This window comes from Pagrus major, chromosome 2, assembly GCF_040436345.1.
Source record: "Pagrus major chromosome 2, Pma_NU_1.0".
NCBI classification, from domain to species: domain Eukaryota; kingdom Metazoa; phylum Chordata; class Actinopteri; order Spariformes; family Sparidae; genus Pagrus; species Pagrus major.
In genome coordinates, this window is record NC_133216.1 from 8,237,126 (window position 1) to 8,363,490 (window position 126,365).

The 126,365-nt window shown below is 42.7% G+C and overlaps 1 protein-coding gene across 1 annotated transcript; it reads right to left on the reverse strand.

The window, feature by feature from the left end:
- Positions 1 to 69,383: 69,383 nt before the first annotated feature.
- On the reverse strand, positions 69,384 to 116,874 carry frya (furry homolog a (Drosophila)). Its single transcript, XM_073480192.1, has 61 exons — positions 116,633 to 116,874; positions 110,417 to 110,616; positions 106,431 to 106,484; positions 105,461 to 105,600; positions 105,247 to 105,337; positions 103,964 to 104,043; positions 103,790 to 103,870; positions 102,720 to 102,888; positions 101,298 to 101,390; positions 101,105 to 101,203; positions 100,367 to 100,468; positions 99,958 to 100,061; positions 99,165 to 99,273; positions 98,978 to 99,064; positions 98,610 to 98,781; positions 98,370 to 98,502; positions 98,045 to 98,152; positions 96,975 to 97,230; positions 96,585 to 96,767; positions 96,403 to 96,489; positions 95,656 to 95,915; positions 95,002 to 95,191; positions 94,617 to 94,741; positions 94,137 to 94,194; positions 93,864 to 93,955; positions 93,099 to 93,271; positions 92,463 to 92,623; positions 90,819 to 90,929; positions 90,178 to 90,332; positions 89,720 to 89,822; positions 88,979 to 89,150; positions 88,363 to 88,619; positions 88,131 to 88,277; positions 87,846 to 88,017; positions 86,698 to 86,788; positions 86,522 to 86,604; positions 85,928 to 86,078; positions 85,382 to 85,485; positions 84,988 to 85,173; positions 83,999 to 84,200; positions 83,349 to 83,470; positions 83,061 to 83,248; positions 82,548 to 82,642; positions 81,877 to 82,457; positions 81,603 to 81,700; positions 81,200 to 81,370; positions 80,971 to 81,111; positions 80,277 to 80,456; positions 79,409 to 79,573; positions 79,033 to 79,107; positions 78,765 to 78,935; positions 76,316 to 76,516; positions 75,381 to 75,521; positions 74,384 to 74,547; positions 73,957 to 74,164; positions 73,185 to 73,334; positions 72,999 to 73,097; positions 72,817 to 72,900; positions 71,231 to 71,341; positions 70,942 to 71,147; positions 69,384 to 70,846 (listed from the first exon to the last, which is right to left on the reverse strand). The coding sequence occupies exons 1-61, from the start codon at positions 116,700 to 116,702 to the stop codon at positions 70,588 to 70,590; spliced, it is 9,021 nt and encodes a 3,006-aa protein (XP_073336293.1). The 5' UTR covers positions 116,703 to 116,874; the 3' UTR covers positions 69,384 to 70,587.
- Between the last annotated feature and the right edge of the window lie 9,491 nt (positions 116,875 to 126,365).

Genomic DNA, 126,365 nt, shown 5'->3' on the forward strand with positions numbered 1-126,365 from the left:
CTCGTTCAGCCAGTATAGGAGCACATTTGGGAGTGATTTCGAGTCAATCGGTCCAAAGACCTGGAAGCTATTGAAAAAATGGGCCACTTTTTTCTTTAAAATATTCACCAAAAATACAAATTTCACCGGAATCCGATGGGGACTGCTGTGTCTCGTTCAGCCAGTATAGGAGCACATTTGGGAGCGATTTCGAGTCAATCGGTCCAAAGACCTGGAAGCTATTGAAAAAATGGGCCACTTTTTTCTTTAAAATATTCACCAAAAATACAAATTTCACCGGAATCCGATGGGGACTGCTGTGTCTCATTCAGCGAGTAGAGGACCACATTCGTGACGAATTTCGAGTCAATCGGTCAAAAGACGACCGTAACCCTAACCCTAGCTCCATAACCCTAACCCTAACCCTAACCCTAGCTCCATAACCCTAACCCTAACCCTAACCCTAATGCCAGCCTTAAGGCAGTCTCATGAAACATTGTCTCTTTTCACTAAAATATTCACCAAAAATACAAATTTCACCGGAATCCGATGGGGACTGCTGTGTCTCGTTCAGCCAGTATAGGAGCACATTTGGGAGCGATTTCGAGTCAATCGGTCCAAAGACCTGGAAGCTATTGAAAAAATGGGCCACTTTTTTCTTTAAAATATTCACCAAAAATACAAATTTCACCGGAATCCGATGGGGACTGCTGTGTCTCGTTCAGCCAGTATAGGAGCACATTTGGGAGCGATTTCGAGTCAATCGGTCCAAAGACCTGGAAGCTATTGAAAAAATGGGCCACTTTTTTCTTTAAAATATTCACCAAAAATACAAATTTCACCGGAATCCGATGGGGACTGCTGTGTCTCATTCAGCGAGTAGAGGACCACATTCGTGACGAATTTCGAGTCAATCGGTCAAAAGACGACCGTAACCCTAACCCTAGCTCCATAACCCTAACCCTAACCCTAACCCTAATGCCAGCCTTAAGGCAGTCTCATGAAACATTGTCTCTTTTCACTAAAATATTCACCAAAAATACAAATTTCACCGGAATCCGATGGGGACTGCTGTGTCTCGTTCAGCCAGTATAGGAGCACATTTGGGAGTGATTTCGAGTCAATCGGTCCAAAGACCTGGAAGCTATTGAAAAAATGGGCCACTTTTTTCTTTAAAATATTCACCAAAAATACAAATTTCACCGGAATCCGATGGGGACTGCTGTGTCTCGTTCAGCCAGTATAGGAGCACATTTGGGAGCGATTTCGAGTCAATCGGTCCAAAGACCTGGAAGCTATTGAAAAAATGGGCCACTTTTTTCTTTAAAATATTCACCAAAAATACAAATTTCACCGGAATCCGATGGGGACTGCTGTGTCTCATTCAGCGAGTAGAGGACCACATTCGTGACGAATTTCGAGTCAATCGGTCAAAAGACGACCGTAACCCTAACCCTAGCTCCATAACCCTAACCCTAACCCTAACCCTAATGCCAGCCTTAAGGCAGTCTCATGAAACATTGTCTCTTTTCACTAAAATATTCACCAAAAATACAAATTTCACCGGAATCCGATGGGGACTGCTGTGTCTCGTTCAGCCAGTATAGGAGCACATTTGGGAGCGATTTCGAGTCAATCGGTCCAAAGACCTGGAAGCTATTGAAAAAATGGGCCACTTTTTTCTTTAAAATATTCACCAAAAATACAAATTTCACCGGAATCCGATGGGGACTGCTGTGTCTCGTTCAGCCAGTATAGGAGCACATTTGGGAGCGATTTCGAGTCAATCGGTCCAAAGACCTGGAAGCTACTGAAAAAATGGGCCACTTTTTTCTTTAAATATTCACCAAAAATACAAATTTCACCGGAATCCGATGGGGACTGCTGTGTCTCGTTCAGCCAGTATAGGAGCACATTTGGGAGCGATTTCGAGTCAATCGGTCCAAAGACCTGGAAGCTATTGAAAAAATGGGCCACTTTTTTCTTTAAAATATTCACCAAAAATACAAATTTCACCGGAATCCGATGGGGACTGCTGTGTCTCATTCAGCGAGTAGAGGACCACATTCGTGACGAATTTCGAGTCAATCGGTCAAAAGACGACCGTAACCCTAACCCTAGCTCCATAACCCTAACCCTAACCCTAACCCTAGCTCCATAACCCTAACCCTAACCCTAACCCTAATGCCAGCCTTAAGGCAGTCTCATGAAACATTGTCTCTTTTCACTAAAATATTCACCAAAAATACAAATTTCACCGGAATCCGATGGGGACTGCTGTGTCTCGTTCAGCCAGTATAGGAGCACATTTGGGAGCGATTTCGAGTCAATCGGTCCAAAGACCTGGAAGCTATTGAAAAAATGGGCCACTTTTTTCTTTAAAATATTCACCAAAAATACAAATTTCACCGGAATCCGATGGGGACTGCTGTGTCTCGTTCAGCCAGTATAGGAGCACATTTGGGAGCGATTTCGAGTCAATCGGTCCAAAGACCTGGAAGCTATTGAAAAAATGGGCCACTTTTTTCTTTAAAATATTCACCAAAAATACAAATTTCACCGGAATCCGATGGGGACTGCTGTGTCTCATTCAGCGAGTAGAGGACCACATTCGTGACGAATTTCGAGTCAATCGGTCAAAAGACGACCGTAACCCTAACCCTAGCTCCATAACCCTAACCCTAACCCTAACCCTAATGCCAGCCTTAAGGCAGTCTCATGAAACATTGTCTCTTTTCACTAAAATATTCACCAAAAATACAAATTTCACCGGAATCCGATGGGGACTGCTGTGTCTCGTTCAGCCAGTATAGGAGCACATTTGGGAGCGATTTCGAGTCAATCGGTCCAAAGACCTGGAAGCTATTGAAAAAATGGGCCACTTTTTTCTTTAAAATATTCACCAAAAATACAAATTTCACCGGAATCCGATGGGGACTGCTGTGTCTCATTCAGCGAGTAGAGGACCACATTCGTGACGAATTTCGAGTCAATCGGTCAAAAGACGACCGTAACCCTAACCCTAGCTCCATAACCCTAACCCTAACCCTAACCCTAATGCCAGCCTTAAGGCAGTCTCATGAAACATTGTCTCTTTTCACTAAAATATTCACCAAAAATACAAATTTCACCGGAATCCGATGGGGACTGCTGTGTCTCGTTCAGCCAGTATAGGAGCACATTTGGGAGCGATTTCGAGTCAATCGGTCCAAAGACCTGGAAGCTATTGAAAAAATGGGCCACTTTTTTCTTTAAAATATTCACCAAAAATACAAATTTCACCGGAATCCGATGGGGACTGCTGTGTCTCGTTCAGCCAGTATAGGAGCACATTTGGGAGCGATTTTGAGTCAATCGGTCCAAAGACCTGGAAGCTATTGAAAAAATGGGCCACTTTTTTCTTTAAAATATTCACCAAAAATACAAATTTCACCGGAATCCGATGGGGACTGCTGTGTCTCATTCAGCGAGTAGAGGACCACATTCGTGACGAATTTCGAGTCAATCGGTCAAAAGACGACCGTAACCCTAACCCTAGCTCCATAACCCTAACCCTAACCCTAACCCTAATGCCAGCCTTAAGGCAGTCTCATGAAACATTGTCTCTTTTCACTAAAATATTCACCAAAAATACAAATTTCACCGGAATCCGATGGGGACTGCTGTGTCTCGTTCAGCCAGTATAGGAGCACATTTGGGAGCGATTTCGAGTCAATCGGTCCAAAGACCTGGAAGCTATTGAAAAAATGGGCCACTTTTTTCTTTAAAATATTCACCAAAAATACAAATTTCACCGGAATCCGATGGGGACTGCTGTGTCTCGTTCAGCCAGTATAGGAGCACATTTGGGAGCGATTTCGAGTCAATCGGTCCAAAGACCTGGAAGCTACTGAAAAAATGGGCCACTTTTTTCTTTAAATATTCACCAAAAATACAAATTTCACCGGAATCCGATGGGGACTGCTGTGTCTCGTTCAGCCAGTATAGGAGCACATTTGGGAGCGATTTCGAGTCAATCGGTCCAAAGACCTGGAAGCTATTGAAAAAATGGGCCACTTTTTTCTTTAAAATATTCACCAAAAATACAAATTTCACCGGAATCCGATGGGGACTGCTGTGTCTCATTCAGCGAGTAGAGGACCACATTCGTGACGAATTTCGAGTCAATCGGTCAAAAGACGACCGTAACCCTAACCCTAGCTCCATAACCCTAACCCTAACCCTAACCCTAGCTCCATAACCCTAACCCTAACCCTAACCCTAATGCCAGCCTTAAGGCAGTCTCATGAAACATTGTCTCTTTTCACTAAAATATTCACCAAAAATACAAATTTCACCGGAATCCGATGGGGACTGCTGTGTCTCGTTCAGCCAGTATAGGAGCACATTTGGGAGCGATTTCGAGTCAATCGGTCCAAAGACCTGGAAGCTATTGAAAAAATGGGCCACTTTTTTCTTTAAAATATTCACCAAAAATACAAATTTCACCGGAATCCGATGGGGACTGCTGTGTCTCGTTCAGCCAGTATAGGAGCACATTTGGGAGCGATTTCGAGTCAATCGGTCCAAAGACCTGGAAGCTATTGAAAAAATGGGCCACTTTTTTCTTTAAAATATTCACCAAAAATACAAATTTCACCGGAATCCGATGGGGACTGCTGTGTCTCATTCAGCGAGTAGAGGACCACATTCGTGACGAATTTCGAGTCAATCGGTCAAAAGACGACCGTAACCCTAACCCTAGCTCCATAACCCTAACCCTAACCCTAACCCTAATGCCAGCCTTAAGGCAGTCTCATGAAACATTGTCTCTTTTCACTAAAATATTCACCAAAAATACAAATTTCACCGGAATCCGATGGGGACTGCTGTGTCTCGTTCAGCCAGTATAGGAGCACATTTGGGAGCGATTTCGAGTCAATCGGTCCAAAGACCTGGAAGCTATTGAAAAAATGGGCCACTTTTTTCTTTAAAATATTCACCAAAAATACAAATTTCACCGGAATCCGATGGGGACTGCTGTGTCTCGTTCAGCCAGTATAGGAGCACATTTGGGAGTGATTTCGAGTCAATCGGTCCAAAGACCTGGAAGCTATTGAAAAAATGGGCCACTTTTTTCTTTAAAATATTCACCAAAAATACAAATTTCACCGGAATCCGATGGGGACTGCTGTGTCTCGTTCAGCCAGTATAGGAGCACATTTGGGAGCGATTTCGAGTCAATCGGTCCAAAGACCTGGAAGCTATTGAAAAAATGGGCCACTTTTTTCTTTAAAATATTCACCAAAAATACAAATTTCACCGGAATCCGATGGGGACTGCTGTGTCTCATTCAGCGAGTAGAGGACCACATTCGTGACGAATTTCGAGTCAATCGGTCAAAAGACGACCGTAACCCTAACCCTAGCTCCATAACCCTAACCCTAACCCTAACCCTAGCTCCATAACCCTAACCCTAACCCTAACCCTAATGCCAGCCTTAAGGCAGTCTCATGAAACATTGTCTCTTTTCACTAAAATATTCACCAAAAATACAAATTTCACCGGAATCCGATGGGGACTGCTGTGTCTCGTTCAGCCAGTATAGGAGCACATTTGGGAGCGATTTCGAGTCAATCGGTCCAAAGACCTGGAAGCTATTGAAAAAATGGGCCACTTTTTTCTTTAAAATATTCACCAAAAATACAAATTTCACCGGAATCCGATGGGGACTGCTGTGTCTCGTTCAGCCAGTATAGGAGCACATTTGGGAGCGATTTCGAGTCAATCGGTCCAAAGACCTGGAAGCTATTGAAAAAATGGGCCACTTTTTTCTTTAAAATATTCACCAAAAATACAAATTTCACCGGAATCCGATGGGGACTGCTGTGTCTCATTCAGCGAGTAGAGGACCACATTCGTGACGAATTTCGAGTCAATCGGTCAAAAGACGACCGTAACCCTAACCCTAGCTCCATAACCCTAACCCTAACCCTAACCCTAATGCCAGCCTTAAGGCAGTCTCATGAAACATTGTCTCTTTTCACTAAAATATTCACCAAAAATACAAATTTCACCGGAATCCGATGGGGACTGCTGTGTCTCGTTCAGCCAGTATAGGAGCACATTTGGGAGTGATTTCGAGTCAATCGGTCCAAAGACCTGGAAGCTATTGAAAAAATGGGCCACTTTTTTCTTTAAAATATTCACCAAAAATACAAATTTCACCGGAATCCGATGGGGACTGCTGTGTCTCGTTCAGCCAGTATAGGAGCACATTTGGGAGCGATTTCGAGTCAATCGGTCCAAAGACCTGGAAGCTATTGAAAAAATGGGCCACTTTTTTCTTTAAAATATTCACCAAAAATACAAATTTCACCGGAATCCGATGGGGACTGCTGTGTCTCATTCAGCGAGTAGAGGACCACATTCGTGACGAATTTCGAGTCAATCGGTCAAAAGACGACCGTAACCCTAACCCTAGCTCCATAACCCTAACCCTAACCCTAACCCTAATGCCAGCCTTAAGGCAGTCTCATGAAACATTGTCTCTTTTCACTAAAATATTCACCAAAAATACAAATTTCACCGGAATCCGATGGGGACTGCTGTGTCTCGTTCAGCCAGTATAGGAGCACATTTGGGAGCGATTTCGAGTCAATCGGTCCAAAGACCTGGAAGCTATTGAAAAAATGGGCCACTTTTTTCTTTAAAATATTCACCAAAAATACAAATTTCACCGGAATCCGATGGGGACTGCTGTGTCTCGTTCAGCCAGTATAGGAGCACATTTGGGAGCGATTTCGAGTCAATCGGTCCAAAGACCTGGAAGCTACTGAAAAAATGGGCCACTTTTTTCTTTAAATATTCACCAAAAATACAAATTTCACCGGAATCCGATGGGGACTGCTGTGTCTCGTTCAGCCAGTATAGGAGCACATTTGGGAGCGATTTCGAGTCAATCGGTCCAAAGACCTGGAAGCTATTGAAAAAATGGGCCACTTTTTTCTTTAAAATATTCACCAAAAATACAAATTTCACCGGAATCCGATGGGGACTGCTGTGTCTCGTTCAGCCAGTATAGGAGCACATTTGGGAGCGATTTCGAGTCAATCGGTCCAAAGACCTGGAAGCTACTGAAAAAATGGGCCACTTTTTTCTTTAAATATTCACCAAAAATACAAATTTCACCGGAATCCGATGGGGACTGCTGTGTCTCGTTCAGCCAGTATAGGAGCACATTTGGGAGCGATTTCGAGTCAATCGGTCCAAAGACCTGGAAGCTATTGAAAAAATGGGCCACTTTTTTCTTTAAAATATTCACCAAAAATACAAATTTCACCGGAATCCGATGGGGACTGCTGTGTCTCATTCAGCGAGTAGAGGACCACATTCGTGACGAATTTCGAGTCAATCGGTCAAAAGACGACCGTAACCCTAACCCTAGCTCCATAACCCTAACCCTAACCCTAACCCTAGCTCCATAACCCTAACCCTAACCCTAACCCTAATGCCAGCCTTAAGGCAGTCTCATGAAACATTGTCTCTTTTCACTAAAATATTCACCAAAAATACAAATTTCACCGGAATCCGATGGGGACTGCTGTGTCTCGTTCAGCCAGTATAGGAGCACATTTGGGAGCGATTTCGAGTCAATCGGTCCAAAGACCTGGAAGCTATTGAAAAAATGGGCCACTTTTTTCTTTAAAATATTCACCAAAAATACAAATTTCACCGGAATCCGATGGGGACTGCTGTGTCTCGTTCAGCCAGTATAGGAGCACATTTGGGAGCGATTTCGAGTCAATCGGTCCAAAGACCTGGAAGCTATTGAAAAAATGGGCCACTTTTTTCTTTAAAATATTCACCAAAAATACAAATTTCACCGGAATCCGATGGGGACTGCTGTGTCTCATTCAGCGAGTAGAGGACCACATTCGTGACGAATTTCGAGTCAATCGGTCAAAAGACGACCGTAACCCTAACCCTAGCTCCATAACCCTAACCCTAACCCTAACCCTAATGCCAGCCTTAAGGCAGTCTCATGAAACATTGTCTCTTTTCACTAAAATATTCACCAAAAATACAAATTTCACCGGAATCCGATGGGGACTGCTGTGTCTCGTTCAGCCAGTATAGGAGCACATTTGGGAGCGATTTCGAGTCAATCGGTCCAAAGACCTGGAAGCTATTGAAAAAATGGGCCACTTTTTTCTTTAAAATATTCACCAAAAATACAAATTTCACCGGAATCCGATGGGGACTGCTGTGTCTCGTTCAGCCAGTATAGGAGCACATTTGGGAGTGATTTCGAGTCAATCGGTCCAAAGACCTGGAAGCTATTGAAAAAATGGGCCACTTTTTTCTTTAAAATATTCACCAAAAATACAAATTTCACCGGAATCCGATGGGGACTGCTGTGTCTCGTTCAGCCAGTATAGGAGCACATTTGGGAGCGATTTCGAGTCAATCGGTCCAAAGACCTGGAAGCTATTGAAAAAATGGGCCACTTTTTTCTTTAAAATATTCACCAAAAATACAAATTTCACCGGAATCCGATGGGGACTGCTGTGTCTCATTCAGCGAGTAGAGGACCACATTCGTGACGAATTTCGAGTCAATCGGTCAAAAGACGACCGTAACCCTAACCCTAGCTCCATAACCCTAACCCTAACCCTAACCCTAGCTCCATAACCCTAACCCTAACCCTAACCCTAATGCCAGCCTTAAGGCAGTCTCATGAAACATTGTCTCTTTTCACTAAAATATTCACCAAAAATACAAATTTCACCGGAATCCGATGGGGACTGCTGTGTCTCGTTCAGCCAGTATAGGAGCACATTTGGGAGCGATTTCGAGTCAATCGGTCCAAAGACCTGGAAGCTATTGAAAAAATGGGCCACTTTTTTCTTTAAAATATTCACCAAAAATACAAATTTCACCGGAATCCGATGGGGACTGCTGTGTCTCGTTCAGCCAGTATAGGAGCACATTTGGGAGCGATTTCGAGTCAATCGGTCCAAAGACCTGGAAGCTATTGAAAAAATGGGCCACTTTTTTCTTTAAAATATTCACCAAAAATACAAATTTCACCGGAATCCGATGGGGACTGCTGTGTCTCATTCAGCGAGTAGAGGACCACATTCGTGACGAATTTCGAGTCAATCGGTCAAAAGACGACCGTAACCCTAACCCTAGCTCCATAACCCTAACCCTAACCCTAACCCTAATGCCAGCCTTAAGGCAGTCTCATGAAACATTGTCTCTTTTCACTAAAATATTCACCAAAAATACAAATTTCACCGGAATCCGATGGGGACTGCTGTGTCTCGTTCAGCCAGTATAGGAGCACATTTGGGAGTGATTTCGAGTCAATCGGTCCAAAGACCTGGAAGCTATTGAAAAAATGGGCCACTTTTTTCTTTAAAATATTCACCAAAAATACAAATTTCACCGGAATCCGATGGGGACTGCTGTGTCTCGTTCAGCCAGTATAGGAGCACATTTGGGAGCGATTTCGAGTCAATCGGTCCAAAGACCTGGAAGCTATTGAAAAAATGGGCCACTTTTTTCTTTAAAATATTCACCAAAAATACAAATTTCACCGGAATCCGATGGGGACTGCTGTGTCTCATTCAGCGAGTAGAGGACCACATTCGTGACGAATTTCGAGTCAATCGGTCAAAAGACGACCGTAACCCTAACCCTAGCTCCATAACCCTAACCCTAACCCTAACCCTAATGCCAGCCTTAAGGCAGTCTCATGAAACATTGTCTCTTTTCACTAAAATATTCACCAAAAATACAAATTTCACCGGAATCCGATGGGGACTGCTGTGTCTCGTTCAGCCAGTATAGGAGCACATTTGGGAGTGATTTCGAGTCAATCGGTCCAAAGACCTGGAAGCTATTGAAAAAATGGGCCACTTTTTTCTTTAAAATATTCACCAAAAATACAAATTTCACCGGAATCCGATGGGGACTGCTGTGTCTCGTTCAGCCAGTATAGGAGCACATTTGGGAGCGATTTCGAGTCAATCGGTCCAAAGACCTGGAAGCTATTGAAAAAATGGGCCACTTTTTTCTTTAAAATATTCACCAAAAATACAAATTTCACCGGAATCCGATGGGGACTGCTGTGTCTCATTCAGCGAGTAGAGGACCACATTCGTGACGAATTTCGAGTCAATCGGTCAAAAGACGACCGTAACCCTAACCCTAGCTCCATAACCCTAACCCTAACCCTAACCCTAATGCCAGCCTTAAGGCAGTCTCATGAAACATTGTCTCTTTTCACTAAAATATTCACCAAAAATACAAATTTCACCGGAATCCGATGGGGACTGCTGTGTCTCGTTCAGCCAGTATAGGAGCACATTTGGGAGCGATTTCGAGTCAATCGGTCCAAAGACCTGGAAGCTATTGAAAAAATGGGCCACTTTTTTCTTTAAAATATTCACCAAAAATACAAATTTCACCGGAATCCGATGGGGACTGCTGTGTCTCGTTCAGCCAGTATAGGAGCACATTTGGGAGCGATTTCGAGTCAATCGGTCCAAAGACCTGGAAGCTACTGAAAAAATGGGCCACTTTTTTCTTTAAATATTCACCAAAAATACAAATTTCACCGGAATCCGATGGGGACTGCTGTGTCTCGTTCAGCCAGTATAGGAGCACATTTGGGAGCGATTTCGAGTCAATCGGTCCAAAGACCTGGAAGCTATTGAAAAAATGGGCCACTTTTTTCTTTAAAATATTCACCAAAAATACAAATTTCACCGGAATCCGATGGGGACTGCTGTGTCTCATTCAGCGAGTAGAGGACCACATTCGTGACGAATTTCGAGTCAATCGGTCAAAAGACGACCGTAACCCTAACCCTAGCTCCATAACCCTAACCCTAACCCTAACCCTAGCTCCATAACCCTAACCCTAACCCTAACCCTAATGCCAGCCTTAAGGCAGTCTCATGAAACATTGTCTCTTTTCACTAAAATATTCACCAAAAATACAAATTTCACCGGAATCCGATGGGGACTGCTGTGTCTCGTTCAGCCAGTATAGGAGCACATTTGGGAGCGATTTCGAGTCAATCGGTCCAAAGACCTGGAAGCTATTGAAAAAATGGGCCACTTTTTTCTTTAAAATATTCACCAAAAATACAAATTTCACCGGAATCCGATGGGGACTGCTGTGTCTCGTTCAGCCAGTATAGGAGCACATTTGGGAGCGATTTTGAGTCAATCGGTCCAAAGACCTGGAAGCTATTGAAAAAATGGGCCACTTTTTTCTTTAAAATATTCACCAAAAATACAAATTTCACCGGAATCCGATGGGGACTGCTGTGTCTCATTCAGCGAGTAGAGGACCACATTCGTGACGAATTTCGAGTCAATCGGTCAAAAGACGACCGTAACCCTAACCCTAGCTCCATAACCCTAACCCTAACCCTAACCCTAATGCCAGCCTTAAGGCAGTCTCATGAAACATTGTCTCTTTTCACTAAAATATTCACCAAAAATACAAATTTCACCGGAATCCGATGGGGACTGCTGTGTCTCGTTCAGCCAGTATAGGAGCACATTTGGGAGCGATTTCGAGTCAATCGGTCCAAAGACCTGGAAGCTATTGAAAAAATGGGCCACTTTTTTCTTTAAAATATTCACCAAAAATACAAATTTCACCGGAATCCGATGGGGACTGCTGTGTCTCGTTCAGCCAGTATAGGAGCACATTTGGGAGTGATTTCGAGTCAATCGGTCCAAAGACCTGGAAGCTATTGAAAAAATGGGCCACTTTTTTCTTTAAAATATTCACCAAAAATACAAATTTCACCGGAATCCGATGGGGACTGCTGTGTCTCGTTCAGCCAGTATAGGAGCACATTTGGGAGCGATTTCGAGTCAATCGGTCCAAAGACCTGGAAGCTATTGAAAAAATGGGCCACTTTTTTCTTTAAAATATTCACCAAAAATACAAATTTCACCGGAATCCGATGGGGACTGCTGTGTCTCATTCAGCGAGTAGAGGACCACATTCGTGACGAATTTCGAGTCAATCGGTCAAAAGACGACCGTAACCCTAACCCTAGCTCCATAACCCTAACCCTAACCCTAACCCTAATGCCAGCCTTAAGGCAGTCTCATGAAACATTGTCTCTTTTCACTAAAATATTCACCAAAAATACAAATTTCACCGGAATCCGATGGGGACTGCTGTGTCTCGTTCAGCCAGTATAGGAGCACATTTGGGAGCGATTTCGAGTCAATCGGTCCAAAGACCTGGAAGCTATTGAAAAAATGGGCCACTTTTTTCTTTAAAATATTCACCAAAAATACAAATTTCACCGGAATCCGATGGGGACTGCTGTGTCTCATTCAGCGAGTAGAGGACCACATTCGTGACGAATTTCGAGTCAATCGGTCAAAAGACGACCGTAACCCTAACCCTAGCTCCATAACCCTAACCCTAACCCTAACCCTAGCTCCATAACCCTAACCCTAACCCTAACCCTAATGCCAGCCTTAAGGCAGTCTCATGAAACATTGTCTCTTTTCACTAAAATATTCACCAAAAATACAAATTTCACCGGAATCCGATGGGGACTGCTGTGTCTCGTTCAGCCAGTATAGGAGCACATTTGGGAGCGATTTCGAGTCAATCGGTCCAAAGACCTGGAAGCTATTGAAAAAATGGGCCACTTTTTTCTTTAAAATATTCACCAAAAATACAAATTTCACCGGAATCCGATGGGGACTGCTGTGTCTCGTTCAGCCAGTATAGGAGCACATTTGGGAGCGATTTTGAGTCAATCGGTCCAAAGACCTGGAAGCTATTGAAAAAATGGGCCACTTTTTTCTTTAAAATATTCACCAAAAATACAAATTTCACCGGAATCCGATGGGGACTGCTGTGTCTCATTCAGCGAGTAGAGGACCACATTCGTGACGAATTTCGAGTCAATCGGTCAAAAGACGACCGTAACCCTAACCCTAGCTCCATAACCCTAACCCTAACCCTAACCCTAATGCCAGCCTTAAGGCAGTCTCATGAAACATTGTCTCTTTTCACTAAAATATTCACCAAAAATACAAATTTCACCGGAATCCGATGGGGACTGCTGTGTCTCGTTCAGCCAGTATAGGAGCACATTTGGGAGCGATTTCGAGTCAATCGGTCCAAAGACCTGGAAGCTATTGAAAAAATGGGCCACTTTTTTCTTTAAAATATTCACCAAAAATACAAATTTCACCGGAATCCGATGGGGACTGCTGTGTCTCGTTCAGCCAGTATAGGAGCACATTTGGGAGTGATTTCGAGTCAATCGGTCCAAAGACCTGGAAGCTATTGAAAAAATGGGCCACTTTTTTCTTTAAAATATTCACCAAAAATACAAATTTCACCGGAATCCGATGGGGACTGCTGTGTCTCGTTCAGCCAGTATAGGAGCACATTTGGGAGCGATTTCGAGTCAATCGGTCCAAAGACCTGGAAGCTATTGAAAAAATGGGCCACTTTTTTCTTTAAAATATTCACCAAAAATACAAATTTCACCGGAATCCGATGGGGACTGCTGTGTCTCATTCAGCGAGTAGAGGACCACATTCGTGACGAATTTCGAGTCAATCGGTCAAAAGACGACCGTAACCCTAACCCTAGCTCCATAACCCTAACCCTAACCCTAACCCTAGCTCCATAACCCTAACCCTAACCCTAACCCTAATGCCAGCCTTAAGGCAGTCTCATGAAACATTGTCTCTTTTCACTAAAATATTCACCAAAAATACAAATTTCACCGGAATCCGATGGGGACTGCTGTGTCTCGTTCAGCCAGTATAGGAGCACATTTGGGAGCGATTTCGAGTCAATCGGTCCAAAGACCTGGAAGCTATTGAAAAAATGGGCCACTTTTTTCTTTAAAATATTCACCAAAAATACAAATTTCACCGGAATCCGATGGGGACTGCTGTGTCTCGTTCAGCCAGTATAGGAGCACATTTGGGAGCGATTTCGAGTCAATCGGTCCAAAGACCTGGAAGCTATTGAAAAAATGGGCCACTTTTTTCTTTAAAATATTCACCAAAAATACAAATTTCACCGGAATCCGATGGGGACTGCTGTGTCTCATTCAGCGAGTAGAGGACCACATTCGTGACGAATTTCGAGTCAATCGGTCAAAAGACGACCGTAACCCTAACCCTAGCTCCATAACCCTAACCCTAACCCTAACCCTAATGCCAGCCTTAAGGCAGTCTCATGAAACATTGTCTCTTTTCACTAAAATATTCACCAAAAATACAAATTTCACCGGAATCCGATGGGGACTGCTGTGTCTCGTTCAGCCAGTATAGGAGCACATTTGGGAGCGATTTCGAGTCAATCGGTCCAAAGACCTGGAAGCTATTGAAAAAATGGGCCACTTTTTTCTTTAAAATATTCACCAAAAATACAAATTTCACCGGAATCCGATGGGGACTGCTGTGTCTCGTTCAGCCAGTATAGGAGCACATTTGGGAGTGATTTCGAGTCAATCGGTCCAAAGACCTGGAAGCTATTGAAAAAATGGGCCACTTTTTTCTTTAAAATATTCACCAAAAATACAAATTTCACCGGAATCCGATGGGGACTGCTGTGTCTCGTTCAGCCAGTATAGGAGCACATTTGGGAGCGATTTCGAGTCAATCGGTCCAAAGACCTGGAAGCTATTGAAAAAATGGGCCACTTTTTTCTTTAAAATATTCACCAAAAATACAAATTTCACCGGAATCCGATGGGGACTGCTGTGTCTCATTCAGCGAGTAGAGGACCACATTCGTGACGAATTTCGAGTCAATCGGTCAAAAGACGACCGTAACCCTAACCCTAGCTCCATAACCCTAACCCTAACCCTAACCCTAGCTCCATAACCCTAACCCTAACCCTAACCCTAATGCCAGCCTTAAGGCAGTCTCATGAAACATTGTCTCTTTTCACTAAAATATTCACCAAAAATACAAATTTCACCGGAATCCGATGGGGACTGCTGTGTCTCGTTCAGCCAGTATAGGAGCACATTTGGGAGCGATTTCGAGTCAATCGGTCCAAAGACCTGGAAGCTATTGAAAAAATGGGCCACTTTTTTCTTTAAAATATTCACCAAAAATACAAATTTCACCGGAATCCGATGGGGACTGCTGTGTCTCGTTCAGCCAGTATAGGAGCACATTTGGGAGCGATTTCGAGTCAATCGGTCCAAAGACCTGGAAGCTATTGAAAAAATGGGCCACTTTTTTCTTTAAAATATTCACCAAAAATACAAATTTCACCGGAATCCGATGGGGACTGCTGTGTCTCATTCAGCGAGTAGAGGACCACATTCGTGACGAATTTCGAGTCAATCGGTCAAAAGACGACCGTAACCCTAACCCTAGCTCCATAACCCTAACCCTAACCCTAACCCTAATGCCAGCCTTAAGGCAGTCTCATGAAACATTGTCTCTTTTCACTAAAATATTCACCAAAAATACAAATTTCACCGGAATCCGATGGGGACTGCTGTGTCTCGTTCAGCCAGTATAGGAGCACATTTGGGAGTGATTTCGAGTCAATCGGTCCAAAGACCTGGAAGCTATTGAAAAAATGGGCCACTTTTTTCTTTAAAATATTCACCAAAAATACAAATTTCACCGGAATCCGATGGGGACTGCTGTGTCTCGTTCAGCCAGTATAGGAGCACATTTGGGAGCGATTTCGAGTCAATCGGTCCAAAGACCTGGAAGCTATTGAAAAAATGGGCCACTTTTTTCTTTAAAATATTCACCAAAAATACAAATTTCACCGGAATCCGATGGGGACTGCTGTGTCTCATTCAGCGAGTAGAGGACCACATTCGTGACGAATTTCGAGTCAATCGGTCAAAAGACGACCGTAACCCTAACCCTAGCTCCATAACCCTAACCCTAACCCTAACCCTAATGCCAGCCTTAAGGCAGTCTCATGAAACATTGTCTCTTTTCACTAAAATATTCACCAAAAATACAAATTTCACCGGAATCCGATGGGGACTGCTGTGTCTCGTTCAGCCAGTATAGGAGCACATTTGGGAGCGATTTCGAGTCAATCGGTCCAAAGACCTGGAAGCTATTGAAAAAATGGGCCACTTTTTTCTTTAAAATATTCACCAAAAATACAAATTTCACCGGAATCCGATGGGGACTGCTGTGTCTCGTTCAGCCAGTATAGGAGCACATTTGGGAGCGATTTCGAGTCAATCGGTCCAAAGACCTGGAAGCTACTGAAAAAATGGGCCACTTTTTTCTTTAAATATTCACCAAAAATACAAATTTCACCGGAATCCGATGGGGACTGCTGTGTCTCGTTCAGCCAGTATAGGAGCACATTTGGGAGCGATTTCGAGTCAATCGGTCCAAAGACCTGGAAGCTATTGAAAAAATGGGCCACTTTTTTCTTTAAAATATTCACCAAAAATACAAATTTCACCGGAATCCGATGGGGACTGCTGTGTCTCATTCAGCGAGTAGAGGACCACATTCGTGACGAATTTCGAGTCAATCGGTCAAAAGACGACCGTAACCCTAACCCTAGCTCCATAACCCTAACCCTAACCCTAACCCTAGCTCCATAACCCTAACCCTAACCCTAACCCTAATGCCAGCCTTAAGGCAGTCTCATGAAACATTGTCTCTTTTCACTAAAATATTCACCAAAAATACAAATTTCACCGGAATCCGATGGGGACTGCTGTGTCTCGTTCAGCCAGTATAGGAGCACATTTGGGAGCGATTTCGAGTCAATCGGTCCAAAGACCTGGAAGCTATTGAAAAAATGGGCCACTTTTTTCTTTAAAATATTCACCAAAAATACAAATTTCACCGGAATCCGATGGGGACTGCTGTGTCTCATTCAGCGAGTAGAGGACCACATTCGTGACGAATTTCGAGTCAATCGGTCAAAAGACGACCGTAACCCTAACCCTAGCTCCATAACCCTAACCCTAACCCTAACCCTAATGCCAGCCTTAAGGCAGTCTCATGAAACATTGTCTCTTTTCACTAAAATATTCACCAAAAATACAAATTTCACCGGAATCCGATGGGGACTGCTGTGTCTCGTTCAGCCAGTATAGGAGCACATTTGGGAGCGATTTCGAGTCAATCGGTCCAAAGACCTGGAAGCTATTGAAAAAATGGGCCACTTTTTTCTTTAAAATATTCACCAAAAATACAAATTTCACCGGAATCCGATGGGGACTGCTGTGTCTCATTCAGCGAGTAGAGGACCACATTCGTGACGAATTTCGAGTCAATCGGTCAAAAGACGACCGTAACCCTAACCCTAGCTCCATAACCCTAACCCTAACCCTAACCCTAGCTCCATAACCCTAACCCTAACCCTAACCCTAATGCCAGCCTTAAGGCAGTCTCATGAAACATTGTCTCTTTTCACTAAAATATTCACCAAAAATACAAATTTCACCGGAATCCGATGGGGACTGCTGTGTCTCGTTCAGCCAGTATAGGAGCACATTTGGGAGCGATTTCGAGTCAATCGGTCCAAAGACCTGGAAGCTATTGAAAAAATGGGCCACTTTTTTCTTTAAAATATTCACCAAAAATACAAATTTCACCGGAATCCGATGGGGACTGCTGTGTCTCGTTCAGCCAGTATAGGAGCACATTTGGGAGCGATTTCGAGTCAATCGGTCCAAAGACCTGGAAGCTATTGAAAAAATGGGCCACTTTTTTCTTTAAAATATTCACCAAAAATACAAATTTCACCGGAATCCGATGGGGACTGCTGTGTCTCATTCAGCGAGTAGAGGACCACATTCGTGACGAATTTCGAGTCAATCGGTCAAAAGACGACCGTAACCCTAACCCTAGCTCCATAACCCTAACCCTAACCCTAACCCTAATGCCAGCCTTAAGGCAGTCTCATGAAACATTGTCTCTTTTCACTAAAATATTCACCAAAAATACAAATTTCACCGGAATCCGATGGGGACTGCTGTGTCTCGTTCAGCCAGTATAGGAGCACATTTGGGAGCGATTTCGAGTCAATCGGTCCAAAGACCTGGAAGCTATTGAAAAAATGGGCCACTTTTTTCTTTAAAATATTCACCAAAAATACAAATTTCACCGGAATCCGATGGGGACTGCTGTGTCTCGTTCAGCCAGTATAGGAGCACATTTGGGAGTGATTTCGAGTCAATCGGTCCAAAGACCTGGAAGCTATTGAAAAAATGGGCCACTTTTTTCTTTAAAATATTCACCAAAAATACAAATTTCACCGGAATCCGATGGGGACTGCTGTGTCTCGTTCAGCCAGTATAGGAGCACATTTGGGAGCGATTTCGAGTCAATCGGTCCAAAGACCTGGAAGCTATTGAAAAAATGGGCCACTTTTTTCTTTAAAATATTCACCAAAAATACAAATTTCACCGGAATCCGATGGGGACTGCTGTGTCTCATTCAGCGAGTAGAGGACCACATTCGTGACGAATTTCGAGTCAATCGGTCAAAAGACGACCGTAACCCTAACCCTAGCTCCATAACCCTAACCCTAACCCTAACCCTAGCTCCATAACCCTAACCCTAACCCTAACCCTAATGCCAGCCTTAAGGCAGTCTCATGAAACATTGTCTCTTTTCACTAAAATATTCACCAAAAATACAAATTTCACCGGAATCCGATGGGGACTGCTGTGTCTCGTTCAGCCAGTATAGGAGCACATTTGGGAGCGATTTCGAGTCAATCGGTCCAAAGACCTGGAAGCTATTGAAAAAATGGGCCACTTTTTTCTTTAAAATATTCACCAAAAATACAAATTTCACCGGAATCCGATGGGGACTGCTGTGTCTCGTTCAGCCAGTATAGGAGCACATTTGGGAGCGATTTCGAGTCAATCGGTCCAAAGACCTGGAAGCTATTTAAAAAATGGGCCACTTTTTTCTTTAAAATATTCACCAAAAATACAAATTTCACCGGAATCCGATGGGGACTGCTGTGTCTCATTCAGCGAGTAGAGGACCACATTCGTGACGAATTTCGAGTCAATCGGTCAAAAGACGACCGTAACCCTAACCCTAGCTCCATAACCCTAACCCTAACCCTAACCCTAATGCCAGCCTTAAGGCAGTCTCATGAAACATTGTCTCTTTTCACTAAAATATTCACCAAAAATACAAATTTCACCGGAATCCGATGGGGACTGCTGTGTCTCGTTCAGCCAGTATAGGAGCACATTTGGGAGTGATTTCGAGTCAATCGGTCCAAAGACCTGGAAGCTATTGAAAAAATGGGCCACTTTTTTCTTTAAAATATTCACCAAAAATACAAATTTCACCGGAATCCGATGGGGACTGCTGTGTCTCGTTCAGCCAGTATAGGAGCACATTTGGGAGCGATTTCGAGTCAATCGGTCCAAAGACCTGGAAGCTATTGAAAAAATGGGCCACTTTTTTCTTTAAAATATTCACCAAAAATACAAATTTCACCGGAATCCGATGGGGACTGCTGTTTCTCATTCAGCGAGTAGAGGACCACATTCGTGACGAATTTCGAGTCAATCGGTCAAAAGACGACCGTAACCCTAACCCTAGCTCCATAACCCTAACCCTAACCCTAACCCTAATGCCAGCCTTAAGGCAGTCTCATGAAACATTGTCTCTTTTCACTAAAATATTCACCAAAAATACAAATTTCACCGGAATCCGATGGGGACTGCTGTGTCTCGTTCAGCCAGTATAGGAGCACATTTGGGAGCGATTTCGAGTCAATCGGTCCAAAGACCTGGAAGCTATTGAAAAAATGGGCCACTTTTTTCTTTAAAATATTCACCAAAAATACAAATTTCACCGGAATCCGATGGGGACTGCTGTGTCTCATTCAGCCAGTATAGGAGCACATTTGGGAGCGATTTCGAGTCAATCGGTCCAAAGACCTGGAAGCTATTGAAAAAATGGGCCACTTTTTTCTTTAAAATATTCACCAAAAATACAAATTTCACCAGAATCCGATGGGGACTGCTGTGTCTCATTCAGCGAGTAGAGGACCACATTCGTGACGAATTTCGAGTCAATCGGTCAAAAGACGACCGTAACCCTAACCCTAGCTCCATAACCCTAACCCTAACCCTAACCCTAATGCCAGCCTTAAGGCAGTCTCATGAAACATTGTCTCTTTTCACTAAAATATTCACCAAAAATACAAATTTCACCGGAATCCGATGGGGACTGCTGTGTCTCGTTCAGCCAGTATAGGAGCACATTTGGGAGCGATTTCGAGTCAATCGGTCCAAAGACCTGGAAGCTATTGAAAAAATGGGCCACTTTTTTCTTTAAAATATTCACCAAAAATACAAATTTCACCGGAATCCGATGGGGACTGCTGTGTCTCGTTCAGCCAGTATAGGAGCACATTTGGTAGCGATTTCGAGTCAATCGGTCCAAAGACCTGGAAGCTATTGAAAAAATGGGCCACTTTTTTCTTTAAAATATTCACCAAAAATACAAATTTCACCGGAATCCGATGGGGACTGCTGTGTCTCGTTCAGCCAGTATAGGAGCACATTTGGGAGCGATTTCGAGTCAATCGATCCAAAGACCTGGAAGCTATTGAAAAAATGGGCCACTTTTTTCTTTAAAATATTCACCAAAAATACAAATTTCACCGGAATCCGATGGGGACTGCTGTGTCTCATTCAGCGAGTAGAGGACCACATTCGTGACGAATTTCGAGTCAATCGGTCAAAAGACGACCGTAACCCTAACCCTAGCTCCATAACCCTAACCCTAACCCTAACCCTAGCTCCATAACCCTAACCCTAACCCTAACCCTAATGCCAGCCTTAAGGCAGTCTCATGAAACATTGTCTCTTTTCACTAAAATATTCACCAAAAATACAAATTTCACCGGAATCCGATGGGGACTGCTGTGTCTCGTTCAGCCAGTATAGGAGCACATTTGGGAGCGATTTCGAGTCAATCGGTCCAAAGACCTGGAAGCTATTGAAAAAATGGGCCACTTTTTTCTTTAAAATATTCACCAAAAATACAAATTTCACCGGAATCCGATGGGGACTGCTGTGTCTCGTTCAGCCAGTATAGGAGCACATTTGGGAGCGATTTCGAGTCAATCGGTCCAAAGACCTGGAAGCTATTGAAAAAATGGGCCACTTTTTTCTTTAAAATATTCACCAAAAATACAAATTTCACCGGAATCCAATGGGGACTGCTGTGTCTCGTTCAGCCAGTATAGGAGCACATTTGGGAGCGATTTCGAGTCAATCGGTCCAAAGACCTGGAAGCTATTGAAAAAATGGGCCACTTTTTTCTTTAAAATATTCACCAAAAATACAAATTTCACCGGAATCCGATGGGGACTGCTGTGTCTCATTCAGCGAGTAGAGGACCACATTCGTGACGAATTTCGAGTCAATCGGTCAAAAGACGACCGTAACCCTAACCCTAGCTCCATAACCCTAACCCTAACCCTAACCCTAATGCCAGCCTTAAGGCAGTCTCATGAAACATTGTCTCTTTTCACTAAAATATTCACCAAAAATACAAATTTCACCGGAATCCGATGGGGACTGCTGTGTCTCGTTCAGCCAGTATAGGAGCACATTTGGGAGCGATTTCGAGTCAATCGGTCCAAAGACCTGGAAGCTATTGAAAAAATGGGCCACTTTTTTCTTTAAAATATTCACCAAAAATACAAATTTCACCGGAATCCGATGGGGACTGCTGTGTCTCGTTCAGCCAGTATAGGAGCACATTTGGGAGCGATTTCGAGTCAATCGGTCCAAAGACCTGGAAGCTATTGAAAAAATGGGCCACTTTTTTCTTTAAAATATTCACCAAAAATACAAATTTCACCGGAATCCGATGGGGACTGCTGTGTCTCATTCAGCGAGTAGAGGACCACATTCGTGACGAATTTCGAGTCAATCGGTCAAAAGACGACCGTAACCCTAACCCTAGCTCCATAACCCTAACCCTAACCCTAACCCTAGCTCCATAACCCTAACCCTAACCCTAACCCTAATGCCAGCCTTAAGGCAGTCTCATGAAACATTGTCTCTTTTCACTAAAATATTCACCAAAAATACAAATTTCACCGGAATCCGATGGGGACTGCTGTGTCTCGTTCAGCCAGTATAGGAGCACATTTGGGAGCGATTTCGAGTCAATCGGTCCAAAGACCTGGAAGCTATTGAAAAAATGGGCCACTTTTTTCTTTAAAATATTCACCAAAAATACAAATTTCACCGGAATCCGATGGGGACTGCTGTGTCTCGTTCAGCCAGTATAGGAGCACATTTGGGAGCGATTTCGAGTCAATCGGTCCAAAGACCTGGAAGCTATTGAAAAAATGGGCCACTTTTTTCTTTAAAATATTCACCAAAAATACAAATTTCACCGGAATCCGATGGGGACTGCTGTGTCTCATTCAGCGAGTAGAGGACCACATTCGTGACGAATTTCGAGTCAATCGGTCAAAAGACGACCGTAACCCTAACCCTAGCTCCATAACCCTAACCCTAACCCTAACCCTAATGCCAGCCTTAAGGCAGTCTCATGAAACATTGTCTCTTTTCACTAAAATATTCACCAAAAATACAAATTTCACCGGAATCCGATGGGGACTGCTGTGTCTCGTTCAGCCAGTATAGGAGCACATTTGGGAGCGATTTCGAGTCAATCGGTCCAAAGACCTGGAAGCTATTGAAAAAATGGGCCACTTTTTTCTTTAAAATATTCACCAAAAATACAAATTTCACCGGAATCCGATGGGGACTGCTGTGTCTCGTTCAGCCAGTATAGGAGCACATTTGGGAGTGATTTCGAGTCAATCGGTCCAAAGACCTGGAAGCTATTGAAAAAATGGGCCACTTTTTTCTTTAAAATATTCACCAAAAATACAAATTTCACCGGAATCCGATGGGGACTGCTGTGTCTCGTTCAGCCAGTATAGGAGCACATTTGGGAGCGATTTCGAGTCAATCGGTCCAAAGACCTGGAAGCTATTGAAAAAATGGGCCACTTTTTTCTTTAAAATATTCACCAAAAATACAAATTTCACCGGAATCCGATGGGGACTGCTGTGTCTCATTCAGCGAGTAGAGGACCACATTCGTGACGAATTTCGAGTCAATCGGTCAAAAGACGACCGTAACCCTAACCCTAGCTCCATAACCCTAACCCTAACCCTAACCCTAATGCCAGCCTTAAGGCAGTCTCATGAAACATTGTCTCTTTTCACTAAAATATTCACCAAAAATACAAATTTCACCGGAATCCGATGGGGACTGCTGTGTCTCGTTCAGCCAGTATAGGAGCACATTTGGGAGCGATTTCGAGTCAATCGGTCCAAAGACCTGGAAGCTATTGAAAAAATGGGCCACTTTTTTCTTTAAAATATTCACCAAAAATACAAATTTCACCGGAATCCGATGGGGACTGCTGTGTCTCGTTCAGCCAGTATAGGAGCACATTTGGGAGCGATTTCGAGTCAATCGGTCCAAAGACCTGGAAGCTATTGAAAAAATGGGCCACTTTTTTCTTTAAAATATTCACCAAAAATACAAATTTCACCAGAATCCGATGGGGACTGCTGTGTCTCATTCAGCGAGTAGAGGACCACATTCGTGACGAATTTCGAGTCAATCGGTCAAAAGACGACCGTAACCCTAACCCTAGCTCCATAACCCTAACCCTAACCCTAACCCTAATGCCAGCCTTAAGGCAGTCTCATGAAACATTGTCTCTTTTCACTAAAATATTCACCAAAAATACAAATTTCACCGGAATCCGATGGGGACTGCTGTGTCTCGTTCAGCCAGTATAGGAGCACATTTGGGAGCGATTTCGAGTCAATCGGTCCAAAGACCTGGAAGCTATTGAAAAAATGGGCCACTTTTTTCTTTAAAATATTCACCAAAAATACAAATTTCACCGGAATCCGATGGGGACTGCTGTGTCTCGTTCAGCCAGTATAGGAGCACATTTGGGAGCGATTTCGAGTCAATCGGTCCAAAGACCTGGAAGCTATTGAAAAAATGGGCCACTTTTTTCTTTAAAATATTCACCAAAAATACAAATTTCACCAGAATCCGATGGGGACTGCTGTGTCTCATTCAGCGAGTAGAGGACCACATTCGTGACGAATTTCGAGTCAATCGGTCAAAAGACGACCGTAACCCTAACCCTAGCTCCATAACCCTAACCCTAACCCTAACCCTAATGCCAGCCTTAAGGCAGTCTCATGAAACATTGTCTCTTTTCACTAAAATATTCACCAAAAATACAAATTTCACCGGAATCCGATGGGGACTGCTGTGTCTCGTTCAGCCAGTATAGGAGCACATTTGGGAGCGATTTCGAGTCAATCGGTCCAAAGACCTGGAAGCTATTGAAAAAATGGGCCACTTTTTTCTTTAAAATATTCACCAAAAATACAAATTTCACCGGAATCCGATGGGGACTGCTGTGTCTCGTTCAGCCAGTATAGGAGCACATTTGGTAGCGATTTCGAGTCAATCGGTCCAAAGACCTGGAAGCTATTGAAAAAATGGGCCACTTTTTTCTTTAAAATATTCACCAAAAATACAAATTTCACCGGAATCCGATGGGGACTGCTGTGTCTCGTTCAGCCAGTATAGGAGCACATTTGGGAGCGATTTCGAGTCAATCGATCCAAAGACCTGGAAGCTATTGAAAAAATGGGCCACTTTTTTCTTTAAAATATTCACCAAAAATACAAATTTCACCGGAATCCGATGGGGACTGCTGTGTCTCATTCAGCGAGTAGAGGACCACATTCGTGACGAATTTCGAGTCAATCGGTCAAAAGACGACCGTAACCCTAACCCTAGCTCCATAACCCTAACCCTAACCCTAACCCTAGCTCCATAACCCTAACCCTAACCCTAACCCTAATGCCAGCCTTAAGGCAGTCTCATGAAACATTGTCTCTTTTCACTAAAATATTCACCAAAAATACAAATTTCACCGGAATCCGATGGGGACTGCTGTGTCTCGTTCAGCCAGTATAGGAGCACATTTGGGAGCGATTTCGAGTCAATCGGTCCAAAGACCTGGAAGCTATTGAAAAAATGGGCCACTTTTTTCTTTAAAATATTCACCAAAAATACAAATTTCACCGGAATCCGATGGGGACTGCTGTGTCTCGTTCAGCCAGTATAGGAGCACATTTGGGAGCGATTTCGAGTCAATCGGTCCAAAGACCTGGAAGCTATTGAAAAAATGGGCCACTTTTTTCTTTAAAATATTCACCAAAAATACAAATTTCACCGGAATCCGATGGGGACTGCTGTGTCTCGTTCAGCCAGTATAGGAGCACATTTGGGAGCGATTTCGAGTCAATCGGTCCAAAGACCTGGAAGCTATTGAAAAAATGGGCCACTTTTTTCTTTAAAATATTCACCAAAAATACAAATTTCACCGGAATCCGATGGGGACTGCTGTGTCTCATTCAGCGAGTAGAGGACCACATTCGTGACGAATTTCGAGTCAATCGGTCAAAAGACGACCGTAACCCTAACCCTAGCTCCATAACCCTAACCCTAACCCTAACCCTAATGCCAGCCTTAAGGCAGTCTCATGAAACATTGTCTCTTTTCACTAAAATATTCACCAAAAATACAAATTTCACCGGAATCCGATGGGGACTGCTGTGTCTCGTTCAGCCAGTATAGGAGCACATTTGGGAGCGATTTCGAGTCAATCGGTCCAAAGACCTGGAAGCTATTGAAAAAATGGGCCACTTTTTTCTTTAAAATATTCACCAAAAATACAAATTTCACCGGAATCCGATGGGGACTGCTGTGTCTCGTTCAGCCAGTATAGGAGCACATTTGGGAGCGATTTCGAGTCAATCGGTCCAAAGACCTGGAAGCTATTGAAAAAATGGGCCACTTTTTTCTTTAAAATATTCACCAAAAATACAAATTTCACCGGAATCCGATGGGGACTGCTGTGTCTCATTCAGCGAGTAGAGGACCACATTCGTGACGAATTTCGAGTCAATCGGTCAAAAGACGACCGTAACCCTAACCCTAGCTCCATAACCCTAACCCTAACCCTAACCCTAGCTCCATAACCCTAACCCTAACCCTAACCCTAATGCCAGCCTTAAGGCAGTCTCATGAAACATTGTCTCTTTTCACTAAAATATTCACCAAAAATACAAATTTCACCGGAATCCGATGGGGACTGCTGTGTCTCGTTCAGCCAGTATAGGAGCACATTTGGGAGCGATTTCGAGTCAATCGGTCCAAAGACCTGGAAGCTATTGAAAAAATGGGCCACTTTTTTCTTTAAAATATTCACCAAAAATACAAATTTCACCGGAATCCGATGGGGACTGCTGTGTCTCGTTCAGCCAGTATAGGAGCACATTTGGGAGCGATTTCGAGTCAATCGGTCCAAAGACCTGGAAGCTATTGAAAAAATGGGCCACTTTTTTCTTTAAAATATTCACCAAAAATACAAATTTCACCGGAATCCGATGGGGACTGCTGTGTCTCATTCAGCGAGTAGAGGACCACATTCGTGACGAATTTCGAGTCAATCGGTCAAAAGACGACCGTAACCCTAACCCTAGCTCCATAACCCTAACCCTAACCCTAACCCTAATGCCAGCCTTAAGGCAGTCTCATGAAACATTGTCTCTTTTCACTAAAATATTCACCAAAAATACAAATTTCACCGGAATCCGATGGGGACTGCTGTGTCTCGTTCAGCCAGTATAGGAGCACATTTGGGAGTGATTTCGAGTCAATCGGTCCAAAGACCTGGAAGCTATTGAAAAAATGGGCCACTTTTTTCTTTAAAATATTCACCAAAAATACAAATTTCACCGGAATCCGATGGGGACTGCTGTGTCTCGTTCAGCCAGTATAGGAGCACATTTGGGAGCGATTTCGAGTCAATCGGTCCAAAGACCTGGAAGCTATTGAAAAAATGGGCCACTTTTTTCTTTAAAATATTCACCAAAAATACAAATTTCACCGGAATCCGATGGGGACTGCTGTGTCTCATTCAGCGAGTAGAGGACCACATTCGTGACGAATTTCGAGTCAATCGGTCAAAAGACGACCGTAACCCTAACCCTAGCTCCATAACCCTAACCCTAACCCTAACCCTAATGCCAGCCTTAAGGCAGTCTCATGAAACATTGTCTCTTTTCACTAAAATATTCACCAAAAATACAAATTTCACCGGAATCCGATGGGGACTGCTGTGTCTCGTTCAGCCAGTATAGGAGCACATTTGGGAGCGATTTCGAGTCAATCGGTCCAAAGACCTGGAAGCTATTGAAAAAATGGGCCACTTTTTTCTTTAAAATATTCACCAAAAATACAAATTTCACCGGAATCCGATGGGGACTGCTGTGTCTCGTTCAGCCAGTATAGGAGCACATTTGGGAGCGATTTCGAGTCAATCGGTCCAAAGACCTGGAAGCTATTGAAAAAATGGGCCACTTTTTTCTTTAAAATATTCACCAAAAATACAAATTTCACCAGAATCCGATGGGGACTGCTGTGTCTCATTCAGCGAGTAGAGGACCACATTCGTGACGAATTTCGAGTCAATCGGTCAAAAGACGACCGTAACCCTAACCCTAGCTCCATAACCCTAACCCTAACCCTAACCCTAATGCCAGCCTTAAGGCAGTCTCATGAAACATTGTCTCTTTTCACTAAAATATTCACCAAAAATACAAATTTCACCGGAATCCGATGGGGACTGCTGTGTCTCGTTCAGCCAGTATAGGAGCACATTTGGGAGCGATTTCGAGTCAATCGGTCCAAAGACCTGGAAGCTATTGAAAAAATGGGCCACTTTTTTCTTTAAAATATTCACCAAAAATACAAATTTCACCGGAATCCGATGGGGACTGCTGTGTCTCGTTCAGCCAGTATAGGAGCACATTTGGGAGCGATTTCGAGTCAATCGGTCCAAAGACCTGGAAGCTATTGAAAAAATGGGCCACTTTTTTCTTTAAAATATTCACCAAAAATACAAATTTCACCGGAATCCGATGGGGACTGCTGTGTCTCATTCAGCGAGTAGAGGACCACATTCGTGACGAATTTCGAGTCAATCGCTCAAAAGACGACCGTAACCCTAACCCTAGCTCCATAACCCTAACCCTAACCCTAACCCTAATGCCAGCCTTAAGGCAGTCTCATGAAACATTGTCTCTTTTCACTAAAATATTCACCAAAAATACAAATTTCACCGGAATCCGATGGGGACTGCTGTGTCTCGTTCAGCCAGTATAGGAGCACATTTGGGAGCGATTTCGAGTCAATCGGTCCAAAGACCTGGAAGCTATTGAAAAAATGGGCCACTTTTTTCTTTAAAATATTCACCAAAAATACAAATTTCACCAGAATCCGATGGGGACTGCTGTGTCTCATTCAGCGAGTAGAGGACCACATTCGTGACGAATTTCGAGTCAATCGGTCAAAAGACGACCGTAACCCTAACCCTAGCTCCATAACCCTAACCCTAACCCTAACCCTAATGCCAGCCTTAAGGCAGTCTCATGAAACATTGTCTCTTTTCACTAAAATATTCACCAAAAATACAAATTTCACCGGAATCCGATGGGGACTGCTGTGTCTCGTTCAGCCAGTATAGGAGCACATTTGGGAGCGATTTCGAGTCAATCGGTCCAAAGACCTGGAAGCTATTGAAAAAATGGGCCACTTTTTTCTTTAAAATATTCACCAAAAATACAAATTTCACCAGAATCCGATGGGGACTGCTGTGTCTCATTCAGCGAGTAGAGGACCACATTCGTGACGAATTTCGAGTCAATCGGTCAAAAGACGACCGTAACCCTAACCCTAGCTCCATAACCCTAACCCTAACCCTAACCCTAATGCCAGCCTTAAGGCAGTCTCATGAAACATTGTCTCTTTTCACTAAAATATTCACCAAAAATACAAATTTCACCGGAATCCGATGGGGACTGCTGTGTCTCGTTCAGCCAGTATAGGAGCACATTTGGGAGCGATTTCGAGTCAATCGGTCCAAAGACCTGGAAGCTATTGAAAAAATGGGCCACTTTTTTCTTTAAAATATTCACCAAAAATACAAATTTCACCGGAATCCGATGGGGACTGCTGTGTCTCGTTCAGCCAGTATAGGAGCACATTTGGGAGCGATTTCGAGTCAATCGATCCAAAGACCTGGAAGCTATTGAAAAAATGGGCCACTTTTTTCTTTAAAATATTCACCAAAAATACAAATTTCACCGGAATCCGATGGGGACTGCTGTGTCTCATTCAGCGAGTAGAGGACCACATTCGTGACGAATTTCGAGTCAATCGGTCAAAAGACGACCGTAACCCTAACCCTAGCTCCATAACCCTAACCCTAACCCTAACCCTAGCTCCATAACCCTAACCCTAACCCTAACCCTAATGCCAGCCTTAAGGCAGTCTCATGAAACATTGTCTCTTTTCACTAAAATATTCACCAAAAATACAAATTTCACCGGAATCCGATGGGGACTGCTGTGTCTCGTTCAGCCAGTATAGGAGCACATTTGGGAGCGATTTCGAGTCAATCGGTCCAAAGACCTGGAAGCTATTGAAAAAATGGGCCACTTTTTTCTTTAAAATATTCACCAAAAATACAAATTTCACCAGAATCCGATGGGGACTGCTGTGTCTCATTCAGCGAGTAGAGGACCACATTCGTGACGAATTTCGAGTCAATCGGTCAAAAGACGACCGTAACCCTAACCCTAGCTCCATAACCCTAACCCTAACCCTAACCCTAATGCCAGCCTTAAGGCAGTCTCATGAAACATTGTCTCTTTTCACTAAAATATTCACCAAAAATACAAATTTCACCGGAATCCGATGGGGACTGCTGTGTCTCGTTCAGCCAGTATAGGAGCACATTTGGGAGCGATTTCGAGTCAATCGGTCCAAAGACCTGGAAGCTATTGAAAAAATGGGCCACTTTTTTCTTTAAAATATTCACCAAAAATACAAATTTCACCGGAATCCGATGGGGACTGCTGTGTCTCGTTCAGCCAGTATAGGAGCACATTTGGGAGCGATTTCGAGTCAATCGATCCAAAGACCTGGAAGCTATTGAAAAAATGGGCCACTTTTTTCTTTAAAATATTCACCAAAAATACAAATTTCACCGGAATCCGATGGGGACTGCTGTGTCTCATTCAGCGAGTAGAGGACCACATTCGTGACGAATTTCGAGTCAATCGGTCAAAAGACGACCGTAACCCTAACCCTAGCTCCATAACCCTAACCCTAACCCTAACCCTAGCTCCATAACCCTAACCCTAACCCTAACCCTAATGCCAGCCTTAAGGCAGTCTCATGAAACATTGTCTCTTTTCACTAAAATATTCACCAAAAATACAAATTTCACCGGAATCCGATGGGGACTGCTGTGTCTCGTTCAGCCCGTATAGGAGCACATTTGGGAGCGATTTCGAGTCAATCGGTCCAAAGACCTGGAAGCTATTGAAAAAATGGGCCACTTTTTTCTTTAAAATATTCACCAAAAATACAAATTTCACCGGAATCCGATGGGGACTGCTGTGTCTCGTTCAGCCAGTATAGGAGCACATTTGGGAGCGATTTCGAGTCAATCGGTCCAAAGACCTGGAAGCTATTGAAAAAATGGGCCACTTTTTTCTTTAAAATATTCACCAAAAATACAAATTTCACCGGAATCCGATGGGGACTGCTGTGTCTCATTCAGCGAGTAGAGGACCACATTCGTGACGAATTTCGAGTCAATCGGTCAAAAGACGACCGTAACCCTAACCCTAGCTCCATAACCCTAACCCTAACCCTAACCCTAGCTCCATAACCCTAACCCTAACCCTAACCCTAATGCCAGCCTTAAGGCAGTCTCATGAAACATTGTCTCTTTTCACTAAAATATTCACCAAAAATACAAATTTCACCGGAATCCGATGGGGACTGCTGTGTCTCGTTCAGCCAGTATAGGAGCACATTTGGGAGCGATTTCGAGTCAATCGGTCCAAAGACCTGGAAGCTATTGAAAAAATGGGCCACTTTTTTCTTTAAAATATTCACCAAAAATACAAATTTCACCGGAATCCGATGGGGACTGCTGTGTCTCGTTCAGCCAGTATAGGAGCACATTTGGGAGCGATTTCGAGTCAATCGGTCCAAAGACCTGGAAGCTATTGAAAAAATGGGCCACTTTTTTCTTTAAATATTCACCAAAAATACAAATTTCACCGGAATCCGATGGGGACTGCTGTGTCTCGTTCAGCCAGTATAGGAGCACATTTGGGAGCGATTTCGAGTCAATCGGTCCAAAGACCTGGAAGCTATTGAAAAAATGGGCCACTTTTTTCTTTAAAATATTCACCAAAAATACAAATTTCACCGGAATCCGATGGGGACTGCTGTGTCTCATTCAGCGAGTAGAGGACCACATTCGTGACGAATTTCGAGTCAATCGGTCAAAAGACGACCGTAACCCTAACCCTAGCTCCATAACCCTAACCCTAACCCTAACCCTAGCTCCATAACCCTAACCCTAACCCTAACCCTAATGCCAGCCTTAAGGCAGTCTCATGAAACATTGTCTCTTTTCACTAAAATATTCACCAAAAATACAAATTTCACCGGAATCCGATGGGGACTGCTGTGTCTCGTTCAGCCAGTATAGGAGCACATTTGGGAGCGATTTCGAGTCAATCGGTCCAAAGACCTGGAAGCTATTGAAAAAATGGGCCACTTTTTTCTTTAAAATATTCACCAAAAATACAAATTTCACCAGAATCCGATGGGGACTGCTGTGTCTCATTCAGCGAGTAGAGGACCACATTCGTGACGAATTTCGAGTCAATCGGTCAAAAGACGACCGTAACCCTAACCCTAGCTCCATAACCCTAACCCTAACCCTAACCCTAATGCCAGCCTTAAGGCAGTCTCATGAAACATTGTCTCTTTTCACTAAAATATTCACCAAAAATACAAATTTCACCGGAATCCGATGGGGACTGCTGTGTCTCGTTCAGCCAGTATAGGAGCACATTTGGGAGCGATTTCGAGTCAATCGGTCCAAAGACCTGGAAGCTATTGAAAAAATGGGCCACTTTTTTCTTTAAAATATTCACCAAAAATACAAATTTCACCGGAATCCGATGGGGACTGCTGTGTCTCGTTCAGCCAGTATAGGAGCACATTTGGGAGCGATTTCGAGTCAATCGATCCAAAGACCTGGAAGCTATTGAAAAAATGGGCCACTTTTTTCTTTAAAATATTCACCAAAAATACAAATTTCACCGGAATCCGATGGGGACTGCTGTGTCTCATTCAGCGAGTAGAGGACCACATTCGTGACGAATTTCGAGTCAATCGGTCAAAAGACGACCGTAACCCTAACCCTAGCTCCATAACCCTAACCCTAACCCTAACCCTAGCTCCATAACCCTAACCCTAACCCTAACCCTAATGCCAGCCTTAAGGCAGTCTCATGAAACATTGTCTCTTTTCACTAAAATATTCACCAAAAATACAAATTTCACCGGAATCCGATGGGGACTGCTGTGTCTCGTTCAGCCAGTATAGGAGCACATTTGGGAGCGATTTCGAGTCAATCGGTCCAAAGACCTGGAAGCTATTGAAAAAATGGGCCACTTTTTTCTTTAAAATATTCACCAAAAATACAAATTTCACCGGAATCCGATGGGGACTGCTGTGTCTCGTTCAGCCAGTATAGGAGCACATTTGGGAGCGATTTCGAGTCAATCGGTCCAAAGACCTGGAAGCTATTGAAAAAATGGGCCACTTTTTTCTTTAAAATATTCACCAAAAATACAAATTTCACCGGAATCCGATGGGGACTGCTGTGTCTCATTCAGCGAGTAGAGGACCACATTCGTGACGAATTTCGAGTCAATCGGTCAAAAGACGACCGTAACCCTAACCCTAGCTCCATAACCCTAACCCTAACCCTAACCCTAGCTCCATAACCCTAACCCTAACCCTAACCCTAATGCCAGCCTTAAGGCAGTCTCATGAAACATTGTCTCTTTTCACTAAAATATTCACCAAAAATACAAATTTCACCGGAATCCGATGGGGACTGCTGTGTCTCGTTCAGCCAGTATAGGAGCACATTTGGGAGCGATTTCGAGTCAATCGGTCCAAAGACCTGGAAGCTATTGAAAAAATGGGCCACTTTTTTCTTTAAAATATTCACCAAAAATACAAATTTCACCGGAATCCGATGGGGACTGCTGTGTCTCGTTCAGCCAGTATAGGAGCACATTTGGGAGCGATTTCGAGTCAATCGGTCCAAAGACCTGGAAGCTATTGAAAAAATGGGCCACTTTTTTCTTTAAATATTCACCAAAAATACAAATTTCACCGGAATCCGATGGGGACTGCTGTGTCTCGTTCAGCCAGTATAGGAGCACATTTGGGAGCGATTTCGAGTCAATCGGTCCAAAGACCTGGAAGCTATTGAAAAAATGGGCCACTTTTTTCTTTAAAATATTCACCAAAAATACAAATTTCACCGGAATCCGATGGGGACTGCTGTGTCTCATTCAGCGAGTAGAGGACCACATTCGTGACGAATTTCGAGTCAATCGGTCAAAAGACGACCGTAACCCTAACCCTAGCTCCATAACCCTAACCCTAACCCTAACCCTAGCTCCATAACCCTAACCCCTAACCCTAACCCTAATGCCAGCCTTAAGGCAGTCTCATGAAACATTGTCTCTTTTCACTAAAATATTCACCAAAAATACAAATTTCACCGGAATCCGATGGGGACTGCTGTGTCTCGTTCAGCCAGTATAGGAGCACATTTGGGAGCGATTTCGAGTCAATCGGTCCAAAGACCTGGAAGCTATTGAAAAAATGGGCCACTTTTTTCTTTAAAATATTCACCAAAAACACAAATTTCACCGGAATCCGATGGGGACTGCTGTGTCTCGTTCAGCCAGTATAGGAGCACATTTGGGAGCGATTTCGAGTCAATCGGTCCAAAGACCTGGAAGCTATTGAAAAAATGGGCCACTTTTTTCTTTAAAATATTCACCAAAAATACAAATTTCACCGGAATCCGATGGGGACTGCTGTGTCTCATTCAGCGAGTAGAGGACCACATTCGTGACGAATTTCGAGTCAATCGGTCAAAAGACGACCGTAACCCTAACCCTAGCTCCATAACCCTAACCCTAACCCTAACCCTAATGCCAGCCTTAAGGCAGTCTCATGAAACATTGTCTCTTTTCACTAAAATATTCACCAAAAATACAAATTTCACCGGAATCCGATGGGGACTGCTGTGTCTCGTTCAGCCAGTATAGGAGCACATTTGGGAGCGATTTCGAGTCAATCGGTCCAAAGACCTGGAAGCTATTGAAAAAATGGGCCACTTTTTTCTTTAAAATATTCACCAAAAATACAAATTTCACCGGAATCCGATGGGGACTGCTGTGTCTCATTCAGCGAGTAGAGGACCACATTCGTGACGAATTTCGAGTCAATCGGTCAAAAGACGACCGTAACCCTAACCCTAGCTCCATAACCCTAACCCTAACCCTAACCCTAATGCCAGCCTTAAGGCAGTCTCATGAAACATTGTCTCTTTTCACTAAAATATTCACCAAAAATACAAATTTCACCGGAATCCGATGGGGACTGCTGTGTCTCGTTCAGCCAGTATAGGAGCACATTTGGGAGCGATTTCGAGTCAATCGGTCCAAAGACCTGGAAGCTATTGAAAAAATGGGCCACTTTTTTCTTTAAAATATTCACCAAAAATACAAATTTCACCGGAATCCGATGGGGACTGCTGTGTCTCGTTCAGCCAGTATAGGAGCACATTTGGGAGCGATTTCGAGTCATTCGGTCCAAAGACCTGGAAGGTATTGAAAAAATGGGCCACTTTTTTCTTTAAAATATTCACCAAAAATACAAATTTCACCGGAATCCGATGGGGACTGCTATGTCTCATTCAGCGAGTAGAGGACCACATTCGTGACGAATTTCGAGTCAATCGGTCAAAAGACGACCGTAACCCTAACCCTAGCTCCATAACCCTAACCCTAACCCTAACCCTAGCTCCATAACCCTAACCCTAACCCTAACCCTAATGCCAGCCTTAAGGCAGTCTCATGAAACATTGTCTCTTTTCACTAAAATATTCACCAAAAATACAAATTTCACCGGAATCCGATGGGGACTGCTGTGTCTCGTTCAGCCAGTATAGGAGCACATTTGGGAGCGATTTCGAGTCAATCGGTCCAAAGACCTGGAAGCTATTGAAAAAATGGGCCACTTTTTTCTTTAAAATATTCACCAAAAATACAAATTTCACCGGAATCCGATGGGGACTGCTGTGTCTCGTTCAGCCAGTATAGGAGCACATTTGGGAGCGATTTCGAGTCAATCGGTCCAAAGACCTGGAAGGTATTGAAAAAATGGGCCACTTTTTTCTTTAAAATATTCACCAAAAATACAAATTTCACCGGAATCCGATGGGGACTGCTGTGTCTCATTCAGCGAGTAGAGGACCACATTCGTGACGAATTTCGAGTCAATCGGTCAAAAGACGACCGTAACCCTAACCCTAGCTCCATAACCCTAACCCTAACCCTAACCCTAGCTCCATAACCCTAACCCTAACCCTAACCCTAATGCCAGCCTTAAGGCAGTCTCATGAAACATTGTCTCTTTTCACTAAAATATTCACCAAAAATACAAATTTCACCGGAATCCGATGGGGACTGCTGTGTCTCGTTCAGCCAGTATAGGAGCACATTTGGGAGCGATTTCGAGTCAATCGGTCCAAAGACCTGGAAGGTATTGAAAAAATGGGCCACTTTTTTCTTTAAAATATTCACCAAAAATACAAATTTCACCGGAATCCGATGGGGACTGCTGTGTCTCATTCAGCGAGTAGAGGACCACATTCGTGACGAATTTCGAGTCAATCGGTCAAAAGACGACAGTAACCCTAACCCTAGCTCCATAACCCTAACCCTAACCCTAACCCTAGCTCCATAACCCTAACCCTAACCCTAACCCTAATGCCAGCCTTAAGGCAGTCTCATGAAACATTGTCTCTTTTCACTAAAATATTCACCAAAAATACAAATTTCACCGGAATCCGATGGGGACTGCTGTGTCTCGTTCAGCCAGTATAGGAGCACATTTGGGAGCGATTTCGAGTCAATCGGTCCAAAGACCTGGAAGCTATTGAAAAAATGGGCCACTTTTTTCTTTAAAATATTCACCAAAAATACAAATTTCACCGGAATCCGATGGGGACTGCTGTGTCTCGTTCAGCCAGTATAGGAGCACATTTGGGAGCGATTTCGAGTCAATCGGTCCAAAGACCTGGAAGGTATTGAAAAAATGGGCCACTTTTTTCTTTAAAATATTCACCAAAAATACAAATTTCACCGGAATCCGATGGGGACTGCTGTGTCTCATTCAGCGAGTAGAGAACCACATTCGTGACGAATTTCGAGTCAATCGGTCAAAAGACGACCGTAACCCTAACCCTAGCTCCATAACCCTAACCCTAACCCTAACCCTAGCTCCATAACCCTAACCCTAACCCTAACCCTAATGCCAGCCTTAAGGCAGTCTCATGAAACATTGTCTCTTTTCACTAAAATATTCACCAAAAATACAAATTTCACCGGAATCCGATGGGGACTGCTGTGTCTCGTTCAGCCAGTATAGGAGCACATTTGGGAGCGATTTCGAGTCAATCGGTCCAAAGACCTGGAAGCTATTGAAAAAATGGGCCACTTTTTTCTTTAAAATATTCACCAAAAATACAAATTTCACCGGAATCCGATGGGGACTGCTGTGTCTCGTTCAGCCAGTATAGGAGCACATTTGGGAGCGATTTCGAGTCAATCGGTCCAAAGACCTGGAAGCTATTGAAAAAATGGGCCACTTTTTTCTTTAAAATATTCACCAAAAATACAAATTTCACCGGAATCCGATGGGGACTGCTGTGTCTCGTTCAGCCAGTATAGGAGCACATTTGGGAGCGATTTCGAGTCAATCGGTCCAAAGACCTGGAAGCTATTGAAAAAATGGGCCACTTTTTTCTTTAAAATATTCACCAAAAATACAAATTTCACCGGAATCCGATGGGGACTGCTGTGTCTCATTCAGCGAGTAGAGGACCACATTCGTGACGAATTTCGAGTCAATCGGTCAAAAGACGACCGTAACCCTAACCCTAGCTCCATAACCCTAACCCTAACCCTAACCCTAGCTCCATAACCCTAACCCTAACCCTAACCCTAATGCCAGCCTTAAGGCAGTCTCATGAAACATTGTCTCTTTTCACTAAAATATTCACCAAAAATACAAATTTCACCGGAATCCGATGGGGACTGCTGTGTCTCGTTCAGCCAGTATAGGAGCACATTTGGGAGCGATTTCGAGTCAATCGGTCCAAAGACCTGGAAGCTATTGAAAAAATGGGCCACTTTTTTCTTTAAAATATTCACCAAAAATACAAATTTCACCGGAATCCGATGGGGACTGCTGTGTCTCATTCAGCAAGTAGAGGACCACATTCGTGACGAATTTCGAGTCAATCGGTCAAAAGACCTGGAAGCTATTGAAAAAATGGGCCACTTTTTTCTTTAAAATATTCACCAAAAATACAAATTTCACCGGAATCCGATGGGGACTGCTGTGTCTCGTTCAGCCAGTATAGGAGCACATTTGGGAGCGATTTCAAGTCAATCGGTCCAAAGACCTGGAAGCTATTGAAAAAATGGGCCACTTTTTTCTTTAAAATATTCACCAAAAATACAAATTTCACCGGAATCCGATGGGGACTGCTGTGTCTCGTTCAGCCAGTATAGGAGCACATTTGGGAGCGATTTCGAGTCAATCGGTCCAAAGACCTGGAAGCTATTGAAAAAATGGGCCACTTTTTTCTTTAAAATATTCACCAAAAATACAAATTTCACCGGAATCCGATGGGGACTGCTGTGTCTCATTCAGCGAGTAGAGGACCACATTCGTGACGAATTTCGAGTCAATCGGTCAAAAGACGACCGTAACCCTAACCCTAGCTCCATAACCCTAACCCTAACCCTAACCCTAGCTCCATAACCCTAACCCTAACCCTAACCCTAATGCCAGCCTTAAGGCAGTCTCATGAAACATTGTCTCTTTTCACTAAAATATTCACCAAAAATACAAATATCACCGGAATCCGATGGGGACTGCTGTGTCTCGTTCAGCCAGTATAGGAGCACATTTGGGAGCGATTTCGAGTCAATCGGTCCAAAGACCTGGAAGCTATTGAAAAAATGGGCCACTTTTTTCTTTAAAATATTCACCAAAAATACAAATTTCACCGGAATCCGATGGGGACTGCTGTGTCTCGTTCAGCCAGTATAGGAGCACATTTGGGAGCGATTTCGAGTCAATCGGTCCAAAGACCTGGAAGCTATTGAAAAAATGGGCCACTTTTTTCTTTAAAATATTCACCAAAAATACAAATTTCACCGGAATCCGATGGGGACTGCTGTGTCTCGTTCAGCCAGTATAGGAGCACATTTGGGAGCGATTTCGAGTCAATCGGTCCAAAGACCTGGAAGCTATTGAAAAAATGGGCCACTTTTTTCTTTAAAATATTCACCAAAAATACAAATTTCACCAGAATCCGATGGGGACTGCTGTGTCTCATTCAGCGAGTAGAGGACCACATTCGTGACGAATTTCGAGTCAATCGGTCAAAAGACGACCGTAACCCTAACCCTAGCTCCATAACCCTAACCCTAACCCTAACCCTAGCTCCATAACCCTAACCCTAACCCTAACCCTAATGCCAGCCTTAAGGCAGTCTCATGAAACATTGTCTCTTTTCACTAAAATATTCACCAAAAATACAAATTTCACCGGAATCCGATGGGGACTGCTGTGTCTCGTTCAGCCAGTATAGGAGCACATTTGGGAGCGATTTCGAGTCAATCGGTCCAAAGACCTGGAAGCTATTGAAAAAATGGGCCACTTTTTTCTTTAAAATATTCACCAAAAATACAAATTTCACCGGAATCCGATGGGGACTGCTGTGTCTCATTCAGCAAGTAGAGGACCACATTCGTGACGAATTTCGAGTCAATCGGTCAAAAGACGACCGTAACCCTAACCCTAGCTCCATAACCCTAACCCTAACCCTAACCCTAGCTCCATAACCCTAACCCTAACCCTAACCCTAATGCCAGCCTTAAGGCAGTCTCATGAAACATTGTCTCTTTTCACTAAAATATTCACCAAAAATACAAATTTCACCGGAATCCGATGGGGACTGCTGTGTCTCGTTCAGCCAGTATAGGAGCACATTTGGGAGCGATTTCGAGTCAATCGGTCCAAAGACCTGGAAGCTATTGAAAAAATGGGCCACTTTTTTCTTTAAAATATTCACCAAAAATACAAATTTCACCGGAATCCGATGGGGACTGCTGTGTCTCGTTCAGCCAGTATAGGAGCACATTTGGGAGCGATTTCGAGTCAATCGGTCCAAAGACCTGGAAGCTATTGAAAAAATGGGCCACTTTTTTCTTTAAAATATTCACCAAAAATACAAATTTCACCGGAATCCGATGGGGACTGCTGTGTCTCGTTCAGCCAGTATAGGAGCACATTTGGGAGCGATTTCAAGTCAATCGGTCCAAAGACCTGGAAGCTATTGAAAAAATGGGCCACTTTTTTCTTTAAAATATTCACCAAAAATACAAATTTCACCGGAATCCGATGGGGACTGCTGTGTCTCGTTCAGCCAGTATAGGAGCACATTTGGGAGCGATTTCGAGTCAATCGGTCCAAAGACCTGGAAGCTATTGAAAAAATGGGCCACTTTTTTCTTTAAAATATTCACCAAAAATACAAATTTCACCGGAATCCGATGGGGACTGCTGTGTCTCATTCAGCGAGTAGAGGACCACATTCGTGACGAATTTCGAGTCAATCGGTCAAAAGACGACCGTAACCCTAACCCTAGCTCCATAACCCTAACCCTAACCCTAACCCTAATGCCAGCCTTAAGGCAGTCTCATGAAACATTGTCTCTTTTCACTAAAATATTCACCAAAAATACAAATTTCACCGGAATCCGATGGGGACTGCTGTGTCTCGTTCAGCCAGTATAGGAGCACATTTGGGAGCGATTTCGAGTCAATCGGTCCAAAGACCTGGAAGCTATTGAAAAAATGGGCCACTTTTTTCTTTAAAATATTCACCAAAAATACAAATTTCACCGGAATCCGATGGGGACTGCTGTGTCTCATTCAGCAAGTAGAGGACCACATTCGTGACGAATTTCGAGTCAATCGGTCAAAAGACGACCGTAACCCTAACCCTAGCTCCATAACCCTAACCCTAACCCTAACCCTAGCTCCATAACCCTAACCCTAACCCTAACCCTAATGCCAGCCTTAAGGCAGTCTCATGAAACATTGTCTCTTTTCACTAAAATATTCACCAAAAATACAAATTTCACCGGAATCCGATGGGGACTGCTGTGTCTCGTTCAGCCAGTATAGGAGCACATTTGGGAGCGATTTCGAGTCAATCGGTCCAAAGACCTGGAAGCTATTGAAAAAATGGGCCACTTTTTTCTTTAAAATATTCACCAAAAATACAAATTTCACCGGAATCCGATGGGGACTGCTGTGTCTCGTTCAGCCAGTATAGGAGCACATTTGGGAGCGATTTCGAGTCAATCGGTCCAAAGACCTGGAAGCTATTGAAAAAATGGGCCACTTTTTTCTTTAAAATATTCACCAAAAATACAAATTTCACCGGAATCCGATGGGGACTGCTGTGTCTCGTTCAGCCAGTATAGGAGCACATTTGGGAGCGATTTCAAGTCAATCGGTCCAAAGACCTGGAAGCTATTGAAAAAATGGGCCACTTTTTTCTTTAAAATATTCACCAAAAATACAAATTTCACCGGAATCCGATGGGGACTGCTGTGTCTCGTTCAGCCAGTATAGGAGCACATTTGGGAGCGATTTCGAGTCAATCGGTCCAAAGACCTGGAAGCTATTGAAAAAATGGGCCACTTTTTTCTTTAAAATATTCACCAAAAATACAAATTTCACCGGAATCCGATGGGGACTGCTGTGTCTCATTCAGCGAGTAGAGGACCACATTCGTGACGAATTTCGAGTCAATCGGTCAAAAGACGACCGTAACCCTAACCCTAGCTCCATAACCCTAACCCTAACCCTAACCCTAATGCCAGCCTTAAGGCAGTCTCATGAAACATTGTCTCTTTTCACTAAAATATTCACCAAAAATACAAATTTCACCGGAATCCGATGGGGACTGCTGTGTCTCGTTCAGCCAGTATAGGAGCACATTTGGGAGCGATTTCGAGTCAATTGGTCCAAAGACCTGGAAGCTATTGAAAAAATGGGCCACTTTTTTCTTTAAAATATTCACCAAAAATACAAATTTCACCGGAATCCGATGGGGACTGCTGTGTCTCGTTCAGCCAGTATAGGAGCACATTTGGGAGCGATTTCGAGTCAATCGGTCCAAAGGCCTGGAAGCTATTGAAAAAATGGGCCACTTTTTTCTTTAAAACATTCACCAAAAATACAAATTTCACCGGAATCCGATGGGGACTGCTGTGTCTCGTTCAGCCAGTATAGGAGCACATTTGGGAGCGATTTCGAGTCAATCGGTCCAAAGACCTGGAAGCTATTGAAAAAATGGGCCACTTTTTTCTTTAAAATATTCACCAAAAATACAAATTTCACCGGAATCCGATGGGGACTGCTGTGTCTCATTCAGCGAGTAGAGGACCACATTCGTGACGAATTTCGAGTCAATCGGTCAAAAGACGACCGTAACCCTAACCCTAGCTCCATAACCCTAACCCTAACCCTAACCCTAGCTCCATAACCCTAACCCTAACCCTAACCCTAATGCCAGCCTTAAGGCAGTCTCATGAAACATTGTCTCTTTTCACTAAAATATTCACCAAAAATACAAATTTCACCGGAATCCGATGGGGACTGCTGTGTCTCGTTCAGCCAGTATAGGAGCACATTTGGGAGCGATTTCGAGTCAATCGGTCCAAAGACCTGGAAGCTATTGAAAAAATGGGCCACTTTTTTCTTTAAAATATTCACCAAAAATACAAATTTCACCGGAATCCGATGGGGACTGCTGTGTCTCATTCAGCGAGTAGAGGACCACATTCGTGACGAATTTCGAGTCAATCGGTCAAAAGACGACCGTAACCCTAACCCTAGCTCCATAACCCTAACCCTAACCCTAACCCTAGCTCCATAACCCTAACCCTAACCCTAACCCTAATGCCAGCCTTAAGGCAGTCTCATGAAACATTGTCTCTTTTCACTAAAATATTCACCAAAAATACAAATTTCACCGGAATCCGATGGGGACTGCTGTGTCTCGTTCAGCCAGTATAGGAGCACATTTGGGAGCGATTTCGAGTCAATCGGTCCAAAGACCTGGAAGCTATTGAAAAAATGGGCCACTTTTTTCTTTAAAATATTCACCAAAAATACAAATTTCACCGGAATCCGATGGGGACTGCTGTGTCTCGTTCAGCCAGTATAGGAGCACATTTGGGAGCGATTTCGAGTCAATCGGTCCAAAGACCTGGAAGCTATTGAAAAAATGGGCCACTTTTTTCTTTAAAATATTCACCAAAAATACAAATTTCACCGGAATCCGATGGGGACTGCTGTGTATCGTTCAGCCAGTAGAGGACCACATTCGTGACGAATTTCGAGTCAATCGGTCAAAAGACGACCGTAACCGTAACCCTAGCTCCATAACCCTAACCCTAACCCTAACACTAATTCCAGCCTTAAGGCAGTCTAATGAAACATTGTCTCTTTTCACTAAAATATTCACCAAAAATACAAATTTCACCGGAATCCGATGGGGACTGCTGTGTCTCGTTCAGCCAGTATAGGAGCACATTTGGGAGCGATTTCGAGTCAATCGGTCCAAAGACCTGGAAGCTATTGAAAAAATGGGCCACTTTTTTCTTGAAAATATTCACCAAAAATACAAATTTCACCGGAATCCGATGGGGACTGCTGTGTCTCGTTCAGCCAGTATAGGAGCACATTTGGGAGCGATTTCGAGTCAATCGGTCCAAAGACCTGGAAGCTATTGAAAAAATGGGCCACTTTTTTCTTTAAAATATTCACCAAAAATACAAATTTCACCAGAATCCGATGGGGACTGCTGTGTCTCGTTCAGCCAGTATAGGAGCACATTTGGGAGCGATTTCGAGTCAATCGGTCCAAAGACCTGGAAGCTATTGAAAAAATGGGCCACTTTTTTATTTAAAATATTCACCAAAAATACAAATTTCACCGGAATCCGATGGGGACTGCTGTGTCTCGTTCAGCCAGTATAGGAGCACATTTGGGAGCGATTTCGAGTCAATCGGTCCAAAGACCTGGAAGCTATTGAAAAAATGGGCCACTTTTTTCTTTAAAATATTCACCAAAAATACAAATTTTACCGGAATCTGATGGGGACTGCTGTGTCTCATTCAGCGAGTAGAGGACCACATTCGTGACGAATTTCGAGTCAATCGGTCAAAAGACGACCGTAACCCTAACCCTAGCTCCATAACCCTAACCCTAACCCTAACCCTAATGCCAGCCTTAAGGCAGTCTCATGAAACATTGTCTCTTTTCACTAAAATATTCACCAAAAATACAAATTTCACCGGAATCCGATGGGGACTGCTGTGTCTCGTTCAGCCAGTATAGGAGCACATTTGGGAGCGATTTCGAGTCAATCGGTCCAAAGACCTGGAAGCTATTGAAAAAATGGGCCACTTTTTTCTTTAAAATATTCACCAAAAATACAAATTTCACCGGAATCCGATGGGGACTGCTGTGTCTCGTTCAGCCAGTATAGGAGCACATTTGGGAGCGATTTCGAGTCAATCGGTCCAAAGACCTGGAAGCTATTGAAAAAATGGGCCACTTTTTTCTTTAAAATATTCACCAAAAATACAAATTTCACCGGAATCCGATGGGGACTGCTGTGTCTCATTCAGCGAGTAGAGGACCACATTCGTGACGAATTTCGAGTCAATCGGTCAAAAGACGACCGTAACCCTAACCCTAGCTCCATAACCCTAACCCTAACCCTAACCCTAGCTCCATAACCCTAACCCTAACCCTAACCCTAATGCCAGCCTTAAGGCAGTCTCATGAAACATTGTCTCTTTTCACTAAAATATTCACCAAAAATACAAATTTCACCGGAATCCGATGGGGACTGCTGTGTCTCGTTCAGCCAGTATAGGAGCACATTTGGGAGCGATTTCGAGTCAATTGGTCCAAAGACCTGGAAGCTATTGAAAAAATGGGCCACTTTTTTCTTTAAAATATTCACCAAAAATACAAATTTCACCGGAATCCGATGGGGACTGCTGTGTCTCGTTCAGCCAGTATAGGAGCACATTTGGGAGCGATTTCGAGTCAATCGGTCCAAAGGCCTGGAAGCTATTGAAAAAATGGGCCACTTTTTTCTTTAAAACATTCACCAAAAATACAAATTTCACCGGAATCCGATGGGGACTGCTGTGTCTCGTTCAGCCAGTATAGGAGCACATTTGGGAGCGATTTCGAGTCAATCGGTCCAAAGACCTGGAAGCTATTGAAAAAATGGGCCACTTTTTTCTTTAAAATATTCACCAAAAATACAAATTTCACCGGAATCCGATGGGGACTGCTGTGTCTCATTCAGCGAGTAGAGGACCACATTCGTGACGAATTTCGAGTCAATCGGTCAAAAGACGACCGTAACCCTAACCCTAGCTCCATAACCCTAACCCTAACCCTAACCCTAGCTCCATAACCCTAACCCTAACCCTAACCCTAATGCCAGCCTTAAGGCAGTCTCATGAAACATTGTCTCTTTTCACTAAAATATTCACCAAAAATACAAATTTCACCGGAATCCGATGGGGACTGCTGTGTCTCGTTCAGCCAGTATAGGAGCACATTTGGGAGCGATTTCGAGTCAATCGGTCCAAAGACCTGGAAGCTATTGAAAAAATGGGCCACTTTTTTCTTTAAAATATTCACCAAAAATACAAATTTCACCGGAATCCGATGGGGACTGCTGTGTCTCATTCAGCGAGTAGAGGACCACATTCGTGACGAATTTCGAGTCAATCGGTCAAAAGACGACCGTAACCCTAACCCTAGCTCCATAACCCTAACCCTAACCCTAACCCTAGCTCCATAACCCTAACCCTAACCCTAACCCTAATGCCAGCCTTAAGGCAGTCTCATGAAACATTGTCTCTTTTCACTAAAATATTCACCAAAAATACAAATTTCACCGGAATCCGATGGGGACTGCTGTGTCTCGTTCAGCCAGTATAGGAGCACATTTGGGAGCGATTTCGAGTCAATCGGTCCAAAGACCTGGAAGCTATTGAAAAAATGGGCCACTTTTTTCTTTAAAATATTCACCAAAAATACAAATTTCACCGGAATCCGATGGGGACTGCTGTGTCTCGTTCAGCCAGTATAGGAGCACATTTGGGAGCGATTTCGAGTCAATCGGTCCAAAGACCTGGAAGCTATTGAAAAAATGGGCCACTTTTTTCTTTAAAATATTCACCAAAAATACAAATTTCACCGGAATCCGATGGGGACTGCTGTGTATCGTTCAGCCAGTAGAGGACCACATTCGTGACGAATTTCGAGTCAATCGGTCAAAAGACGACCGTAACCGTAACCCTAGCTCCATAACCCTAACCCTAACCCTAACACTAATTCCAGCCTTAAGGCAGTCTAATGAAACATTGTCTCTTTTCACTAAAATATTCACCAAAAATACAAATTTCACCGGAATCCGATGGGGACTGCTGTGTCTCGTTCAGCCAGTATAGGAGCACATTTGGGAGCGATTTCGAGTCAATCGGTCCAAAGACCTGGAAGCTATTGAAAAAATGGGCCACTTTTTTCTTGAAAATATTCACCAAAAATACAAATTTCACCGGAATCCGATGGGGACTGCTGTGTCTCGTTCAGCCAGTATAGGAGCACATTTGGGAGCGATTTCGAGTCAATCGGTCCAAAGACCTGGAAGCTATTGAAAAAATGGGCCACTTTTTTCTTTAAAATATTCACCAAAAATACAAATTTCACCAGAATCCGATGGGGACTGCTGTGTCTCGTTCAGCCAGTATAGGAGCACATTTGGGAGCGATTTCGAGTCAATCGGTCCAAAGACCTGGAAGCTATTGAAAAAATGGGCCACTTTTTTATTTAAAATATTCACCAAAAATACAAATTTCACCGGAATCCGATGGGGACTGCTGTGTCTCGTTCAGCCAGTATAGGAGCACATTTGGGAGCGATTTCGAGTCAATCGGTCCAAAGACCTGGAAGCTATTGAAAAAATGGGCCACTTTTTTCTTTAAAATATTCACCAAAAATACAAATTTTACCGGAATCTGATGGGGACTGCTGTGTCTCATTCAGCGAGTAGAGGACCACATTCGTGACGAATTTCGAGTCAATCGGTCAAAAGACGACCGTAACCCTAACCCTAGCTCCATAACCCTAACCCTAACCCTAACCCTAATGCCAGCCTTAAGGCAGTCTCATGAAACATTGTCTCTTTTCACTAAAATATTCACCAAAAATACAAATTTCACCGGAATCCGATGGGGACTGCTGTGTCTCGTTCAGCCAGTATAGGAGCACATTTGGGAGCGATTTCGAGTCAATCGGTCCAAAGACCTGGAAGCTATTGAAAAAATGGGCCACTTTTTTCTTTAAAATATTCACCAAAAATACAAATTTCACCGGAATCCGATGGGGACTGCTGTGTCTCGTTCAGCCAGTATAGGAGCACATTTGGGAGCGATTTCGAGTCAATCGGTCCAAAGACCTGGAAGCTATTGAAAAAATGGGCCACTTTTTTCTTTAAAATATTCACCAAAAATACAAATTTCACCGGAATCCGATGGGGACTGCTGTGTCTCATTCAGCGAGTAGAGGACCACATTCGTGACGAATTTCGAGTCAATCGGTCAAAAGACGACCGTAACCCTAACCCTAGCTCCATAACCCTAACCCTAACCCTAACCCTAGCTCCATAACCCTAACCCTAACCCTAACCCTAATGCCAGCCTTAAGGCAGTCTCATGAAACATTGTCTCTTTTCACTAAAATATTCACCAAAAATACAAATTTCACCGGAATCCGATGGGGACTGCTGTGTCTCGTTCAGCCAGTATAGGAGCACATTTGGGAGCGATTTCGAGTCAATCGGTCCAAAGACCTGGAAGCTATTGAAAAAATGGGCCACTTTTTTCTTTAAAATATTCACCAAAAATACAAATTTCACCGGAATCCGATGGGGACTGCTGTGTCTCGTTCAGCCAGTATAGGAGCACATTTGGGAGCGATTTCGAGTCAATCGGTCCAAAGACCTGGAAGCTATTGAAAAAATGGGCCACTTTTTTCTTTAAAATATTCACCAAAAATACAAATTTCACCGGAATCCGATGGGGACTGCTGTGTCTCATTCAGCAAGTAGAGGACCACATTCGTGACGAATTTCGAGTCAATCGGTCAAAAGACGACCGTAACCCTAACCCTAGCTCCATAACCCTAACCCTAACCCTAACCCTAGCTCCATAACCCTAACCCTAACCCTAACCCTAATGCCAGCCTTAAGGCAGTCTCATGAAACATTGTCTCTTTTCACTAAAATATTCACCAAAAATACAAATTTCACCGGAATCCGATGGGGACTGCTGTGTCTCGTTCAGCCAGTATAGGAGCACATTTGGGAGCGATTTCGAGTCAATCGGTCCAAAGACCTGGAAGCTATTGAAAAAATGGGCCACTTTTTTCTTTAAAATATTCACCAAAAATACAAATTTCACCGGAATCCGATGGGGACTGCTGTGTCTCGTTCAGCCAGTATAGGAGCACATTTGGGAGCGATTTCGAGTCAATCGGTCCAAAGACCTGGAAGCTATTGAAAAAATGGGCCACTTTTTTCTTTAAAATATTCACCAAAAATACAAATTTCACCGGAATCCGATGGGGACTGCTGTGTCTCATTCAGCGAGTAGAGGACCACATTCGTGACGAATTTCGAGTCAATCGGTCAAAAGACGACCGTAACCCTAACCCTAGCTCCATAACCCTAACCCTAACCCTAACCCTAATGCCAGCCTTAAGGCAGTCTCATGAAACATTGTCTCTTTTCACTAAAATATTCACCAAAAATACAAATTTCACCGGAATCCGATGGGGACTGCTGTGTCTCGTTCAGCCAGTATAGGAGCACATTTGGGAGCGATTTCGAGTCAATCGGTCCAAAGACCTGGAAGCTATTGAAAAAATGGGCCACTTTTTTCTTTAAAATATTCACCAAAAATACAAATTTCACCGGAATCCGATGGGGACTGCTGTGTCTCATTCAGCAAGTAGAGGACCACATTCGTGACGAATTTCGAGTCAATCGGTCAAAAGACGACCGTAACCCTAACCCTAGCTCCATAACCCTAACCCTAACCCTAACCCTAGCTCCATAACCCTAACCCTAACCCTAACCCTAATGCCAGCCTTAAGGCAGTCTCATGAAACATTGTCTCTTTTCACTAAAATATTCACCAAAAATACAAATTTCACCGGAATCCGATGGGGACTGCTGTGTCTCGTTCAGCCAGTATAGGAGCACATTTGGGAGCGATTTCGAGTCAATCGGTCCAAAGACCTGGAAGCTATTGAAAAAATGGGCCACTTTTTTCTTTAAAATATTCACCAAAAATACAAATTTCACCGGAATCCGATGGGGACTGCTGTGTCTCGTTCAGCCAGTATAGGAGCACATTTGGGAGCGATTTCGAGTCAATCGGTCCAAAGACCTGGAAGCTATTGAAAAAATGGGCCACTTTTTTCTTTAAAATATTCACCAAAAATACAAATTTCACCGGAATCCGATGGGGACTGCTGTGTCTCGTTCAGCCAGTATAGGAGCACATTTGGGAGCGATTTCAAGTCAATCGGTCCAAAGACCTGGAAGCTATTGAAAAAATGGGCCACTTTTTTCTTTAAAATATTCACCAAAAATACAAATTTCACCGGAATCCGATGGGGACTGCTGTGTCTCGTTCAGCCAGTATAGGAGCACATTTGGGAGCGATTTCGAGTCAATTGGTCCAAAGACCTGGAAGCTATTGAAAAAATGGGCCACTTTTTTCTTTAAAATATTCACCAAAAATACAAATTTCACCGGAATCCGATGGGGACTGCTGTGTCTCGTTCAGCCAGTATAGGAGCACATTTGGGAGCGATTTCGAGTCAATCGGTCCAAAGGCCTGGAAGCTATTGAAAAAATGGGCCACTTTTTTCTTTAAAACATTCACCAAAAATACAAATTTCACCGGAATCCGATGGGGACTGCTGTGTCTCGTTCAGCCAGTATAGGAGCACATTTGGGAGCGATTTCGAGTCAATCGGTCCAAAGGCCTGGAAGCTATTGAAAAAATGGGCCACTTTTTTCTTTAAAATATTCACCAAAAATACAAATTTCACCGGAATCCGATGGGGACTGCTGTGTCTCATTCAGCGAGTAGAGGACCACATTCGTGACGAATTTCGAGTCAATCGGTCAAAAGACGACCGTAACCCTAACCCTAGCTCCATAACCCTAACCCTAACCCTAACCCTAGCTCCATAACCCTAACCCTAACCCTAACCCTAATGCCAGCCTTAAGGCAGTCTCATGAAACATTGTCTCTTTTCACTAAAATATTCACCAAAAATACAAATTTCACCGGAATCCGATGGGGACTGCTGTGTCTCGTTCAGCCAGTATAGGAGCACATTTGGGAGCGATTTCGAGTCAATCGGTCCAAAGACCTGGAAGCTATTGAAAAAATGGGCCACTTTTTTCTTTAAAATATTCACCAAAAATACAAATTTCACCGGAATCCGATGGGGACTGCTGTGTCTCATTCAGCCAGTATAGGAGCACATTTGGGAGCGATTTCGAGTCAATCGGTCCAAAGACCTGGAAGCTATTGAAAAAATGGGCCACTTTTTTCTTTAAAATATTCACCAAAAATACAAATTTCACCGGAATCCGATGGGGACTGCTGTGTCTCATTCAGCGAGTAGAGGACCACATTCGTGACGAATTTCGAGTCAATCGGTCAAAAGACGACCGTAACCCTAACCCTAGCTCCATAACCCTAACCCTAACCCTAACCCTAGCTCCATAACCCTAACCCTAACCCTAACCCTAATGCCAGCCTTAAGGCAGTCTCATGAAACATTGTCTCTTTTCACTAAAATATTCACCAAAAATACAAATTTCACCGGAATCCGATGGGGACTGCTGTGTCTCGTTCAGCCAGTATAGGAGCACATTTGGGAGCGATTTCGAGTCAATCGGTCCAAAGACCTGGAAGCTATTGAAAAAATGGGCCACTTTTTTCTTTAAAATATTCACCAAAAATACAAATTTCACCGGAATCCGATGGGGACTGCTGTGTCTCGTTCAGCCAGTATAGGAGCACATTTGGGAGCGATTTCGAGTCAATCGGTCCAAAGACCTGGAAGCTATTGAAAAAATGGGCCACTTTTTTCTTTAAAATATTCACCAAAAATACAAATTTCACCGGAATCCGATGGGGACTGCTGTGTATCGTTCAGCCAGTAGAGGACCACATTCGTGACGAATTTCGAGTCAATCGGTCAAAAGACGACCGTAACCCTAACCCTAGCTCCATAACCCTAACCCTAACCCTAACCCTAATGCCAGCCTTAAGGCAGTCTCATGAAACATTGTCTCTTTTCACTAAAATATTCACCAAAAATACAAATTTCACCGGAATCCGATGGGGACTGCTGTGTCTCGTTCAGCCAGTATAGGAGCACATTTGGGAGCGATTTCGAGTCAATCGGTCCAAAGACCTGGAAGCTATTGAAAAAATGGGCCACTTTTTTCTTGAAAATATTCACCAAAAATACAAATTTCACCGGAATCCGATGGGGACTGCTGTGTCTCGTTCAGCCAGTATAGGAGCACATTTGGGAGCGATTTCGAGTCAATCGGTCCAAAGACCTGGAAGCTATTGAAAAAATGGGCCACTTTTTTCTTTAAAATATTCACCAAAAATACAAATTTCACCAGAATCCGATGGGGACTGCTGTGTCTCGTTCAGCCAGTATAGGAGCACATTTGGGAGCGATTTCGAGTCAATCGGTCCAAAGACCTGGAAGCTATTGAAAAAATGGGCCACTTTTTTATTTAAAATATTCACCAAAAATACAAATTTCACCGGAATCCGATGGGGACTGCTGTGTCTCGTTCAGCCAGTATAGGAGCACATTTGGGAGCGATTTCGAGTCAATCGGTCCAAAGACCTGGAAGCTATTGAAAAAATGGGCCACTTTTTTCTTTAAAATATTCACCAAAAATACAAATTTCACCGGAATCTGATGGGGACTGCTGTGTCTCATTCAGCGAGTAGAGGACCACATTCGTGACGAATTTCGAGTCAATCGGTCAAAAGACGACCGTAACCCTAACCCTAGCTCCATAACCCTAACCCTAACCCTAACCCTAATGCCAGCCTTAAGGCAGTCTCATGAAACATTGTCTCTTTTCACTAAAATATTCACCAAAAATACAAATTTCACCGGAATCCGATGGGGACTGCTGTGTCTCGTTCAGCCAGTATAGGAGCACATTTGGGAGCGATTTCGAGTCAATCGGTCCAAAGACCTGGAAGCTATTGAAAAAATGGGCCACTTTTTTCTTTAAAATATTCACCAAAAATACAAATTTCACCGGAATCCGATGGGGACTGCTGTGTCTCGTTCAGCCAGTATAGGAGCACATTTGGGAGCGATTTCGAGTCAATCGGTCCAAAGACCTGGAAGCTATTGAAAAAATGGGCCACTTTTTTCTTTAAAATATTCACCAAAAATACAAATTTCACCAGAATCCGATGGGGACTGCTGTGTCTCGTTCAGCCAGTATAGGAGCACATTTGGGAGCGATTTCGAGTCAATCGGTCCAAAGACCTGGAAGCTATTGAAAAAATGGGCCACTTTTTTCTTTAAAATATTCACCAAAAATACAAATTTCACCGGAATCCAATGGGGACTGCTGTCTCTCATTCAGCGAGTAGAGGACCACATTCGTGACGAATTTCGAGTCAATCGGTCAAAAGACGACCGTAACCCTAACCCTAGCTCCATAACCCTAACCCTAACCCTAACCCTAGCTCCATAACCCTAACCCTAACCCTAACCCTAATGCCAGCCTTAAGGCAGTCTCATGAAACATTGTCTCTTTTCACTAAAATATTCACCAAAAATACAAATTTCACCGGAATCCGATGGGGACTGCTGTGTCTCGTTCAGCCAGTATAGGAGCACATTTGGGAGCGATTTCGAGTCAATCGGTCCAAAGACCTGGAAGCTATTGAAAAAATGGGCCACTTTTTTCTTTAAAATATTCACCAAAAATACAAATTTCACCGGAATCCGATGGGGACTGCTGTGTCTCATTCAGCGAGTAGAGGACCACATTCGTGACGAATTTCGAGTCAATCGGTCAAAAGACGACCGTAACCCTAACCCTAGCTCCATAACCCTAACCCTAACCCTAACCCTAGCTCCATAACCCTAACCCTAACCCTAACCCTAATGCCAGCCTTAAGGCAGTCTCATGAAACATTGTCTCTTTTCACTAAAATATTCACCAAAAATACAAATTTCACCGGAATCCGATGGGGACTGCTGTGTCTCGTTCAGCCAGTATAGGAGCACATTTGGGAGCGATTTTGAGTCAATCGGTCCAAAGACCTGGAAGCTATTGAAAAAATGGGCCACTTTTTTCTTGAAAATATTCACCAAAAATACAAATTTCACCGGAATCCGATGGGGACTGCTGTGTCTCGTTCAGCCAGTATAGGAGCACATTTGGGAGCGATTTCGAGTCAATCGGTCCAAAGACCTGGAAGCTATTGAAAAAATGGGCCACTTTTTTCTTTAAAATATTCACCAAAAATACAAATTTTACCGGAATCTGATGGGGACTGCTGTGTCTCATTCAGCGAGTAGAGGACCACATTCGTGACGAATTTCGAGTCAATCGGTCAAAAGACGACCGTAACCCTAACCCTAGCTCCATAACCCTAACCCTAACCCTAACCCTAATGCCAGCCTTAAGGCAGTCTCATGAAACATTGTCTCTTTTCACTAAAATATTCACCAAAAATACAAATTTCACCGGAATCCGATGGGGACTGCTGTGTCTCGTTCAGCCAGTATAGGAGCACATTTGGGAGCGATTTCGAGTCAATCGGTCCAAAGACCTGGAAGCTATTGAAAAAATGGGCCACTTTTTTCTTTAAAATATTCACCAAAAATACAAATTTCACCGGAATCCGATGGGGACTGCTGTGTCTCGTTCAGCCAGTATAGGAGCACATTTGGGAGCGATTTCGAGTCAATCGGTCCAAAGACCTGGAAGCTATTGAAAAAATGGGCCACTTTTTTCTTTAAAATATTCACCAAAAATACAAATTTCACCGGAATCCGATGGGGACTGCTGTGTCTCATTCAGCGAGTAGAGGACCACATTCGTGACGAATTTCGAGTCAATCGGTCAAAAGACGACCGTAACCCTAACCCTAGCTCCATAACCCTAACCCTAACCCTAACCCTAGCTCCATAACCCTAACCCTAACCCTAACCCTAATGCCAGCCTTAAGGCAGTCTCATGAAACATTGTCTCTTTTCACTAAAATATTCACCAAAAATATAAATTTCACCGGAATCCGATGGGGACTGCTGTGTCTCGTTCAGCCAGTATAGGAGCACATTTGGGAGCGATTTCGAGTCAATCGGTCCAAAGACCTGGAAGCTATTGAAAAAATGGGCCACTTTTTTCTTTAAAATATTCACCAAAAATACAAATTTCACCGGAATCCGATGGGGACTGCTGTGTCTCGTTCAGCCAGTATAGGAGCACATTTGGGAGCGATTTCGAGTCAATCGGTCCAAAGACCTGGAAGCTATTGAAAAAATGGGCCACTTTTTTCTTTAAAATATTCACCAAAAATACAAATTTCACCGGAATCCGATGGGGACTGCTGTGTCTCATTCAGCGAGTAGAGGACCACATTCGTGACGAATTTCGAGTCAATCGGTCAAAAGACGACCGTAACCCTAACCCTAGCTCCATAACCCTAACCCTAACCCTAATGCCAGCCTTAAGGCAGTCTCATGAAACATTGTCTCTTTTCACTAAAATATTCACCAAAAATACAAATTTCACCGGAATCCGATGGGGACTGCTGTCTCTCATTCAGCGAGTAGAGGACCACATTCGTGACGAATTTCGAGTCAATCGGTCAAAAGACGACCGTAACCCTAACCCTAGCTCCATAACCCTAACCCTAACCCTAACCCTAGCTCCATAACCCTAACCCTAACCCTAATGCCAGCCTTAAGGCAGTCTCATGAAACATTGTCTCTTTTCACTAAAATATTCACCAAAAATACAAATTTCACCGGAATCCGATGGGGACTGCTGTGTCTCGTTCAGCCAGTATAGGAGCACATTTGGGAGCGATTTCGAGTCAATCGGTCCAAAGACCTGGAAGCTATTGAAAAAATGGGCCACTTTTTTCTTTAAAATATTCACCAAAAATACAAATTTCACCGGAATCCGATGGGGACTGCTGTGTCTCATTCAGCGAGTAGAGGACCACATTCGTGACGAATTTCGAGTCAATCGGTCAAAAGACGACCGTAACCCTAACCCTAGCTCCATAACCCTAACCCTAACCCTAACCCTAGCTCCATAACCCTAACCCTAACCCTAACCCTAATGCCAGCCTTAAGGCAGTCTCATGAAACATTGTCTCTTTTCACTAAAATATTCACCAAAAATACAAATTTCACCGGAATCCGATGGGGACTGCTGTGTCTCGTTCAGCCAGTATAGGAGCACATTTGGGAGCGATTTCGAGTCAATCGGTCCAAAGACCTGGAAGCTATTGAAAAAATGGGCCACTTTTTTCTTTAAAATATTCACCAAAAATACAAATTTCACCGGAATCCGATGGGGACTGCTGTGTCTCGTTCAGCCAGTATAGGAGCACATTTGGGAGCGATTTCGAGTCAATCGGTCCAAAGACCTGGAAGCTATTGAAAAAATGGGCCACTTTTTTCTTTAAAATATTCACCAAAAATACAAATTTCACCAGAATCCGATGGGGACTGCTGTGTCTCGTTCAGCCAGTATAGGAGCACATTTGGGAGCGATTTCGAGTCAATCGGTCCAAAGACCTGGAAGCTATTGAAAAAATGGGCCACTTTTTTATTTAAAATATTCACCAAAAATACAAATTTCACCGGAATCCGATGGGGACTGCTGTGTCTCGTTCAGCCAGTATAGGAGCACATTTGGGAGCGATTTCGAGTCAATCGGTCCAAAGACCTGGAAGCTATTGAAAAAATGGGCCACTTTTTTCTTTAAAATATTCACCAAAAATACAAATTTCACCGGAATCTGATGGGGACTGCTGTGTCTCATTCAGCGAGTAGAGGACCACATTCGTGACGAATTTCGAGTCAATCGGTCAAAAGACGACCGTAACCCTAACCCTAGCTCCATAACCCTAACCCTAACCCTAACCCTAATGCCAGCCTTAAGGCAGTCTCATGAAACATTGTCTCTTTTCACTAAAATATTCACCAAAAATACAAATTTCACCGGAATCCGATGGGGACTGCTGTGTCTCGTTCAGCCAGTATAGGAGCACATTTGGGAGCGATTTCGAGTCAATCGGTCCAAAGACCTGGAAGCTATTGAAAAAATGGGCCACTTTTTTCTTTAAAATATTCACCAAAAATACAAATTTCACCGGAATCCGATGGGGACTGCTGTGTCTCGTTCAGCCAGTATAGGAGCACATTTGGGAGCGATTTCGAGTCAATCGGTCCAAAGACCTGGAAGCTATTGAAAAAATGGGCCACTTTTTTCTTTAAAATATTCACCAAAAATACAAATTTCACCGGAATCCGATGGGGACTGCTGTGTCTCATTCAGCGAGTAGAGGACCACATTCGTGACGAATTTCGAGTCAATCGGTCAAAAGACGACCGTAACCCTAACCCTAGCTCCATAACCCTAACCCTAACCCTAACCCTAGCTCCATAACCCTAACCCTAACCCTAACCCTAATGCCAGCCTTAAGGCAGTCTCATGAAACATTGTCTCTTTTCACTAAAATATTCACCAAAAATACAAATTTCACCGGAATCCGATGGGGACTGCTGTGTCTCGTTCAGCCAGTATAGGAGCACATTTGGGAGCGATTTCGAGTCAATCGGTCCAAAGACCTGGAAGCTATTGAAAAAATGGGCCACTTTTTTCTTTAAAATATTCACCAAAAATACAAATTTCACCGGAATCCGATGGGGACTGCTGTGTCTCGTTCAGCCAGTATAGGAGCACATTTGGGAGCGATTTCGAGTCAATCGGTCCAAAGACCTGGAAGCTATTGAAAAAATGGGCCACTTTTTTCTTTAAAATATTCACCAAAAATACAAATTTCACCGGAATCCGATGGGGACTGCTGTGTCTCGTTCAGCCAGTATAGGAGCACATTTGGGAGCGATTTCGAGTCAATCGGTCCAAAGACCTGGAAGCTATTGAAAAAATGGGCCACTTTTTTCTTTAAAATATTCACCAAAAATACAAATTTCACCAGAATCCGATGGGGACTGCTGTGTCTCGTTCAGCCAGTATAGGAGCACATTTGGGAGCGATTTCGAGTCAATCGGTCCAAAGACCTGGAAGCTATTGAAAAAATGGGCCACTTTTTTATTTAAAATATTCACCAAAAATACAAATTTCACCGGAATCCGATGGGGACTGCTGTGTCTCGTTCAGCCAGTATAGGAGCACATTTGGGAGCGATTTCGAGTCAATCGGTCCAAAGACCTGGAAGCTATTGAAAAAATGGGCCACTTTTTTCTTTAAAATATTCACCAAAAATACAAATTTCACCGGAATCCGATGGGGACTGCTGTGTCTCGTTCAGCCAGTATAGGAGCACATTTGGGAGCGATTTCGAGTCAATCGGTCCAAAGACCTGGAAGCTATTGAAAAAATGGGCCACTTTTTTCTTTAAAATATTCACCAAAAATACAAATTTCACCGGAATCCGATGGGGACTGCTGTGTCTCATTCAGCGAGTAGAGGACCACATTCGTGACGAATTTCGAGTCAATCGGTCAAAAGACGACCGTAACCCTAACCCTAGCTCCATAACCCTAACCCTAACCCTAACCCTAGCTCCATAACCCTAACCCTAACCCTAACCCTAATGCCAGCCTTAAGGCAGTCTCATGAAACATTGTCTCTTTTCACTAAAATATTCACCAAAAATACAAATTTCACCGGAATCCGATGGGGACTGCTGTGTCTCGTTCAGCCAGTATAGGAGCACATTTGGGAGCGATTTCGAGTCAATCGGTCCAAAGACCTGGAAGCTATTGAAAAAATGGGCCACTTTTTTCTTTAAAATATTCACCAAAAATACAAATTTCACCGGAATCCGATGGGGACTGCTGTGTCTCGTTCAGCCAGTATAGGAGCACATTTGGGAGCGATTTCGAGTCAATCGGTCCAAAGACCTGGAAGCTATTGAAAAAATGGGCCACTTTTTTCTTTAAAATATTCACCAAAAATACAAATTTCACCGGAATCCGATGGGGACTGCTGAGTCTCGTTCAGCCAGTATAGGAGCACATTTGGGAGCGATTTTGAGTCAATCGGTCCAAAGACCTGGAAGCTATTGAAAAAATGGGCCACTTTTTTCTTTAAAATATTCACCAAAAATACAAATTTCACCGGAATCCGATGGGGACTGCTGTGTCTCATTCAGCGAGTAGAGGACCACATTCGTGACGAATTTCGAGTCAATCGGTCAAAAGACGACCGTAACCCTAACCCTAGCTCCATAACCCTAACCCTAACCCTAACCCTAGCTCCATAACCCTAACCCTAATGCCAGCCTTAAGGCAGTCTCATGAAACATTGTCTCTTTTCACTAAAATATTCACCAAAAATACAAATTTCACCGGAATCCGATGGGGACTGCTGTGTCTCGTTCAGCCAGTATAGGAGCACATTTGGGAGCGATTTCGAGTCAATCGGTCCAAAGACCTGGAAGCTATTGAAAAAATGGGCCACTTTTTTCTTTAAAATATTCACCAAAAATACAAATTTCACCGGAATCCGATGGGGACTGCTGTGTCTCGTTCAGCCAGTATAGGAGCACATTTGGGAGCGATTTCGAGTCAATCGGTCCAAAGACCTGGAAGCTATTGAAAAAATGGGCCACTTTTTTCTTTAAAATATTCACCAAAAATACAAATTTCACCGGAATCCGATGGGGACTGCTGTGTCTCGTTCAGCCAGTATAGGAGCACATTTGGGAGCGATTTCGAGTCAATCGGTCCAAAGACCTGGAAGCTATTGAAAAAATGGGCCACTTTTTTCTTTAAAATATTCACCAAAAATACAAATTTCACCGGAATCCGATGGGGACTGCTGTGTCTCATTCAGCGAGTAGAGGACCACATTCGTGACGAATTCCGAGTCAATCGGTCAAAAGACGACCGTAACCCTAACCCTAGCTCCATAACCCTAACCCTAATGCCAGCCTTAAGGCAGTCTCATGAAACATTGTCTCTTTTCACTAAAATATTCACCAAAAATACAAATTTCACCGGAATCCGATGGGGACTGCTGTGTCTCGTTCAGCCAGTATAGGAGCACATTTGGGAGCGATTTCGAGTCAATCGGTCCAAAGACCTGGAAGCTATTGAAAAAATGGGCCACTTTTTTCTTTAAAATATTCACCAAAAATACAAATTTCACCGGAATCCGATGGGGACTGCTGTGTCTCATTCAGCGAGTAGAGGACCACATTCGTGACGAATTTCGAGTCAATCGGTCAAAAGACGACCGTAACCCTAACCCTAGCTCCATAACCCTAACCCTAACCCTAACCCTAGCTCCATAACCCTAACCCTATCCCTAACCCTAATGCCAGCCTTAAGGCAGTCTCATGAAACATTGTCTCTTTTCACTAAAATATTCACCGAAAATACAAATTTCACCGGAATCCGATGGGGACTGCTGTGTCTCATTCAGCAAGTAGAGGACCACATTCGTGACGAATTTCGAGTCAATCGGTCAAAAGACGACCGTAACCCTAACCCTAGCTCCATAACCCTAACCCTAACCCTAACCCTAGCTCCATAACCCTAACCCTAACCCTAACCCTAATGCCAGCCTTAAGGCAGTCTCATGAAACATTGTCTCTTTTCACTAAAATATTCACCAAAAATACAAATTTCACCGGAATCCGATGGGGACTGCTGTGTCTCGTTCAGCCAGTATAGGAGCACATTTGGGAGCGATTTCGAGTCAATCGGTCCAAAGACCTGGAAGCTATTGAAAAAATGGGCCACTTTTTTCTTTAAAATATTCACCAAAAATACAAATTTCACCGGAATCCGATGGGGACTGCTGTGTCTCATTCAGCGAGTAGAGGACCACATTCGTGACGAATTTCGAGTCAATCGGTCAAAAGACGACCGTAACCCTAACCCTAGCTCCATAACCCTAACCCTAACCCTAACCCTAGCTCCATAACCCTAACCCTATCCCTAACCCTAATGCCAGCCTTAAGGCAGTCTCATGAAACATTGTCTCTTTTCACTAAAATATTCACCAAAAATACAAATTTCACCGGAATCCGATGGGGACTGCTGTGTCTCATTCAGCGAGTAGAGGACCACATTCGTGACGAATTTCGAGTCAATCGGTCAAAAGACGACCGTAACCCTAACCCTAGCTCCATAACCCTAACCCTAACCCTAACCCTAGCTCCATAACCCTAACCCTATCCCTAACCCTAATGCCAGCCTTAAGGCAGTCTCATGAAACATTGTCTCTTTTCACTAAAATATTCACCAAAAATACAAATTTCACCGGAATCCGATGGGGACTGCTGTGTCTCGTTCAGCCAGTATAGGAGCACATTTGGGAGCGATTTCGAGTCAATCGGTCCAAAGACCTGGAAGCTATTGAAAAAATGGGCCACTTTTTTCTTTAAAATATTCACCAAAAATACAAATTTCACCGGAATCCGATGGGGACTGCTGTGTCTCGTTCAGCCAGTATAGGAGCACATTTGGGAGCGATTTCGAGTCAATCGGTCCAAAGACCTGGAAGCTATTGAAAAAATGGGCCACTTTTTTCTTTAAAATATTCACCAAAAATACAAATTTCACCGGAATCCGATGGGGACTGCTGTGTCTCGTTCAGCCAGTATAGGAGCACATTTGGGAGCGATTTCGAGTCAATCGGTCCAAAGACCTGGAAGCTATTGAAAAAATGGGCCACTTTTTTCTTTAAAATATTCACCAAAAATACAAATTTCACCGGAATCCGATGGGGACTGCTGTGTCTCGTTCAGCCAGTATAGGAGCACATTTGGGAGCGATTTCGAGTCAATCGGTCCAAAGACCTGGAAGCTATTGAAAAAATGGGCCACTTTTTTCTTTAAAATATTCACCAAAAATACAAATTTCACCGGAATCCGATGGGGACTGCTGTGTCTCATTCAGCGAGTAGAGGACCACATTCGTGACGAATTCCGAGTCAATCGGTCAAAAGACGACCGTAACCCTAACCCTAGCTCCATAACCCTAACCCTAATGCCAGCCTTAAGGCAGTCTCATGAAACATTGTCTCTTTTCACTAAAATATTCACCAAAAATACAAATTTCACCGGAATCCGATGGGGACTGCTGTGTCTCGTTCAGCCAGTATAGGAGCACATTTGGGAGCGATTTCGAGTCAATCGGTCCAAAGACCTGGAAGCTATTGAAAAAATGGGCCACTTTTTTCTTTAAAATATTCACCAAAAATACAAATTTCACCGGAATCCGATGGGGACTGCTGTGTCTCATTCAGCGAGTAGAGGACCACATTCGTGACGAATTTCGAGTCAATCGGTCAAAAGACGACCGTAACCCTAACCCTAGCTCCATAACCCTAACCCTAACCCTAACCCTAGCTCCATAACCCTAACCCTATCCCTAACCCTAATGCCAGCCTTAAGGCAGTCTCATGAAACATTGTCTCTTTTCACTAAAATATTCACCAAAAATACAAATTTCACCGGAATCCGATGGGGACTGCTGTGTCTCATTCAGCAAGTAGAGGACCACATTCGTGACGAATTTCGAGTCAATCGGTCAAAAGACGACCGTAACCCTAACCCTAGCTCCATAACCCTAACCCTAACCCTAACCCTAGCTCCATAACCCTAACCCTAACCCTAACCCTAATGCCAGCCTTAAGGCAGTCTCATGAAACATTGTCTCTTTTCACTAAAATATTCACCAAAAATACAAATTTCACCGGAATCCGATGGGGACTGCTGTGTCTCGTTCAGCCAGTATAGGAGCACATTTGGGAGCGATTTCGAGTCAATCGGTCCAAAGACCTGGAAGCTATTGAAAAAATGGGCCACTTTTTTCTTTAAAATATTCACCAAAAATACAAATTTCACCGGAATCCGATGGGGACTGCTGTGTCTCATTCAGCAAGTAGAGGACCACATTCGTGACGAATTTCGAGTCAATCGGTCAAAAGACGACCGTAACCCTAACCCTAGCTCCATAACCCTAACCCTAACCCTAACCCTAGCTCCATAACCCTAACCCTATCCCTAACCCTAATGCCAGCCTTAAGGCAGTCTCATGAAACATTGTCTCTTTTCACTAAAATATTCACCAAAAATACAAATTTCACCGGAATCCGATGGGGACTGCTGTGTCTCATTCAGCGAGTAGAGGACCACATTCGTGACGAATTTCGAGTCAATCGGTCAAAAGACGACCGTAACCCTAACCCTAGCTCCATAACCCTAACCCTAACCCTAACCCTAGCTCCATAACCCTAACCCTATCCCTAACCCTAATGCCAGCCTTAAGGCAGTCTCATGAAACATTGTCTCTTTTCACTAAAATATTCACCAAAAATACAAATTTCACCGGAATCCGATGGGGACTGCTGTGTCTCGTTCAGCCAGTATAGGAGCACATTTGGGAGCGATTTCGAGTCAATCGGTCCAAAGACCTGGAAGCTATTGAAAAAATGGGCCACTTTTTTCTTTAAAATATTCACCAAAAATACAAATTTCACCGGAATCCGATGGGGACTGCTGTGTCTCGTTCAGCCAGTATAGGAGCACATTTGGGAGCGATTTCGAGTCAATCGGTCCAAAGACCTGGAAGCTATTGAAAAAATGGGCCACTTTTTTCTTTAAAATATTCACCAAAAATACAAATTTCACCGGAATCCGATGGGGACTGCTGTGTCTCGTTCAGCCAGTATAGGAGCACATTTGGGAGCGATTTCGAGTCAATCGGTCCAAAGACCTGGAAGCTATTGAAAAAATGGGCCACTTTTTTCTTTAAAATATTCACCAAAAATACAAATTTCACCGGAATCCGATGGGGACTGCTGTGTCTCATTCAGCGAGTAGAGGACCACATTCGTGACGAATTTCGAGTCAATCGGTCAAAAGACGACCGTAACCCTAACCCTAGCTCCATAACCCTAACCCTAACCCTAACCCTAGCTCCATAACCCTAACCCTAACCCTAACCCTAATGCCAGCCTTAAGGCAGTCTCATGAAACATTGTCTCTTTTCACTAAAATATTCACCAAAAATACAAATTTCACCGGAATCCGATGGGGACTGTTGTGTCTCGTTCAGCCAGTATAGGAGCACATTTGGGAGCGATTTCGAGTCAATCGGTCCAAAGACCTGGAAGCTATTGAAAAAATGGGCCACTTTTTTCTTTAAAATATTCACCAAAAATACAAATTTCACCGGAATCCGATGGGGACTGCTGTGTCTCATTCAGCGAGTAGAGGACCACATTCGTGACGAATTTCGAGTCAATCGGTCAAAAGACGACCGTAACCCTAACCCTAGCTCCATAACCCTAACCCTAACCCTAACCCTAGCTCCATAACCCTAACCCTATCCCTAACCCTAATGCCAGCCTTAAGGCAGTCTCATGAAACATTGTCTCTTTTCACTAAAATATTCACCAAAAATACAAATTTCACCGGAATCCGATGGGGACTGCTGTGTCTCATTCAGCAAGTAGAGGACCACATTCGTGACGAATTTCGAGTCAATCGGTCAAAAGACGACCGTAACCCTAACCCTAGCTCCATAACCCTAACCCTAACCCTAACCCTAATGCCAGCCTTAAGGCAGTCTCATGAAACATTGTCTCTTTTCACTAAAATATTCACCAAAAATACAAATTTCACCGGAATCCGATGGGGACTGCTGTGTCTCGTTCAGCCAGTAGAGGAGCACATTTGGGAGCGATTTCGAGTCAATCGGTCCAAAGACCTGGAAGCTATTGAAAAAATGGGCCACTTTTTTCTTTAAAATATTCACCAAAAATACAAATTTCACCGGAATCCGATGGGGACTGCTGTGTCTCGTTCAGCCAGTATAGGAGCACATTTGGGAGCGATTTCGAGTCAATCGGTCCAAAGACCTGGAAGCTATTGAAAAAATGGGCCACTTTTTTCTTTAAAATATTCACCAAAAATACAAATTTCACCGGAATCCGATGGGGACTGCTGTGTCTCGTTCAGCCAGTATAGGAGCACATTCATGACGAATTTCGAGTCAATCGGTCAAAAGACGACCGTAACCCTAACCCTAGCTCCATAACCCTAACCCTAACCCTAACCCTAATGCCAGCCTTAAGGCAGTCTCATGAAACATTGTCTCTTTTCACTAAAATATTCACCAAAAATACAAATTTCACCGGAATCCGATGGGGACTGCTGTGTCTCGTTCAGCCAGTATAGGAGCACATTTGGGAGCGATTTCGAGTCAATCGGTCCAAAGACCTGGAAGCTATTGAAAAAATGGGCCACTTTTTTCTTTAAAATATTCACCAAAAATACAAATTTCACCGGAATCCGATGGGGACTGCTGTGTCTCGTTCAGCCAGTATAGGAGCACATTTGGGAGCGATTTCGAGTCAATCGGTCCAAAGACCTGGAAGCTATTGAAAAAATGGGCCACTTTTTTCTTTAAAATATTCACCAAAAATACAAATTTCACCGGAATCCGATGGGGACTGCTGTGTCTCATTCAGCAAGTAGAGGACCACATTTGTGACGAATTTCGAGTCAATCGGTCTAAAGACGACCGTAACCCTAACCCTAGCTCCATAACCCTAACCCTAACCCTAGCTCCATAACCCTAACCCTAACCCTAACCCTAATGCCAGCCTTAAGGCAGTCTCATGAAACATTGTCTCTTTTCACTAAAATATTCACCAAAAATACAAATTTCACCGGAATCCGATGGGGACTGCTGTGTCTCGTTCAGCCAGTATAGGAGCACATTTGGGAGCGATTTCGAGTCAATCGGTCCAAAGACCTGGAAGCTATTGAAAAAATGGGCCACTTTTTTCTTTAAAATATTCACCAAAAATACAAATTTCACCGGAATCCGATGGGGACTGCTGTGTCTCGTTCAGCCAGTATAGGAGCACATTTGGGAGCGATTTCGAGTCAATCGGTCCAAAGACCTGGAAGCTATTGAAAAAATGGGCCACTTTTTTCTTTAAAATATTCACCAAAAATACAAATTTCACCGGAATCCGATGGGGACTGCTGTGTCTCGTTCAGCCAGTATAGGAGCACATTTGGGAGCGATTTCGAGTCAATCGGTCCAAAGACCTGGAAGCTATTGAAAAAATGGGCCACTTTTTTCTTTAAAATATTCACCAAAAATACAAATTTCACCGGAATCCGATGGGGACTGCTGTGTCTCATTCAGCGAGTAGAGGACCACATTCGTGACGAATTTCGAGTCAATCGGTCAAAAGACGACCGTAACCCTAACCCTAGCTCCATAACCCTAACCCTAACCCTAACCCTAGCTCCATAACCCTAACCCTAACCCTAACCCTAATGCCAGCCTTAAGGCAGTCTCATGAAACATTGTCTCTTTTCACTAAAATATTCACCAAAAATACAAATTTCACCGGAATCCGATGGGGACTGCTGTGTCTCGTTCAGCCAGTATAGGAGCACATTTGGGAGCGATTTCGAGTCAATCGGTCCAAAGACCTGGAAGCTATTGAAAAAATGGGCCACTTTTTTCTTTAAAATATTCACCAAAAATACAAATTTCACCGGAATCCGATGGGGACTGCTGTGTCTCATTCAGCGAGTAGAGGACCACATTCGTGACGAATTTCGAGTCAATCGGTCAAAAGACGACCGTAACCCTAACCCTAGCTCCATAACCCTAACCCTAACCCTAACCCTAGCTCCATAACCCTAACCCTAACCCTAACCCTAATGCCAGCCTTAAGGCAGTCTCATGAAACATTGTCTCTTTTCACTAAAATATTCACCAAAAATACAAATTTCACCGGAATCCGATGGGGACTGTTGTGTCTCGTTCAGCCAGTATAGGAGCACATTTGGGAGCGATTTCGAGTCAATCGGTCCAAAGACCTGGAAGCTATTGAAAAAATGGGCCACTTTTTTCTTTAAAATATTCACCAAAAATACAAATTTCACCGGAATCCGATGGGGACTGCTGTGTCTCATTCAGCGAGTAGAGGACCACATTCGTGACGAATTTCGAGTCAATCGGTCAAAAGACGACCGTAACCCTAACCCTAGCTCCATAACCCTAACCCTAACCCTAACCCTAGCTCCATAACCCTAACCCTATCCCTAACCCTAATGCCAGCCTTAAGGCAGTCTCATGAAACATTGTCTCTTTTCACTAAAATATTCACCAAAAATACAAATTTCACCGGAATCCGATGGGGACTGCTGTGTCTCATTCAGCAAGTAGAGGACCACATTCGTGACGAATTTCGAGTCAATCGGTCAAAAGACGACCGTAACCCTAACCCTAGCTCCATAACCCTAACCCTAACCCTAACCCTAGCTCCATAACCCTAACCCTAACCCTAACCCTAATGCCAGCCTTAAGGCAGTCTCATGAAACATTGTCTCTTTTCACTAAAATATTCACCAAAAATACAAATTTCACCGGAATCCGATGGGGACTGCTGTGTCTCGTTCAGCCAGTAGAGGAGCACATTTGGGAGCGATTTCGAGTCAATCGGTCCAAAGACCTGGAAGCTATTGAAAAAATGGGCCACTTTTTTCTTTAAAATATTCACCAAAAATACAAATTTCACCGGAATCCGATGGGGACTGCTGTGTCTCGTTCAGCCAGTATAGGAGCACATTTGGGAGCGATTTCGAGTCAATCGGTCCAAAGACCTGGAAGCTATTGAAAAAATGGGCCACTTTTTTCTTTAAAATATTCACCAAAAATACAAATTTCACCGGAATCCGATGGGGACTGCTGTGTCTCGTTCAGCCAGTATAGGAGCACATTCATGACGAATTTCGAGTCAATCGGTCAAAAGACGACCGTAACCCTAACCCTAGCTCCATAACCCTAACCCTAACCCTAACCCTAATGCCAGCCTTAAGGCAGTCTCATGAAACATTGTCTCTTTTCACTAAAATATTCACCAAAAATACAAATTTCACCGGAATCCGATGGGGACTGCTGTGTCTCGTTCAGCCAGTATAGGAGCACATTTGGGAGCGATTTCGAGTCAATCGGTCCAAAGACCTGGAAGCTATTGAAAAAATGGGCCACTTTTTTCTTTAAAATATTCACCAAAAATACAAATTTCACCGGAATCCGATGGGGACTGCTGTGTCTCGTTCAGCCAGTATAGGAGCACATTTGGGAGCGATTTCGAGTCAATCGGTCCAAAGACCTGGAAGCTATTGAAAAAATGGGCCACTTTTTTCTTTAAAATATTCACCAAAAATACAAATTTCACCGGAATCCGATGGGGACTGCTGTGTCTCATTCAGCAAGTAGAGGACCACATTTGTGACGAATTTCGAGTCAATCGGTCTAAAGACGACCGTAACCCTAACCCTAGCTCCATAACCCTAACCCTAACCCTAGCTCCATAACCCTAACCCTAACCCTAACCCTAATGCCAGCCTTAAGGCAGTCTCATGAAACATTGTCTCTTTTCACTAAAATATTCACCAAAAATACAAATTTCACCGGAATCCGATGGGGACTGCTGTGTCTCATTCAGCGAGTAGAGGACCACATTCGTGACGAATTTCGAGTCAATCGGTCAAAAGACGACCGTAACCCTAACCCTAGCTCCATAACCCTAACCCTAACCCTAACCCTAGCTCCATAACCCTAACCCTAACCCTAACCCTAATGCCAGCCTTAAGGCAGTCTCATGAAACATTGTCTCTTTTCACTAAAATATTCACCAAAAATACAAATTTCACCGGAATCCGATGGGGACTGCTGTGTCTCGTTCAGCCAGTATAGGAGCACATTTGGGAGCGATTTCGAGTCAATCGGTCCAAAGACCTGGAAGCTATTGAAAAAATGGGCCACTTTTTTCTTTAAAATATTCACCAAAAATACAAATTTCACCGGAATCCGATGGGGACTGCTGTGTCTCATTCAGCAAGTAGAGGACCACATTTGTGACGAATTTCGAGTCAATCGGTCAAAAGACGACCGTAACCCTAACCCTAGCTCCATAACCCTAACCCTAACCCTAACCCTAGCTCCATAACCCTAACCCTAACCCTAACCCTAATGCCAGCCTTAAGGCAGTCTCATGAAACATTGTCTCTTTTCACTAAAATATTCACCAAAAATACAAATTTCACCGGAATCCGATGGGGACTGCTGTGTCTCGTTCAGCCAGTATAGGAGCACATTTGGGAGCGATTTCGAGTCAATCGGTCCAAAGACCTGGAAGCTATTGAAAAAATGGGCCACTTTTTTCTTTAAAATATTCACCAAAAATACAAATTTCACCGGAATCCGATGGGGACTGCTGTGTCTCATTCAGCAAGTAGAGGACCACATTTGTGAACAATTTCGAGTCAATCGATCAAAAGACGACCGTAACCCTAACCCTAGCTCCATAACCCTAACCCTAACCCTAACCCTAGCTCCATAACCCTAACCCTAACCCTAACCCTAATGCCAGCCTTAAGGCAGTCTCATGAAACATTGTCTCTTTTCACTAAAATATTCACCAAAAATACAAATTTCACCGGAATCCGATGGGGACTGCTGTGTCTCGTTCAGCCAGTATAGGAGCACATTTGGGAGCGATTTCGAGTCAATCGGTCCAAAGACCTGGAAGCTATTGAAAAAATGGGCCACTTTTTTCTCTAAAATATTCACCAAAAATACAAATTTCACCGGAATCCGATGGGGACTGCTGTGTCTCGTTCAGCCAGTATAGGAGCACATTTGGGAGCGATTTCGAGTCAATCGGTCCAAAGACCTGGAAGCTATTGAAAAAATGGGCCACTTTTTTCTCTAAAATATTCACCAAAAATACAAATTTCACCGGAATCCGATGGGGACTGCTGTGTCTCATTTAGCGAGTAGAGGACCACATTCGTGACGAATTTCGAGTCAATCGGTCAAAAGACGACCGTAACCCTAACCCTAGCTCCATAACCCTAACCCTAACCCTAACCCTAATGCCAGCCTTAAGGCAGTCTCATGAAACATTGTCTCTTTTCACTAAAATATTCACCAAAAATACAAATTTCACTGGAATCCGATGGGGACTGCTGTGTCTCGTTCAGCCAGTATAGGAGCACATTTGGGAGCGATTTCGAGTCAATTGGTCCAAAGACCTGGAAGCTATTGAAAAAATCATTCTACCAGTTTAAGAAGACATTTGGGGATTGATTTTGAGTCGATGGCTCAAATGACCTGGAAGTTATTGAAGAAAATGGCGGGTGTATTCACTAAAAATCATGATCTTTCTTTAAATATTCACAATTTTTTTTTTTTTTTTTTGTTAAAATCCAATAAAAACAGGTGTGTCTCCTTCTACCTGTATAACAAGACATTTGGGCATTGATTTTGAGTCGATGCCTCAAATGCCCTGGAAGTTATTGAAAAAATTTATGTTAGCCTATAGGAAGATGATGTATGCTATGAAATGTGATGGTGTCTTGTATTCACTTTTGGGCCAGATATTGGCATGACACAGAAATAAAAATAAACTACTATTACTTCTACTTCTACTACTACTACTACTACTACAACCAATATTAATTATAATAATATCACACAAATCACCAAATGAAACAACATTTAACAAATGTAAGTTTTATTTTTCTTGTTACATAAATGTACAGAACACCAAAGAAGTACAGTACATTGCAAAGGCAGTAGTATTTACAACAGTTCTTGTGGAAGCTTTACAAATATGTAGCTATCTCTTTCATTCTACATGCAACTCAAATTGTAAGTTCATAAAAATACAATCTCATGAGTCTCCGCAAAGCCCCCATTAAACTGTACAATTATTCAGTTAAAATAGTTTCTGTATTTGTTCATAAACATTACTATTACACTTTATAGTACATAGGATTTGCAAGCTTGGCAGGTTTAAAAGATGAAATAAAATATTTGTTTTCTATAAATCTAGTCCAATAAAAGCACGTTTTTCTCTTGCAAATAATATAAATAATTTACCTAAATGCTAAAAGCTGCACAGTTAAAAGGTACAGTAAGATGTTTTAAGTAACCCACAACAGCATGTAGTGTAGGTTTGGGAGACAGTAGTTTTGCAGCATGTCAATGTAGTAAATGTGAACAGTTTATATAAATCAGTATCCTTGATTCCATCTGTGATGGTCGTCGGGTTTTTTATATCACACACTCAAGCACCCCCCCCCACACACACACACTCACACACACACACACACACACACACACACACACACACACACACACACACACACACACACACACACACACAAAGACCCACTACTTTCACTGCGTAATGAAGTCTCCCTTTTTCTGAACAATGTGAATGAAACAATGTTTCTAATGTTATGATATTCAAATACATTCTTTCAGGATACAGTAAAAGTCTTCCACTTCTGTGAAGGATTGCACATTTTCCCTTAACAATTAAAACAACACAACTGAAGGAGAATCACTTAGCTTTGGTATGTCATTTGTTTCTGTGAAAGTTGTTGACCTCAGTAGCAAGTGGTTGTTTTGTAACAGTTTTCTATTATTAGTGCAATAAAAGCCTAAGTTTCTTTGCAACAGCAAAGTCTCTCATCTCTCTAAAAAACAACAGTATTGCTGCACATCTGAAGATCTGACTCTGTGACATTCTGACATGCTCTGAGCACGAAGATGAAGAGGGTTTGGTTATTCCCAGGAGAGAGCAGAGTACTTGTTAACCACTGAGATGATAGCAGCAACCCCAGACAGGACCAGAGGCGAGGCATGGAACAGGGTGCTGTGCAGGAGCTGATGTCACACGCTGCTGGACCGCCATCAAAGAGTTGAGCCTGAGACCCTGGAGTCTGGGAGGAAAGCCGTGATGGCTCGGTAGCCTTGGGCTCGCCGGATCATGTCCCGAATCTCTCCGTTAAGTTCCATCAGCTTGACAGAGATTTCTGTCAGGTCCTGTTTTGAGCCCACGAGAGCAAAAGTTCCCGTCTGACCCAAGGTTTGATGTCTGAAGTAGATGTTGAGTAAGGTCTGGACCTCATCCTCAGAGGGGCTGCCAAAGATGTCGCTCGGCCAAGTTGTTCTGTAATAAATAAAGAAAATGTTACTTGTTTGACTGAGGGCATTTCTTGTGCACCCCTTTCATATAAAGAAAAATAAACCTTTTTCTTTTCTCACCTGCACTCACGAATGTAGCGGATGGCAGTCAGAAACTCGTTGTTCTTCAGACATTCAAGGATGGCCTGGACAGCGACCTCAGAGGAGCTGAAGGTGGGCTCAGAGCAGGAGCTTTCCCGGGCGGCGATCTCATCATTCGTCACGGAGGCTGCTGCTACCCTCAGGTTGCTCTTCAACTCATTTAGCTCTCTGGACATATTTGTCAGCTAAAGGTTGAGAGAGATTCATATTAGATGGTGGGTGTCATGGTTCCAAAAAGAGAGAACAAGCAAATGCATTATGTACCTACCTCGGGAATGGAGCTTATTGCATGGACCTGTTCAATCAGCTTACAGTAGGACTGAAAGAGCAGCAGCAGCTGAAAGTGGAGTTTGTAGAGTCTTTGACAGAGCTCCAGTTGCTGAAAGACAGAAAAGTGGATGTGAGCGAAAGGCCTCTTTATTGGGCTGGGTTTCTCTTTCTATTCCTCTATTACTTTCTACTTTATCAGGGCTTCTCAGTTCTGCATTTGGTGGATACTAAACTCACATGTAACTACAGTAGAACTACTTGTAAATAGATGTCAAACTGACTTTACAAGTGCTGAAAATGGGATTGCAGCAAGTCTAAAATGTGGTTTCAGAAGCAGAAAAAGACCATTTCAAACAACAAAGAGGAACAAGTCTTTCCAACTTACAGCCAGAGATTCCATTTGCTACAAAGCAAGCATGTTACAGGACAGAGAAGAAGTAAGGAAAACAGAGAATCAAAAGACGGGCATGCAATTCCTCATGATTTTTCAGTACAGAGGGGTTGAAAAGTATTAGCACAGGTCATTTTATTGGCATGCAGAGAGGGAGAAAAGTGAGGGTTGATGTATGTGTAAATTAGTAAATTAATTCAAAGGAGGGCTGGAAGTCGCCATGAATTAAAGGTTCCCTGTGGAGTTTTTGGCCTCTAGTAGCGCTACGGAGTGGGTCCCTGTTTTTGCTTATCTTGTGCACGAGCAAGGGAACGCACATGAACACACACACCTGTGGGTGACAGGATACATAGTCCTACGAATGGTGTCACATTATTATACTGATCAACAGGTAACTTGCCAAGACATCACTGCAATATGCCAATAAAGACAGGGAAGAAGAAGACTTTGAGCATGTAAACATGGATGTAAACAAGGCTGGATTAAATAACTATACTACCATGAAAATGCTTCATGTGGGAGGAAATACACTCGACACATTTGTTAGAGCTCAGAATGCACACAAATATTTGGTGAGAAAACTAAAAGACATTTAAATTCGTTTACAGGAAAACTCCACAGGGCCCCTTTAATTAAAAAGCCAAGTGAAACAAGCCAAGCACAATTTTGCCTGTCAATCAGCACAAATGTACTCACTTTGGTGGGAATCTCTTAGCTATATAATTACAAAGTTTTAACAGCAAAACTTTCCATTTTGCTGTTTCCTTTCCTCGGCTATAAAGTGAGCGTAACCGCTTACTGCTTAGATTAAAAATGCAACTTAAGAAAACTTGCTCCCATGCTCAGCAGAGCTGAAAATAATCACAATGCACATTGGAATGAGATAATCAATGTGACGTGCGGCAACTTAAGGTTGTCAGAACCTTGACATTTACATAGTGCGAGAGAATTAGAGGTAACACTCACAGAGCTACAGTACCACACAGTAATCGTAATGCAGAAAGTACAGTATGAAAAGGTCAGTTGAAGTGGAATCTTTAATATTTTCAGTCAGAACAACTATTTTCTTCTCTAGGCTGAATGCATGAAACTAAACCACAGAAAATACCAAAACAGAATTTACATTATCGTTCAATTGATATGACAGCATGTCAGAGTTGTTGCTCAAATTCCTAAAAAACATAAGGCTTTACCTTTTCTTCATGCTCCGCTGGTTGACTTGTTATCACGGTGCCGCCAGGACTCCTGGGAAAGGTGGCCTTACAGTTGCTCAACCACTGTGGGTGAAAGACACAGCATAATAACAATTTAAACAACTTGGTGTCAACATACAGGTGATATTCCGCCTGGAAAGCACATTGTTTAATCTCCTTACACAGAGAGCTGCCTCCTTTCTGTTGTTGTAAGTATCAAGATACTCTTGAAGTTCCAGCACGCTGAATTTCATTTTTTCCAGCAGCCCATAAGACATAATCTGTGAAAAAAGAGTTTTGATGTTGAATTTGTTCAATTACCACTTGTTAAAAACATATCAGAAACGGGGAACTCTGTGGTTACTCACTGTGTCTGCATCAATAAATAGCGTCGGGCACTCTGAGCATGATGTCAGCATCTGAGACGACCTCAGAAGCTTTGATCCTAATCCTCTCAGGCTGTCACCGAGGTAACTCACAGCGTCACAGGTCAAGGAACAAAATTTGGTCTGAATACTCTGCAAAGCAAACAAAAATCTGGCTGTGATACTGTCAATGTCACTCCTACATTATATAATTTAAGCTTCTTACAATCTGTCATTTTTTCTGTTTCTCTCTGAAATTCTTCCCTGTCAGCTTTGGTCAGTGAAGTGGACAACATCTGGTTAACGAATCTCTGAAGATTTTCAAGCTGAGAGCATCTACAGTGCCCTCTTTTTGTCATTAATCAGACCTCTTCTCTAAAGGTTAATCAGCCAGATAACTAATCCTGTTACCCTTTCACTTTAGTTATTCAGTTGGACCAGGCACACTGAAGAAGAATCTGCATTTGTCTTATACAATCATACTCAGTACTCTCTACATTTAACCCATCCCTGAGGACCAGTGGGCAACCATTATTTAGCCCAGGGGGACAAACTCCACCTCTTGCCTAGCCCCTCAATTGAGGGCACTGGCAGGAGAAATAAACCTGATATATTGCTACCCAATATAATGAAGGAGGAAACCCACGCAAGCATGGGGAGAACATGCAGACTCCACACAGAAAGGTTCTGCCCCAGCCGGGAATCAAAAACAGAACCTCCCCTTTTCATTTTTCAGGTGTATGCTGGCGACGACTATCGTACGACGCTATCGTACCTGAAATAGTGTAGAAAACACATGGAAAGTGTAGACTGCGCAGGATCCATCGGAGTCCGACACAAGCTGGTTGATGTGACTTCGCCAAGCCTCCTCTGCGTCGTCGCACACTGCTGGTTGGAAAGCAGCAAGGATGGCGGAGAAGAAGGGTGACGGCGGTGGCGAGGAACGGGACTCCAGCATGTCGTCTCTCTCCTCCTCGGCGAGACTGAGCGGAGGTAAAAGCCTCGTTATTAACACATTTCTGTTACTTTATTTATTATTGAGAGAAGTTAGACAGCAAAAGCTCAAAATCTTACCAAGTACATTTCTCTCATTTCCATACAAAAACATCTCATTACACTTAATATAAAAGACATGAATACAACATTTCATTAAGAAAAATTGTTTCAGAAGTAGCATTTTCTCCAGTGTTGTGAGGAGGTACCTTGGTAAGCAGCCGTCAATGTCTAGCTCTCCTTGACAATCAATGTGAACCATGTCTATTGTCAGACTGTCACCACATTGAAACTCAGGAGGCAGCTCAGTGATGGAGAGAGAGATGTCTTCCTCATGGGCATTGGTGTCTTCATCTTCTTGGGACACCTCATGCTAAAAGAGAGCAAGAGGGACACATACTTCCTCAGCTGTTGGCAAAAATAACTAGAATCATGAGCTAATACTGAGGCAACATGCAGTAAAAGGTTATTATTAACTAAAATGTGTTCCCTCTGTTAAACTGAATCATTAGGTACATAAGTAATCGTGGGTAAAATGGATACACTAACCTTGGCACGGGACCCTATGGACACTCCTTGTCGTGTTTTCTTTCATTTGGTAAATTTAGTGTGCATGAATTGCGCCAATTAAATTGATTATAAAATAATTTAATGCAGCCAGCATTGTGGCCCTGCACACTCATGTTTTGGGGCAGGCAATGTGTAAACCTTTCTTGACCTCCCACATGCCAAGAGATTTTTAGTTGTTGCTTAGAGCCACCCACACAGAAGCAATAGGTATACACATTGCCTTAAACAGACAGACACAGAAAGGAAGATTTTTTTTTTTTATCTATTGCTGGCTACAACCCCCTAACATCCCCAGACAACCTCTGCCACAATTAAAATAAGGCACAAACAGGCCCAAAGCGTTATGGATTGGCTGCTTGCAGGTTTTTGCTCATTCAACTTTAGCATGCAGCTACTGAAATATCAAGAAAAGACCCTCTCATGCTCTACTCTGAAGAGAGGAAATGTAGAAAAGTGACAACACCAAAAACTTAACATAGACTGAACCCAAAGCACATTACACATTCAAGACATTTCACAAGAGAAGATGCAGCAGAACAGCTCCTATTTGGCAAAATTAGTAAAGAACTCTAGTATGGAATTGCGATAGTTATTAGTAGTTCCCAGTATCTCAGACACTCTGAAGCCCTTATTCACCCGCTGCTTCGAGTCCTCTGGCAGTTGGACCTCGAAACTAGGATTTTTGGTGTTCAGAGGAGTTGACTCAGCCGAAGTTGTATCGTAAAAGGCGGAGGGAGAGTCCATACTGATCTCTCCTGTCGGAGAGAGGTTGACAGTCTGCAAAGAGACAAAGTCAAAGTTGTTGGAATGTTCTAGAAATCGCATGTGTCATTTTTCAATCAAGCTTTTTAGGAATATTGAAAAAAAAGCTGAGCTCAAGACACCAGATTGAAAAGTTTGACACTGAAAAATCTGCAACATTCCTGAAATGCCTGTAAGCAGTGACGGTGGTAGAGTGGCTGTCAAATCAGGAACGGGAGGGGAGTGGGTGACAGCTGCATGGACACATGGGCTTTCCATCTGCCACAAAACTTTCCTCAAACACTGCGTGAGGACCACTAGTCACGGAGTAACAGAAAGATGACGCAAACAAGACAAATGATGATGCAAAACTTTCTGCTAGCAGGTCACAGACACTGCAGTGTTCATTACACCCTACAATCTGTGCTGTAGGGTGCATGTGGGAGATTTTACTTTACTTTTTTATTTGGAGCTTGGTTGCTTTTCCTCTTGTTGACACAAGACGAAAAGCAACATGGTCATTAAAATCAAATGCTGTATCTCCTTGGGAGCATGGATGTGCTCAGAAAATGTAATTATCTTGTGTGCAAAGTTGAAAATAACCTGAGGGTGGCACAAGAGGAGAGCTCATGAAACAACAGGGTCCAAGATGGAAGGAATTTATCCTCAGAATGCCCTAAATACATTTAAGCCACAGCTGTGAGCATTCTTCAACCTACAGAAGACACCCTGTGATAAAGATAATTATCTGATGCTTTTGGGCTTCACCAGCTACATTTTTCCTTTATTTTAATGCTTATTTACTGGCATACAAACAAAGGTGAACTTACAAGCTGTGAGTGGGAGAGTATCTGGCTGGCAGTGAGTGAATCTTCCTCAGACGACTCGTCTGAGTCTTCATGGGTGATCTTGCTGAGGCTGGGCATGCTGCTGGACAGCTGACTCTCCTCCAGGGGCTGCAGGTCACTCCGGTCCAGACTGTCCATGGAGCGTCTGCGCACGCCCCAGTTGAAGTTGTCCATAGTCTCTCCCTGCAAGAGAAAACAGCCTTGAGTTACCAGGTAGCAAGAAGTACATAACAATCTCTAATCTAACACAAACACATGCACACATACATACCGTACACACACATTCACACACCCATGCTGTGGAAGTTCAGGGAGGGGGGTGGGCAGTCTCTCAGGGAGTTTTCCCCCACATAGCTAAGAATGGAGTTTGACATAGTGTTGCGAGTCCTTCACAGTGTATCTTCACATAGAGAGTTTCCTCACACCACTACCAGAATACCCAAGACGCTGGTGAACCTGGCAGAGAAGTCTGGGTTTGAGAACACCTTGATATTGTCAGACTTTAAATATTTACAGGTTTAATCCCCCTGAGTCTGGCTGCTTCTTGTAGTGACTTTTCAACAGGACATGACTGGAGATGTCGGCCAACCTCCACATTCCACCGAAGCTCCACATCGACAGATGAAATAAGGGAGACTTCCTGTGGTGATAACATTTATACTACACTGACAGAACGCACAAACTTTGGTCTATCAGATTCTTTTTTAAAGGAAACCACTCTATACTTTAGTTGAAAAACATTGTATATGATCAGAAAACTTTCCTCACACCATGTTACTTTTTGTAGTGTCACTTATAAAACTGCCTGTTAGGCATTTTCTCTGACCACTGCAGTTGTTTTAGTTTTCAGTCTGTGTGAAATTTCAGCAGGGACAGAGAGAACAGCTGACACGGTGTTCCAGGATACAGATACACAGTTACTTCTACAGCATCAAATGGCTACTTAAATTAAATAAAGAGATGTTAATAATCAAACAATGTGACATGTGTGTTGTTAAATGTCACCAGTTAACAATTACTGTAAAAATGTGAACAACAACGTGTACAGCCTCAATATTTGGGCCTCTGTGTAATTTGACAGAACTGACCTGAGCAAAGTTTCATATCTTCTCCTCAATGTAAACCAACAAAAATGATCACTACATGAACTTAGAAAATGGTCTGTGTATAACTTGCTGTTTGGCTTGCACAATGATTTCAGTGTGATGTTCATGAGAAAAGCAGAAAATGAACAGTTTCTTCTACTGTGTCCCTAGATGGAGATATTATCCCAGATGAAGTTGAGACATATGACTGAGTAATGTTTCAAAATCCCATCATGTTGCTCGCATTCCCAAAGATTTGAAAGGAAAATAAAAAATACTGGTGAAGTGAAAAGTTAATCTCTACTATAGGTTAGATTCTATATTCAGATACTCAATTTGTATTAAGGCAAAATGCACAAAGACTACTATTATAATGTGCAATTATGTTGGAAAATCAACATCAGTGAAAATTCAGCCACTCAAAACATACACGTGTATAAAAGCTTTGAGTATATGTGTGTAAAATATCATAACTAATACTTGTTTTCTCTCATTAAAAGGAAAAATTATAAAACTCTTACGATACAATTACAGCATTTCACTAGTGATCATTAGACTTACTACTCCACGTGTGAAAAGAGTAGTTCCAGAGGAAGCTGAAGTTAACCTGATAAATTGCCTCCAGTGATGTCACTTGGTGGCTAAGTTGCATTTTGGGTAATGTAGGCACTAGGTTTTGAAATGCAGTCCACTGGTCTAGTATTGCACTCCTATATCACTATTAACACTCGCTATGAATGGATTGAAAACAAATGATCAAAGTCAGTACAGCAGAACCAGAGCTATCACCTCCTCAATTCACATATTCTTCTTCCTTTTCAAAACCTGCTGCCTACATTACCCACAATGCAACTCCAGCACCAAAAAAGGCATTATACTACTTTTTTTCATACATGCAGTAGCACTCGCCAAGACCTGTAAACACACTTTAATGTGTAAAATTATGCTTAGTTACCCTTTGAGAGTTTAGTGAATTTATCTCTTGCACTTCAGTAATATAGCAGAATCTGTTTACACAACATGCACACACATTTGTTACTCTTTACCGGTGTGGCAGTTCACTAAATTATCTGAACAAGCAAACATGCCTTTTAAGAACACAGCAAGAACAAATGTGACATGACTAAACTTACCTGTAGCTCCTAGATAGCAGAGAGGGAAAACAGAGAAAAGAAACCCTGTTACACAGAGCAAGCAGACCTGAGCCAACACAGTATGAGAGTGCTCTTTGGAGGAAAATACTCTGTGTTTGACAATGTGGTCAAAAATCAATGTGAGAGGAAGCGAGGAGGATTAATCATGTTCTTTTTACACTGTTTTAAAACTTTTGAGGTACTGACACTCACCTCTCCGTCCTCAAGCTCCACATCAAGGAAGTCAAAGTCTCTGAAGACTCTGAACTGCTGCTCTGAGGTGGTGTCGTCCATGTTGTCTGGCTCCCGGGTCCCATCGTCGGAGGACACCAGGCTGGGCTGGTGCTCCATGAGGTCCAGCTCCCCACAACTGGAGAAGATCACCTATACAGAGAAACAGAGACAAAAATGAAAAAATGTCGATTTTTCAATGCATGACGATAAAAATGTAATCCCACTGCGATTAGGAAGTGCGTCTTACCGAAGGGTTTTTTGTGAGCCCCACTTCTTGTCCACACAGAGACAAAACATTCACCAGTTTTTCACGTGTTCTTTTCTGCAGAGGGCGAGAGGAAAGGGAAACATTTTGAGCAAAATTCAGATGTCACAATTCAATTTCACTGTGTCTCACAATGTGAGCCTGAACACATCCAAACAGGGTCAAGCTGATCCGATCGCATTCCAATCACAATACCTTCTGCATGCATGCATTCAACATGTGTTTTTATAACAAATCCAGATATAGATGCCATTTTAATTTCATTTGAAATAATGTGTTAGATAGGCATCAAATGCACCTCTGAAACGTTTTCAACTTATGAGCATAATTCTCAGAAGAAATAGGAAGAACTCCTCACCTGTGAAGACTGAGGCCTCTTCCAGCTGACCGGCACCAGGACGTTGTTGGAAGTTGATCCCGAGGAGGTAGAGGAGGTGCTGCGGGTCACCGCTGTCGTCCTGCTCTTCACATCTTGGCCTGGAGAACGCTGCAGGTCGTCATAACGCCGGCCAATCACCGGTGTCTAACAGCACAGACAAAAACAAACAGACACGTGGAGGCAGAGTCAGGGGAGGTTAGTCAGGCAATGACTCCACGGCTGCTCCTGCTTCTTCAGTTCCACGATGACTGTACAATGAAGTTTCAACATAAGCTGGCACTGACTTTTTATCAATGTGCACAGTGTTTATTCCACTTGGCATTCCAATTGCGTGAAGCCTTTGTGGAAAAATAACCCTACATTTCCTCTGCTGTATCCATCAGTTTAAAAATATCTGGATATTTTAAGACATATCACTGGTTTGTCCTGCGTGTCTCAAGTATAAATACACACACGGTTGGCTGTCCACTAGAACTCACTGATTCACATACAAAGGACGGCAGCAAAGAGCTGACATCATTTCCTGCCATTCATGAACTACACAAATAGCTCCCTGTTCAGTTCCCACACATGCACCACTCTGTATCTTTGACATCACTTTCCAGCTCTGCACTGCTTGGTTAATTGTGTTTACCTTTCGAGCTTTCAAGCTAATCTCAAGGGGATTGGTCAAAAAGAAATATCAGCATTGAGGAAGGGGAAGAAATTGTTTCCTTTCCGAAAAGCTTAACAAGATTCCACATTGCCTCAATAAGCACCACACCCTGGAAAATACAGGAAAAAATACAGGGGGAAATATAAAAGCATTACACTCTCACACGATAAAAAGAAAGTTGGAGCCTCTTACCTCAGATATGTCAAAGTGGAAATCCAGTGTTTTCCCAGGCAGGGCCTTGGAGGAGCGGTCCCAGACACGGCTGATGTCCTCATAGGAGAGGTCACCGTGTGGGGATGAAGGCTGCACCAAACTGGCTGATCGAGAAACCACCAGCTTCAGGATATTCAGCGCTTCCCCCCAATGGACGGTCTACAGCCAACGCAGACATGAACACACCAAATCACCACCACAAAAACCAACATACCCGCATGTTTAGGAAGAAACAACCACAGATATCTTTCTGTGTGGTTTAATGCAGTTCTATTTTTAGAGAGAAGTAGTTCTGGCAGTAAGCTCACATAAGGAAGCGAAAGGAAAATGGATTCAGTATGAAGCTAAGCAGAGGCCTGGCCTGTGGCAGAAAGGCAGACTGTTTATAGTTTGGGTGTGTCTACAAATTTACTGTGCTGACACAGGACATTTTTTTTCCCTTTTTTTCCCCATGAACAAGACTCTTACTCAGAGCGCCATGCCCAAAGATTTCCAATGATCACATCTGATGCAAGTGATTGAATGGTTTCACTTTCTGAACACATTGAAAGAAATATCCTCAAAATATAAACAACCATTCACTAAGAATCAATATAAGGTATAAAGTCACCACATGTTTTATCTAATTATCTGCAGTGGGACACATGGTGTTTGTTCAGGTGTTTTCACTCACCTGAACAAATTTTTCAATGGTCTTGAGCACCTCCATGTTGAAGAGTTTGGCTTGAATTCCACTCAGGTCCATGTGACTGAGGAGGCTGTAGATAATTTGTAGAAGCGTCTGCTGCATACTGGGGAGACCTTTCTCCAACAACTGTTACAACAGAATTAAAAGTAATTATTGCTGTACAACCCTTCTACTGTTGCTCATTAAATATGTGATATGTGATTGGCTGACAAACCTCTGCCATGTAAGTGACCAGGTTGAGGGTGATATCCGAGAAAGCTTCGTGAAGATACCGACACACCACGTTGACCCAAGAGGAGCAGTCTCGCGTGTAGGAGTGCGTTTTGTACAGAGTCATGACATGAGCGAGGTTGGAGAGCTTGGCGTTCTTCTCCTCAAGGCAGACCTGCACGCAAAAAGTGCATCAGCTGTACCAAATGTCATTTTTCATGTTGTGAATTTTGAAAATGAATGAAAAGACATTAAAAAGAAGCTGTGCAGCATTCAAATACTGATTTGGAAGTCAAATGTTAACAGTATGAATGAAGCTTTGAAGCTTTGAACTGTTCAGTCCAGCCCTACTTAAAACATAATTATCTTTTAGCCAAAATGAGGAAGAGAACATTCATGAATCAAACCTGCGCTATCCTCTCGGCGACATCTCGACAGAACTGCGATGGGCCGTCAAAGTTCTGCACGAGATGTGGAAGCAGGCAGAGAACATTCAAGGGAAAACCTACAGGATGAAACAGACAAGTTGATTTAATGTTTAACGTGAAAATATTCACTTCACGAGCTGTGTAAAATCATATCGATACAAGGTTGCAGCAATTTAGTTTTTTGTGTGGATTTTTACCAAATGTAACACCTGCACTGAATAACAGAATCACAATGTTCAGATTGTCTTTGTACCTATGGCTTGTGAAGTGTCCACGACAGGCACTCGTGACACAGGTGTGAGCTGGCAGAAGAGCTGCAGCGTGAGGTCAGTGGTGGACACGGAGGTGAAGCCCTTCAGCAGCAGCTGCTGCAGCCCAGTGAAGCTGCTCCATCTAAGCTGGCTCTGCAGTTTCTCCAGCTTCTCCCTGTTCTCCGGTTTGTCGAGCGACAAGTGGCCCAGCAGCTTATTCAACAGTCTCAAAGACATCTGATACTCAAACTCAAAGTCTGACTCCATCAGCGACACCGCCACCCAAAAGATGGTGGCTAGCAGGTTGCTGGGGTGGTTGATGTTGGTTGGGTCAGTGATGTTGTCTTTAGATGAGGACGAGCTGCGGGTCCTGGCTAATAAAACCTGCTGTTCACAGGCTTGGATACGGTCCAGTGTGGCGCTGCGAGGTGGATCAGAACACCTGTCCGCCTCTCCAAACTTCTTCGGGACAGAAGAGCTCCTCTGATGTCGGCTCCTCTCCTCTCTTCTGAGGTTAAGCTGCCCCGTGCTCTTCCTATTGGACAGCAGCTTGAGGCTGGTGAGGAAATCTGGAGAGGAGGCTCTGCAATCAAACAAACAATAAATTAGTTCAATTAATTTTGATTAAAAAATACCTTCTTTCATCATAAATATATGTAGAGGAGACACAGACCTCGTCAATATAGCCATGAGATCATTGTTCTTGAGACATTCAGCCAAATTATCCACCACAGACTCCAGTGTAAGTAAAACTTCCATCACATAGCCCTGCAGGAGAGAAAAAACACTGCAGAGCTGTCGAGGACTTTCTTGTATTTTTGTATCATTTAATTATAACAGAGTATGAATTGGTTAATTGTTGACAAATATAGCTTCAGTGAAGGTAGAGAGAGGTTTTGTTTTCAATGCTGGGTTTGGATTTGATGGACAGGTTGAAGGATTAGCTGATGATGATCTAGGATTTCTGCCATTAGATGATTATTGGTTTTAATGCTGCGTTCAAGTGCTCATAAGAGGGTCAAACATCCAGGGCATCTAAGTCATTAACTGAAAGCCACTGAATTCATTCATGTGATACTTCCTTAAAAACAAACTCAGAACACAAATGATCCAGTAAATCAATATAAACTGTTTGTAGTTCACCAACAACAAAACACTTAGCTCCACATACACGTGAAGCACTGACCTGCACTTCTTCTCCATGTTCACCGACCACTTCCACCAGCCTCGAGAGCAGGTCAGAGACAGCATGGGCGGAGATGGGCTGGCGGAGGGCTCGGAACACCTGGAAGGAACGGCCGGCATAGTGACGCGACGAGCTGCACAAGGCCGTCTGCAGCGCCACGTCGCTGAGCTGCTGCTCCAGGTGGTAATCTAACAAAGATGGAGCAATGAAAACACAAATTATTGAGTGGTCTTAAATTAATCAATCAATTAATTAATAATTACTGCTAAGAAGATATTGAAGGGTTACCTGACTTGGACTCTTTGAACACAGATACAACATGACGCAGAAAGTTCGTCAGCTGTCCAGTGCTTTTTGAAATTTGGTTCTTTGGTGAAATGTCTTCGTGGCACCACAGTGGTCCATACGCTCTGTAAAACAACAGTTTCCTAGTTATTAACAACACACAGTATATTCTCTATTCTGTGTTAACAGCTGTACAAAGCATGTATTCAGGCGTTCCTGTGCTTCTGTTTGAAAGTATTGTCAGACTTAAACTGGAAAAAAATAGTCTGAATAAACAAATTCCAAAACATTTCAAGAGACTTAACAAGATGACATGTTTTACTGCAATTTCCATTATGTAATCTTGGGAAATACCAGCAGCATCAACTCATTTAAATATCAAATCTAATCTACTCTGATACCGATCCACTGCACTTTGCATACAGCACCACTAGGTGGTAATCTACATCAAGATATAGAGTAAGTAAATCAGAGGGATATTTCTGCCATATGATATTCATTTACCATGTAAAATCAAATAAGTAGGGACTGAGTAAAAACATAAATAAAAACAGAATGCCCATGTAGTAATATCCTTTATACAATCACAAAGTGATCGCCAAATCCTTGCTTGAGAACTGGAAATGACTCTGAAAGCATATCGACATCAGCACCTTGTCGTCAAAAACTCAATGAGCTTGTTCGTCTTCTCGTCCATTTTACTGGAGGCCACCAGCTCCTCCACCTCATGTGAGATCTCCGGCAGGTTGTTGCTGCTGCCGCCCAGACTCAGACTGGATGACGTAGAAGAAGAGCTCAGACCAGAATCTGGCACAGGAGACGCCTGACACTCCCGCAGGAAGTCGACACATCCTCCTGTACGCAACGAATAAACAGGAGTGTGATCAGAATCAGGTTTGATTTCATTTTGTAGTGTGTGAGTGTAACTTGCAGCTGGAAATGGCAGGAGTTAATGTATGAAGAGAGCAGCATGACCCGTGTTTTCACATGTCTGGAATTTGAATCCAATTAGCCTACTGACTCTATTTATTTGATGTGGTGGAGCTGACGAGTTGAACTAAGTTGCTACACAGCTTATCTCCTTGTTAATTTACAAACATCTGTACAAATACATTAAACATGGGAGTGAAGCTGTTGCGAACACTAAGAAGAACTTAGATGTTTTCTTTGGATCTCAGTGGCAGCGTTATTCACTATTTTTAGCACGGAAGTTGTATTCAAATGGTCAAACGGACAAAGGACACTCACATTTCAAAACGTCTAGACGTTTGCAAAACAAATTATCTGCAGGGGGAGGAGGGGAGCCGAACCAGCGTATCTGAGCCCTGAGCAGATGGCCCCAATTTGGGCAAGAGGATAAAAATAGCAGAAAGGAATGCTTTAATCAAGACCTTTGATGTCCTCTGTGCTCAATATTGCTTTTGGCACGGTGTCCAAATATTTTCTCCACAGATAAGAAACCTATCCATCCTCTGACAAGAATGTTAGTCATTCCCCCCTGATGTTCGAGTTTATATTAGCCAGAGAGATGAGCAATGTGTCAAATGCCAGGCTGCTCTGTCAGCTGGACCAAGAACTACTCCAACCTTTTGGCAAAGTGTGAAAGTATTTGTAGTTGAAACTCAGACAGGTGAATTTTTACCTGAAGGTAAATACTCTGGCTGCAGACTTGGTTTGCAGGTCAGGGTCTTGGTGCCGTTGATCTCACGGGTCTGTAGCAGGACTGAGGCGATGGCCTGGAAGTTGTTGTTGCAGGACAACGTGATGAGCAGGTGGAGGAGGAGACGTTTGCTGTGCTCAAACACCTCCGGACGGTAGTGATCCATGCCTGAAGAGAGGAACAGAGCAGTCAGCCTGTTTCAGATCACTGGGAACTCAAACACAAGTTGTTCTTTGTTATAGCGGGGACTACTGACGCTGAAGTTTCTTCTCCTGATTTCACAACCTTTATCTCAGAGTCCTAACTGTTAAGTCAGTCATGATATTCATATTGTACAGATGGTTTTACAGGGTAACTGATCATAGCGTTAACTCACCCAAAAACAAGGCCTGAAGCAGTAAAGGCAAGTGCATGGCCCAGTCCTCCCTCACACTGTGGTCCACAACCATCTCCGTCATGAAGATGACTGCTATATTACACCTATAACAAACAAAAACATGTACTGACGAGTTGACGGGTGCTGGTTTTATCTGCAGGCCTTTGGAGGTTACTAAAGATCAATGATCAGTATGATTGCAGTGGCTTTGGAGGTAGAGCCATTATCCACCAATTACAGGGTCTATGGTTTGATTCCCGGCCCCTGCAGACTACATGTCAAAGTGTCCTTGGGCAAGATACTGAACCCCAAATTGCTCCTGGTGTGTGAGTGTGTGTATAAACCGAAGGTAACAAAGGATACCGGATTCAAAGATGAAACCAGTTCAAGTTGTCCTTTTTGGACCACAGGGGAATCTTTCGCAAGGCTGAGCAGCGCCACCTTATCCAGGTCTAAATAATGCATTCATGCTGACCAGCAGTAGGTTTGTCTTGACATCTTATACTCGACTACCAAATTTTGCACGGATGTGTGCAGCAGTCTAACCTGTGCAGTGGTCCTCTGGGAGTGATGGTCTCTGGCAAAAAGTCCACCAGCGGAGCCCAACATCCTCCATTCAGAGGCATGGGCAGAGGATGAGGCTGGTTGGTCTCGATGACAACGATCAGCCAATCAGCATAGGGGGGCAGAGGTTCACCTAAATGGTTAGAGAGACCGATGACATTTAACGAACACAAACACACATTTCATTCAAAAATAAGAGTGTGTGGATGCTCTGTAGCAAATGAAAGACAAGAGTTGCATTTAAAACTACTTTTTATTCTTAATTATTCCTTAATTACTTAATTATTCTGACTCACAATAGTCAGTCACTAATTCAGACCAACAGAGTGTAACAAAGCTGTTTTTGGGTCACTGGCAGCAGTGAAGAGGCCCTGGGCCTGACTACTTTTATTTCAGTGCCAGTTCTCACAGAAGCCTTTTAAGAACCCCAGGCGACTGTGCACTGCTCATGCATTATCAATGACACCATGCCGCTCACCATCTTACCCTCCAGCCCCACAGCCTGTGTATTCCACACTCACCAGACCATGACAGCCACATTTTTTAACAGGGTGTCTGGAGCAGAAATAAACTCACTCTTATCTTCATCGTACGATCCTCCTGAGCTGTTGCTGTAGCGTGATTCCAGGCGGTTGTGGGCTCGCATTATGTGGCTAAGCCTGAGGTCAGAGTAAAAAAAAAAAAAGATTAATGATGAGTCTCGCTGGGACTGTAATTAATCTAATGATAAGCTCTAAGATACTTAGGTCTACCTCTCTTCATTCTCCTTTACAGTCTTGGCATCATCTGTGTCAGGAAAGCTCTCCTGGCCTGGGACGACAGTATTGCTGCTCGATGTGGTGCCTAGAAATGAAACCAAAGAAGAGCATTTTAAAGTCAAATGGTCGTCTGATGAACTTGAACATTTTTACTTGGAAAGTTGCATTGTAAGTTTTCCTTTTTGAACCTTATGGACCATCAAACAGCTCAGACTGGATTCAATTAAGTTGACAATGTTTAATGAGATATGTGAGGAACACGTCTTGTTTGTGACTAATACCAGCTTCTGCTAATCATTACTGTTTGTATTATATTGTTATTATATGTTTGTTATAGCTTTAAGTTGCATTTGTTTCTTGTATTTTAGATTTGGGGCGCTGGTCAGGTACCGGCCCTCCTTTTGCTATCTGGGCGCAGGTAACGTGGGAGGGTTTTCAGTGAATGTTGGGAACTCAATTTGTGGTTGAGACAGTGTTTTGCTCACTATTTAAGCTCTTTCTTTCATTCATTCATTTAGTTTCTTCTCACACTGCACTTGGGCTACAAGAATTGTACCTAAACTGGGCTAAACCCGACTTTAGTCTCCGCTTGCCAGCCTTGTTCCATTGCAGGGTTATTCCTGAGTTTGGGGGGTTTTCCCCTGAAAATCAACTAAACATGGGGCACATCATTCATCATCACACATCATTATAGAATGTGAACATTAGTCACATGTTTCAACAGACATTTAACCCTGAGCTAGCAGAAATGTGGTGTGAATCATACAGCGCTGGCCTCAGCTTAATCCAGGTTATCCTGGGGTCAACTCTTTCACAGCCCTGGGCCAAGAATACACCGTATGAAAAGCCCTTTTGAGTGAATTAAATAAATAAATGTGATTTTTGAAGTGACGAGAAGTGAGCTGGAAGCAACCACTTCATCAGTGCCTGCGCCAATTAATGTCAAAAAGACGACAATGATTTTTAACATCAACGCTGCTTCACAATCACTGCTGGGATCCAGAGCAAACACACCTTTCTACAGTTGGCTACTAAGTGGTTCCACTGGATCAGTTGGGATTTCCTGGTTGGTCGAGTTTCCCATTAAAACAAATTCAACTGGTGTTCATTCTGTTCAGAGAGACAGAGTCGTTAAAATGTACCTGAAGCTGCTGTGGAGACTTTGTGGCTCGTGGCGGTGAAACGATAGAAAGGAGGGCTGTCACAGTGCTGCACCACCGGGTTGACTGGATCCGTTTGTTGTAACTCAAATATCAGCTCCTCCATAGTTTGCATGGTGTTGTTTCGGCACAGATAGATCACCACCTTCTTGATCTGAACAAATATGTCACAGGATATATTCGTGAGAAACTGGAAAGAGCTGAACATAAAAGACAGCTACATAACATTTTCCGGTTGGCCGAAATTATATAGGAAAGATATCTTACATATGGCAGGAGGGTGGTGTCACTGCTCACACCACATAGGCTGATGAGAAACTGCAGTGTGGTTCTCAGATTGTTGCTCCACTTCTCGTTGCTGACTAAAGCATTCCAGGCGTTTTCCATCTCTGGTCCAGGTAGATCATCTCCATACTGACCAGAAAAGAACATGTTAGTTGCATTGACCATAAATTACCGATATCCTAGATTTGCTTACATTTCCCTGAGGTGGCTTTACCTTGGCGGTCATGAACATGAGGTTATTGAGCACCATAGATGTGGCCTGTAAGGAGCCCCAGCCTGTGCCCTTCAGTTGATGGGATGAACTGGTGCTGATCGTGTGGCTTGAAGCGTCATAATCTGAGGTGCAGGGTGTGAAGACCGGGAGCAGCAGGCCGCTATCCACCAGCTCGATGTTACCAAGCCAAGGCAGGAGGTAGGTTAGCATGATCTGCCTCCCATTGGGATGAGTGGTGGGGAACCTCTGGCTAACCTCTGGAACAATATCAAAAAAAACATCAGTGTTTATATCCTGCATGGAAATAAATACATACTGCATACTCAGTTTTAACCATAATTGCCAGTTCGATCCTGATCCACATATGAATTCAACTTAAATCTGAGCGTCCCTTAATCGACTTAAACTCTCAGTGTTTCTGTGGTTAGTGGAGCGTCCATAGATACAGTATCTTTAGAAAATGATCAACCAGCATTTAGTGGCAAGCCATAAGAAGATGACAAGCCTGCACGCTAAAATCCCCCGTGGCCACACACACACACACACACACACACACACACACACACACACACACACACACACACACACACACACGCGCAGCACACGTGACACAAACCTGAGAATAGAGGAAGTGTGAGTTCAGGGTACATCCTGGCCAGCTGGCTGGAGAGCTGAGGCAGGGAGACACTGTACAGAGGCGGCAGTGGGCCATGGGTGCCGTAGAGGATGCTGTTTGGTTTCGGCTCTGTGATCCTCTTAGAGTACACAAACAACTTAGCCTCCAGAATCTGTTCGAAGAAAGAGGAGAAACATGTGATTTATCCATCTGAAGGTGTCTTTTGTAAGATATGGCCAGAATTTGAAAGTAGCTGCAAAAATATAGGGGGCAGCATAACACCAGAGCTGCTGCTCAGTATACTCTCTGCTGTAGCCACCTTCCATCAGGTTATTACCTTGGTTGTCCATGAAGCTAGTGGCCATATTAGCTTAAGTTGTTGTGGATGAGACTGTGGATGGATTTAGTATTATCGCTTCTTGAGGTACAAAGTGGTATTACGAGACATGACCATGCTCCAGGAAGCACGGCAGGCTTTGAAGCCAGTTTTCGTAGTGGCCAAACCGTGTGATAATGTCGTTCACTATCATAATTTAAGCCATTCAGTCCAATAAAATTTGCAAAGTCTAGAAGAGCTGCATGATTGAATTATTTTGTCACCATTCAAGTTAGCCAGGTGCTGAGCAGCTTCCATACAAATTTGCATGTTTTAAGCTAAAATCCTGGTCATATTTTACACATTGCCACTTTAATCACAGACATCTACACAGGACAGTGGGCAACAGTGCTTGTGTTTCTCACCTGCATCAGCTGCATTGAAATCTCATAGATTTCTCTGTTGGTGTCTGACGCCTTGAAGAGGACCAGATTCAGCAGAGTGACTATATCACTTGGGTAGTTTCGGCTAGTAAGGAAGGAGAGAGGGCAAAAATAACTATGAAGTAATGTTTCTGCATTAAGAAATCAGTGCTGAGTGCTTGAGTTCATGTTTCTGAGATAAAACAAGAGAACTTCAGACAAACAGTGAGCTCTTTAGGAGGATTAGCTGAGGTGAGGCTTTAGAGTCTAAGTGGTTTCCTCACTTAGACAAGAAATCTAAGTGAGGGATGAACTCCAGAGAATACAGTATCTGAACTAAATGGGACTCCACAAAAAGAAATGAAGATGAGAACAAAACTGTGCTTTTTAAAAAACCATGTTCACAGGCAGCTGACCTCTACTAGCTGAACAGATGACAGGGAGATTGTGAGGTTTTGTACCTGCTGCCACAGACTGTAGCGATGGCTTTGAAGCAGCCTGAGGCGAGCTGGTAGGAGCCTGTGTAGCAGCGATCCACAGCCCAGTTGAATAGGTTGACCTGGTCGGCATTGAGCTCCAGGAGCAGGATGACCACTTCACAGCCAAGCTGGTGGACCTGAGCCAGGAGCAGACAACAACACAGACTCTCTTGAATTTCATGTCTTTTTTTAAGGATTCCCTGTAGACCTGATTTTATCATGACCTATTTTTGACAGATTCAGGGATTGAGTGTAAAATGATTCCAGTAGCTCCACTTCTATCATACGAAAAAGGCAATAAATGGCATTTTCTTGGCTACCTGCCCAGTTAATGCTACTACTCAAACCATGTACTGATAGCATGAGGGCGAATGTGTAAAATAAACAAGCAGGTACTTTATCTTGTATCACAGTAAACTGAAGTAAAGACAATATTAGACAAATTTATTTTGAAACAAAACTCTCTTTCACTACTTGCCAGTGCTCCTGCAAGATAATGGTGAGCACTTGGCAAAGTCGAGTGTTGGGCTTTTACAAAGCCGGCTTCAGCAAGCTATCAGAGGGGCTTTCTGGGTCAGCTCTTTGTTTCAATGCAGTGCAGTGGTAAAGTATTGGCCACATACCCGCTGATCCTGGCAGGCTAGTATATTATCCAGCCACTTATAGAGGTATCCGTCTGGAGAGAGGCCAACATTATCAAACACAGGCCCGCAGCACAGCACAGCAGACATGGCCTGAAAGAGCAAACAGTCAACATCACTCACTCTGTTATAGATTTTAATACCCAAGAGAAACATATTCACAGTCCTACTTTTTCCATTCATCTTACACTGGTCCACCCCCAGAAAAAATGTTGTAAATCATTGCAAAATAACACATATTTAATCCCAATGTGGTATTTCAACACAACACTGGCCAAGCAGAGTGCTGTAAACAAAAAAGTACCCAAAAGTCAAATATGAAAAAGTAAAAGTATGGAGAGAAAATATACATTTGGAAAATATAAATCAGTGTTTTTTATTATCCTATTGCAATAACATGAATTTAATTAAGTATGTGCTAGCATGGCTCTGATGCAGCAAGCAATCTGCAAACCAAAGTTATAAAAATACATTTAGTAGAGTAAAAAGTACAAAATGTGCCTCGAAATGTAGTGCAGTGATAGAATAGAGTAGCAGAAAATGAAAAATACAAATAACTTTAAAATTGTGCTTAAGTATAGTACTTGAGTAAATGTACTTAGTTACATTCCATCTCTGGTCAAGCCAAAGTGGCTGCCTCAAAGTTTTCTTGAATATCTGGCTGGCAACTGTGTTGTTTACACTGCACACAGCTCAGGATGGTTACTCATATTATGTGAGATTAACCTAAGTCTGTTGTTTATTCAGAACTAAAGATAGAACTGAGAAATGCAAAAACCTAATGTTGGTGAAACCAGGATTGTCTGGGTGGAGCACTTTCTCATGCAAGTTTGTATTTGTCTTGTGGGTGGAGAAGAGTCCACACCAAACAAGAGAATTGCAAGAATTATCAAGAAATATCTTGGCTAGCAGAGATAGGATGGGAGGGATTTTCTCTAATGCAGCAGATTGTTGGTGATCCGGGGGCTCGTTTCACAAAAGATTTTTGCTCAACGAAATAAGTTAAATCTTAAGATACAAAAAGCATATTTTATTTTTACAATAGACACAAGAAATATGTGGATTTATTCTGCAGTTTCTTTCTCAAATGCATGCTTTGTAATTTCATAAACAAATCCAGAACAATCCACTGCTAAGTTCATGTAACGCACACTAAAATCTCGCTTTTTGTGTTCAGTGCAAACGGTTATAATTGGCATTCATTCCTGGGTCAAATGGTTCTGCGGTAGTCATGGGTATTTATCGGCTCTAATTGGCTGTAATGGAAACATGACGCCCAGGTGTACACGCTAATTGTCCCTTTTCTGGCATGATGCTATGATGCATGTTGAGGTTAAGGACGTTGGCACGTAGCAGCAGTTTGAACATCGCTCAGTTCTGCATTGAGTCTGAACGAGAGACTGAAGTAAAATATGTTAAAATAAACCATTGAACCATTGTCAACTCGCCTCCTTGTTACTTTCTGCTGTCCCCTGTCCTCTGCAAATTTGTGAAGTTAAACTACTTGTAATGGGAGAGGAGTCAATCTTACATTTTTAGCAGGTGTAATAAAACAGCAGATAAGTGCTTATTTTGGAGTAAAAAAAAAGTTTGTGGAAGGCAGTACATTGCAGAAAGTGTGTTTACCTTCAGGGCACAGTATTGATATCTTGTTATCTGGTGATTCCTGTCACTGTAGCGGTCCAGAGGGGTGAACATGATGCTGAAAGGGCCGGCCCACTGACTGAAGAGGATAAAGAGGTGATGCCGCAGGCTCTGCTGTGGAAACAGGAAGCGCCTGTGGTGCACTGGGGAGGGAGACAAGAAAGCCTGTTACAGGTCTGCTCATTGAGAGGGTGACAAGTCAGCGAAAATATTGAAGCATCTTAACTCTTAACTAACTACTAAAAGTGCATTTTCCGGTATGATAATAAGGTGTTGTTGTCCCTCGACGGATCATTAGCCATTCAGTGGGGACTTGTGAATGCTTGGCAACCCATGACTCATCACATGTCCTGGCCTGCTATGTCCTTAAGCAGCACTACTTTTGCAGCTCTGTTTGGGCTACGTCCAAATCAAGATCAATGTCAAGTGTCTCGTGCTCCATGTGCCGAGCTAACAGAGGCCAAATGGAAGCCTGTTATATAACTCACAATCCACAAATTGATGACAAGGACGGATGGATTGTATTAGTTATTGAAATAAAAGAATTGTATTCAATATGTTTCAATCTGACCTGCAGAGCATTTTAGTGACAAGAGAGCCCTTTCGAGCTGAATCTACCTGGTACACATTGGATGAGGTTGGCCACCATGGCGCTGAAGTGAGCTCGGATGTCCTTGAGGATCTCTGCATCTTTGTCATTCTCAGCTTCCAGGAGCATCCGGGTTAGATCCACATACTCCAGGAACAGAGCGCCCAGAGCGAGGGTGTCACGTTCCAGAGCTCCGTTTGTACTGTAGGATCACAGAGAAAACACGGAGACGCCCAATGAAAAGAAAGCACAGACCAAACAGTAGGTAAGAGTAATATTTCAGCTGCTTTTTCAACATCTGTCAACATGCAAATAATACTACAGCCATTCATCATAAGGGGTTATATCAAGGTTATGTCCTGATGATCATATTTTCTCATCTTAAACCACGTTTTCAACCAAAATACCTGGAACTTTTAGCACCAGGAACAACTTTTTTTAAGGAAGTAAAAGTTCCTTCTGCCAGCTCCGTGTTTATAAGTCAAAGTACAATAAACAAAAAAAAAACTGGTTTGCAGCTGCAGATTTTTTTAAAAATGGTTAAAAAAAATATACTAAAAAGCTGCAAGTACACAATCAATCAGAAATGTTGAGCGCTGCAAGCCAGACCCTAAAAGTTCCTGTACTTTTAGAAAGTACTTTCCAGAACTACAGGAACCTTTTAGGGGGAATTATAACATCTCAACAACTTAATTCAGACCCTGGTCCCTCCGGTGGAAACAGCTTTACTCACTCTCCCCCCTCAGTGAACTATGAGTGTGGATCTGTAATACGTCAACTAATGCCACACTGACCTGTCACTAATGACACCTGCATCAGCCAGCAGCTCAAAGATCCGCAGCAGCTGCAGTCTCAGCAGGTCCCGTCGCTCACGCCGCTTCTTGTTCTGCGAAAAATCATTACGGAGAATCTATCACGACAGAATTCCTGGTAACAATATCATTAATCTATATTTAGCGACTGAGATACGCGTCAGCTCTCTGGTAGAATTACAGCCTAATATCTCGTTCATTAACAAATTAAAACAAACGGAAATATTGTAAATGCTGCAATTGCAATGAACCAACCTCAGGTCTTCTTTCTAACGCTTCTTTCATGAGGGGATGCAGCTCCTCCACAAGTTCCCTGTGTGCAGACGGTGAAAATACAAACAAGTTAATGCTGAGGTAAATGGACAAAATTTAATTGCAATGAGATTATTGTTACTTTTTCAGGAAAAAGAGATTTGAGCTTAAAATAAAATCAGATTTTTTTTAGGGAACAATTTAGATGAAGCTGTAAACAAGGCACCACTCAAGTATAATCCCCTGTTTATCTCCACTTTAAATCCACACAGATACAGGTCAACATGCACTTAATATTGGATTGTCCTCTTAACTTTCATTTGACTGGTCCTGCCCCATTAACTGAGACAAAAACAACACAATCTCCATCTTGAAACCAAGAAGTCAATCATATGCAAACATTTTAGGAAGAAAAAATATTTGTGAGAGGAAAATTTGAATTGAAATTCCCCAGATTAGATAAAACAGGGTTATTTGATATACCTGAACACAAGGGAATTGGTGCGACCAAAGCCCAGAACTAAAGACTCTGTCAACTCGATGCTCTCTGCCCTCATCAGTGGAACCAACTGCTTCAGAAGCCAAGCCACAGATGGGCTCCCGATAACCTGAAACATCAAACACTGACGGTTCAGTCACACAAATAAACCTCTAACGCTGCTTGAACACGCTAATTACACAGGGCTGCATGGAGATAAGTGTGTACAGTTGAGAATATATCAGCTTCCTGTTCTATTCATGTAATGTAGCTGCTGTGAAATATGATGCTTTGAGGTTGAATGTCAACAAGCTCCATATGAACACCTGATCCTGGAGAGACAAAGCACTGGGGGGAATTAATAAGGCCAGAGGGCGAGGAGGTAGGTACCTTGTTATCGTAGCTGACGCCGCTGTCAGGTGTGGCGGCGGAGATCTCAGGTGTCGATGCTCTCAAATGGCCGGAGCTCATGATACTGGGCTTGGCCACCCCGAAGCAAAGGATCAGGTAGTTTCTCCACAGGGTTACGTAATTGTCACCGCTGCCAGACGTGTTGGTCTTCTTTGCATACACTGGGTTACTGGTGAATCACACAAAAAGAAAAGAAGATTATTTTTATCTGAGCTGTTTTTAACAGGGGGTGTCTTTTTCATATGCAATGAGGAACTGGGGTCAGGTGGCTATAGTTAAAACAGCAACTCTAAGTATGGATGTACAGAAAATAGAAAATGGAAGAAGTGTTTCATCACTGGAAAAAAGGTCCCATATTATCATTTTCAGGTTCATGCTTTTTATTTTGGGTGTTTTTCTCATAGTGTCCATTGCTGCAGCACCTCCATTCACCCCCCGTCCGTTTTACTGCCTGCCCCCTTCCCAAAACCAGTCTGCTCTGATTGGTCAGCTCTCACAGGCCTGAGTGGGCACCGCCCGCCATGTTTCTGCATTAGAGCTCTGCCGCTGTTTCTGCTAGGGGCATGGCTGAGGGTGGTGACTGTATAGAATGTTATAGAAGTTGTGATGGCAGACCGCAGTGTTGACACTTACTTTGGGTCTACCAGGGGCATGAGCATCTGCATCCTAGTGAAGGCGTAGGGCCAGGCGTAGCTGAGAGCTGTGGGGCAGTGCTTAGGCAGGTTGTCCTGTCTGAGGAGGCTGTACACACACAGCACCCAGGGGTCCTTCACAGACTGGGCAAAGATCCACACGTGTGAGGGGCTCCTGATGTCATAATGACTGTTGACAAGCAGCGCGTTCCACTCCACCAGCCACTGGAGGTCGACGTGGTGGCCAACTGGCAGGGCGGCCTGCGAACAAGCAAGTGGCACAGCAGGGTCAAAGGTCAGGGGTCATGACTGAATTAGACTCTTCATCTGCATGCTTAAGAATGATTATTTAAATGTGAATGAGGAGGGTATTAAAAGTATATTTAGAAACACAGTTCAATAATGCATGTCAGGACACTATTATCCCATTCTCAATAAATCTGTATTCTTAGCATCATGATGACAGCTTGATGATTACATAAATGAGAGTCAAAAGGCCAACAGCTGCTCAGTTCCAGATGTTCTTTCAGTTTTTACATCAAGTAACTAAACTGAGCTTCTGTCTTGCAGTCGATGTTACAAGCGTTTGCTGTTCTGTCATGTTTAAACGACCCTCGGTCTTTTCATAAAAGTAGCTATCAAGCATATCATGTGAAATTAATCCAGTGTTAATAAAAACAAAAGCAAATCAACTGTAGACACATCTCGAGGGAGACTGAATCACAAAGTTAAGCTCCAAACAACTCACTGTGTCAGAGACGGCAACATTGACGAAACTCTCCAGGATTACAGGGCTGAGCTGGTCCATAATCTCTATCATTGGTTTGTCATCATCCTGCAGGTGAATGCAGAAAATCGCAGTCTGTAAACACAGTCATCAATCTTTCCTGTATTCTGTCAGCCAAGGTTGACTCTGTCTCGTTTTATTACCTCAGACTGCCCGATGGTCATGAAGAGACTCCGTATCTCTTTGAGGATGGCGACAGCGAGTCTGCGGGTGCTCAGCTGACAGGAGCAGAGCAGCACGAGCGCCAGTCCCTCCACGGCATGCAGCACGGTGGAGTGAGGACCGCGCTCTGCAGGTATCTTCAGACTCGAGCCGGTCTGCAGCAGCTGTGACATAAACATCAAAATAAGACAGAAGCTGGTTTCACGGTTGCGTGATTAAAATGACACCGAAGTACATTACATTTCTATTTCTACATCGGGCGTGAAAGCAGCAATCAGAAGAGCAGATAGCAGAAACAAAACACAAATGAGTCACATCATAATTGGGCTTTCCCACGTTAAAAGGCACACAAACATGTCACAGCTGTGTACCTCTGCAGTGTGTACTTTAGCAGTGTCATAGCTCTTCCCTGGGGCAGCCAGGGTTAGTTTCCACTGTGTGAGCAGTTGCAGTAGTAATTTGAGGGATGTGTCTAACAGTCCCTGGTGAGTGTCTTGGACCTCCCGTAACAAGAAGTTGGTAAATCCGAACAGAACGTCGTCACGCCAGTCGGAGAAATCCACCAACAGGCTTTGCAAGGAATTCTGGGCAATGAGTCGCAGCTCGTCGTCCATGTGGATCGTTAATCTGACAGAGAAAACATAAATGTAACAGGCATGTTTATAGGAACAAAAACTAAGTTCCTTATCTACTCCCCCTAAGATTGGATTTTTACAGTGCAAAAATCTTATCGGTCTCATCTGTGATACAAATCTGATGTGCAGAAACAAGAATTAAATCTGTCGGCTGCATAAAGCAAGATAAACTGTCAAGCTTTCTCACATCAGGAACAATCATTTAGTGTAAGAAAATGAACTAAAAGACCTGATCAATATTTAAACTATAGTGTTTTAGAGTTTGAAAGCACATTTTTTGTCAGGCAAAGGGTTTGTCAAATGCTATTTAGACAGCGATTTAATAAAGTCTTCAAACACAGAATAATTAAAATTTAAACTTCAGTTCTTATGTTTATGTTATGTTTTATTCATTTAAGAGGGGAAAATGCACATTAATAAACACTGATTTAATAAACATTAGCACTTAAGTACAAAAAACATTAAAAGAAAACAATAAAATGACCACTTCTCAACTGCATATTAAAGGTGCAATATGTAAGATTTGCTATAAGTGAATAAGCTCAGTTAGCTGTGCAGTTAGCAGTCCTAAGCTGACGTCAAAACTGTTATTTCTCTACATTCTGTTGATAGTTTTGGTTGATTTTGTCATGTTTCCACTAGAATTCTTACATTTTGCACCTTTATTGGGCAGTAAACAGTAAAAAAAAAAAAAAAAGTAAGTTCGTCACACAAACTTGGGAAGCAGGAAATTCAGGTTCACCTTCTCCTTTCTCCAAACAAACACTAATTTAACACTTGAGTGGATTTCTAAAGAAATGACTCACCGGGAGAGCAGGTCTATTAGCTCTGGCTTAGACATCCCATCGGGCAGGATGCGGGGAATGGCAGCGACACACGTCCTGAACAAGTCGATCTTGGGCTTCCTTTCACCTCTGGAAAGGTCAGATTTCAAGTTTAACTGCAAAAGCTGCTTTCAAGTGAAAAGAGATCGGGTATTGTGATAAACAGTTGTGAAGAGTTAATTAAGGTAAGGATGAGTTAATGACGGGGCTGGGAACACGTTTAACATTCCTCTGCTGAGTCATTCGGGATTATTGCCAACTTGAAATGTTTTGACAGTTAGGATGACAAAGTGCTGTGAGCACGTACGTGATCATGTCCTCCGGCTCCTTGTTCAACATCTGAGCGTTAGTCATCATCATGCAGCGCCCCACCTCCTTGTCAAGGTGTCTGAGGATGTTGTCAATAGCTTTCCTCACATGAAAATAATACTGTGACATCCCTGGAGGAGATGAGAAAGGGAAAGTGTCGCCGTTACTCTTCTGTTAATCAAAAATTATGCTCTGTGAGTGATTTCCAACATCCCTGACCAGAGTGTGTCTCACTCACCAATGACTTTGGCCTCGTCATCTGTCAGAGTCTTGCTTAGGTACGTCTTCTTCACTCGGAGTGTGTGCCCAGAGGGTAAAGTGCAACCAGTGTTAGGCATGGGAGGCTCGCCGTCCTTCTGCTGCAGTTTATCAGCTATGACCAGGAATGCTCTCAGACCAATATTCATTCTCTGCACAGAGAAGAAACTTCAAGTTCAGATGTGTGTTATCAATTTCCAATACTGCATTGTTGTCCAGGAAAGCTGAAACACCACTTCAGCAGAAGACAAATCAATTCAACCAGCTGTTACAAGAAGTTACAAAGAAAGTACATACTTTCAATAGTTTTCTAGAAATGCATCATTTAAGTGAATGTTGAATGCGCACCTCTGGATTAAGACTGAAGGCTTTTGCAGGTTTTCCAACACAAAGAAGGTCAAATATAATCTCTTTCATGGCAAAATCAAGTCTTTCCTGTAAAGAAATAAGAAGAAAAGTGTGTTTAATACGATGTCACGATGATTGAGATTATTGGTTTTAATTGAGAATTGCATGAAAAATATAATGTGTTTACCTGTGCAATAAACTGGATGATCTTGACAAAGATATTGAGGGGCATGTCTCTCGGTACAACACTGCGGGATCCTTTGGGGAATAGTGTTGTGACAATGGTGTTGAGGCGACTGTGGACACAGAGAAGAGAAACCATTATGAGGAAAGTTTTATAAGTTTGCGTAAAATTACACAGAAAACTGTGTTAAATTTCTTGGTGTAGTATTCCTCTGTCTCGAAGGAGGTTTATTGTTAGGACGAGTTTATTTTGGGCCTAATAAACAGGTTTAAAAAGCCTGGCTTGACCTGTTTGGGATTTCTCATGTGGGCTCATAATAACGTCTGTAAGCTGCTGATAAACCTGTGGGCCACCAGCACTGACAGTCTGGTGTAGTCCTGACCCCAGGCCTGCATTCCTGTCACTTACTATCCAATAAGATCAATAAGACGGATGGAAGGTTCAATTAACCTTTTCGTTCCAAAGTATTTTCACAAATATTTTTCCTGTGAAATGTGATTCAGGTCATGACCTTCGTCAGCTTCTCAAAGTTATTTACAAAAACACCATAAAAAGACCGTAAAAACATCTAGCAACAGCTAGCTAGCTGTCACCAGGCTTCACTCAGCCTGCTTCAGCTCCACCACTCTACACTTTTCTGCCCATTTTTGAATTAGCCGGGAGTTAAGTGGAATCAGGCATCGCTAAGATCACACCAGCCGGAGCCAAAATACTGAGCTTCACAACGGCTCTTCAGAAACCTGTGGGTGACATCACGGAGACAATGTCAATCTTTTACGCAGTCAGTGATATTTACCCCTGTGTTGCAGTGTTGCTCTCACACTTGATTCTGATCATGTAGACCCACAGCAGTCGATACAGGGACTCCAACGCAACACGCGCCATTTTAGGGTCTCGACTCTGCAATGAAATTAAAGTTTAAAAGGAAATTAATGACAAGTGGCAGCCTAAAAGTGAGTAGGTTATGATATAATAAAAAAAAAATACTGTCACACATGTTGCTTATATCATTTATTTAATTTATTGCATATAATCAAATACCAAAAAATAGGTTAGATTATCAGGGTTCTGTTTAATATCTGAAGTGGTGATAAATAGTTGGTGCTACAGAGCTGCAACCTTAAGCCTTTGTGTATCCAGATACTGCTAAACACAAAGACCGCTGTAGTCTGAATGAAAGGCTGATGGTTTCCAGGTTACATTACCTTGAGATTTGAGAGGCAGTTGTTAAGGAAGACGTGCCATCTGTTGAGGAAGAACTGTTTCTGGCTGACACACAGCAGGCACGTCACCAACGGGTAAAACGCCTGCATAGAGAACAGATCTTATTGTTTCAACAGCTTCACATTGATTTAAAAATAGGCTGAACACGTATAGTTTCCACATCTAATATTTGAGGTTGTCCTTTGAGTGGATAATTTCAGGAATTATGCATTATCTCTGAACCATATCTGCATAAGTGCAATTCAAGATGTAAACCCGTTTCCCTTTGAAGATTTTCTCCTTTTCTTATGCTTTTCGCTGACGACGCATCGCTCATAAAATGTGGCTTTGAGGCATAATCGCTGCCTCAGGGGAATGTAGACCTTCTTTAAGAGCCAACTGCTGTTCTATAAGGGTTGTTGTCTTTCTATTTCACTGTGGAGTGCTGTGCTGAAATGCTTTTTTGAAGACACACAAGAGGTAAGGTCCATTACACACTCTTCTTTATCCTGCGCTGCTTTCATGCTCATATTTTATCCTCTGAAAAGGCAGCTTGTCTTCCGTCATAAATTATTTCTAGTGCAGACAGTGACGTCGCAAGAGAACATTACACAAGAGTGACCTTGAAATGCTTGAGGATTCACAGAGACCACAGGCATCCAGGCAATCTAAGCATGCGGCAGAGGTTGTCAGACAGGGCCAACAATCAGTGTCAGTTTGTTTTCTGCAGGATAACTAACCAGCGAGTGCTTCTTCCTGGAGGACAAGTCCAGGGTTGTGTCGTACAAGCTGTCCACAAAGTTCCTCAGGCAGGGAACGTTCACCTCGTTCTTCACGGCCTAGGACAACATCACAGACAAGTGGTGCTTGTTTCTTATTTAAATCAAATATTTTGTCATGCATGCAACACATACTAGAGGAAAAAAGACTTACTGCTGCAACAGGAACCAAAATTTCCACAAAGAGTCCAGCCAAGGCATGTTTGATGTCCTTGTCCTTGACTTCCAGGAAATACTGGGCACACTCCTGCAGAAAAGAGAAAAGTGAAGGGTACAATAAAAAAACCTGTCACTTTAAATCTGCTACAAATGTAAGAGAGTGAAAAGAGTTAGCCAAGAGATAAACAGACTTCTGTAAAGTGTATGGTCAAAATTGAATGTAATCCACAAACTGCATGCCAAAGCTAATAGGAAACATAGTCAAAGTGAAAGGGCAGCATATCCTGACAATCCTGAGAATGTTTTGTACAATTTTTATACACAATGGCAAACTTGCCAACACTCCTGTTTTTCATTGCCCTCAAACAGTTTCCTCCCGAGGTCATAATTCTCCAGTATTTCTCCCAATTTATGACAAATTTTCACCCCTACTGTAGCCTGCTGTTGTGCCTCATCCTCCTCAGTAAGTGAGAGATGGAGAAGTCAAAGAAATACTCAAGCTAATGCTGGAAAGAAGAATCCCAGTTTCTTAAGCAAAGCTTTGAAGGAATCACAGTCTCTCTTAGAGGCAGGTGAAAAAAATGAATGAATGAATGAAATATTAGTGTTATGCCAGAGATTCAAGTAAGTTCACACCAGAGGGGAGAAATATTCTGCAGTAAAATTGAAAGTATTTAACATAAAAATGTGGTTGTGGAAAGTCTGAGGGGAGGTTGGTTTCAAACTCCTTCCTAGTTTTGAGGTCTCAAGGCTGGCAATAGGCATGTTAATGATTAATCATTAATTGATAAATTGCCATTAAGAATTTAAAAATGTTTTAATCGACAATCAGAGATGGGCACAAATACACAAAAAAGTATCTTGTCACAAATTACAAATACTTGAGAAAATGTTTAATAACTATATAAGTAATTTGCAATTTAAAAAATACAAAAATTCTATACAAACTGATATCATTACATTTGAGCCATTCAGTAGCCTCAATATAGGTTGGATTTTGTTGGGCCAGTTGTTGAATAGACAGATCAAGTCATTATTTTGTTATTCAGTTTATCATTCAAGTGACTTGGGGTTTAGTTTATGTGTCCTTTTAACTCCTAATGAGCCAATTCTGATTTTGTACGAACACAGATGGAGGAACAGTGTGGTTGGAACAGTTTGCTGATGGAAATACGTCCATCATGTTTCATAAATTATTAGTGATGAACCAATAATTTCCATCCCTAGGTAGCACGTATGTACAATGTTGACAGAAGCCTATATTTAGGTCTCATCTTGAAATGCAAAAATCAAAAGACAGCTAATAAATGAGTAAAGAAAGTGCAAAGTGAATGTGTAGTTTATGACATATAATCAGCTTATACTGCAGCTGGTTTATGATAAACATCTGGGACCCATTCAAAGGAATCTGATGTACCTGCATGAACTGAAAAGAGGCTTCAAAATCCTCGACAGGATACATTTTAATACGGAAGAACTTGACCCCCATGATGAGGCTGATGGTGCTCTGGACTACATATGGACTCTGCTCTTTCTGCCGCAGCTCCTTCAGCTCAGTCATAAACTTCTTCTTCACAGCAGGAAACCTGAGAGAAAAAACCCAAAATGAGATTCTATATAAAGACATGCCTGCATAGCTCAGTCCTAAGACAAGCATAGACAAGTCCTAAATCAGCACTTTCACAAAAAAGTTCCTCGACTTGGAGTCGTGACGCCGAGAATATGGTGACAATATTCAGGAAGCACGCCTCCTAAAATATCATCCCCTCGCCTTATCCTCAAAAATGCGGACTGCGAGTCTGTGCCCCAAGATGAACCCCTCATCCAGCACCTGATCCCTCGCCCAAATTGAACCAGAGATGGGATTCTTCAGCTGGTCTAAATTTAGAAGACAATTCATCATGGGAGCTCATCCCTTAACCTCTTCACTTTTGGCTAGGAGAGTACTCCAGCCACTGAAAACAGCTGTTTCTGCTGCTTGTTCATGTGTTGTTTATTATCTCTACAGACACAACTAATGATTGAGAAACCACATCTTTATCTGAATAATTTCTGTTTACCGTAACAATCTTGACCTCTTTTCTTTCTTTCTTGACCTTGGAGAAAAGTAAAGATCGCTATAAAAAGCCGCTCAGTGGAGGAAATTAAGCAGAGCGCACTCTGGAACAGAGGTATGCAGTGTGCTCACCAGCCATATCTCTATTTAAAGGGTTTGTTCCTTGCTGCAATAATCTGAAAACTTCAAATAAACAGACATCAATTTCCAGTCCTAGTTTGGTGTGAAAGGGACCTGTCCAAAAGTGTGTCGTCTCTACAGTATGTTCCAGTCTCCTGAACCGCGAGATGTTTTGCAGGAAGGCATCAGGAATGGTAACACACCATTATAATGTGGCATGAAACCAAAAGCCAACAGAGCAGAGAGTGAAGATTTAAGAGAAAAACAATGATGTTCAATTACGTAATCACAGTTCTGTCTTCGCTACTTACTTGGACTGAGCTAATACTCCGATGATTTCAGCATAGAGGTCTGCTACAGTGTGCATGTTGCCAGTGTTAGGACCGTGATACCTGCAGGAAACATGAGACAAAGAAATCAAACCTTGGAGAAATTCAAAATATGACAGAAAAAAGGAACAGTGGTGGAAAAAGACGATCTCTTACCCCTCTTTGTATCTAAAGTGCTTAAAGGCTAAGTTAATGACTTCATTGACCAGGTTGTCAAGGACCGGGTGGAGCGGCATCTAGTTAAGAATCAGGAGAATAAATGTTCAATACATAATATCCACAAACTTTGGGAACAAAGAGGTCAAGGTAAAGGGACACTTATACTTATACTAAATACTTTTTTCCCCTTACCTGTAGTGCTTGTTATCTGATTCTTTTGGAGATATCGGCTAAAGAGATGTCTGCCTTCTCTCTTTCTGGAGCCCAAAGCGCTAAAATATACATTTGAAACACTCAAAAGCAATGTTACTCAAGATAATTCACAGATCCTGTTGCGAGCAGTTTCATGTAGGAACTATTTTCTTTCTGCCGAACTACATCCATCAACCGCATCACTGTGCCGAAGGAAGCGTGCAGCTACTCATGGACAAGAGGCTCGTGCTCATGGCAGCATGGGATGTAAACATTAATGGCATCCTCCTTGGCTGAGCTGTCACAGTAGCTAGTTTAAAGATTTCCAGATTCAAAAACTTGAATGACTTCTATAAAAATGCACACAATATGTATAAACATAGAGTTGTCTATGCTGGCTTAGCTCAGTGATTTTCCTTGTTTTATTCAAATCTGTTGGAGTTTCTCAAAATATTATGTCCTGACAGACATGAAACTTGATATAAACAGTATATCATGTATCACGCACAAGCAAATGTACACATATGACAATCTTTTTTAATCCCAACTTTCATTTCACAGTATACCTTGAAAACAGTGTATCGCTGCAACCCTTAAGGGCAGGGAGGATAAATTATTTATGGGTAAAAATAATTGTGGGAAACCGAACAACAAACAGGAAGCTAAAAAGCACCAGCTGCGGTGCGTCGGGTGGAGTCGTACCTCTCCTTCTTGAATTAATTCATGTGAGCTTGTTATGTTAGTCAGCTGCAGCCTCTGGTCCACGAGTAGACGCAGCTTCTTCTGCGCATTAATTACAGACAGAAAATAGGTCCTACACCAAACTGGGTACAACAAAATCTTTTGATTATCTCGAGTAACCTGGTCATTATTTCTGGAAAGAGACACTGTTGTCTGAGAGAAGGCCGATATTTCCAAAACTCTGCAACTCACACCAAAACAATCTAGATGTTAATACAGCACTAGAGGTAAGAGGGAAAATATGTATTTCTGATTTTGGGGGGAACTGTCCCTTTAATTGTGATTTATATAATAAACTACTAAGATAAACTCAGGAGCTTATGTGCACAACAGTCAAGTCAGGTCACCTGTTTCAAAACTTCTATAAGTACAAGAGAGAAGATGAAGTCAATGGCCAAATCCCTCCTTTCAAGTAGATAATCCTTCTGCTGCTCGTCGCTATTAGAAAGAGAAAACAAGAGAAACAGGTTTGTTACAATCACACAGAACATCAATTTTTTTTAACACATTTTCCATAGGTGACACACTGTTGCACGCAGAAATGAATTTAATGGCTCTCACTTTTTGGACTTGGTGTTGGCTCGCGGCCGGTACTCGTGCAGCTCCTCCTCGAGTCCATTTTGTCGCTTGTACCAGTCAAACAAAGTGCGCAGGATGGAGGGGAGACAGTACTCAGCCAGAGAGCTCATGGTGCTTATCAGCTGCAAGGAGACATACATCGTGCAAATGCATGTTTATGTTTGGCAGTTAACATACCAACGTGAGAGATAGCAATCAGCGTTTCCTTTGTTTATTTGTGCGGCAATTTAAACAAAAAAATCAAACAGCAAAGAAGAATTCATTAACATTTCATCACATTTTCTACATTTGTACAGAAAACAGGGCCAAATTAAATAAGGCAGCTTTTAAGTAAAGAGCTACATTAAGGGAGAGAGGTGAGACTGAAGGGTGAGCTGGTCCTCATAGAGACGAGGTGCCCATGGGGGCAGCCTCCCTCGGTCTTGGGGGGAGGGGGAGGGTGAGGGGAAAGGAAGGAATGGGTGGGATGGGTTGGGCACACAGGAAGGGAGGAGAGTCTGGTCGGGCCGGGGGAACACAGCGAGCCCTTCATTCAGCACGAGGCCGGAGAATAATCCTGGCTCTGTGTGGCTGCTGAATGGCCTCACGCAGCAGCACAAACACACCCCTGTGGCTGTGAAAGGGCCTTCTCTGCAGAGCCACAGACCTGCTGGACACACCTAGCGCAGAGCCGGTGCCAGCTCTCAAGGTAAACACTCCTGCCCTTGACTGGAGCTGAAAGGCCTTTTTGGGATGTGAGCCGGGCTTTCACCCATCAGCTCTTTCATGCTGCAGTGCATCGTATTAGAGCAGTATTCAAGACGTGAAAACTTGCGTAGGTGCTCATGGGGAGAAGCCAAACAGTTAAATGTTTGTCTTTTACATAATCACCTGCAGATTATAATGTAAAACATGTACTGAACATGAATATTTAGCAAATATCAGCTCAATACACAGCTTTCACAGCACTTACTTGGTCAAACTGAGGATCTTCTCCCCTCTGCAGTGACTTTGTCAATGGCTTTTCCTGAAAACACAAGAAAGAGTTGTCATTTTACAATTTCAATATGTTTTCTCATTTCCACAAATTCAAACTGGCAAAAGTTCTCTGAAGTTTCCCCCACAGCTCATAACTCTGTCGGCCCTGTCGGAGGAGCGTGTGGAGTATTTCTGAACTCATTACAGCCCGGCTAATGAGAGAGCCATCAATCAGTCTGACGCCAGGCAGGGTCAGATTTTAGAGATGGTACATTCATGACAGCTCCCATTATTACAGTCCTCTATCATCTGAGATATCGGCCTTCATGGGGAGATTTTGGTGGAATACAGTGTTCTCCTGCTGTAAGACCGTCCTGTACAGTGGACGGTTTCTTGACTCCTGTTCACCATTTCATAGCAGCACATACTTTTTGTCAGTAAATGAAGGCTGAACAAGTTTGAATATTAAATGCTGCCTACTTGAGCCTTAAGATATTTTTCAACTGGTTCAATGATGCATTCCTTTTAACGGCCAATTGGTGCAGTATGTACAAATTTTAGTTTAAAACATTCAAACATTAAAGTTAGCACGCTAACCAGCTAGCCACTCGCCACCTTGTACCTTTAGAGGTGATGGCTGGACAGTAAACAAAACACCTCCATGTGAAAGTACTTGACTAAACTGAAGTAAAAAGTGAAAGTTCACCTGTATGAAAAATATGCTAACATCCACTATCCACTTTTATATGATAAACAGCAAATAATGTCCAGTTTTGAAATCAATTTAAACATAGAAATTTGGAGCACAAACGGGGCTGTTGATGATGGGAACAGCTGACCTTATCTGTCCTCGCACAAATCAAAGCATCTGCTGTTGTTTACCTTTTTGCTACTCTGCTCTGCCAGATACGTCCCTGTGCTGCTTCGTTAGCCAGCCAGCAAATCACAGCACATCACTTACTTGATGATTAATCTAAAACAGCTCACTGTCTGATGTGTCTGACATTGACATTGCGTGGGCTGATGTTCGCTCTCTCTCCTGCAGCTGGAACGCGAGCTAAGCCCTGAGTTCTGCTCGACCTTTTAGTTTTTGGACAAATGCTTGCACCTGAGTAGCCCATCTGTGCTGGAGCGAGAGGAAAGTCAGGATTTGCTGCCCTTTGTTACAGGCTTTTATTTATTTTCTGTATCCTACACATCATGTCTCTGTTCTTAGTTTACCCACTAAGTAATTAATACTGACTACATATCGGTGAACAGGATGGATTCAGTTGAACAAATTCACCGAGATGATGAGGAGGGACAACCGAATGCCAATACCTACACGACAGGGCTACAACAAATTACCCAGCCAGCTCTTCACTGAGAGGAAAAACAAAGAGAGGCACATCCTCCCTGCAGCTCTCTGGAGGGAGTTACACTGAAACGAAGGGTTGCACACTTTCCCTCTGGTAATTAACACTTCCCTGCAGACCGGCCCAATGACTAACAGCTTCCTATAAATCACACTCCCGAAAGCTGGAGACCGCCTGTCTGTAGCAGTGAACATTAAACGGACAGTGAATCAGACCAACAACCTACATAAAATTATTGTAAACAATATCGTGTAAGTATCTGTAACAGCCCTGGGATCTGTTTTCTCCTGTTCTTCTAAGTCAGGAGTTATAGGTAAGAGATTTGGGCTGTAGTCACAGTTGCTGGTGGTTTTAGCTCGTCTGGAGTTCACCTCTGCATGGGCGTACCAAAGAGCCTACAAACACTACAGCTCTCTTCTTAGTAATGTGGATCAGTGGGTCATTTTTAGTTGACTTTCACTTGTAAGATATTAATGTGGTGCTGGGAGCAGGTGGTGAGTGGTGTCCACATTAACACACAGTGGCTCTTCCCCGTCTGCCTGACTGTCTGTCAACAGAATTATTTATGACAGCTGCTGTTGGCTCTACCGGTCGGCCTCAACCTCCACTGGACAAAACGTCTCTCAGAGATTTTAATGGCAGCTTTTAGCTTCAACTCATTTTCAAATAGTCAATATCTCAATATAAATGCAAGGGCAAGAAACAGCAGATAGAAAAGACTATCAGGTTACTGGTCAGTGATTCATATTCCAGCCTGAAGTACTTTCCTTTCCTCAGCTGAAAAGCTCATAACTGTGTCTATTCAATTGTGATCAGGGCTACAACTAGTGATTGTTTTCACTATTAATGACACTGATAAATATGGTGATTATTAATTAATTAATCATTTGGTCAATAGAAGGTCAGATTAGAGTGAAAAATGTGAGTCAAAGGTGACATCTTAAAATCTTTGTCCGACCAAAACTCAAAGTTAATCAGTTTACAGTGGTATAAAAACTGCAAGACTTCCTCCCTCTTTGTGCTGATGGAGCTGCTGCTTCACACAAAAATCACCAGTCCTTCAGCTGACAGCCATCAAATAGGACAAGCTAATTAACACCCCTCCTTTTGTGTGCGTGAGCCTAAGTGAGAGACTGTTTAAGAATTTCATTATTACCCTCAGCTTATAAAATGTGGTTACTTAAAATATAAACCAGCGGTTCTTGTCCTTAATGACTAATGACATCTAGTTTCAGATGTCTGTCAGCTGTACCACATGTAATAACAATCTAATATTGTAATGTATACTGAAAAATGATATCAGTCAGAGGACATTTTTCTTCAGAATGAGTATTTTAACTTAAGTACATCTTGCGAGTAATACTATACTTTACCAATCAACTTTTAAACCTTAGTAACATCTCCATACGCTGTTATTTATATAATACAGGACATAGAATGAGAAAAATAAGCAGCCTAAGCTGAGCATTTCCTCCTAAGTGTACCAATGACAGTCTCAGAAACATGTATTCAGACAACAACACGTCACACATCTAAGGAACCAATCATGTCAACTTCCTCACCGTCGGTGAAACGAGGTGTATCACAACAGACAGGTGTAGCTACATATCGGTATGTTTCACGCTACCATAAGTTTGAAACTTTCAAAATAATGGCAGAAACATGCTTTGATTTTGGTTCCAAAGTTAGAGAAGGGGAAATGGTGAGCCTTCGTGTATTATCAAAGGATCTGAAAATCTGTGAGCCAAACCTCCAGAGAAAACTCAGATTTGCAGGAGTCATTTCCCATAGCACTGTTTTCACATAAAAACAGACTCAGACACAGAAAACAGTGGAGCCTGATGCTGTTCCATCTACAGCGAGTTCAAGCCAACGTGTTGGTCAACAGGTACGTTATCTGTTGACTGTCCAAACAAATACTGTCAGCCTTCCAAGTTCCCTGATGATTCATGTCAAATGCCGACATGACATTTTACACGTCTTAATGTAGCTGACAAAGAAAGCTATAGCAAACTTAACTCAACAGTTTGTCAGATTTGATTACCTTTACTTCTACCTTTACTCAAGAAAGAATGGAAATACTTATTGCACCATTCTTTGTAATTCATTACTGGCAGACCAGCTATTATGGGCCTGTCTGTCAGGCTTCCTGTCTGACCTCGCTTCAGTGGATCACAACCTCTGGGTCAGGACACCCACAAGGGGTCACAGGATGATTAACAGCAGCAAACACGAAAAAGAAGTCTTCCTCAGAAAATGACGACTATTTTGGGGACTTTTCTCTAATCTTTGCTTTGTCTCCTACTGTTTCATTTAACACAGCATCTTTTTTTAATCAGCCTCTATGATCATACAACTAGACTCAAACTTTGATTAAACTGCAAACAACTCATAAACATGCACACTTTAATGAGTGGTTGCATGTCCAGTAGACTTGAGGTCATGACCTGACTTCCCCCTGATAATACCAACAGCCTTCTTTTCGATTTTGTGTGAACTTCTGAAGCAAATTACTCGAAACAATCTCCACACGTCGTTACAAAGAGAAACTGATCAAAACCAACCAATCACCACTGGACACACAAAGAGCAGTCACCCTTCAGTCTGTCACTTTCCGTCAACTCACCAGCGGCTCAGCCATGATGATGCGGATCTTGCGCTCTGACACGGTGGTGAAGTTGGCGAACAGGCTCTTGAGGACGTACTCGCCCGGCTTGCTCTCCGGGTCGATGCTGATGGGCATCATGGCCGGCGGACCCTTCTCTCCCTGAGGACAGCAGACTGGAGGGATGGGGGGTTTACTGTATCCGTTCCCCACGGGCGAGGCTGCAGAAACAACACAAAAAGCACGAGATGGGAAACTGTTCTGTTATGTCAAACATTGGCAATTCAAGCACAAATAAGCGGGACAGGATCAGCTGTCAGCGGATCTGTTTACAAAGAGAGATCACCGAATAGAGTATTACTGAGAAGTTTCCAAACATGGACATAAAGTTCCCAACATGTTGAACATTCCTGAGGGAGACTGTCCAGAGGGCACCGGCTTGCCCCGAGTCTGCTCTTTCTTTCCTACTGCTACAGTGAACTGAGCGCATATGGAAATTAAAACACCGTGGCCAGCAGCTGGTGTTTTCATTTCGTACCAAAGATGTCATTGCCCTTTTGAGGGAAGCAGAAATCTTGTGCATGTGACCATCCTCCAGCCAGTGTTATGATGTGGCCCACGTTTAATTACGGACGGCCAGGCCGAGGCCATAAAAAACATCGAAACTAACACACAAGTTAAAATTTACCTCGGCGTTACACTCGGCTGCCTCCAGACACAAAAGTGCTAAATATAGTAAAGAAGTGCATACAAACATCTCATTAGAACTGTGAGATTTTTATTTAGCCTGAAACACTGCAGCCTCAAACTGCACGTCCACCTCAGGGAAGTGTCATAAATCTGAAGTGTAAAATATTCAGAGAGGACAGAAAAGACTTACTGCCTCACAGCGAGAACCGCATTTTCCTCAGCTACTGCATTCTGTGTGTGTGCATGAAATAAATACAAATGACTGGACAGAAATCACATGCACTGTATCAGGAACACATTATATCTGTCAGCATCACATATCAAACACCAGACTTTGTGCTCAGCACGAGTTTTGTTTTCTTAGCTGTAAATTCGGGGTCGAAAACAGCTTAAAATCCTCATTAAAGAACCAGTTAGGTCAGAGATTATTCAAAACACAGTCTATAATAACACCTCACTCTGCTAAATATTTGTGCAAGGTGCAGCTGTCATATCAAGATATTTCTCTTGGACTAAAGTAATTTATGTTCATGTAGTCAAGCTGTGACTAGACAAAAACCCACAGCGTGTATTAAGCAGAGGGAGCAGACAAGTGGTAATTTAATTTAATGACTTCTGTGATCTGTCAGAAGAAGAATCACAAGCAAAAACATAAATTTTCTTGCAGATCAAAGGTGAAGAGGATAAAAACAGCTCTAATTAACTGCTTTACTCAAAGCTATGACCTCTTTATAAGAAACAAATTCACACAGGTGGATGAGGAATGGAGATTTTACACATTAACACACGTGCAAAGCAGGAAAAGTTTCTCTGTACATTAAGAGTATGCATTTCGACAAAGCTGCACATGCAATGCCGAGGTGTGAGTAAACAGGTCTGGGTATCCGTCGAGGAACGCCCGGCATGTGTGACGATCTCGTGTGGAACATGCTTCCCTCACTCGTGGCGACTCAGCACCTACCCAGGCCCTTGATGAAGCTGATGACGCTGGCCTTACTCCAGCACACAGCCGTCCCGTCCATAGTGGGGAAGGAGGATATGGTATCCAGGGTTGTCCTCAATCAAGACAAGAGCTTTGCTAGTAAAATCCACCAATGTCCATGTCTTGTTTGTCAGCTAGCTCTGTCCTGCTGGGCATAGTTTCCATGGCGCACAGAGCCAAACGGCGGGTGTGTTTTAAAAAGTGGGAGTAGTGTTTGGTACGGGAGACCACGCAATCTCTAGATCTCACTCTCCCTCTCTTTCTCTCCCTCTATGAGCTGCTCCTGCTATGGCTTCCTCTACCCTTGTGACCAACCGGTGCCGTCCAAGAGTGAAGGTCAGGCAGGAATTTTTAGCTGAGGCACAGCACAGTGATGAGGTCCAACATGCTACGGTGGCATAGTTGTGTGACTATATTTGTCCCGGGGTACACACTATACTGACAGAGCAGCCCTCCCCTTTCCTCCACCTCTGTGATCCTACAGCACGAGGCTCAGACCACCAGAGTGTAAACACCGTTCTTGATCAGGCACTGCTTCGGTTCACTTCACTTCAGACAGGTTTCCAAAGACAAGAAGACTTATAAAAGAGTTTTTTTTAGCACTATCATGAAGGAAAACACCTGATTTTTAGGCAACTTCCCAGAATCGGGATGCAAACAACACATCACTGCATGTAAATTCTGCCATGTCAGTGACTTAAAATGGAGATTGGAGGTGAAGAAGGCACCCAGTGTGTATCTCAAGCCCATTCTGGTGCTCTGGGCGCTGTACGAAGACTCAGGCGCGACATGTGACTCTGCAAACAACGAGCTCGGGCACATTACATCATCGCCACACTGGAAACACCCTGAGCATGGTGGTGCTCCCTGGAGGACAATGCAAACAGCATAACAAGTGTCCCTCTTACACACACACACACACACACACACACACACACACACACACGCCACACAAAGAATTCAGCTCCCTATATGCATCCACAGAGACCACTGAGTAAACAACCACTTTAGCAGGCGTTTGTGAACAGAGTGGGTGGATATTTAGATACCACTGACCTCTTTAACTGGACCAGAAATTCTAATGTCAACAGAGACCTTTGGGAGCACTTTGTCCAGCTGCTGTGAGAAACATTGACTCTGCATTTCTGTGAGAGAGTGGTGGGCAACGCAGGCTTTGAAATAGCAGAAGTTACTATTTAATCCTCTCCTCCAGACCACCACGTACAGTATTTATATCTATTCATCAGGGACTACTTCAGAAATTAACCCTAACCCAACTTATCACCTCAACTTATACACTCTCTTTTTTTATTTTTATTTACATATTGTTATGGACAGAGATCAGAGTTTCCCCAAGGTCCTGTTATGAACAGAGATTTCTCAAGATCTAGGTCACAGGTCATCAGGAGCTACTGGGTGCACCTGTGATGTTCTCCCTCAGCTGACTGCAATCAGGAGACTATATAATGGGGTTGCAGTTCCCCTGATCAGTTGGTTATGTGTCTTCAGGGAGTCAACACCATCATATGGCTTTCTGTGTTTTCTGTTTGAGTGAAAATCTGAGTTGAGTGTCTTTTCCAATTCTATGTCATTACCATTTACATTATTGTTTTTAGAAATAAAATTTCCAATATGCACCAATATTAACTTTATTTATATTTATATTTTAAGGGGTTATAATCCAGAAAAAGATGCTTGAGATCATTTATAATTATTAAATTCCCAGTGAAGTTTACCGTTTCAGTGCGTTGATGTCATTTAACTCTAATAACTACTAACTAATAAAGTTCATTGTTTAATCTGTAAAATATCCTGTCTCTGTTACATATATTGGGTGTTTGATGACCACATTTGAGGAATCATTGCAAAAATCCGCCGATATATCAATACAAGAATTCTTTACGCCCTCATATCAGCATTGGTATTGGCCCTAAAAATTGACGATAGATAGATAGATTTACCTTCCACCTAACATAACACATTTTTTTTTTGGTGCAAGCTTCAGGTTTTCCAGGTGACTCATGTCTCATAGAAACCAGAAGATATCAAACAATTACATAATACAGTGATGCCCCTGCAGTCATGGTTTTGACTGGTCTTGAAATAAAATCCAGAATCTGAGACCAAAAAAAGTCAGAGTAAAAATGTAATCAAGTCCCAGACGAGACCGAGACTTCCAAAAATGGTCTTGAGAACAAGACGGAGTTTGAGTACTAAAACACTACGTCCTAATATCAGATTCTCAATGATCTCAATGTATCTCTGATTTAAATAAACTAAATAAACATATACTGTATGTACATGTGTGTCATATGTCCAGGCTGGGAATAAAGGCACACTGTTCTCAGGTGGGAGTTAATAAAAAAGTTTGCGTCATGTGACGTAATAAGTGGGAACATTTTGTCGCCTGGTTTGGCTCATAAATTTTAAGGTCAAAGGAAAACAAACAGAGTCTCTGTTAACAGCCAGATGTGTCACACTGACTATATGAAAATAAGTCACCAGAGCTTGCATTTAATCTATGACCTCATACCTACAGTAAAAAACAACCCCTGAACATTTCCACAATAACTGCTGCAAATCTCATGGAATGCCTGCTGGAGCTGAAGCTGAACTACTTTTTGCTGAAACATTTTTTGTAAAAAGGGAGGCAACAGCTGGAGTTAATGGAGCAACAACATCCTAATACTGTTACATTAACACAAGTTCACAGTTTGAGTGTCTCCAAAAAAAATAGGGGAGAGTGGAGTGAGAGAGTGATTACAGACCTCTGTGAAAAGCAGATTAAAATGTCGGTCTCGAACTATTGACCATCAGCCCTGTTTTAGCGAGCTGACATCATGCTGGAAACGGTCGCCTGCTGTGAGAGAGCGTTTCAGGCCATTTATATAAGTCCCTGTTAAAACGCCTGCATCTGTCTCTTCCTGCTAAATGGAAGAGATTCAACTTTAACTTCTGCAATTTTACTGACTGTTGAAATACTACTTTTAGCTCCTCCAAAATAGCGCATAAGTGTTACAGCGTAAAGCTGAATCATGGAGGACAAATCATTTAAAAATCATAGCAAATGTGACACAGAAAACTACCAAACCTAACAGAAAATAATCATAACTGCATTTCATAACAGAAAATAAATGGCAGCTGAGGTAAACAACGTGTTTGACTGCTCATCAGAGGAGCAGCGCTGTGCTTGGCTCACTGCAGCTCAGCCCCTGCTCTGATTGGCTGATGGCGGACCGGCCTTCAGGCAATTTGAACACCAGACCTGACGCCGCTGCTGCACAATGCCAGTTCTGTGCGGCTGTATGTTGCTGTTTTATTAGAGCTGGACACACTGACTTAATTGAGGGACCAGTGTGTAAAGGGCCTTGACTTTGTTTACCTTGTGGTAACAGTATGTGCAAACACTGTCTGACAGAAACACATTCAACTGATCAGTTCTTAAATATTCAAAGATTAAAAACTAATATGTATGTTGTCAATAAATCCCAATACCAACAACATTATGTGTGAGATCCTAGTGTTTCTATATTGCTTTTCATTAACCACACTGTCTCTGCTGCTCCTGCAATTCATTACATAACAGCTCATGTAAACGGGAGCGGAGAGATGAGATTAGGAGATCACATATTTAATGAAAATGTTAAATGCATAGCCGTGGGTCGCTGCCGCTGCTGATACAGTACAATGTCCGCCTGTGCCTTTATCAGCAAAGTGATCCACTCTGAGAATTATGCAACATCATCAGGAGATGGCTCAATATTGAGTGTGTGGACAGGGACAGCATGTTCTGTGGCATCTCTTTACATTCACATTCAATAAATATACACATGCTACTGCACTGCCTGGGAGGTGCAGCTGACTATTTAGCATCAGATTTAAGGCTTTAGTTCCTAAATAGTAATTCAGGATCTATACTGCAAGTGTTTCATCGGCTAAGATGCAATTTCCTGGTGTGGCTGCTGCCTATTACTTAACTTTTCTGTTTGTTTTACATCCAAAGGAAGTCCATCTGTACAGTCCACCTCTCATATCTCACATAAAACAGAATAATGCCATGATCAGATACAAAAAAGGCATCCTATCCCATGATCCTCATGGGCCCAGAGCTGTGAGCTCTGGACAGCCCTGCAACCGAGCTCAACCTCCACTAATCCTATTACTGTGTCCTCGCACTTAACAAGAGCTATTTAGACTCTGTCAGAGACTCACAGACTGAAGTGAAATAAGGCTGGACCTTAAAGAGAAGCAGAGCTGCTGAATCACCATCAGCAGAAGTTATAGTACACATAATGTTAACTGTGTGCCTGCATAACTCTCGCCAGATACTTGGAGTTATGTCCCTGACTGTTGCTATGAGACAGCTGAGACCTTTTTGAGTGTGTTGCTAAAAGTATGATGCTTCCAAGTTTGCAGTAGCTGACTGAACAATACAATCTCACCCAATAAGCAACAGCACATCCTCGTCACTGACCACGACAGGAACAAGAGGCGAGCTGCAGCCTCAGTCAGCTGAGGACAGAAACCACCACAACAACAACAACAACAGACAAACTGCTACTCACTGCCGCTCCACGATTTCAGCAGCGACTTGATGCTGATTTCGAAGAAGCCTGAGTCCTGCTGGCTGGTCATGGCTGCAGCTTCCTGTTGAGTGTCCCCCCTCGAGTTGTGTTTCCCTCCAGTAGCAGCAGCAGCAGCTGAGCCGGGACCAGCAGGTAGTGCCTGCTGTCACTTCTCTGTGACGCACACAATGCTGTGCTGACGAGACCCTAGACCACACTAGCACCGCTCTACCCCTCCTCTTGTGTCCTGTCCTTGGCTATCAGCCCTCTCTCTCTTTCTCTCTCCCTCCCTTCACACTCTCTTAACATCTCTCGCTCTCTCTCTCCCTCTCTAAAGCTCTGGTAGCCAGTGGGCGGCAATGCAAGCTCCCTTTAAATAACTGCGCGGAGGCTGAGAGTGCAGGAAGCAATCCTCTTAGCGGAGCGCAGTTAATAATAACTACTGTTTGTCTGCGTGCAGGGCCTGATAATGATGACAGCACCGAGCCTGTGCGTCTTTCAGCGTGACTGGGAGCATCTGACAGTTCACCACCACTGACAGAGGAGATGGAGAGGGCGGGAAGTATGACATATTACAGGGAACATCTGGGACAGCAGTGGAAAGAAGAGGACACTAAAGTGATCAGCAGGCAGACGGGATTAACTGCACACAGGGGATCTGCATGGCAGCGGGGGCTGACTGCTGGCTTTTAACCCGTTTTATTTCTTAAATTCACCGACTTCAAACAGCTGTCAGATAAAAACTTGTATTCACCTCATTTTTTATACATAAAGGGGCTTATATTCTAATAATCTAACCGTAATTTTATCATAAAATTACTAAATTAATCTGTTTATCTGATAAAGGGTCAAATAAGGGTCAGTCACAGGACAAACTGAGATATTCAACGTGCTGATTTTTTCTAAAAATCAGTCCAAACTCATAAGTATTTAAAAAATGCTAGAAACTTTAAGGAAAAGTTAAAATTCAGTCATTATCTACTCTACACTAAACAACTGAAGTAGCTGGGGACCAAATTGATTTGAAAAGACGTTATTTACATCCTAGATGCACGGTCGAACTTGTACCTACTTCTGACAGGGTTGGGCTAATGCTTTTAGCTTAGCGGCTACATTGAAGGATTCAGCTTTAAAACGGGTGTAAATAACGTCTTTTTAAATCAATTTGGGATCTCGTGGCTTCCAAAGACTTGGATTACGCCAGCGAGCTGTTTTAAAACCTTCAGTTGTTTAGGAGAATGTCGCAACACTGTTTTTTTGTTTGTTTTTTTATTTTGTTTCCATTGGGATGACAGTGAGTAGATAATGACTGAATTTTAATTTTTGGGTGAACTTACCCTTTACCAAAACACTGAATTTCTGCTTATTGTCAACTTTTAACTCACTTAAAACTAAATAACTAATAAAATTACATATTTATAAATTTTAGAACTATTATCATTCATCTTCTGTTAGATCATGCAGCAGTATACCCCTCATTACTTTTGTTTGCACAAAAAAAAATAGTAATTAAGAAATATGCATTGCAAACATGCTGAAAATGGGAAAGAAAGTACTTCAACATCTGTATTTTCAGCCTATAAGCCTCAAACATCAGAACTGGAGTAGATAATCAATATATATGTGAAACAATTTTTTTTTTATCCTGCTGCTTTTACCGGACATGTGATTTAAAATTTAAATCCAATATTTACAACATTTGCGATGTAAGAAGGAGATGCGTGTCGTCAACCATATGGACGATAAAACACATCGTTCAATCCCCCGTTCCTCTGCTGCCTCTCAGCGCTCTTAGTATAATCCTATCAGAACTCTGTCTGTCCATCAAGCGACAGCTACTTGACCTTCATTACATAATACACTCTGATGGAGGAGCCATTGCTGCTCGCACTGTTTGGTAAACACACATTTCAGGGGCTCAGGTGTCCTGAGTATACCCAGGACAGTCCCGCCTGGCTGCTCCTGCACTGATCTGGAGTCTGTGCAGTAGAGTCATACGGGACGTTTTGGTTTTGAGCACTGGAACATAGCAGAAGTGACATTTGAAATGTTACCCTGTTAAAAAAGTGACAAGTAATCAAACTTTTTTACTTCATAATAAACCCTATGCTTTAAACTGGGCCATAAAAGTCTAAGCTTCAACTCACCCATTTTGAAGATGTGAAGCAACCAACATTTTCATTTGTAACTGGAAATTAAGTGAAATTAAGTATTTCTCTTATTAACTGTTACAGATTACAATTACACTGACTCTGTAATGTATTAACATGAGGCTTTCAAATGTAACTAGTTACAAACACTGCACAGCAGACACTATGTTTGTGTATAATCCCTCCCTTCTTCTCACAGCAGATAAATAAACCACCTCGTACAAAGGCGCTCTTGTGACTTGTGCCATCATTTATGAGGGTCTGGTTTCCAACACACTCGTTCATTTTGTCACACCGTCACAGATGAACACTCCAGGGAATGGAGAGCTTTGTTTTTTTTTTGTTTTTTTTTTAAATATGTGAAGAACCCAACTGGTGATAATGTGGACAGTTTGCAGAGCAGCTCTGCTGGTTATGCTCATAAAGATGTTGCATCTGCAGTGGTGGGAGAAGGAGACTATGCAGATATTTTGAGTAGCAATAACACAGTGTGTTAATATTTTGTTAAAGTCCTGAGGCCTCCATTTATAAAACGGGCTTGTGATCACTTTTGAGCTGAAGTATGACTTTAGCATAAAACCACACCTAAGTAGTTATTTCAATAACCATACTGTGATGTGGAAATGATCTCTAAGCAAAGTCCAGACTCTAAGTGATTTTTTCTGCTGGTTATGTAGGGGTATTACAGTTCGGGATGCATACTGTATGTGTCCGAGCCTGTGGTGAACTTTGCATTTTCTTTGCATCCTCTTCCAAAAAGTCTGATTCTGTTTTGGTGCAGGGCAATTCCTGATTAAACTTGTTTGCATAGATCACAGGTGAGTAAGTTACAAGGTTTTTTTATGCTCAGCATCTTTTATGGATTGAACATAAGCACGTTTCAGTTCAAGTATAAATCTAAGAACATTTTTATAAATAAGGCCCCCGCATTCAAAATCTTGTAGTACATAGTACGCATTAACATTGAAATAAAGTCCCAAAAGTAAATTTAGATACATACATTATTATTATTATTATTATTATTATTATTATTATCATTATTATTATTGTTCAGAATTATGTGTACTATATTTCATGATGCATTAATAAAGGTGGAGCTAATTCCAGCTACTTTCTATACTTCTGTGTTGATGAATTTATAGTTGCACATGTTTTATATTTTGTATTAATAATCTGAATCTGCAAAGTAACTTATGACTAAATGTAGTGAAGTCAAAAGTACAACAGTTGCTTCCAAGATGAAGTGGAGTGGGAGTAGAACGTATCATTTAATGGAAATACTGTATACTCGAGAAAAATACCTCACATACTTTTTGAGTAAGTGTACTGTGCATCTGTCAAATCTGCATTAAAGGGGAATGACTGCAAGTTCACTTGATATCAACCATTTGTTTAACACTTGTTTCGATATCTGTTCTTCAGTGCAAGAGTTAGCACAGTGTAGTGTGATAGTGTAATAAAGGACGTAGGCGGGACAGTATATGGACACGTTACCACAGATACTTTAAATGTTACATTAAGAAAGCAGCTGTCACAGCTTATGTAAAGTGGTGCTATCACACTTCTCATGTGAAGATATTTTACACTTATATTTTTGCTTTCACACAAATCTTTATTCTTCTATTATTGTTTAATACGTCTGTGGTGTGTTTTAACACGCCTTTTTAAAGTGAAGGGAGGGAAGAGCTGCACAGGTTCTTGATTAGCATAACAGTTTCCTCTAGTTTTGCCTAAATATTTTGTTAATAAGTAAATGAGATGTTGCCAGAACCTTTGTCCTATCAGCAAACATCTCCTCACCCTGAACTAACCACCAACTTAACACAAACAGCCGTAAGGAACAAGACAGTCTAATTTGACTAATTATGGGTAATTGCTTGGCCTATTATGGTTACAGCAAAACACTTAATTACTGAAAACAGAGATTAGCCCAAATGGATTCTTTAAACAAACATCTTTTACGTCCCTGACTTACCCATCAGTTATAATCTAGTTGGCCTGACTTGTCCAGTAAGAGGCCCCTCTGAAGGGCAAATGGTTATGTAATCCCCCAGTTGAATAATTGTAGATTTTTTTTTTCTCGATAAGGCTGCTAAACAGGAAAGAGTCAAAGTACAGTGGAGCGATGGAGACGTCTCGAACACCAACACCACCGCTGGTTGCTTTTATGATGCTAAAATATGAAACCGCAGCAGTGTTATGAGTCTAAAATCACAACACTGTGCAGCTGAAACAAAGTTAACCTTTTGGTGTCAAACTCTATAAAACTTGCATAGACACAGCAGTAAAATAGTTTACATGAGGCTCCTTGTTACAAAAATACCACTAATCCAAAACGGTGAGGTTTACAGGTGGCTCCCGTCCCGACCGGCCGGACTTCCTCTCGCAGTAATAACTCGTCTAATGGACCTGTCTCTCAGAGAGGTGTGAGGTTAAAGCCATGAAGCAGACTGCACGCTTTTACAGATATCTAAACTGTTGCAGCAGATCAGAAGAATATGTAATGAATGTGCCAGAAAAGACACCTTGATGTTTGTATCGCAGCACATTATAACAGCCAGGAATGGAAAGAATCAGACCTGATGTCACTCTGACGAAAATACGATGTTTACGGCATAACACTTGATCTGGATATCTTAAATCTTGTCTTGCCAAAACATTCAGACGTAAAGCTCTGACAGTCTGCGCTGGCAGCCTGGATAGGATCAGTGTCACTTCTGATGACTTCAGTTATACTCTCATTATTAGCAGGTTTGCAGGTCTGTTTATCGGCAGCTTCAGCAGAAGTCTCAAAGCGAAAGAAGAGTAAACCAGAAACAAATCGCAAATGATTGTAAACATTTCTCCTTAATGAGGCTTTCGCTGGGCGAAGCCTCTCTGACACATTAAGCACTTATTAAAAGCATTATCAGGCTCTGATGAAGGTTAGGAATGTGAGGTATGCCTGTCCAGTTCAGCCATCTTTGTGGTTATCAAGCTCAAACACTTGACTCCCTCTTCTCACTGCACCCCGGTGCCCCCAACTTTCTTCAGCTCCAGCTCTTTTCTCCTCTCATATTCTGGTCTTAAACTTTTTATTTCAAGTCATTATTGTTTCCATTTTTGCTCAATTTTCTCCACACACATGCAGTGCAGGGATCTTGTGTAAGTGAGCTCAACTACATTATATCAAAAAAACAAAAAACATGCCATCAGATTCTGTGGTGACTCTGACAGATGCAGTGGGAAGGTGAGGCATTTCACAAAGTGCTGATGGTAGTAGCTGAAGTGCTGGTACTGGGTCTGCACCACATCGTTCCAAAATCACATTTCTCCCAGCTGAAAAACAGAATTCTCGGGGTGATTACCACAAGCAGTACCTACTTTCAAGAATGGTGGGCCTCTTCTTGTGGCGCATCTTTTTAAACTTCCCTCTGAAGTCCCTGGGTGGGAATGGATCCAGAGGTAAGCTGGCAATGCGCCCCAGGACAACCTCATCCCGTCCCTCAGAGCAATCCGTCTCACTCTCAGCCATGTCTCTCACAGCACTCTCCTCTGAAGACATGTTGGATGGCAGGGAGCCCACAGCTACTTCTATCATTCTTCCAAAGGAGTCATTTGAAGCTCTGCCAGGTTTTCCTCTCTCTTTTTTTAAGTGTAGTATTTAATTTCTCTCTTCCTTTTCCTTCCTTATAAACTCTGTCTCAAGGAGATGCAGCCAGAGCTCCGCTCCTGCTAATGTGTTTTAACCCCTGCACTTGTCAGGGCAGTTCAGCAAGTTACAGTAACATTCATGAATTGGGCAGGTATTGGATTACTTAGACAGCCCCTCCTCTTTTCAGCAAAAAGGCAAGAGGCAGAGAAGAGAGGGGCAAAGTCATAACTGCAGAGGGAGGAGGAGAGGGGGGAGAGAGGCCACTCTGACAGCTACAACATCCCCGCCTACTGAATGCCCACGAGGCATTCCTGTATAAATATCCTGTATTTGTCTTGGAGTCTACACATCAAAGTCTAAACAGACGTGTCTTGCCTCTGGCGGCGTTAATGAGACGCAAACTAATTACTTAAATGATCGTGTACTCATTACCATCATGAGAGCCTTTTAAAAACTGCAGACTTTAGAGATGTCTGACATAGAAATACATCCTCATCAGTTCAACGCTGCACACTTTCTTCTACAACCACTCCTCTGTGTGGAGGCCCGTGTTGTCCTCCTGCTGCATTATTTCCACGGCTGGCGTCGTACAGGAAATGAGTGAAAGGTGTGAAACCATCAACTCAAGACGTTAAAATCCACAGAAACTTTCACACAGCTCTCAGCTCATGCTCTATTGAGTCTTTTTCAACCACTGAAGTGAACACTAACTGGACACACCTACCACATGAACCAGTTTTTCCTAGTCTGACCTACATGAGCAATACAAACAGCCTGTGTATGTACGTGAAGTGAAGGCGTTTTCTGTTTTAGGAAGAAACCACAGTTAGCACATGGAACAACCGGCCTATACACCCTGTTCTTCATGTCATTCATGTATTTTCTCAAGGAACAATGTGGCCAAAATCAAAATGTCAAGCATCACATCAAACATGACAAACCCTGCACAACAGGGAGCCCCTGGCAACGAGTTTTTACTCAATCCAAAGAGTCCAACAGTAATTTCACTTTTCATCCACCTGTCAGAGAAAAAGGTAGCCTAAAGAAAACAGTTTGAGAGGAATACTTCTGCAGCAGCGCACACACGAGAAAACTGTCAAAAACAACAGAGGACATCATCGTGTTTCAACAATCTCCTATGAGCACCGTCCTGACCTACTTTAAAACATCCTGCAGGACAAGAATCATCATGTTGTCACAGTAAATAACAGGCAAAGCAAATACATGTCCTCACCACAGCTGAAGATGTGCTCTCTGTTTGGAGTTAAACTGCAGGAACCTGAGTCAGTAAATGATCAAATTATTAACACTATACACATATGTGGGCTTTATTCACTCAGACATAAACAAATGTGGAGTCACAGCCGCCTACGCTTACTAAAGTCCAGTTACAAATGAGTCTGCTCTGTTCTGAGTCCAAATATGCACATTTAATGTTATGATTATGTTGCCCTCTCTCTAAGGGCTCCATTAGGTGCTACATCATGCGCCACATATTGTTTATTCTTCTGCATATTCATGTTTAGTTTGTATGTGAAGCATCAACAACAATAAAAAAATGTATATAATGACAAATCTGAAAATTCAAAGATTCTAAGAACCTGACACAGAGGCTACTATAATGTAGTATTACTGTAAATGACTTGAACTACCAAAGGATGTTGTAGTAATAGTGCACCCTCTAGTGTTAAACAAAAACACACCAACATGTAATATCATCATTTCAGTTCACTTTAACAGTCCAGAGTCACTGTATCTGAGAAAGAGCTTCTGATAGTGTGAGTCACTTTAAGAATTCTTGCTTCACAAGCAGTCCTGCAGTTTACACACATGTACACACATAAAATGTGCACAGTCACTTGATCGTTGAGTCAGTTACTGACCTGAATCTGGCTAAAAAAAATCTGCATTCTGCCATCATGATAACAGAAGACAAACGTCTATTTTAGTTGTATTAATTCCCAATTAAAAGTAATAGTTGGCCTTTCTGATTATTGACTGATGCAACTGAAGATGATACAATTTTCTGAATCCTTAAACTTCGATTTGTCTTAAAGTGAAAAAAAAAACATTCAGAAAACAAGATTTAGAACAATTAAATCTGTAAGAGTAGGTATTGTCCAAAACATTTTTTAGTACCTCCACCAAGGCCCTACAGCCCCTTCATCTCAATAAAGCTTAATCCAATATCAAACTCAATAGGCCTTTATCACTCTCAATTTAAAACCATCTATAACTGCCTCACCATAATGTAAGCAGCATGTAATCCACTGGCCGACTAGTTGCACACATCCCAAGTCTGGATGTTTTAGCTTTTCAAAAGACACAACAACAATCCGACCTTTTGAGAAAACATTCCAGCTTTTGTATAAGGTGTTGAACTTACCTTTTGAATTGTCTGAACTATATTAAACAAGGATTTTGCAGATTTATAATGTGATAATGGTTGTTATAGCAACTTACAAGTTTATGTCAATCTATAAAATATATGTAAAAACAAAAAGTAGATTTACAACATTACATCCTCTTCGGCACTTTGTAAATGTAAGTGAATACAAAACTGCAGCTAAAACTCTCTGCAGAGTTCTGAAGGTGAACAGAAATCAGCTACTATAGCCATACTCCTTCATCAGCTTTTCTGAAAACACACTGAACCAAAGACGACACAAGGCAATGTCCAGTATCAGAATGTGGGACAGACCGCCCGGCCGAGAAACGAGGTTGGAGTCAGCCGCTGAAACCAACACCCTCCGGCCGAGACAGAAGGCTGTTTCCATGGTGAGACACATTTAGATTCGCACAGGCAGAGCAGAACGTGATGAATAATTGAAAGATATCAGACCCTAATGTTAGCACTAACCAGCTGAAGGTTAATTCCTGCTCTGCTCATGGACTCTCCTGCAACAGGTAGACAAACACACACAGCGCACCGTGAGAACCTGGACACAGATGACTATTATGTAACAACTTTAAGTTTTTACATATCGGTGTTTTCTCAGGATGCTCAGAGAGGAAGTACTGAACAAGTCTGAACATACTGTACAGAGTGCTGTTTAAAAATTTACATATCCCTTGAATAGTAAGTGGACGGACTGCATAATGACAACTTAATACCACATGGGGTCAAGACTTTCAACCTTTTACAGCCGTTACAACCACTCTTCCAGGTCAGGCACATTTTATATATTAATGTCACATGACAGATAAAAACAGACAAAGCATCCGCAGTGAGTAATTACTCAACGGGTCACCTGTTTTCTACAGTTCCTGGTTGGGTCAACACACACAAGGGCCATTCAAGGGCTGTGAAAAAAGCCTGCACCTGCACCTGTTCCCTCTGCCTGCCTATTATCAACCCGAGGAGGGAGGGGCTTCAAACTGAACATAGAGACCAGGTGAGGTGAGCGCCACACATATCCAGTTACAGTATGTTCTTATGTATTGTGGATTTTGGGGAAACATTACTTATTTATTTGTCCCAATGGACTTTTAAAGGCTTTATTTGACTTATTTATTGATGATCCAGTTGTAGCATCTTTTATCTAAAAGGTGAAATTTGTAAGAAATGGCCAGTATTCAAAGGTAGCTCCAAAACTATAGAGAGCTGCAAAACCACTTCCTGCTGCTGAATATAATCTTTGCTGTAGCTCCTGGCTGCTGTTAGTAAGTAGCTGTGGTGCTAAGTGGCCCGCACCACAGTGGAGCTCAGCTCAACCCGGCTCACACAGCTGAACACCAGACAGGGACTGAACACAGCCTCCGAGACCACCAACAGAGGGGATACAGTACAGAGGTGATTTACAGTGGCTCTGAAGAGATGATCGGGGACGTGAAGGCACGACAGGCAGGAACACGAGGGGCGTTAAGCTGCAGAGGGCCGAGAGAGAGAGTAGAGCATTAGCAACGGGCGAAAACGTTGTATAGTGCTGGAATATTTTCAGATCTTACT

Bases quoted from the DNA above. Each gene is read 5' to 3' on its own strand.
- frya (XM_073480192.1), bottom strand. From the start codon at position 116,702: ATGACCAGCCAGCAGGACTCAGGCTTCTTCGAAATCAGCATCAAGTCG. The intron at 101,204-101,297 runs GTAAGTCTTTTT...ATGTTGTCCTAG, and splicing joins TTTTGGTTCCTGTTGCAGCA to GCCGTGAAGAACGAGGTGAA. The intron at 73,335-73,956 runs GTACGATAGCGT...TTTGCTTTGCAG, and splicing joins TGTTTTCTACACTATTTCAG to AGTATTCAGACCAAATTTTG.